The sequence below is a fragment of the Gymnoscopelus microlampas genome (genome assembly GCF_963454915.1).
Source record: "Gymnoscopelus microlampas genome assembly, chromosome: 10".
NCBI lineage: Eukaryota > Metazoa > Chordata > Actinopteri > Myctophiformes > Myctophidae > Gymnoscopelus > Gymnoscopelus microlampas.
In genome coordinates, this window is record NC_139947.1 from 13,328,378 (window position 1) to 13,472,556 (window position 144,179).

The 144,179-nt window shown below is 41.2% G+C and overlaps 7 protein-coding genes across 11 annotated transcripts in view; 3 read left to right on the forward strand and 4 right to left on the reverse strand.

The window, feature by feature from the left end:
- Window positions 1-52,005: 52,005 nt before the first annotated feature.
- On the reverse strand, window positions 52,006-69,427 carry LOC311054480 (transcription initiation factor TFIID subunit 4-like; the record flags this gene model as incomplete). The annotated part of the gene is made up of 16 exons (XM_084070485.1): window positions 52,006-54,324; window positions 55,011-55,130; window positions 55,241-55,297; window positions 55,419-55,544; window positions 55,660-55,790; window positions 56,680-56,849; window positions 57,667-57,781; window positions 58,859-59,003; window positions 60,813-61,034; window positions 62,516-62,605; window positions 63,757-63,879; window positions 64,253-64,384; window positions 65,362-65,475; window positions 66,016-66,170; window positions 67,610-68,512; window positions 69,172-69,427. 16 exons carry the CDS (start codon window positions 69,425-69,427, stop codon window positions 54,157-54,159), a joined length of 3,027 nt encoding a protein of 1,008 aa, XP_083926611.1. The 3' UTR covers window positions 52,006-54,156.
- Window positions 69,428-71,695: 2,268 nt separating this feature from the next.
- lsm14b (LSM family member 14B) lies at window positions 71,696-75,053 on the reverse strand (the record flags this gene model as incomplete). The annotated part of the gene is made up of 8 exons (XM_084069957.1): window positions 71,696-71,828; window positions 72,242-72,374; window positions 72,505-72,666; window positions 72,894-72,977; window positions 73,192-73,377; window positions 74,036-74,162; window positions 74,252-74,418; window positions 74,933-75,053. 8 exons carry the CDS (start codon window positions 75,051-75,053, stop codon window positions 71,696-71,698), a joined length of 1,113 nt encoding a protein of 370 aa, XP_083926083.1.
- Window positions 75,054-76,720: 1,667 nt separating this feature from the next.
- Window positions 76,721-85,779, forward strand: LOC311052992 (calcium-responsive transactivator-like; the record flags this gene model as incomplete). The annotated part of the gene is made up of 10 exons (XM_084068325.1): window positions 76,721-76,795; window positions 78,680-78,756; window positions 78,868-78,952; window positions 79,101-79,236; window positions 81,601-81,765; window positions 83,529-83,618; window positions 84,036-84,128; window positions 84,706-84,825; window positions 85,063-85,190; window positions 85,753-85,779. The coding sequence occupies 10 exons, from the start codon at window positions 76,721-76,723 to the stop codon at window positions 85,777-85,779; spliced, it is 996 nt and encodes a 331-aa protein (XP_083924451.1).
- Window positions 85,780-88,802: 3,023 nt separating this feature from the next.
- On the forward strand, window positions 88,803-95,278 carry mtg2 (mitochondrial ribosome-associated GTPase 2). Its single transcript, XM_084069444.1, has 6 exons — window positions 88,803-89,359; window positions 91,111-91,258; window positions 91,886-92,001; window positions 92,292-92,510; window positions 92,874-93,012; window positions 93,633-95,278. Exons 1-6 carry the CDS (start codon window positions 89,129-89,131, stop codon window positions 94,022-94,024), a joined length of 1,245 nt encoding a protein of 414 aa, XP_083925570.1. The 5' UTR covers window positions 88,803-89,128; the 3' UTR covers window positions 94,025-95,278.
- Window positions 95,279-97,622: 2,344 nt separating this feature from the next.
- Window positions 97,623-101,078, forward strand: LOC311053068 (uncharacterized protein SCO4629-like; the record flags this gene model as incomplete). The annotated part of the gene is made up of 5 exons (XM_084068447.1): window positions 97,623-97,694; window positions 98,451-98,574; window positions 99,229-99,381; window positions 100,228-100,410; window positions 100,960-101,078. The coding sequence occupies 5 exons, from the start codon at window positions 97,623-97,625 to the stop codon at window positions 101,076-101,078; spliced, it is 651 nt and encodes a 216-aa protein (XP_083924573.1).
- Window positions 101,079-106,347: 5,269 nt separating this feature from the next.
- On the reverse strand, window positions 106,348-115,880 carry cdh26.2 (cadherin 26, tandem duplicate 2). Of its 5 annotated transcripts, none has more exons than XM_084069919.1 (18): window positions 115,802-115,880; window positions 114,443-114,565; window positions 113,962-114,111; window positions 113,631-113,775; window positions 113,357-113,529; window positions 112,474-112,605; window positions 112,190-112,375; window positions 111,375-111,691; window positions 111,115-111,257; window positions 110,546-110,770; window positions 110,014-110,241; window positions 109,370-109,488; window positions 108,967-109,062; window positions 108,542-108,655; window positions 108,415-108,450; window positions 108,296-108,308; window positions 108,099-108,253; window positions 106,348-107,553 (listed from the first exon to the last, which is right to left on the reverse strand). In XM_084069919.1, exons 1-18 carry the CDS (start codon window positions 115,853-115,855, stop codon window positions 107,344-107,346), a joined length of 2,619 nt encoding a protein of 872 aa, XP_083926045.1. In that variant the 5' UTR covers window positions 115,856-115,880; the 3' UTR covers window positions 106,348-107,343. The 5 variants fall into 5 exon arrangements, with proteins under 5 accessions (XP_083926045.1, XP_083926047.1, XP_083926046.1 ...); XM_084069921.1 differs by having other exon boundaries at window positions 108,099-108,169; window positions 108,254-108,308; XM_084069920.1 differs by adding an exon at window positions 115,371-115,461 and having other exon boundaries at window positions 108,099-108,308; window positions 115,802-115,825.
- A 9,677-nt stretch (window positions 115,881-125,557) lies between these two features.
- cdh26.1 (cadherin 26, tandem duplicate 1) overlaps window positions 125,558-144,179 on the reverse strand; it is a 25,141-nt gene continuing 6,519 nt past the window's right edge. The window contains exons 3-20 of the mRNA XM_084068075.1: window positions 142,037-142,093; window positions 141,765-141,857; window positions 141,204-141,365; window positions 140,081-140,228; window positions 138,769-138,941; window positions 137,716-137,844; window positions 137,297-137,482; window positions 136,755-137,032; window positions 135,965-136,110; window positions 134,578-134,808; window positions 133,519-133,740; window positions 132,797-132,915; window positions 131,543-131,629; window positions 129,792-129,872; window positions 128,589-128,690; window positions 128,381-128,422; window positions 128,169-128,243; window positions 125,558-127,443 (exon numbers count right to left, since the gene is read on the reverse strand). Coding sequence (XP_083924201.1) covers window positions 127,219-127,443; window positions 128,169-128,243; window positions 128,381-128,422; window positions 128,589-128,690; window positions 129,792-129,872; window positions 131,543-131,629; window positions 132,797-132,915; window positions 133,519-133,740; window positions 134,578-134,808; window positions 135,965-136,110; window positions 136,755-137,032; window positions 137,297-137,482; window positions 137,716-137,844; window positions 138,769-138,941; window positions 140,081-140,228; window positions 141,204-141,365; window positions 141,765-141,857; window positions 142,037-142,093 — 2,556 coding nt within the window. The 3' untranslated portion in view covers window positions 125,558-127,218. The remainder of the gene's footprint in view (window positions 127,444-128,168; window positions 128,244-128,380; window positions 128,423-128,588; window positions 128,691-129,791; window positions 129,873-131,542; window positions 131,630-132,796; window positions 132,916-133,518; window positions 133,741-134,577; window positions 134,809-135,964; window positions 136,111-136,754; window positions 137,033-137,296; window positions 137,483-137,715; window positions 137,845-138,768; window positions 138,942-140,080; window positions 140,229-141,203; window positions 141,366-141,764; window positions 141,858-142,036; window positions 142,094-144,179) is intronic.

Below are 144,179 nucleotides of genomic sequence, written 5' to 3' on the forward strand. Positions count from 1 at the left end.
GTACGATTTCTCAATGTATGACATACTTCATTCTGAAAATAGCCGATCTACAATCTCAAAACTTTTCAGATAGCAACGTGTTTCTGAGCTTGTAGATCGGCTGCTTTCACTGTTTTCGGTAGCGAGGAGACATACAATTTCTCTATTGGTAAATGGTTTGTGAACGAGTGATCTTAGTGTTGGCTTGGTTCATGACAGAAGGCAAGAGTTTATGATCTTCAACAGACAACATCAGCCTGGACAAAGCTATAGCACTATAGGTAGTGTTGCAGCCTATTAGCCTATCATGGGGTGGCCATAGCTGGGTGGTTAGTGAGCACGCCTAGGGAACCAGAGGCCCTGGTTGCCCCAGGTTCGATTCCAGGCCATCCCAGCATATGCGTCGATGAAATGAAATTTGTCCCTGAGCAAGACTCTTAACCCCTGATTGCTCACAGGTTCTCATTGGAAACAAGACCACAAGGACTTTCATGAACGACCTGTTAAAAGGAATTATCCTTATCCTAGTCCGAAGGTTGAGAGTTCGATTCCTGTTAATGGCAATAGGTTGAGATGTCCAATCTATCCATTCCGTTTCCATGTCTCTCTTCAATCTATTCCGTTTCCATGGCGCGCTCTCTCTCTCTCTCTCTCTCTCTCTCTCTCTCTCTCTCTCTCTCTCTCTCTCTCTCTCTCTCTCTCTCTCTCTCTCTCTCTCTCTCTCTCTCTCTCTCTCTCTCTCTCTCTCTCTCTCTCTCTCTCTCTCTCTCTCTCTCTCTCTCTCTCTCTCTCTCTCTCTCTCTCTCTCTCTCTCTCTCTCTCTCTCTCTCTCTCTCTCTCCCGTATTATCGCTGCTTGCAGCTATATTTATTATTATTATTTGGTTTGGCTATATTAACTCTGAAAGGCAATTTTATGATTGACCGTAAATTCTACAGAAACAAGATGTCTGAAACTTGATTTTTAAGATTGTATTTTGGACATGATGTATTCTTTTTTTATATATATTCAAATGCATGGCAATGTTTAAGCCATTTATGCCATGACTCCTACTGGAACCCCTCAAGTTATTTTGTGGTAGAACAGTTATTCTCTACATTCTCCATGGCAATCGTTCATGTAGATTTGAGAGAACATATCAACAAAAAAATAAAATATCATCATCTTTGAAGATTCTGCTGCACTTGATCATGGGTCAATACAATACAAGCTGATACCAACTCCAACTCGGAATTACCCTTCATTATCATTCATCAGTTGCTATCAACGTACAAATACAATTTGCATAAATGTTTGTGTGTGTGCATAAACGCCCACGTGCACGTTCCAAGGGGAGAAAGGAAAAGTGAAGTATGGAGTTTGAAAGTGTTGAAAGTGAAGATATGACTTGAGTTGACACCTCCCTTTTCCCCACTTTTTTATATAGCTAACGGCTCAATATAATTCACTTTTGACAAACTTAAAGTCAATCCACTGTTTCGATTGAGAACAAAATTCACCTCTGATGTATTAATTTTATCAAAGCTTTCAAATAAATGATTTGCATTAGTGAAAAGCAGTAGGGACAGAAGGTTTGCAAACTGCTGGATGAAAAATTGTCCCTCTGACCCACAAAGGCCAGGACAGGTACGTAGAGTCTATAATGACCAATAATTGAAGGTTGTCTGTTTTCACATCTTACAGAAATGGACCACAATCATTATGAGTGAATAATGCTATTGAACTCTACCACTATTAAAATGGTCAAGTCAAAATGTAAAGTAATTGTAATTAAAAGGAGGTAAAAAAACAGTCAGCAGCAGTGCTAATATACGATACCAGAAGAAATGATTAGGAATGTTGCTGTCGATCAAGATGTAAAATATGTGGGCATGAGTTGAGTACACGTCTCTCAAAAAATGCTAATGTAGACAAAATGCCCTTCAGAGCAATGTTTTTCCATTTTTCATTTATTACTTATGAACAGACTCTACACTACGGAGGGATGGGAACAGAGTCGGTATTATTGATTGATTATGCCAATATGAGAACTTATATTTTTATCCAAAACTCAACCAGTGACTAGAAAAGTGTACAGAAGGTTTCTGACATTTGTGTCAAAAAGCAAAAAACCTTGGCTTTTTTATGGTCACCATTCAACAAAATGCTCAGTAAAACTCAAAGTGGAAAAAGCGTTATCCTCGCTAAACCACTTAAAACATTTTAAAGGCTGTAAAAGCAAAAAGTCAAATGAAGGTTGCATTGAGTTGTTGCCTTTGTCTGTTTTGTTTGCATATACTGTCTGACTTCTCAAGCTTTCTTAACAGTGGTGTCATTGTTAGGTTGTATCCTAATTTCAAAAGAACATTTTGTGTTTTATACTCTATTTATAGAGAGTAGAGATACAGGATGCAGAGGGCAAGGACATATGAGACATGATACATGTCGGATTCAAACTCAAGACTCCTGACTCATCAGATATGGTCAGTGCACTATACCAGACTAAACCAGCAACCTCCCACCACAGTTTAATTTATTTTTATATCCCAAAGTTGCCATTTGTAGCTTATCAAACATGTAGTGAAATGGTGCCAAGATGAGCAGGTAATTGATGTTTTAATGGCATTCAACACAGAGGACAGAACCATTGCTACTGCCAGAGGTCGATGCCAGAGGTAGTTGAAGACTTCAAATATCTTGATGCCTGGACTGCCTCAATAAAACAGGATCTGAAGATCCGGAGGGCACTATCTGGAATGCCTTGTATGGGATGAATGCTATGAATGGCACTTGATGTCACGAGGGGCGGACCACATAACAAATGTGGACCTCTACATTGGCCTCCCGCAGGTCACGGACAAGGTCAAGGAGAGAAGAATGCAAGGCTGGCTGGGCACTGTGTCTGGCACCCGGAACTGATGGCAAGCCCACCGACACTGTGGGAGCCAACCCAAGGCACAGCTAGGAAGGGAAAGAGGCTCACCACCTACATAGACAGGCGGTGACAGCGGAGCTAGCAACACGGCAGAGCTCCGGACACTTATGCTGGATGGGCGGGAGTGAGGGGTAGCAATCCAGGAATCCTGAGTTGGTGTCGGCTAGTCCGCACTCTCGCATCGCATCGTCGCATCACAGTTGATGTTGAACTGGTCTGCCGGTCATAATTAAACCAGCTCTAATACGTGTGCCACTGTATCCATGTGCTTCAAAGAGAACATAATGGCTGTCATCCTACTCACTGCAGTCATTTGGAAAACTAATTAAGTCCCCCCCCCCCACATACACACACACATACACCCACACCCCTGAAGCTTACAGTGCACTACATAGGAGGGGGAGGGTGGGGGGGTTCCAAGCTGCTCAGGGCTTGTTTGTTAAGAGAGCGGAAATTTGGTTAAACTCAAACAAATATCAGCCCTCTTATCCACAGCAGGTTGATGAAACAAAGGCAGCGGAAATGCGGTTGGTTTTTAATTTCTCACAGCGTTCCAATGCATCATCTCCTGCAACAATCTGGATGCATCCAAGGATGCGGGGAGGAGGGGGGGGGGGGGACAAGACAACAACTAAATGAGTCACAAGCATACTCCAGCTATGGTCCCTGAAGGCAAAGCATCCTGTGCTTGCAGCGTGTTTTATCTAAATTAATCTGTGCATGAGCCTGCAGATTGTGTGGATTTAAAAATAATCGTGCACACGGACAGGTGGCGGCTTAACTTTTCACTTTCTAACCGTTAATGCAGTTTTCTTCCAGTCTAATGAGCTAATTTATGGTTTATGCATAACAAATAGCTGCTCATAGATATTAATGAGATATGGTTGTTTGATTTTGTAATCCTCTTTCAGTGTCATGATATGATATCAATAAATGACAACTATTAGGCTTGCATTTTATATCATTGCTAGATGGAGCATAATGGACAGTTTTTCTAAAAGAAAGGATTTTTCATTAACACCACAATCTAAAATTTCACATTCAGCCTTGCAGCTGCTGAAGCAAGAGCGTCTCACCCCACTCCCCATTTTTGTATTTTATTTCAAGATTATGTTTGGGGTGCATAATTATGACACTCATTAAAAACCATCTATGCTGAAATGGCATCAACGGGGAGAAAATATCCTTGGCAGTAATCCAAGTCATTACAATCCCTGATGACGCTTTGTGGAATTGGCTTTTTTATTAGCAGCCTCTACTTACAATACAGCAGAGTGGAAATATTACTGTAATAACTTATAATTATGTGTGAGACTAACTATTAATTTGAGTCAGAGAAGGAAGCTGTGACCCAGAGAGGCAGCAGTCACCAATGGTAAACAGAACCTTCTCACCACTCTCATCTCTCAACATCATCACAGTACTGAATAGCGGTTGAACAGTGTAGTGAGCTCACAGGTTGGTTCAGTTCAATACAGGCTTCCTATTCTGATGCAGTCTATTAGGTCCAGTGGTACAGCGTTAGGCAGCAGCCACAAAAATCAACTTGAAAATGCATGTGGTCTGAATTTAATAATTGGACATTTTTATCCCTGAACGTCAGCAGAAAACTCACTGTCAAAAAAGCAAAACAAAACTAGATAAAGTGCTCCTCGGAGCACAGGTCTCCGCCAGGTCAGGTAGGCTATTGTGGCCTCCTGGTGACGCTATAATAGGCCAATGTGAAAAGGGTGCCATTTCTTCTTAGGCCTTGCACGGCATTCGGACAATGACTGCATTCATGATTTGAGGCATTTTGTTAAAAACCTTTGTTTTGCTAAATTAGACCTGCTGGTGGCGCTATAACAGGCCAATATTAAAAGGGTGGCATTTGTTCCTCAACATAGTGTGAATGTGCGTGTAAAGTTTGACCGCAATCGGACGGTGCGTTCATGATTTGCGGAATTGTGTTCAAACCAAGCCAATAATACAAACTTTTGATGTCAATCTTAGCCAATCAGGATGGAATATGAAAAATCAAACACATCCGTCTTGATCACATGACTATAGAGATCATGTGTACCGATTTGCGTGAAATTTGGATAAAATTGGAAGTAGTAGTATAAAATAATGTGCTTTACATAAGTCGGCCTCCTAGTGGCGCTATAAAAGGCAGATGTGAAAAATGCAGGGCAAAGGTTTTTCCTTGACCTCTAGGGATTGTGCATACAAAGTTTTACACAGATCGGTGCAGTTATAGGTAAAAACACGAATCGGCATGTTATAGCGCCACCATGAGGCTGATTTGAACATTTTCAAATGGCATTTCTTCCTCGGCCTAGTGGGAATGTGCGTGCAAAATTTCACGGAAATTGCATCCTGTGTTCATGATTTGAGGCATTTTGTTCAAAACGGAGCACTCCTGCAAACTTTGCAAGACATTTATAGCCAATCAGGATGGAATATGAAAAATCTGAAAGACTTGTTTCGTTTAATGACTATAGAGATATTGTGTACCAATTTGCGGAATTTTTGGACAAAATCTGTAGGAGTACTGTCAAAAAAAGTGTTTTGCACAATTCGGCCTCCTGGTGGCGCTATAAAAGGCCCATGAGAAAAATTTGGGGCAGAGGTTCTGAATTGGCATCCAGGGAGTGTGTGTGCACAGTTTTGCTGCGATCAAGCCAACGGTGCCGGAGATAAGCTGGTGACAGACAGACGGACGGACGGATGGACGGACGGACAGGGTGAAAAACATACTCTCTCGCCATGCCTTTCGGCCTGGCGGAGACAATGAAGGTATAATTAAGGTAACATAATAGTATTAAGTATAATAGTCCTAAACCAATGACAATTATATTGCCAATTTTGGTTTCACTTCAGGCTTCTATTGCAATGCTAATCATCCTGATTTGAAATTAAAATTGTTTACAGCTAAGGCATTTTTTTTACCAAATACCTCAGTGTCGATATTGTGGCTATATTGTGGTACTATTAAAAAAATATTTAGACAGTAAGATTATTGATAATCATCAGTAATGCCCATATAATAACTCAGTGGATAAAGGCAAATAATAGAAGAGCTAGAACTGTCTAATGCAGCTTTTAAAACTAGAATTCATGCCAAATATAATCCCAGGATCCCAATATCTCATATCACGATATTAATATAATATCAATATATTGCTTAGCCCTTATTCACTGCAGATTTACCAATACAGAATGAATAAGCCTATAGCTACAGGTATGTGTACTGTACTACAATCATGTAACATTTTGTTGCAGACTAATCCAAATGTTATACCTTAGAAAATAGTACTAAAAATGCTTAACTAATGAACCCAAAGATCCTTGAAAAAGTCCAGGTTGTTCCAATTCACAGTTCCTCATAAGACTGCAGAAAGCCCTCTCCACCAAAGAGATTAACAACCCCTCTGCTCCTGAGTGATGCATTACCAACTTTTAAAGTGTCTCTTTAAAACTGAGAGAAATTGAAGGTCGCCAGTATCCACATAAGTACCATTTAATCTTTAAAGACAAAGGCAGTGTCTTGGTTTTGGTGTATGAGAAGGTGGCTGCAGGCCTCAAGTACTTTAGCATCTTAAGTATCCATCCATGGCTGGATGTTCTCCCTTCTTCCACTGCTGAATTCAATCTACCGCATGTAAACTCCATCTCACTCCTAATTAACCCATTAAGACCGGGAACGCATCTCTGTAATTTTTTTAATTTCTTTGGGCTATCAAAAAATAGCAGATCTACAAGCTCATAGTGCAGCACTCGGTGCTGCGCTATGAGCTTGTAGATCTGCTATTTTTGAAAAATCGTGAAAATATTGTGCAAATCTTTGAATATATATTGTTAAAGCGAACATTTGTAACTAAAATCTATGCTTCTGGGGATTCTACAAGATGTCTTCTAAATCCTAACAGTTTTTTTGAAAATGTATCTGGAAGTGGACCCCCATCTCAAAATATTTTGTTCCAGGGACCCCCAGAAGTTGTAACAGAGTTAAAAAATGTTTGCTTTAAAAATACATATTCAAAGATTTTCACACATTTTCCACGATTTTTCAAAAAATAGCAGATCCACAAGCTCATAGCGTGGCCCGCTATGAGCTTGTATATCTGCTTTTTTTTTATAGCCAAAGAAATCTGAAAATGACACAGATGCGTTCCGGTCTTAATGGGTTAAGAGTGTCTGTCCATGTGTGATATTGTTTCACATTTCAGATACACAATTCGATTTCAACGGAAATGAACGGAGGGTGAACTTGTTTGCAGGAGGGAACAGCCGAACACACAAGACACGCAAGTGTCTGTGTGTGCACTCCTGCTTTTACTGTACGTGCACACATTATTGCAATTGGGTGTAGTATGTGTGCGCAATACACAGTTACACACACAGACACTGTCAGAAATGTGGGATTCTGGCTATTTAAAATATAACTAGTGTCTCCAATTTAGCGCACGCATGTAACTCACATCATTCAAAATTCATAATTTGCGGATGTCAATACATTTGGTTCTGTTTCTTGTGCATTTTACAATTCTATTGCATTAGTGTGAGAGTTGATGTTTTTGAGTTTTTTATTTCTCTATCATCTAGACATCAATTTGCATAATGTACAGGATGCAGCAGTATGGTTTAAAAATCAAAAAACAAAGCAAGGAACTAAAGTGAAGACAAAGAGAAAAAGAGTATTTGTTGACATCAGATTATGTGGGGAACCAAAACACACATGAGCTAATTAATTCAACATACTTGAGTTTGCTTTGGATAGACGACGATATTGGTTAATTAACATTTTCTAGTGGATCATGAACACAGACTCTGTTTTCATCATTTTCCCGGAAGTTTACGCAGGCAAACAAACACGCACACACACAAACACAAGCTATCGTCTTGTTGGCCATGTGTTTTTGAGTGTTGGGTGACAGATGGATTGGCAGAATCTCAAGATGGCTGTGTGAGGTGTCTAACTGCCAGGCTTTATGGTTAAGCAGCCAGAAAATTAATCTAATTAGAAAATACATTCCTTTAGTAAGCAGTCCCTCAGGCAGAAATCATCATCATTTAAGCGGCAGGCCTGGAGAGAAACGGATTGGACTATTCAGATACATATCTAATGCCATTGAAACCATGATGTGTGAGGTTGATAATTCTCATGGTACAGTTAGTGGATTTTTAAATCTCTTCCCCCTCTAAATACATTTCTCTCATTTGTGCATATCTGTGTAATTTAAATATATTGTGAAGCGTTTTAGCACATGGACGTTAGCACAAAAAAGTCATGGTTCTAGAAACTAAACTGCCGGGTCACAAACACAGATGGATGTGTAACGAGCAGCATAATGATACAGCTACAGTACACATAACAATTATTTCAGACGAAGCTTCAAAAAAGGTGTGTGTGTGTGTGTGTGTGTGTGTGTGTGTGTGTGTGTGTGTGTGTGTGTGTGTGTGTGTGTATGATGTGCATACAGTGTGCCCTCCACACACGTGTTGTGTGTGCATGATGTGCATACAGTACGCCCTCTGCATACAAGTGCCTGTGTACTGATACACAGGGAGCCCCCCTTTGAAGCGTTTGTTTGCACAGCGAACAGAACAGTCTCGCAGCATCTCAGGGTGCTGTGAGACTTCCCATCAGGCCAGTTAATGAGGCCTCTGGGAATGGACGCAGAGGTGTGTGTCCATACACACAAGGAATGGACACAGTGGCGTGTGTTGGTCCACACACACACACACACACACACACACACACACACACACACGATTTGAGAGAGAGAAACACTAAGTGTGTGTGCACGTGTGAGAGGGGTATGTTTGGGAGTACATTATTTTTCTATGTCATGGGAAAGGTTGTTAAACTTGCAAAAGTACGGTGTTCAACAGTGAGTTTGTTCATGTTGATGCTCTTTGTGATAAGTTTCAGGCACGGTAGAAGATTCTACCTTGCCTGTGTGTGTGTGTGTGTGTGTGTGTGTGTGTGTGTGTGTGTGTGTGTGTGTGTGTGTGTGTGTGTGTGTGTGTGTGTGTGTGTGTGTGTGTGTGTGTACGCATGCGTACCATTGTGTGTGTTTTAAGTGCCACGCGTTGCACTGTGTCTCCTGTTTGTGTTTAATTAGTGTAATTGGTTGCATTTTGTGTTGCAATCATCTGCAGCCGTGCTCATAGGGACGCAGCGTGCCAAACATGGCGAGGCGGACTTCGCCATGTTCAGCACGGCGACTCGCTCGCCTGAGCTCGCTTTACGATTCTGTCCATATTGGCAAGTAACTCGAACACCGCCTGAGCTCGCTTAACGGTGCCTCCCGTGGCTCAAGTCCTTGCTCAACTACTTCCTAACTTAATATTAGGGGCTGTAGGGGCGAGTGTTCCACTCCCGACGTGGCAAGTGGTCCGCCGCTGGGGGCGAGAGACTTCCGCTCAAGCGGGGAGAGTGGTCCACCCCTGGGGGCGTATGTTCCGCTCCAAGTGTGTTTTGGGGCGAGCGTTCCGGTTACCATTTATACTTGTCACACACCGAAAATAGCTGATCTACAAGCTCGCAAGGCGTTGCAGTGCGACATGTTGCCGGCTTGTTGGATCAGCTATTTTCAGCTTTTGGCTCAGGGTTACAAATGGTCAAAAATGGTTAATAACACCATTACTGCCGTCCTAAAATGTTGATGTCGTTACAAGTATAGTAATACAAACATAGGTGTGTGTGTGTGTGTGTGTGTGTGTGTGTGTGTGTGTGTGTGTGTGTGTGTGTGTGTGTGTGTGTGTGTGTGTGTGTTATTCACCAGCTCAATGGAGCAATTTACATCAACACCAGGGATCAACCTATGACAGAAATGAAGCCTAAAATCCATTAGGCTGTGGATCAGTGAATCACTCAGCTCTCTGGTGAATCTAATTGTTTTCACTCTTCCTTCATTGAGCCTAAGCGCCCCCCATTCTACTGTAAGCCTGGTTGCATAATTCATACAACAGAGTTTCTCAAAGTGGGGTCCGGGGACCCCAGCAAAACGAGGAACGGTTTAAGCACATGCGGTAAGCAATACTTCAAAAACAGCAAAAACAGTCAAAGTACAAGCTCACATCGCACCACAGCCGCGATGCAATGTGAGCTTGTAGTTCCGGATTTTTAGCTATTTAAAAAAAGAAAATAGCACAGAATAGGGACACCAGGTTGAAAGTGGTTAATTTCACTGTCAAAGTGGTTAATTTCACTGTAGTGTCACCAGCTAGAAGGTCTACTGTAAAAATGACTATTCATCAGATCATAGGTTTCTCTCTCCTCAGCTACAGTATAGACGCAGTTGTAGAATTATGTACTTAATCTAATCTAACAACCAAGCTCTTATGGGTGTCCCTGGCCCCACATGTTTTCATATGGGTGGTCTGCGTCTTAATACCTATCAATTTGGGGGACCATGACATTAAATCGTTTTCTCTGACCCTGAGAGAGCTGATCATCAGTCGTGGCTTATGAGATGAGAAAAAAGAAGAGTTGAACAATCTATCAACACGTAAAATTACATATTACTAATAATAGGTTAAATGGTGTAAACATTTCTGTATGTGTTATTTACTATTTCACCGAAATGTTGATGATGTTTGGCTTTGTGCCATTATAATAAAAGCTAAAAGTTATATCATGTATTTATTTGGTCAAGATACTGTATGTGCAGTGTATGTACAGAACAGTGCAAAAATAAAGGGCAATATTAATTTTAGTACTGCTCTGAGTAACATGCTGCGATATCATATTGACAAATTTAACATGAGAAAGCAGTTTAGGAAAACATGAAGAGAGTTGTTTTCCTGCAAACATACTCTTAAACGTTCCAAGGAGCGATGTACATGCTGGCATATGTGATATGATACTAAATATTGACAGCTTTAAAGACTTATATTAGAGATGTATGTACTGTAGGGTGAAATACCATTTCTGGCTTGAAAATGTGAAAAGGTTTTCACTTGCTATCCAGAGATGTTAATGATTTCCACAGCTGTAAATACTGGAGAAAGAAATGAAAAAAAAAAAAAAAACACGACAATGAAACTGAAACGCATGAAATTAATATTTATATTGAGATGGCAGAAGACAGGGATTTTCTGAGCATCACTGGGTGTTTATGACACAGACAAGATGGATAAAGTGAAGGAGTGTGATATGGGGTGACATGTTGCAAGAATAGGTGGTTGGTCCCATGATGAAGAGCAGATTACAGGGGAAGTTCACCCCAAATACAAAACAGTACCGAGATTTCTGACGTTGATCAACACAGCCCAAAACAAAGTGTCTGACAGTAAATTTGAATTCAATTGCAACATCTCTGCCAAAACTCACGACCCAGTTACTCATGATAGTCAATAGACCTCATTGTGAACAGTTTTCAATTAGAACTATTTTCTATTAAAGTGCCTACCATCTGTCTGCAGAAGGTGTTTTTTGTCACATCTTGTATACCGGTACATGGCAGTAAAAGAAGGTAGAGAACGTCAATGAAGGTAGAGTCCTGGCATGCTTCCTTCTGTGCGGAGAAGAGCTGCACAATTAATCCAAAATACATAGTATCGTTTTTACATTTTTATCTTGTATTGTGTTAGCACAGTCTATGCGGAACATGTCCCAACATAATTTCGCTGCTTGTACCTGTATGAGTGAGTGACAAATAAACCCCTCTTGATTTTTGTGATTCATTTGTAATTCTGCAGTATTTTGGGTCAGACAACGTGTTTAAGTTGGTTCTGAGCCAACATGCCTTCAAACAGAGCTACAACAATATGTATGAAGTTCTTTCAAATCATGTGTATAATAATGACCAGGCTTTAATGAGAACAAACTGACTTGAACTTTCCAGTGGCTGGAACAGTCTTTAAATAGTAGTTGAGATATTTATTCATTTCAGGGGGGAATTTATTATAACCTCTTCCTGTCTGCCGAATGCCGAATACTAGAGAAAATTAATTATGCACCACCTTGATTGAGTTTTTGCTTCTAATTGCTACAATTTCAGGCTTGACAAAGCGCCGATTGGCCAATTTAAGCAGAGGTTAATGGGTTCTTATTATGGTTAGATGTCTCATTGCACAGTGACTGTGGCTGAACAACAGGGGGGAGGTGACTGACCATGTCTCTGAAACAAAGACAAGTGATTCACTGATATTCACTGAGTGGACCATTCTATTATGTTGCTCTAAAGCCAAATTGGAAAACTTTTTCGGTGTTGAGCCTTTGGGTTCACTAGAAAACAGTTTAAAAAAAGAGTTGTGCTGCCTCTACAATCAGCAATAACTTGTTACTGTCTAATTCAACTAATGGCTTTTTATTGTTGATGCATACAACTTGCCTTCTGGCTTAGCTCTCTTTTCATTGTGACAAAAAGAGAGCTGAACCAGAAGGCAAAGCTCTTGATCTACCGGTCTATCTTCATTCCTGCTCTCCCCTATGGTGATGAAATGTGGATCATGACCGAAAGAACACGGTTGTCTCCACCCTCCTAAGAGATGAAGGCTTTTCTGATCTCCCTTAGGGATAGGGTAAGACGCTCAGTCATGCGTGATAGGAACGCTGCTCCTTTGCGTAGAAAGGAGCCAGTTCAGGTGGTTCAGGCATCTAATAGGGATGCCTCCTGGGTGTCTCCCTAGGGAGGTTTTCCAGGTACGGCCAGCAGGGAATAGACCATGGGGCAGACTAAGGACCGGATAGGGGGGATTATATCTCCACACTGGTCTGGGAACGCCTCGGGATCCCACAGTCAGAGCAGGCTGATCTGGTGAGGGAAAGGGAAGTCTGAGGTTCTCTGCTGGAACTGCTACCAATGTGACCAGACTCCAGATAAGCAGATAAAGATGGATGGATGAAATTTGGCACACTGTTACTGTACCGCACTGCAGCACACCTATCCATACCAAAAGTGCACATGTGGCCAATACAACGATGAATTGAATGATTTGTGATGAGTTGAATGATGTGTGCTCAAATTTTACATCGCCATCGGCACGTCAAAACATTGTGATGGACGATGCATCGTATCGTATCCTCCTATAATTTCACAAACCTCTGTGGCCATCGTGTCATCGTGTCAGCAAAACTGTGTGCCCGTTTCTCCTCACTGGCTGGAGCAATTGATCTGAATTTGCACACAGCCATCACCATTACTATCTGAACGCAACTGAGAAGCCTGTTTCTCAATTTCATCAAATCTCAGCTGTTTATTAGCGTTTAAAAAAACAACGGGAGATCAATTTGCGCATGCGTCGAATCCACACACCCACTCTGTTACAGTGTTGAGACCGCGTGCCTCGCCTGCCTCACGGGACGCGCAATAACCCCACGTTTGCAACTACTTTCGCCTGCACACTTCACCGGGTATGGTCTAGTAATTATAATTATATATTTTTGTCCTATATGTGGATTAATCAGGGATCAATTCGCTGAGTTTGCGTCTAGACTACAGCGGATACGGAAACGGCCTCTGTGCTTGTGTATTGTGTGTGTGCAAATTACCGTATATACTGCAGTAGGCGGGGTCTAGGCCAGATCTGAGCACAGAGCAGTAAATAGAAACCGGACTGCACAACATTACTGAAAGCCTGTTGACGCACGGTTAACTTAATTGTGGGTTATTTGAATGAATACATTATCAAATGCTGCTAGCATGGTAACGTGTGCTGACTGGAAACAATATCTGTGTGAGCTGTACAATCCAACAAAAACTGTTTCTGATTTGATGAACATGTCAAGCGACGAATAAGTCATAAAAGAAGCTCAACGTTGATTCATTTCAACTGTACAATAGGTAGTTTAAAACGGCTGTAACGCTCTCGTTTGAGAGCGCAATACAAACAAGATTGAGAACGGAATAAATGGAATAAATGTGTGATTTATTGTTACACATTTATAGATTTATAGTTGCAAAAGAATAGTGAAGCTGGCTGTCAACCATCGTCAATGGATGATGGTATCGTTTCAAGCCTATGAGCCTCTTCTTGCTGTTGTGATTCTCTACTGCTGTATAGGGCATAGCAGTGGCAGCCATTTTCTGGTTCCATCGTTCCAGACCCCCATTAATGTTTTCCCATTTATGAAAAATATTTATATCAATAATTTTAAGCCTAGAATCAAGCCATCCAGGATCCTGGTGATTCATGACCATAAAACGTGGTCTGTGATAAAAAAAAAAAAGGGAAAACCGCAAAACAAAGGGTATGTATTAAATATAGTATAATTAAATATTACATTTTTCTTTTTCACAGAATCAAATATTTTATGGTCATGATTCACCAGGATGGCTTGATTCTAGGCTTAAAATAATTGATATAAATATTTTTGGAAATCTCTAATTAAATGAATGGGGTCTGGAACGATGGAACCAGAAAATAGCCCTAGCATGCACCTGTAGGGTATATGCTCAATAATTATCATTGTTATTGTTGCTGTACAGCACATACCTGGAGGTGCAGACATGGGTCTAATTGGCAGTGGACGATTTCACAGTCACACCATTTAATCACATATGTATTTGCTGGCTTAGACGTTTGGGGTCAGTGGAGTGCAACATTGCAGTGCAAACATATCATTCAGTGCATTATAGTGTTGTCTCCATAGAAACTGGCAAGCATTTTATGCCATCAAGATCATTATTATAACTTATAGACCTTAGTGTATGGAAGGTCAAGAATAAATATAGAATGACTGTAAGAGTGTCTTGTTTAAATGCACACAGAGGATGTGAGAATGTAATAGAAAAGTAAAGTGAGAGATATGTGTTTCTTCAAGAAATACATCATAAAAACGCACCATGCACACTCATTATCCGCTCAAATTCTGCATTATAAAACCACAGACTCACCCCGAGTTTATTTAATCTCTGTGTTTTCAAAACAAAGTAATTTGTGAAGTAATCAAAGAGATAGGCCGATTCACACTGTGAACCGATCAAATTGACCATGGTGTTCTAGAGATGCAAATATTGTCTCACTAATGGCAGACAAACAATCGCAGCGGAGGCTAATGCAAGTTTTTCAACTAGAATAAATGTCAGGAATAGCTTCTGGGGTGTGCGGGGTTCAAGTAATACTTCAAGTTTACATTGTTTACTGGACATGACAGCCTGTGTGGGGAGGCAGGGCGGTCCAAATGTCAAAAGATTACCATTGTTAAAAGTTGGCAACTGGCAGTCTAATCATTATGGAGAAAGTGTTGTCAAAGTTTATTTGGAGAGAGGGAAGAAGGGGGAGAGAGAGAATGAGCGAGAGAAACATGGGATTATGATTAGCGATGAGGGGGATGTAATGTAAATGTGGCTAAATCATACACCCTGTTTGATGAATACACACATCTCCCCCTCTGCATTGTATTACTAGTTCACCCCTTTATTATTTTTATTCACATCTACAGTATATTTAAGGTTTGTGGCTGATTAAGTGAACAATTCTGCCTTCATACAAACTACAGAGATCTTGGCTAAAATGTTGGGTGGTGAAGAATGTTTCTCATCACAGATTAAAGGTAACCATCCTCACAATTGTCATTAGAGGCCTACAGAGATGTGTAACCCCCCCAGCCCCCCCCCCCCCCCCCACACACACACACACACACACACACACACACACACACACACACACACACACACACACACACACACACACACACACACACACACACACACACACACACACACACACACACACACACACACACACACACACACACACACACACACACACACACACACACACACACTCTACAGGCAAAATTTAGTGCCAAACTATGCCACCTACCCATCATTAAACTTGCCAATCACTATCTTGGCATTTTTGGAAAGCGTTTGATGAGCAGAAGGCTGCCCTTCCGTTGGACTGAGCACCTGTCCTTTTATCGCTCCATGTGCTTCCCTGGGCCAGCCTGCCTGCTGCAACCCCAGCCATTAAAACACACAGTTTGCTAAAAGTACCTCATCTCTACTTCATACTCTGTAAATCCTCCCTGACCACAACACTTTCATCTCATCATCATCTACTCATGTATCTATCTTCTATCATCCATCATTTTGTTTATGTGGATGAAAGTAGGAGAAGGATGGATGAACCTCAGTCAGTGAACAAGGGAAGACGACAGAGGCAGCTGAAGAGATAAAGAATGAAAGAAGAACCAGGAGGGGAGGCGAGGGGACAGCAATAAGACCTGCAAAATGTCTCTGCTCAGCCACCGTTCAGTTTTCAATCCCCCGCCCTTCGCATCCGCTCAATCTCTACCCATTATGGTCCATATGTCTCCTCCAGCCTGTGAAGCTGAAGGCATCACAGTCATTTCCATCTCTGCCTTTCTCTCGCCTCAAGTGAACAGCTTCACAGGTAAATGACAAAACTGGAAGCAGAGCAGAACTTTCTGTTCCACATTCAGGATGCTGAAAATTGCCCTTTTCTTCATTCTTCCGGATGTCTTTGGTTCAGGTATAGCTCCTCTGTAAGTGGATTCAAATGCAATCTTGACTACAACTTGTCCGCATTTTCTAGTGCATCCATTTGTGAAATGTACCGAGTTTACTGTGAACAATGAAAAGAAAAATGTCATACTGTCCTTGTTTGAATTATCATCCGACGCAAGATGCATTCATTAACAGCACAGCAGAAGTATTCTAAAGCTGAAAAGGATCGATATGCCCAGTACCGCACCCGAGATGTTCATTTGTACAGAGGCCAAGTTTAAAATAAGAATTGTACATATTAAATATCGATACGAGGCAACTGAAAAAACACATTTCTTTCTTCAATGGTAGTGGATGGAAATAGTTTTTTTGTTCAACCAAGCAAAAGCAGCCAATGGGCGTGAGGAGGGGCAGGACTTGACAAAGGGTCAATTGCATGGTTCCCCTGGGCAATGTTATCAATAGCAAGTTGCTACGTGTGCAGTTTGTGAATGAAGTCGCACAAATCACAATGTGGTGTTGAGTGGGGAAGCTGCACTGTACAGACTGGCTGCTTGTCATGTGTAACTAAAGAGTATCCATACATTTCCACTCAGACCCTGAGGGAAGGTGCATGAGACTGAAGAGTGGCCATATATGGAGATCTCTGTATCTGTCAGTCTTTGTCTCTTTCATGTTCATAAATGCAGATCCCTGATGTCATTAGCATGTGCCCATAAACAGGCATATAGGTTGGATCGGAGGTTCTGGACAACCGCATATCTAAACGACTCGACGACGGGCATCGCACTCCCTCGAGTCCTCGCGTGCTGAGTTTTAAAGATGCAGTGCAGTGACATTGTCGGTAATTTTATTTTGAAGGTTCAGTCTGAAACGTCGTCTCAAACGACTCTAAACCAATCAGAAGGTCCCATCCCTTCAGGGATGAGACGTTGGAATCTCAATCACTTCAGCCGTGCGCAACACGGCTAGTGTTTGTTTACAAGTGCGAGAGAGACGGCCAGTGAAGCACGTTTGCTACTACGTGGCTTATTTCTAACCTATTATGTTTTCAGATACATATTTTAGTGTGCAGATTAAGTTTAAAATGAGTAATACACCGTCTGGATGTCATCTTCAATGAGATTCAAAACGGAGTAGCTCTGTAATTAAAATCAGCTGTGTTTGAAGAACTTGCAGCTATGGGAATCAAACAGGTGCATGTAATCGAGATTCATTTATATTCATGAAAGCTGCGTTGTCATCACGCAGCACGTTTTTGTTTACAGGAAGTAATTAAGATTGGCTTTTAAGGGACTTTTGATATAAAAATACACAAAAATTGTTTTGTTTTTTATCATTTTGGTAATTGTTGTTAGGTATATGATGACCACGGTTATGCTCTAGAAGTGTGAAAAACATATTGTTCATTTCACTACACCTTTAAGTCGGCCGGGCCCATATATGCACATGATGACCATATATGGGAATAGCGGTCGGAAACAAACCCGATACAATTTTAATATACTGTTGGATGATAGGGTGGGGGTGTATCTTCGAAATGGTTTGGAAGTGTTCAACAGAGATGGGGTGGAAAAATGAAAAGACCCCATAAGCCCAGGTGTTGCACTCTTGGGATCCTGGAGGATTTGCAGAAAGTTAGCAAGGACAGTGGTGCTGGTAGTGGAGGTCATGTAGCCATGTGATCAAGATGTAGCTGACTAGTTGTCAGATTCTCCAGATTCCATTCAGATTGACTATGATTGGCTTTCAAAGTCTGCGGGCGTGGCCCGTTTTGCACCAAATGCCACAAGCACCACTGGACCGATTGGCGAGAAACTTTAAACGCACACTCCCAGTAGGCCAAATCTTCCTGTTATAGCACCACCAGGAGACAGATTTTTGAAACAAACAAAAAAAATCGATATTACTCCTACATATTTTGTCCAAACATCACGCAAATCGGTAGACATTATCTCTAAAGTCATGTGATCAAGATGGATCTGTCCGATTTTTCATATTCCATCCCGACTGGATTTCAAAGTTTGCAGGAGTGGCCCGTTTTGAATTAAATGCCTCAAATCATAAAGGCAGCGTCCGATTGCATGGACATTCCCACTAGGCCAAGGAAGAAATGCCACCCTACATTTTCCAAATCAGTGCCATGGTGGACCTTGGATTATTACGCAAATAAGCCACGCCTATTTCCACCTGTGATTGGAATCCAAATGTCGCTGACATGGCCCACAAATAGGCTCCCTGGCCTGGCGGAGACCTGTGCTCTGAGGAGAACATCTTTCTAGTCTCCCTCTGCACTGAGTTAAAAAAAAACATGAAAGATATAGAGTGCTTCTCAAGAGAGCCCCAGAAAAGTATTCCGTTCTGATGTAGCCTACATGCAGGTTGGGTACTTTGTGTAGGAAAAATGAACTTCTCTTTGGCAATGTCTTCGGCATTTCTAAAATATTTGAAAATTAAATTGTTCAAAAGCAAACATACAAAAGCAACTTGAATGGTCTATCGGGGTCTATCAAAACTCCTGACACGTAGTAATTAATCATCATGTCACATGCTTTGATTTACACCAAGCGTTCAGAGTCTGCCTCATCACAGACTGTCAATGCTGTGTAAAAGGATTTTTAGAAGAAAATCAGCTGCAGCCTCACCACATGTATCCTTCAGACATAAGCTGTTAGTCTAATCCGAACACTGTACAGAGAGTGTGCAAACCTTTCACATTGGTGTGGTGCTTCTCTTATTTTTGTACTCGATGATGAAAGATCAAACGTGTGTACATGGATGAAAGACAGAAAGAGAATGTCCATTACAAGTTTCCATGAAGGGCTGTGAATGTGCCATCCATTGTCAGGGTTTAACGACTTCATGGTCTGCAGGGTGTCACAGTGGTGTTTCAACGAGAAACTGCATTCAAAATGAGAAATAATCAGAGAGCTGCAGGAAGAGGACAATGTAGAGAGAAAGATCGGAAATGGCAGCCGCTTCTGTGATGATTTGGCTGTCATGTCGATAACAGGCCTGGCTTGTCTTATTCACATGTGTATACCGTCTTCCATTTTCTGATTTTCTTCTTCCATTCCTTACATACATTTACATAATACCCCATCATACACACACACACACAGTAAATAAAAATGTATACATGCAGAAAAAGGTTATTGATGTCAAAATTCTAATCACGTAGAACTCCATCCAACTACATGGCTTTCACACTCCATGCGCATTGAGTACAATGGAAACAACGCCTCCCACCCAGGCTTTTGGTGTTATCCTTTTAGCATTTTTTGTTTTTCACACTGCTAATGTAATAAAGTTTTCAATCAATCATGTCCAGTCTGTTACATCATGTTATATCTATGGCGTGAGTCGTCTGACATATCTGTGACGTACGGTATGACTCCAAATTTGACCAAGGTTTCAGCCTAAACAGAGCCCTATTACTTCCATTATAAAAGTTAAAGTTAAATAAAGTTTCAAAAAGTAGAAAACATAACGTGAACAGAGTTCACTAAGAGCTGGCCAGTGTCTAAATCTCTAAATAAAACAATATGACATTAATATATGAGTGGAGCAGAACTCACTGCACTGCATTGATCATGTCTCAGAAATTCAACTTCAGATATGTTTTATTTGTCAGTCCACAGTGACCTTGGCTTCATACGTACATGTTCAACACTCTTCATCTTCACCATGTAATAAATGTCAAAACAGGGAGAAATGATGGAATTAATAAATAAATAAAAATCATCCTGCGGTTCCATGTGAACGTGGGCAGAAATTGCTACAGTACATTGTGACAAAAATGACTGACATGGTGATTATGTTCCCAGCACACAGCAGGGTTTCGATACAGGAGTCATTCTTGTGATTAACTTGTCAGGAAATCAGCAATCAGGAGCGGCCTAACAAGCGTAAACTCTCTGGAATTGGCAGGTTAACCACATGAACCCTAGCATGACAGCGTCCCTGTTCTGGGTGGCGAACATTCAGTGAAAATAGCAGATCTACAAGCTCACAACGCAACGTGTTGGGAGCTTACTGATAATCTATTTTCGCAGAAGGTATTTAGTGCAGAGCGGAAACAGGAGGGGGGCCTCGTATAGGGAGTTAGGTCAACTACTGTGAGTACAGTATATTAGGGATTAAGTGGTTAATAAGTCAGTATGGGTTTGAGTGATGGGTTTGTTGATATCCCACCTGAAGGCTATGTGACCATGTTCGCGTCTCATTTTTATACAGTAACTCTAATGGCTGATCGGTTGCCCTGGTTAAGGTTTTGTAACTCGGGTCGATCTATACCCCAGCCTGGTTAGGGTATAGATATCAGATATCTCTTCCACAATGTTCTAATGCAACTCGCATAAATTGTGAGATTTATGCAAGGCAGCAAGCTAGATAGGATTTGACTCATTTGGTTTCCAGTTGGACGTATTTATGCGACTGCAAAAGGTGAAACAGAAGTGGGGAGGCAGGACGTCTGCTTTATTTTTCTACGAATTTTCAGCACTTCCGATGTACAGACGTTGATGAAAATGTATCAATATAGATGCCTAGATGTAATATAGATAGCGAAAGCTATGTTGGGTATGTTACTGTAGGTAACAAAGCTTTATCAATTTCAAATTGGAACATTGTAGTCTTCCTTTTACTTATAATCAACAATCATTTACACATAATATGCATATATTCCAAATGATATATTATATCACCCTGCAGCAACAAAGAATATGAAAAAGCAGCACATCCATTAAAGTATTTTTAGCTGTGTGATGACTGCCGGTAATTTTTTGCACCCAGCAGCGCTTTGAAGCACTCATTCTATGACCCATTAAATTACTGAAAGACCTTTTAAATGAAGCAGTACGAACAGAACGCTAACAATTAATATGGTTCTGAACATCATCAACACCATCAGCACTCATAAAACCAGCCAAAAAACGACCATAAAAATCGGATTCATAGACAGTAAGACTGATAGCCCTCCCTAAACAACGCGAACGGAACAAATTAAGCTTTGGGTTATAGAGAGGAAACAATTAAAGCTTCATACGCTCTAATGCAGTCTGTGTGGATATTATCTATGGTTCAATAGTACAGTGGGCCTATAATATCAATATTTTCAGAGGCCATTAAGCGGCAGGAGAGCCATTTTTATCCTCATTTGAAGCCTTTGGCAAATTCAAAAGCTTTTATTTCAGCTGTTGAAACCCCCACTTACTGTCAAAAAAGAAGTTTAATTATTGCACAAGCGTAGACAACAAAGTAACCACAGCCATCATACCTGCTCCAATCAGCTCCCTCATTATGATGAATTATCTATGCTAATAGACGGTAAGAGGAAGTTCTCTGGGGTCATCATTTCATTTTACATTTCCACATTTCCACCTTTATATTCTGTCCTATGTTCTTCCTCCCCTTTCTTCCTCTTTTTCCCCTTTAGCATAAAAGGACAATGAATGCACACATTATCCCTCAGTGAGTTTTAATAAGTTTTCTCTCCCCATTCTGGGTCTATCACTTTTATTCAAAACTCAACTACAACTGCACATTTTAAAATGGCATCCATTAATACGTGATAGTTTAAAAAAGATAAAAGTGTCCAACAAAAGCCTCTATTCTTCGTCTCTCTTTTCTCCAGGAGGAACGGCGTCCTGGGATTCGCTGCAGAAGACAAAGCATCCGTCCACAGAAAGGTCTGCTCAGCCCCAGACACACCGTGAATAGAATGGAAGAAGTCACTGCTCCTATTATTATTATATATTAAAGTGTGTGTGTGTGTGTGTGTGTGTGTGTGTGTGTGTGTGTGTGTGTGTGTGTGTGTGTGTGTGTGTGTGTGTGTGTGTGTGTGTGTGTGTGTGTGTGTGTGTGTGTGTGTAAATAGATAAGGTCTATTCTCTCAAGTACAGCACTGTCAGGAGCAGACTCAGGGCTCAGTCATTGGTAACAATAATGGTGCTCTGTGGATCTAAGGTTTAATCACAGTTGGAGAATAAAGTTTATGCATCAATGTGTTCAGGCTGTATGAAAATGTTATGTTACTGTACATGTACTTTATGCGTACTGCATGTGCAATAGATCATACATGACCAACCGGTCTCATCTCGTATAGATGTCCAATTCTGTCCATACTGCTTACACCTGGTCTGACTAAATGTCTTACCATATTGAAAAACATTTTAAAATAGTGAAAATAGCTGATCTACATCGACACGTGAGCTTATACATTGGCTATTTGAACTATTTTAAAATTGTTTTCAAAATAGTAAGAAATGCCACAAGTTTAGGCATAAGGGGTATGGCGGCGCTTATTTTTTCTATTAATGTTGGATTCATGTTAATGTGTAGTTAGTTAGTAAAGTTGACCTTGGGCTTTGTACTTGGTCTGTTATTTTTTTCCCTCTACACCAAACCTCTTTGACAAAAATAGCCGATCTACAAGCTCACAACACATCACAGCTCATAGATCGGCTATTTTATGTGAATGTTCCCCCCCGGGATTAAATATGCTAGGATTCAAGTGGTTAATGTATAAAATGGAATAAAAGGGTTTTTTATCACACAAAGATTTGGCCCCCCTGTGTTGTGTCTCTGATCTATGTAAAGTGTCCTGAGACATTTAGCTAAATGGTTAAATATTTGCAAAATGCAACAATTCAAGTGCATCATTAATAACAATGAATATTTAAATTCATAGCTGTTTATGGGTTTTTTTCTGTCTTTGACTCAACAAGCAGTGCTTCTTGAATTACTGCAGTGTACCTGTAATGATGACTCTACAGTAAATGCTCTGCATTTCTGTACCTTTTATCAAAAGCAGTTTGCAATGGGCAATTTACATTCACCCACACACACACACAGTGACGGCCGAGGAAACCCTACAACTTCAAAACTATGCCAGGAGCCAGGGATCGAAGCCGGGAACCTTTCGGCTCCCAGACACTACCTCCTGAGCCACTGCCATCCTCATACAAAAGGAAAAGACAGAATCACATTGCCTTAACTTAAAGGGATATTTCACTTTCAAAAAAGCTTTTGGTCATTTTATCGTCTACTCAGGCTTTTGTGAACCCCCCAGACAGTTTTTAAGTTGCTCGATTCAGTATTTAGATATTTGATATTCATTTTATCAGACACGCCCCCTTCCTATACAAACCCATTGTAACTTCAAACTCCATTTTTAACATGTTAGATTCATCAAAAACACCCGTCCTTGGTTCACCCGACTCATACCGCCCCCCTAATACGCGAGGGGGCCGTGTTTTTTCAATTACTTTTTCATTTATTTTTAATGTTTTTTTTTGAAAATGACAAAAATGTGATACAATGAAAAAATAAAATAAAATAAATGAAAACATTAATCGGAAAAACACGGCCCCCTCACGCATTAGGAGGGCAGGGTGAGTCACCAGAACCAAGGACGGGTGTTTTTGATGAATCTAACATGGTTAAAATGGAGTTTGAAGTTACAATGGGTTTGTATGGGAAGGGGGCGTGTCTGATAAAATGAAAATCAAATATCTAAATACTGAATCGAGCAACTTTGAAACTGTCTGGGGGGCTCACAAAGGCCTGAGTACACGATAAAATGTCCAAAAGTTTTTTTGAAAGTGAAATATCCCTTTAACACACGCTGTGCTGCACATCAAAACAATCACATATTGAGGTAGATTGTAACAGCTGATGCATGTATGAGAGAGGATACTGACTGACTGACAGCTCTTGTATGTTGTTGTTGAAAGCAAGTCCGTGGGTATAGCAAATTATGTATTACATTTATATTAACCCATTCAATCTGGGAACGCATCTCTGTCATTTTAGATTTCTTTGGGCTACTAAAAAATAGCAGATATAAAAGCTGTGCAGCTTGTAGATCTGCTATTTTTCTTAAATCGTGAACATCTGTGCAAATCTTTGGATATTCTTTTTATTATTTTGTTCCGGGGACCTCCAGAAGATTTGAGTTACAAATGTTTGCTTTAAATATATATATTTAAAGATTTTCACAAATGTTCAAGATTTAAAAAAAATAGCAGATCTACAAGCTCATAGCGCGGCACTCAGCTGCTATGTTTGAATAGCCAAAGTATGAAATAATGGTTTTATTTCAAATATTTCACTCGATGTCTCGCTATGGGAGAGCGCCCTCCGGCGTGATCACACAGAAGTACACCTTCATAAACTTCCAGACAATTCTATTGGCTGGACTGACCTTCCTCTGACTGGAGGTCCCGCCCTCATCCTATATCAGTCAGTGGAGGGTCATTTTCCCTAATTCAGTTTCTCTTCTCGTTCGCGATCGAGGAAGCACCTTCTCAGTCCACCTTATGAAGTCAGTACGGCGAAAGTCTCAACAGGACAGGATAATATCCCGGACCGCGAGACGCTACTGATGGTAGGTGTTGACTTTCTTTACAAAACCTGTGATAATATCGCAAGTTGCCCTGCTAGGAACTTAATACGTTCCATAGCCAAGCTTAATAAGCTAAAAAGAAAGCATAGTCTGCTTACATAGTAATCGTGATTCGAAGGACGAGTTTAATACACTCTCCCTAGTCTCACCCTGATTACTAGCCACAGCTAGCCCTGAGCTAGCTGTAAAGAACAACACGCCAGTATAATATACTCGGCCCCAGTGTTTGTTTCTTTCAAGCCTAGCAGCAGGTTGCCAGAGGGAGAGCCCTGAGCTCTCCTCAGCCCCACAGACTGCTAGCCACAGTTAGCCACGAGCTAGCTAGGGAAAAACAAACATGTGAGCATAGTCCGCTCAACCCCTGTGTTTTCGTTTTTTCCCTCCTCCCTGTTCTGTTCCCTAAAGCTTAAAACGCTTAACGTGAACGTGGCCTCCACAACTCTGAGGAGCAGGACCGGGTCCAAGAGCCCCGGTCCCGCAGAAAAGAGTGCGGGACGCCACCGGGTAGTATCATAATACTACCGGCTAGCGTAGCATGTCGTCACCGAGAGCTTAACAAGCTCCCACTAGTGACACTTCTTGCAGGCTACCATGCTAACACAGGGTAAACACGACATCTTAACATCGTGTTTTTCTCCAGGGTGACTTCTCACCCACAAGCTGACACCGAGTAAACACACCAGCGTCGTCCGCTCTTAGTGTGCTTTCTCCGGGTCAGCTCTGCACGCCACCAGCTAGTGCCATAAGATACCAGCTAGTTTTTAGCATGTTGTCACCAGTGAGCTTAATAAACTCCCACTAACAACACGTTTGGCAAGCTATAGCAAACACGACAGCGTCCCTGCTTTACATTGTGTTTTTTCTCCGAGGTGGTTCTTAGCCAAGAGCTAAAACACTGAACAAACACACCAGCGGTTACACTCTTAAATGTGTCTTTTCTCTGACCAGCTTAATACGCTACCAGCTAGCTTAGTGCGTTGCCATCGGTGAAGCTTAACAAGCTCCTACCAGCAACACGTTACACACTGCGTGCTGACACAGAGTAAACACGACAGCATAACCTGCTTCACATCGTGTTTTCTCCCAGAGGTGGTTTTAGCCACGAGCTAAACACCGGGCAAACACCAGCGTAGTACGCTCCTACTGTATTCCTTCAGAGACAGCCCTGTCCGCCGCCAGCTAACATAATATGCTACCGGCTTGCTTAGCACGTTGCCATCGGTAAGCTTAGAGCTCCCACTAGCAACACGCTTTGCACACGACGTGCTATCACTGATGAAACATGACAGCATCACTGCTCCACATCGTGTTTTCGTCTCTAAAGTGGCCTCGTAGCCACGAGCTAAAACCGAGCAAACACACTAGCGTTAAACGCTCCTAGTGTTTCTCTTTCAGCTCTGCAAGCCACCAGCTAGCATCATAAACTACCAGCTGGGCAGGCTACAGTTAGCTACACGCTAACACCGACATCGTGTTGTTTCTCTGGGACAATAAAAGCTTAGAAAGTTTTTTCTCCCATACACGACTCCCTTGTTTACAGACCTTGCCACAAACAGGCTCCACGCGTGTTGTGAACAATGACCGCTGCAGTCCAGCAACGAAGGGACCCCTGTCCCTCGAAAGAGTGCGGGGTCTGCGGGAATAGAATGTCGGGTCACGACGAACACAACTCATGTGTTATTTGCCTGGGACCAACCCACGCAGCCCGAGGGCCGTGTGAGGAAGGTCCGTTCCGCATAAGCATGCGGACTAACCGAACCTAGGTTCGTCAGAAAAGCGGGCCAAACATTTCCAGTCCCTTCTACACCAAGTTAGGAAGAGGACACGGACGAGGCCCAAAAGTTACTCCGGGGTACAGAATATGTCCCCTATAACCAGGTCATTGAGCAGGCGACTGGCCAGTAAAACGAGCCTCTCCCCACGACTCATACTCGACCTCGAGTTGCCAGCGGCGTAGCCTATAGCCACAAGCCGCAGCCAGTATGAGAGAAGAACGGTTTTAATGCCTACTCCTGTTGGCAACCAGCACTGGGGCAACAGTTGACGTGTCCTGGGCTGAGCCCTACTCTTCCGCTACCCGTGGAAGAAGGGGTTGCCACACACCTCACGTCAGAAGCCACGGCTCTGACACGAGAGCCCAAATCCATTGCGAAGCACGCGTCGCCTAAATGGCAGGCGTTCTTGCCTGCAGTTTACAGGCCAGGAGGAGCACCCTAGCCAGCCAGAGGCAGGCCTCGGGTAGCTACTCTACAAGGGTGAAATACAGAAAGGAGAGGGACATGGCTGGGACTATGTCAGGAGGAGACGGTGGACACCGCCTCCCCCTCTCTCTCTGGTGGTCCTGGAGTTCTGATGACCGGGCGGGCGAGGCGAACACGCTCCACCGCCCGATGGAAAGGAGAATGACTTTACACACTATACATTATGTGGATAATGTTGTGTGAATATAAACATGAGTTACGACTGTAACCCCGGTTCGCTGATACTATGACCACGATGTCTCCTTGACAAGACATCGGAGTGGTTATTGGAAATTGAACCCTCTCTACCTGTTTCTCCAATAAAATTCAAACCGTTACAGCCTGAATTTCAGGGGCACGGCAAAAAGAAATGAAACAGGACAAAACCAGAACATAAGGGACACACGCTCGCTACCACAGAGGTCTCACAGACACTTCAGGGTAGCGGGGCGAATACTCGCCATGAAGAGAGGACGATTACGCCCTGTCCCCAAGGGAACGGCTCACGGTCGACTCTGTTCAACCACTATATGGCGCCATGGCACCACAATCGAGCCTAACCAGTGTTGTAGGAACCCCACTGTATGATATCGGAATGGATAAGGTGCAACACACCACAGTAGGTGCTGCACTCTATATCCAGGGATGTATACTACAGTTCGCCTCGAGACCTCCCCAGGCTAGTGGAAGCGATCTTCTCTTAAGCAGGGGACAGGCGGGCGACTTTCTACAGGAAGATAATTCTCCCTGTTAGGAAAACGAACTGTACAGGAAATAACCAGAGACCAAGCTAACAGCGGGCTCTATTCGTGCTATTCCTGGTCAAAAAGAAGGGGGGGGGCTGCGTCCGATACTGGACCTAAGAGCCCTCAATCAGTATCTAAAGGTGTTCAAATTCAGGATGTTATCAAATCCGTCTCTCCGCATGGTGCGTCAGAGAGACTGGTTCACATCGATAGACCTAAAAGACGCCTACTTTTATGCTCCTTTTACCCACCACACAGAAATCTCTGTTGTTAGGGTTCTGAGGTTAAATTACGAATACACGGTGCTACCGTTTGTAAACGTCCTCAGCCCCAGAGTATTTGTCGAATTCACGCAGGTTGCGATTGGCCCTCTGAGGAGAGAAGGCACTCGCATAGCGTCTTACATAAGATGATGGGCTGCTACAAGCCGACTCAAGGATCAGCGGCAAGGCAGCATACTCAGAAAGTGGTGTCTCACCTACTGAAATCAAGTTTTCAGGGTCAACTGCGTGTTGGTGCCTGCACAAACAGCGAAATTCATAGGCAGGACTCTGAACTCACTATTGTTCAAAGCCAGCCTGCCACCGAAAAGGATCAGTCCTTTTTGTCCTGCCTGGCACAATTTTGCACGGGCCGGAGGGTCTCCTTCAAAATGTGCATGTGAATGTCAGGTATGATGGCCTCAGCCGCATCGCTAAGACGGCTGGGCAGTTGCGGTCGTGTGTTGGTCACAGAGGAATGTGTGACAGCGCTGTGTCGCTGGAGGAATCTGTGATTCCTCTCAGACGACTGGTCTCTGCACCCGGAGATACCAGGACGGATCTGGGATCGTTTGATCGCCCCCTGGTGGATCTTTTTGCCTCACTGGAAGACACGGGATGTCCGTTGTTTTACTCAGTGGAGGGTGCGGTGCCTCTGGGTCGAAATGCACTAGTGCACAAATGGCTCAGAACTCTTTTTACGTTTTCCTCCGCTGTCCCTGTTAGCTCCCACACTCGTGAGAGTGAGGGACCAGGGGCTGATGGTGATACTGGTGGCCCCAGAATGGGGTCACTGGGTGTCAGTCGAACCTGTCCTGTACGACCGCTCGTGGCTGCTTCCGTTACGCAGAAACATGCTAACGCTAGCAGGGGACGAGTTAATTTGTCCCTGACCAGGACATCTGACTCTCTGGGCTCAGCCCATGAGGGGATGAATTTGAGTACAGCACTGTGCCGTTCCAAACCCATGTCCATTAAGTTCTTCTGCAGGACTTAGTGGATAAGGGCAGAGCCTTTTCCACAATAAAAGTCTACTTGGCGGCTATCTCAGCCTGCCGTATTGCTTGAGGCCGAGACGGTGGGTCAGCACTGCCTGATTTGTCGGTTCATGAAGGGACCAAACGTCTCTTCCCGAGTCAAAGTCCCCGGTGTCACCCTGGGATTTGAGCCAGGTGTTGGACTCCTTGTCTCAGCCACCTTCGAGCCTCTGTGTCAGATTGACAGAACAACTGTCAATCACGACTGTGTTACTGATGGCTTCAGTGACTACTGTAGAGCTCAGTGATCTTCATGTACTGTCAGTACACGGGGAGTGTACACAGTTCAAGGAAGGGACCACAAGGGTGGTTGTCAGACCCAGACCTGGGTGTGGGCTAAAGAACCCCTTGGTACCAAGTGTCCTTGTGACCTTTTAATGCGTTTCATCCGCCTCCTTTCGCCTCATGAGAGGATGAAAGGTTACATTGCCTTTGTCCGGTTCGGGCTTTGGAAATGTGCATTGGCAGATCTAAGGCTTTGAGAAAGTCAGATCAGCTATTTGTGTCATGGGCTCCACGGATAGTGGGCTAGCCCATTGCATAACAGACACTTTCCCACTGGATTGTAGAGGCTATTCAGTAGCCAATTCCAGTGGTGGGATGCTGCCCCAGTAAAACTGAGGGCACATTCTACGAGGGAAATAGAGACATCATGGGCCCTCTTCGGGGGGGTCTCCATCTGAGATGTCTGCAGTGTGGCATGTTGGGTTTAGGCCTTGACATTTGCCAGGTTCTACAGTTCGGACGTAACTGCAGCCCCTGTGGCGCATACAGTACGGTCCTTAGTGTAGCCTCCAGACACGGGGATCAAGCCCCTAGGCTGGTTACTCTGGACTTCGAGATAACAATCAGGGAGTGTATTATATCTCCCATAGCGAGACATCGAGTGAAATATTTGAAATAAAACTATAGGTTACTGGACGTAACCCCGGTTTTATGATAATATAAGCGAGATGTCTCGAAAGACACCCTTCTTGTTTACGAACGAGAAGAGAAAGGTTATCTTGAATTAGGGAAAATGACCCTCCACTGACTGATATAGGATGAGGGCGGGACCTCCAGTCAGAGGAAGGTCAGTCCAGCCAATAGAATTGTCTGGAAGTTTATGAAGGTGTACTTCTGTGTGATCACGCCGGAGGGCGCTCTCCCATAGCGAGACATCTCGCTTATATTATCATAAAACCGGGGTTACGTCCAGTAACCTATAGTTATAGCTCAAATCTAAAATGACACAGTTGCGTTCCCGGATTGAATGGGTTAAAATGATAGTGGTTTGAGCAGTGAGATAAGAATGTTGTCAGACAAGGGAAGGGACCTCTTTTTGTCAAAAACTGGATACTCAAAGAGATGAGACACAAGCTCACTCAACAAACGTACTGTAATTATCACTTCATTACAGCTGTTATGGCACACCAGTTAACACAACTTACCACTTCAAGTACATTTCCAGTTGGCTCAGTCCCTCCTCACACAAGAGGGCTGAAGTGGAATCAGTCATCTGAACACAAAATCCATTCGCAGCTGATTCTTCTACGATTACTTTTCCAAGGTCAGCGATGCACACAGTTACTCAACCAAAGGAAGCTCCACTGACAGTGTACCTTGCCGATTCAAAAGCTGCCGGAAACCTTGTTTTTTGCGCTGTGTGTATGGGTCAGAACTTGTTTTATACTCAGCAGCAGTTATGTGGAATGGGCTATACCTGCAAGCCATAAGCTCCATTAGCTCAATGGTTCACTTTAAGCCCCCCCCCCCCCCCACACACACACACACACACACACACACACACACGATCTCTGTTGTTATCATGGCTCTGTCATGAAGTGTCAGAAATCTTGCATAAAATATTCCCAATCAGTGCAGATCTGACACTTCATTGTGTGACATTCAGGCATGCAAAGCATTTTAAAATGGAGATAAATTATACACAAATTGCAAAAATAAATTGAAGCGATGGCCAAGATAACATTATCTGAGGAGTGTGTCTGATTTAAAAACTCAACTCAACTTTGGGGTGGCATTGATTTACTCTCTGTAATTCTCAGACTTTCTCCAACCAGAGAGACTCTCTCCAACCAGAGAGAGGGGGGGGGGGGGGGGGGGGGGGGGCGTATTCTTCTTTTTTTTCAAAGTTGCTAGCTCTCAAAATGTCATTTGTTAAAACACAATTACAGATATTGATGCCTGGCAGTAGATGCTGCCTCTTACTGTAAGTCCAGTAGGCTGAAGAAGTCTAACGTTATGCATTGATAAAACTACTGATAAAACTATATGTCACACTCATGATGAAACCAGAGTCCTACAAATATGTTGTTTCAGCTGAGTGGACATATTTCATGTATAAGTGACAGGCTCTCAGAGTCACCGCTGTACTCATATATAGGCTACTGTGTACAAATATATGCAACCCTTGCTTAGCCTGGGACCAGACGAATCTGCCAGCGCGAAAAGATTTGGGTCTGGCACCGCTCCGTTGTGAATCCATTTCCTGCTCCCGAAGTCTGGGGTGACCAATCAGGGCCCAGTATTCAAATATGGGAGACTGTAATTAGTAGTTGGTTGTAGGTCTAACCAATTGCGTGCAGAGCCAGTCTTTTGATCCCGCCCCTTGGAAAAAAAACGTCCTCATAGAAGCACCAGACTCATATCCACACAGTGATATAGTCTGGCCACGCGAGGCTAACCCTTACTATCTCTTGGGAGTCATTGCTACCTCCCCTGGTCCTTACACTATATCTCTGTATGCCTCTCTATCTGCTGTGCGCCTACTTGTACTGTATACGGGGGGGGGGGGGGGGGGGTTCAGTGAAGATCACAGTCTGAAAGGGAAGCCACTGGTGCATATACTGTATGCCATCACACATCCATGCATGGGATATGTGGCATCTAAAAAAAAGAAAAAATAACTGTTAAAGAAAAGGGATTTTTTTTAAAGGGATGGGGGGAGGAGCAGAACTGTGCCAGCACACCGCACGCCAACAAAGCGGCTGCCTGCTTCTTCAAGGGAGCTGCTGTATGGTGCTAAGACAGAGTGGAGAGGTGGAGATGCGACCTGTCAGGGAGAGAGTGTGTGCGCGCGCGCGTGCGTGCGTGCGTGCGTGCGTGCGTGCGCGCACTGACGCCCACAACACACACACGCACGTGCATGTGTGTGTTGTGGGGGGGAATTAATTCCCATCACCCTTTCGGCTCCAGCAACTTCTCATTTATATTGTAATGCAAATCCAGAGCATGTCCCAGATGGTGCTTTTCCAGCATGGTGGGTGCATAGAAATATGATTATTTATCCCTGACGCTCCTCAAGTCTTTAACTTTCCATCCTCCTGTCTCCACTGGCACTAGTTTAAGTCTGTACACTGTCATGTGTCTCTCCCTAATGATACCGAAGGGGGGTGAAACACAGAGAAGGTGCCTCATAGATGACAAGAGAGTGAGAGAGAAAGACAAATTAATATGAAAGTTGAGATAAAAAAAGAGGCTCAAGGTACGCAGCGACCTTGCCTAAGCATCACACTGAGTAGGATGTTCTAATGTGTCTAATGACTCGCATGCTCTTTACGTCACCTCTGCTGAGCAAACTCAACTTACAAGACCACATCTTTGTTAAATGTCATCTATCACACACACACACACACGCGCGCGTCCTTTTGTCGGCTGCAATCAGCCAGGTTAGCATGTTAAGTACTGTTTGTCACATTTAAGCATCAACATCACACATCTTGCTGTAGAATCCCCAACCCACACAGCGTTGAAACCTTGAGACAAAAGACTCAGACAAAGCAGTAGAGACTGAAGAAAACATTTTGAATGCTATCAAGAGAGACCCAGAAAGGGAATTAAGAATATATGTATGAGCCAATAGCCATAGCAAGAAAGGTAATGCCTTGTTAATATCGTTCCGTTTCCCCTGCAGTCCATGCAAGTCCATTTACAGACTGTAAGTGAAAGCGGTTTGTAGTCTCTGCTGACGGGAGCAGCAGGGCGAGGTCATGCACAGCAGCATCGTATAGCTGGAAGCTTCATTTTTGTGTGAGAGATGGGAGTAATCCTGAGGGACTGCGTGCTCCTGTAATCAGCTGTGTATAGTAAGTAAGTATGTCTGATGTGTTGACAGCATACCTGCTCTTTCATCGTCTATACAATGGATCTGCTGTCTGCCGCAACACCATTTATATCACAGCTCCGCGCTGCCAACGCACAGTATTAGATCACAATCCAGTGTCAGACCAAATCATCCAACCTCTCTAGCTTCATATCATACACATTGAGACAAGCACAAGTCTCTCCACCTCTAATCCCTTTAACATACTGTAAAGTATTGAGCAAAGGGCCGTTCATATTGAGCACTACAACTATAAAAATATAGTTTTAGAAATCATTCTAAGTCAAGTGGATGGCAGAGTTCACACCAAATATTACAAAAATACAATGGTGAACGATATAGTTATAGTCATTGTTATAGTCTCATCTTCTCATCTTGATGTGACTTAAAAGCCTCTCTGGTATTGTTCCTACTCTAGAACCCTTATTAAATACCAACCTCCTTACAATTTAGGCATTTAGCAGACACCCTTATCCAGAGCGACTTACAAGTGCGAAATCGGAATAAGCTGAGTAAGCATGAACTCCTGTCAATAAACAATAAAGGTAAATAGTCACATGAATAGAGTGCAGAGTAAACAATGAACCTAGCATCTAACAACGTAACAATGTAAATCACATTCTTAACATTTGAGGTCGAGAAAAAAAAACAAAGACAAAGAAACAAAAACATGAGAACAAATTACCAAGACACCACGTCTGCACACAGTAAACTAACACCAAGAGGGGATACAAGGAGAGTCAAGTGCTATGGGTGAGGCAGAGTCTGAAGAGGTGAGTCTTCATACTACGGCAGAAAATTGAGAACAAATCTGCAGTTCTGACTGCAATGACGAGATTATTCCAAAGTTTGGGAGCCAGGAGGGACAAGAGTCTAGGAGTGTGTAGTGTTGAATCAATCATTATATCAGTTCTCCTAGCAGTCAACCTCATGATGTCACTCAGACTACACCCAACCTTCATCTGAAATGTCAGTTTTAATAACTTTGATGTAACATAGGCCCTTAATATAAATTTAGTTATGTGCAGATTAGCGCATGTCATTTTTCTCAAGCATCAAAAGTAGAACAAATTAAAAGCAATCTTACCCTAACCCTCTGACTGGTGTTACGTAGCTTTGCCCTGTTAATGCGCCTCCCCAGTCAAGCATTCACTAACTGCTAGATAGTTTGCTGCTCACTGTTTTTCTTGTATAACAAGACTGAAGTCTAAAAGCCCCGCTAGAGGCCCCAAGAGGCTGTGCTGCGCTTTAAACGCAACCAGACCAAATTGGTTTTGACCAACTGACACTGTTACATCTTTACAGCCCAATGGGCTCACCAGTGGGGATAAAAATAGAGTAAATGGAGGGCATAGTACATTCAGTAGCGTTCATCCTGCAATATGCCCATTATATTTTAAGACATCTTGTGTGCAAAACATTTAGCTTGAGCATGGTGCTGGAAGCAACATAATGTAACCGGTTCACACAAACGGTTCATCCTCCAGGGAGCATGAACGGGATGTTGTGCTCCTCACAGTCATCTACTGGGCTGTCATCATGCATCACGTTCACCTGCCCACGCACATAGCAGCGGTTGGCCACAGGCTTGGATGGTCTCCATAGCTTCACGTTGCTCACCATCTGTGCTCAAAGCAAAGCCTCACGGCCACTACAGTAAAGGGTCTGACTGAACCTGGGAGGAGAGATCAGTGAATGCCGGTGACCATGCACTCCTCACTGAGCATGAAGAGAGCCCATGAGAAGGAGAGAGAGAGTGAGTGAGTGAGTGAGTGAGTGAGTGAGTGAGTGTGTATGTGTGTGTGTTTTCTCTTTCCAAGTTTTCATATTTGAAATCTATGACTATAACTAACTAATCGAGTGGTCACTCGATTATCACCTGTGTTTAGAGACGCATCAACCTCTCAACTGATTTATTCAGCTAGTCTTAATTTAGTTATGACACTAATTGGAAAAACTGATATACAAGCTCACAATGCACCACACGACTGCGGCCCTAGTATAGCGCCCTGGGGGACTCCGGTCAAGTATACCGTTTAACACTGGCCTTAGAGTCCCCAGTCCCCACACAGTTAGGTCAAACTGAACTACTGCGACTAGCAGCTTTTGTCCGTCATCGAGTTTGTAGCACTTATTTTGATTTGACCGATTTAGCACAGGTCTCTGCATCTCACCATCGCCATCTGTAGGCCACAGTGGTAACGGCAGGCCTCGGAAGGATAACAGCTGCTCTCTCTTGCACGGTGTCTGCTCAACCAGTCAGCACACACATTGTGCCCGCAAACACTGCCTTCAGAATCAATTACTTACACACCACAGGTCACATAACAGTTCATTACTGTTCAATTACCACGGAATGTTCAATAGCAAGCCCAATGCAGGGGAAAAGTTTCAACCTCAATGTCAGGAACACATGGACAGAGTTCAAACAAATACACTGAAGCAGATTAAACTGAAGTGTCACAGGAAGTTCAGAGTACTGAGTACTGACACACTAGCATCTATAGCATCTCACTATGATGTCTGTTGGAGACAATAATATATTCAAGTTTTTCATTTTAATGAATAAAAGGTAGAGTATGTTAATACAATATAACTAGTACATCTGCAGTGGTTGGAGATGGTCACCCTACTATTCCATTGAGACATTTAGATCCTGGTGTCAGGTATGGGCACCTGCAGTACTGGTTGACAATGTCAATCAAGCTATTATTATTTCTTCATTAGCTTTAAGAGGCTTTACACCTAATTGGGCCAGTCCTGACCCCTCTTAATAAGTAAGTAAAACCATTTTTGTAATAAATATTTCAATATTTCAACGGAACGTGTCATTGTATTTCTCATATAAGAACTATGACCTATAAAAGGGTTATCCATTAACGCTGAAAGCAAATCTTGTTAATTGGTGGCATACAAAATTTGTAAGGGTCATGAACTCGACTCTGTTGTATGCCAATTTGACTGGGCCTGGCTTCCGGTCTATCTCCTCTGAGGCTGTCAAACAGGGAGCTATTTTAACACGCTGCCGGTAAACAGTGTGTTAAAATGTTGCTAGATTTGTGTTCAGTGTTTTTCTATCTTATTGTGGTAGCTTTGTTTCATCAGCTTCCCCATTTCCTGAGCACCCCCTGGTTCTCTGCCTCCCCATTAGCCAGCTGTAGCACTTGCTTGAAGTTTCATCAGATGATACTTGACTAGGTAGCCAGGAAATGAAAAGAGGCGGCTGAAATTGATAAATCACCAGCAAACACTGAAAATGCTTTTATGGCGGCACCATGCAGAGTGCACTGCAGACATCTTTCAAGTGTGCTCTTTGAAATACAGTTAGTAAAGTTAGCATGTTATCATGGAATAAAAATATATACTGTATACCTTTTCATCAGTAGCATAGCCAGAAAGAATACGGGCGAGGCTCTAGGGGTCCCTTAAGGTGACTGGTGACTGTTATTTTGTTCATTTTCCATCATTATATTTTTATTCAATGATGATTTACTGACCAGAGGAAAAAACATTATTTAACACTATAAAACATGGCAAAGTGGATCGATATTTTTTTCTATCTTTAAATCGATCTGAACTTGTTGCTTATTTTATCACGTTTAGACACACATAGTCTCTCTCTGACTACATTTCAGATATTGACGTGTGTGTCGCCAAGGTGTGTTGTGAGTGGGAATTCGATGGGACCAGCGGTTGTCCAGAGCTGAGAATCCACAAAACTGTCTATCTGTGTGCCAGAATGTCATGTGCCCATGCATATGGAGGTCCTTGGAGAACGCACAGAATCTGTGTGAGTGTGTACGTCCGTGTCCTCCGGAACTGCCAGACTGATCGACTAAATATGAAGATATGGGGATCCCTGACGTCATGTTGACGTCAGGAGCGCCGGGCATGCAACACTGCATGTATGACTCACATGAGGGCGGGGGAGACGCAAGTGATGTGAGCGAGGCAAGTCTGTCTATGTCCCCTTTGTACCCACATATGGAGATCCCAGATGTCATCAATATGACATGACAGTACTGACGTCATAGCCTCTAAGCACTATGGTAGTGGGTACCACACTGGGTCCTCTGACAACGGCTACAACTAGTACTCTGACAAGTACAATGGGTATTGCCTAGTCGCCTAGTTGTATTAATTACTACGTAAATAAATCCAGAACCTGGTCAACAGTGCTTCTACAATAACACTGAAGATTGCATATCCGGTATTTGAGTTTTCCATGATCCCAAAATACATTTTATATTAAAAAAAAAGTACAATTATTTCAGTCCTTACCTTATTCACTTTCTGCAGCCTGAGAGATGAGCGTCTCCAGCCAATCAGACGTCTCCAGAGTGTCCCAGCCAATCAGACGTCTCCAGGGTGTTCCGGCCAATCAGACAGCGTGTACCAGCCAATCAAGACGTCTCCAGTTTGTCCCAGCCAATAAGAAATCCCAGAGTGTTCCAGCTAATCAGATGTCTCCAGTGTGTCCCAAGTTAACCAATCAAAGAGGGACAACATCCCTGAAACACATACCGCATAATACTCATTGATTTTATGGTGGTAACAGTTATCATATAGAAAAACAAAACAAATTGACCTCCAGTTTGATGATGACGACAATAGTGTCACCCCACACAAAACTACAATCTCAAAATGTTAAGTCCTCAATCACTGGAACCAACAAATCACCTAGATGTTTCTGTTGTGTATTTTACCTCTGTTGTCACACAATGATCCGGTCACATTTCATTATCAGGGTTTGTTAGTGAAAGCGACAGAGGAGCTGAGTTCTGCATTATGTCAGGACATTGTATTCCTCTGAAGACTACCATTAGCTGCCATTGTGGGAGTGAAGAGAAGAGTGACGGATCAAGCTCACGATAAGGCTGTTATCCCATGCAGCCATTAATGTAGTACAGTTATGTAAAAAATTATAATGGCTTTCATATTTCATAGAAGACATATTTCTAAAGTGCCGTGCAGCGTTTGTGTAATTTACTGCGTACGGAAAAAGTTTTTAGTGCACTGAATAAAATGTACATGAATATATTAGCTTCAAAGCCATAAATCGAGCCAATAAACAACGATAGATTCAAAGTGTTGAATTATTTTGTAGAACACATGCATGTTTGATCGCTTCTTTGTATGATCCATGAAAGACTGTTTTCTCCCCTAAACACTCCCTGCAGAGAGTGGACTCGGAGACGAGAATAAAAGCAAATGGGTGACTAGAGAAAGTTGACTGGCAAGCATTCTTGTCTCCCCCTGTGTACTTTCCAATACACAGCCAAGATGGCCATATTGTGTCTGAACAAATCGAATGGTTGGCACTGTGACGAGGCAGTCTCTCTCTCTGTGTGGTGCAGAGACACGGAGTCAGCAGAAGCGTGCTCCTTCATTCCCAGGTCACCACATGATGCTGCAGGCTGCAGGGAGCCTCAGTCATGTTAACTCTACTGTTGGATGGATGAACTGTCATTAAGGCTTTTGGCTGGGAGGCAGGAATATAATACATTGTGACTACTATAATGTCCAAAACTGTTTAACCAGCAAAAGGTTAAAAAGAACCTGTGTTCCAAAGCAGTTTTTATCTAGTCGCAAGCTGTTGTTCATACTTTTCTTTCTAAAACCCACAGACACAATTGACCACTTTCAACCTGGCGTCACTATTTCAGGCATGTCATAAGAGAAATCTTTCAAAATGTAAAAAAAAAAAAAAAGCAGATCTACAAGCTCACAACGCGTCGCGTCGCAACTCTATTATTATTGTCCCCGCCAGGCCGAAAGGCATGGCGAGAGAGTATGTTTTGCCCCCTGTCCGTCCGTCCGTGTGTCCGTCCGTCCATGAGCAGCTAATCTCGGTCACCGTTGGCCCGGTCACTGTGAAACTGTACACACACACTCCCTGGATGCCACAGCAGAACCTCTGCCCCACATTTTTCAGATCAGCCTGTCATAGCGCCATCATGAGGCTGACTTTTGCAAAACACATTTTTGGATATTACTCCTACAGATTTTGTCCAAAAAACACGTGAATCGGTTTCCACGTAGATTCCCACTTGGCCCAGGAAGAAATGCCACTTGAAAACTCATATATGCCTTTTAGAGCACCACCAGGAGGCTGAGTTTTGTAAAACATTTTTTTTTCTCTTACTCCTTCAGATTCTGTCCAAAAAATCACGCAAATCGGTACACAGTATCTCTATAGTCATGTGATCAAGATGGATGTGTCCGATATTTCATATTCCAGCCTACTTGGCTAACATTGGCTTCCAAAGTTTGCAGGATAGGTCGGTTTTGAACAAAATTCCTCAAATCATGAACGCAGTGTGCGATTTCTGTGAAATCTTTCACACACATTCCCACTAGGCCGAGGAAGAAATGCCACCCTTTTCACATTGGCCTGTTATAGTGCCACCAGCAGGTCTAATTTAGCAAACCAAATGTTTGGAACAAAATGCCTCAAATCATGAATGCAGTGTCCAATTGCCGAAGAAATGGCACCCTTTTCACATTGGCCTATTATAGCGCCACCAGGTGGCCATAATAACCTACCTGACCTCGCGGAGACTTGTGCTCTTTCTAGTTATGAATATTATTATTGTGACAAAGTTCCGGCTACGTGGATACTGTGTCCTACTTGAATCATTTAAAGGGAGAACAAACAGTGGAAGTCATTCCACACACTGCAAGGTATTTATAGGCTAACTGCTATATACTACGTCCATAAGGGAGTCATATGTAGGTTATAGTCCTGGATCTCACAAAAGACACAGAGACCTTGTTGCATTACACTTACAAAGACAAATCACAGACATATACACTCATTCACCCACTTTCACTGTAACCACTGACTTTCCCTGGCCTTACAACAGACTTCATTCTGACCATTGTACAAGGAATAATCATTTCCCTAGAGACACATAATACAATGAATCCTCACTATACTCATAAGTGGCCATTCATGGCTAAATGTACCATACACATGTATATACTATAAATGGCCATTCAGGCCTAAATGTACCATAAACATGTACATTATCCCTCTCTTTTTGCATCTCAGAGACACAATCACACAAACAAGCCCTGCTCTCCGAGGCCGAGGCCGATTACAAACTGCCGTCATATCAGCAGAAGGGCCCAGAAACTCCTTTGCCATGGGAACAGAGATGGTTGCTCTCTCGTGGGTGATTAATGTCTGGTTTTTATGACCATGCAGTACAGAAAAGGTTTTCTTTCACACATGCGTGCGCACACACACAAACACTTCACCCATAGATACACAAATCCATTACCACAACAGACATTTACAAGCAAATAAAATGTATTAGTGTGTATGGCCTTTAAAACCTGTCACACCTCCTGTGTCAGAGCTCTGGGGGGAAAAACTGCCCAGAGTGAGCTAAAATAATCGATGAAGGAAAGAGTGGGAGTGAAAAAGGAGTGAGATTAGTGATGTCTTGCTGTGCGCTCACTGGAACGCTAGCAGGCTAATTGCTTGGAGACCAAAGCGAGGAGCTGGACAGAAGAGGGGAGCAGAAGGAATCAATGGTTAGAAGTTGTGGTGATGTATGTGGGTGGGAGCACGTGTAACAGAGTAGCCCTGCCTGGAGTCAAAGGGGGAGTGAATGGAACAGAGTAGCCCTGCCTAATATCAGCCCACTGGCCATGGGGGTGGGGGGATTCTCCTTTGGATGAGAGGTAGATGTTTGATTTCTCACGTGTGAAACCCAGGTTCAAATCCTGGGTGTTGCACATGCATGGCGAGTCCTCTCCTCCTCTCTCCAGGAGCCGATGTCACCTGTAAGGATGCTCTGCCCCTCTCCCCCGGACACTGTGTTGCCTAAGGATGCTCTACTCCTCTTTTCAGGAGCCTGTATCACCTGTAAAGCCTAATTATGCTTCACCGTACGACAGTGTCGCAGCAATGCCTAAAATAGCAGACCTACCATCTCACAATGCGTCATGGATGTGACGTGTTGTGAGCTTGTACAGTAGGTCGGCTATTTTTGGCACACAACATGCAGTGATGTATAAATCAGGCTTAAGAATGCTCTGCTTGATCAGTTGACCATCGGCACCAGCACATTTACTCTATCTATATCTATGATGATCCTTGCAGGCTATGCTTGCCAACTCCAACGAGTTGCGACCTGTTATAGCGTCACCATGAGGCCAATTTGAAACAATCGGAGTGGCAGATCTTCTTTGGCCTACTGGAAGTGTGCGTGCAAAGTTTCACGCCAATTGGACACTGTGTTCATGATTTGTGGAACATCGTTTAAAACGGGACCGTCCCGCAAACTCTGAAAGCCAGTCGTAGTCAATCGGAATCGGACAGATCTTGTTCTCATGACTGCAGAGATATGGGTGTGAGTTTTGGACAAATCTGTAGGAGTAGTAGCAAACCATTTGTTTTTCCGGCCTCATGATGGTGGCACTATAACCGATAGCCGGTCTGAAAGATTTCACGCCAATTGGTCCAGCGGTGATGAAGCCAGTTCCGGCCTGGCGGTGATAATAACATGCTCTGAATTTTTTTAAGCAAATGTGAGACATTAGTATGCAGTAGCCATTTGTATTTGGACCCGAGCAAGCAGTGTATTGCATTTGATCCATTATGTGTATAAACAAAATGTTACTTATATTCCCATGTACACGGGTAGGGTATTGGTTTAAATTAAGTGTTTTATTATTCTACAGTTTGTAATGTGCTACAACTTGCTTGGTTTACACAAGCCTCCTACTGAAATTAATTCGAAAACATTCCACATATTGTTGGACCAGTATCAGCTATTGTTTCTTAGCTGATACTGGGGGGAAACAGTCAGCTAGCTTCATATTGAAAATACCATAATCATCTACTCTTAGTAACATCCCATAACTCTCAGATATACAGATCAAAAAACCTCTCCCTCCTTCTGAGGGATCGATGAATAGAAGGATAAGAGGGGGGTCACTGTAGCAGAGGCATGAGGCCCTTGGGGCCCCTGAGATGTTACAGACAGGTAGGATTTGTCTTCAGCCATGAGGAAACAGCAAAGACCAAAGTCACAGCACCAACGCAACATTGTCACTGTCTCAGGGCTGACTGGACACACTCTGTATGAATCGTGTGGTACATTACTGCCTCCAAGTGGTGAAGAAGAATTTGGAAATGGTAGTGGATAATATTCAGCTAGCTTTGCATGTCATTTGTTTGGTTAGGGGCACTTTAGAGTTCCAACCAATCAGATGGCTTTACTGTAGCTTGCAGCTGGTTAAGTTTAGGCATGGATTTTGGTGTGGTAATTAACTTTTTGTAGTATAGTTAAGTTTAGACATGGGTTTGGTGGAGCACCTGGTCAAAGCATAATTATACCATATAAAGCTGGCCAGGTTCACTCAGGTTCACTCTTTGCTGAGTGTCATCCCCTCTTTCTCTCTCTACACCATGATCAAAATAAAGCGAAATGTGAAAGAGGGAGAAAAAAATGCAAAGAAAAAAAAAAACTACTAAACAAAACAAATGGGGGACAATTGAATGGTTGTTTTTACTTAGTTGGTGACTAGGGATAAATACTAGACCCACTGGTATTACCAAATCTCTCACGTCGCAGTATTGTGAGCTAGTAAATCTACCATTTTCTCAATTGTTTGCCCCAGAATAATATTTTATGAATTTAGAGATTATCAATTATTTATTATAATCGATTAACTGTTTTACCCCTAGCACGAGGTCTAAATGGTGCATTTATATAGCACCTTTATCCAAAGCACTTTACAATGTGCATTACATTCACCTATTCACACACCGATGGCAGAGGAAACCATGCAAGGCAGTTAGGGGGTCAGTGTCTTGCTCAAGGACACTTGACAGTAACACAGGGGGAGCACGGGATCGAACTGGGAACCTTCTGCCGCTCTTAACTCCTGAGCCACTGCCGCCCCAGTATAAGATGTAAAGCACAATGAAATAGTACCAGGTCTTATACAGTGTGCACAAGTTCTAACAAGAATCAATCTAACATCGCTTGCACCAACAGACGTTTAAACAGGGATGATTTTGCATAATGGAAAGGGGGATTAAAGGTTTCATGACGTTCAGTTTTACCACACATTAAACGTCTTTTTCATGGTCCTTCAAACGTGTATAAAAAGTTTTAACAAAAGGTTTCCACTCCATTGATCCATTGCAGGTGTTTTTCTCTCACATTTCTAAAGCCTTTTCAACTGCAATGAAAAAAAATCTTTGCCTGCGGGTGTCACTGTTGAGGGATTTTGCCTGTCAATCATCGCCTCTGCTCCGCCCCCCCCCCCCCCCCCCCCCCCGAAAGGAAAGGATAGGGGAAGGGAGGGGCGAGGAGGAGAGTGGGCGGGATTAATGATAATGATAATGAATTTATTTATATAGCGCTTTTCCAAACAAGGTTACAAAGTGCTTTACATATAAAAAGGGCAGCATAATAACCACACAGGTTAAAACAACATGCATAGAAGCAACACATATGATCAATAGGGCACATGATTACAACAATTAATAATGAAGAAAGAGCAATTAAAGGCTGATAATATGAAACCCAAAAGCACGAGACAAAACAGCTAAGAAAAGGCCTTAACGTAAAGGTAGGTTTTTAGAAGTGATTTAAAAGAAGACACGGATCTTGCTAGCCTCAGCTCTATGGGCAGGGCATTAATGGCCTGTGACTTCACTGCCCCAGGGCGAAGCTCAGATTACTTTTCAGCCTAATTATTCAGAAACCCCCAGACCACAGAAAATCCACTGAATGTTCAAAGTTCCATTTTTTTGGGTGTAATTGAGGTCATAAACCCCCCAAAAAAACATAAAAAATAAAAAAAAGTGAAAATGAATGTCATAGAACCTTTAAGCTTCAACTGTGCTGCTAGCATTTTGTTTCATGCATACTTTAGTCTCCTGTTCAAGTGCCACAAATTAAATGCTTCAAGTGTCGTCACATTCAAACTGAAGTCCACAGTATACTGTACATAGAGGGAAACACAGATTTCCTAGACTAATGAGTTACCTACTGCATGGCGAATGCCAACTTGCCATTGCTTAACTTCTAATGTAAAAGGACAATAAATATCAATAGGCATTTCTAAATGTTAAGTCTTCTATATATTTACATTTCAACTTGCAGCTACACCACTGCATAATTCCTTTGCCATAAGCAATTAAAAGCAAGTGCCATATGTCTTGTATTTGAACAACCCACAAAATAGGTAATAACAATAGGCCTATAGGTAATACTTCTGGTTATCACCGACACCGAGTATTTCCTTGAGATTCAGTCATTGGGGCACACAAATCAACACAAAGTGCAGATAAATAAATAACATTAAAACTCCAATAATGGCATCAATGGAAGTTGCTATACTGTATGCTACAGTATGCCTGGGAGGTCAAAACCATGCTCTGTGGTTCCTTATTTTGAAAGTACTTAAATCTTTTGATGCCCACAAACCACAGAGGAGATTATAGTTGTAATGTAGCCCTACACATTATATTAAAAAGGTAGGGTAAGTGATATTTTTTGGTTAAAACCCTTTTTTTGTTAACACATTGAGTGCCAGAATGTGCCAACCCGTGGAGTGCGAAAAATCCTAAAAAAAAAAAGTATATACGGTTTTCATACCTTTTTGTTTTTTTCGTTTTTAAGGGAGGGGGGCTAGCGCAGCCCTCTCGCTCCCATCCGCTTCCATTCTATCTCCTGCTAAAAACCTCTGTATCTCCTTAACTTTTTACAGTGGGCAAAACAAGTCCCGTTTGATCCGAGATTACTCCGCCATCGTGCAACCTACACACATGCTTTTTTTTCATGGATCGCTCACCGTGGAGTCTACAGATTTAAACAGCACAATGCAGCGCAACGGTGAGATTTCTGGCACCGAACGTAATCTGTTATTATAAAATTCGGGCACCCAATGTGTTAAAAGGTTAAAGCACTATATTCTGATAGTAATCATTGCTCTAGAGTGTTTGTTCAGTAACAGGAGTCTCCCTGTCTCTCCAGCTCTTTGATAAACAGAAAATAAATGTTCAGGTAGGTGACAAAATGTCAGCCAATCAGGAGAGAGTACCCATTTATCAGATTCATTTTGATAGTGTTCCAGTTCAAATTTTGTTTGCAAATGTATTTGTGTCATCACTTCCAAATTCAGTTGTTTAATCTGTATCCTGTCTAAGTTCTCTATCCTGATTGGATAGAATTGGTATCCTGACCTGAAAATGCATTTTCTTTTTAATAAAGAGCTGGAGAGACATGGAGACTCCTGTTACTGAACAAACACTCTATCACTCTAGCAATGAGTACAATCAAAATATAGAGCTATTTCACTCGCCCTACCTTTAATTTACAGATTTGTTTTGACGAAGTCAACACAGTCAAGTATGGAGGCTACCTACCATTACAGCCTGCTGCTGCTGCTGTTGTCTAATGATTGGACACTTGGGCATGCTGTGTGCTCCTGGCAATTTGTAGAATCCATAAAAAGAGATGTCGATGTAATTATGTTTGTCATGATATACCGAAAGCAGGAATGGGAAAGCTAATCAGAATTGCTGACAGCTGTAGCATGCAGATGCTATCAGACCTCTTGTCCATGGCGATATAATGAAAGCGGGTCATTTTCAACAGGTAACAGCTGGTCATGGTTAATTTGTTCAATTGTGCGGGGAGGATGCAGGCTGAGGTTGTTTCACAGCCCAAAGGGACCCCCACACCGTCTCCACCATTTCCCCCCTTTCTCGCTTCTGTGCAGAACCAAAACAACCCACAGGCTTTATAAAAAGGTATAATAAAATAAAGGACAAACTGATGGTCACTCTGTTATTGTGCATAATGCTTTCAAATGGCAAGGTTTTCATTGAAAAAGTCACCAGTAGCCTATTGAATTTCAATGATAATCAAATCTCCATCTTCGTGATGGCGGTGGGAAATGCCATCTCACAAGGCAAGTCGCTTACAGCCGATGGTCTACTGGGACCATATGTGGCAGTTGCGATGGTTTTGCCATATGGCCAACAACATAATTCGCAAAATACTTTTCAAACCAATAGGTAACCACTTCAGTCCTAAGTGTGTTGAAGAATACACACCAAAATATACTTTTTGTACAAGCATATACGTATATACAGTATATATACACAGTATAGGCAAGTAGTACTGGTCCCTTCATCAGCATTGAGTTCCACAAGAAATCATGAACACACAAACACACACATACACACGCGCACACACGCACACCATACCAGTAAAATGTGAAAGTGGCATGCTAAATAGAAAAAGAAAAATGCTATTATAAATCTAATTCAAAATGTCTCAGATGTCTGAAAGATAAGTAATGTCAAGTCAGATTTGTTTTTCTCAAACTGACATGCCTGATCCAATGAGATAATCTAAAGACGTCCTGTCCTCAGCTTGGCAAATCCTTAAAGTTTCACACATTTACAGATGTGTGAAACTTGGCATTTACAGAATTCTTATAATGCCTGATGTGATTTTACGATTAGTCAACAAGCAGGTGTAATAATTTAATGTATTTGTGATATGTGATATTGACTAAAAACAGGGTAGTGAAGTGAAAAGTCACTCTAAACGCGATGGAGTCAGATGGTGTCAATAAATTAATAACGGAGAATAATTTATTACAACACAGATAGCCATGGGACAGTCGGTCCAATTTGTTTTCCATGCTTGAACATTTTTTCTGCTCTGCTCTGAGGATCTCTATGAAGGGCAGGACCTCCCCCCCCCCCCTCCCCTCCCCCCAAACCCGCTTTCCTTCCACATCACTGAATCACCCACTACTGTCTACTGGTTCTCAAGGTGGAGTCCAGGGACCCTAGGGGTCCTTGAGCGGGCTCCAAGGGGTCCCCAGCAAAATGAGGAACCGTTTAAAGTAACACTTAAGCACTATTCAGTGTTTCGGCTGATGTGACGAGTTATGAGCTTGTAGATCTACTATTTTCAAAATATTTTACAGAATCATATCAATTTGGGGGTCCTTGACATGAAAATGTTTGAGAACCACTGCATTAGCTCGTCAAAATCTTGGTGTCTGACAAGATCTGACTCTATTGACATAAATGACAATGAGCTGAGACGTGTTTGGCACATGCTACTCATTTTTTATTCTGCATAAAAGGTTAAATGTCTGCTTACCCTGGCAGATTGTCACTAGCAAAGTTAGAAAGATCCAAAATGCCACAAAACATTTGGGAACGCAGACTGCAAATAAAGTGCCTGCCTCCAGGCAATTTATTTGCAATTGACAGTAGTTTAGTGGATATGCATGCAGCAGAGTGCATGCATTTACCTTTTCCACTATGACATCACTGTTTGTCACCTGACCTGACAGAACAGAACTCCGACTGGTCAAATCAAAGACAAATCAGTAGAAAGCAAGACTGCCAAACTTTACTTGACTTCCTGTATTTTTGCAAGGAAGCTTTTTAGTGCTGGACACCGGGGATGCGCCATGAGTCATGACACTCATAGGTGGCAAACCTCACACCGGAATTTCATGAAATACATCGCAGTGAATGGAGGCGGCTGGACCAGCTCATGAACAAACATTATTTCTGAGCGATTGCGACCTTTGTCATATAATGGATTCAGGAATATAAAAGAAGACATCACAGGTTGTTTTCTAATCACTTGCTTTTCGATTTGCACAGCACATAATTGTATTGAGGCATCTATTAGCGGCAGGTATCGTTTCTGTCTCAAGGCATCGCGAGATTTGGTTGCCAGACAGGAAATGGTGGACAGTCTTGCGATACTTTGGCCGTTCAGAAACATACTTTGTGCTCTTTAGATACCTCTATAAAATTATACAGTGTACACATCAAAAAGCAACATAGCAGAAATCAATGTGTGATATGTCTTCTTTTATTTTCCTGAGCCGAGTATTTTATAAAAAGGTCTCAATCGTTCAGAAATAGTGTTTGTCCATAAGCTGTCCAGCCGGCTCTCATAGACTCCAATGTTATTTCACCGACTTCCAGTGCCACCGATCTTGAGTGTATTAATTCAGACGTGAACATGAACATATTATGAACGATTATTTTGACCCATGGTCACTGAAGTAAATAATTCTTCACAGGCCACAAATGTTCAGAAGATTTTTTCACATTAAAATGTTGATTTCAGACGGACAAATCAGGAGGAAATTATCTTTGTTTGAGACAAGTCTGAGTCAGCAGCAACACAACTCTCACGAGATGTAACAAAAGTGATCATAGAATGTTCTGAGGTCAAAGCTCACCGCCCACTTATGAGACTGCAATTGTGTACCATTTCATACTTGTGGTGAGGCACGAGAGGGGCCATCGGTAATATATTAAAAGATCTTTGTTCAAATTCTTGTAATCATCCAAGCGATGTACAAGGCATACTACTAGGCTAGCTAATCAATGGCTACATAAATGGTTCTATTTGAACTCCTCCCTCTCCTCAGTCCTCAAGTGTCACATCTGGCTCTGAACTCTCATCTGCAAATGTTGTAGATTGCGCTTATGACCAAGAGACACTGATCACATTTCTGCTTTAGTCACCAAGAATACATGAAGAATGCATGGGTTGGGCACCAAAACATTGTGGGCACTAAAATCTGGCCGCCAAAACAGAGTGGGTACCGGAAATATTGGGCACCAACCAAAACAGAGTGTTTTACTTGGTACAGCTGGGTCCCAAAACAGAGTGGGCACGGCATATACTGGGTAGCCTACCAAAACAAAGTGGGCACTGGGCAGTTGGTAAATTTGGGAAGAGAAACAAATCCAATAGGACGATACACAATACATATAGCACCACAGGCTTCTACTAAAACAAAGCAAATATGCTGTCTATACGATATTAAATATAGGCCATGCATCACCAACCAAAAGGCACAACCAGCCAGTGCAAAAAAACTAAAACAAACACAACCCATTGTAGGCCAACAGTACACCATCAAATAGTATTAGGCCTACACAAACTTTTTCATGGCAGCCATTTAAGTAGTTAGGCATAAGCACAGGTGTGTGCTTAAGTGTGTGTGTGTGTGTGTGTGTGTGTGTGTGTGTGTGTGTGTGTGTGTGTGTGTGTGTGTGTGTGTGTGTGTGTGTGTGTGTGTGCGTGCGTGTGCGTGTGTGTGTGTTTGTGTTTGTGTGTTAGCCTACCAATTATAATGATTTGCTTTGCTTTCCACTCATGTCAAAACTGTCTGAGAGGACGGAGGTGGTGCTGCTGGTTTATAATCCAATAAGCAAAAACAGCATAGAAATGTATAATTTACCTTTCTCTTGTCTTCTTGACGTTGTCACTATCATCGACGTTCAGGCAGGTGTGAAGCCAAATTCAAATAGGCTAATAATAAATAGGCCTACGCCTATCAACGCTGTAGCCTACAACAGTGTTGCTCGCCAAAAATAACACCACAATGCCTCCCTTGCGCCATGTTGAGTTCAAACGTATTTGGTTTTGGCTATCTGGTTTTTTTTAAAGAAAATGTTTGAATGAAACATTTTTCATACAATTCGCACTCCTCTCCTTTGTTTTGGAACCACTGCTGGGTCAGCTGACGCATCTCTCAACGACCAACGTTACGTCATAACGTCTTGCTCCAAACTGATAACGTCACTGAAAACAACTGACAGCTCGAGCGTCGCATTGAAAATGGCGCCACACACAGCCAGCTGCAAGCTATAATAATCTGATTGGACAAACAGTAACCTCGCGTCACCAGTCTAGACAAACAGTGAGCTATATCAGTGTTTCTCAACCTGTGGGTCGGGACCTCCAGAGGGTCCCCATATGTTTTGTGGGGGGTCCCCATAAATTATGTTGAAATGAAAGTGACAATTTAAGGATTTTTAAGACCTTTCACCTAAAACATTAATAAAATGCATCAAACGTAAACAACAAAATATACTATAAAAACTGGTAAAACATTGGCCAAATTGTCAAATAATATGAGAAAGAGGCAACAATTGTGAAAATAGCTGATCTACAAACTCACAACGCCTCGTTGTGAGCTTGTAGATTGGCTATTTTCACAATGTTTTGCTGTGGAACCAAGTCAAACAAAATGTAATTCCTCAACTCCAACAATTCTAAGTGCTTGTCAGGGTGGGGGGTCCCCATTTCAAATATGATTATTTTGGGGGGGTCACGGCCTGAAAAGGTTGAGAACCACTGCACTATGTGACGCCCAATCAGATTATAGTGGAATGAAAATAATTATAAATATGAATTATTAAGTCGTTCAGGTATTCATTCTGTGCATCTTTGGCATTTTATACGAATATAATGTCTTATAGATTTATTACAGGTATTATTTACAACAAGGTTTTAGTGCAGCATAAGATTCAGTGCTAAGTATTTTCTGGTGTTAAGTAAATGAAAATTATCACCATGACCATAAACTGAGAAAGGGGGTGTCAAGCAGAGGGCTTGGGTTTGAGCTGGCAAAAAAGAAATGTTGGCAATGCACAGTAATAGGATATCATCACCACCACCACCACCACCTTCTTTATAACTTTCTTGGTTTGCGATTATTTCCCTTTAAAACCACTTCTCATCCCTATTCTGGGGCAAATACCCAGTGAAAATATTAGTGTGGAGTGAAAACAGGAGGGGGCCTAGTATAGAGCCTCTGCATGGGAATCTATACTACAGGGACTCTGGTTAACTAAGTATATTGGGTTTAAGTGGATGCATATGAGCACAAAGCTCATAGTTTGTCATGATTTATAACATTGTATATACTTCTTCATCTTTGCAGCATATCAAAATGTGAAGATTTTATTAACCCATCTTTATACAGTAGCTGTCACTCAGCATCATTATCCTGACTGAGGCAGCAAACCGTCATTATGCAAAATCAAACAAGAAAACGGAATCGAGTTCAGTGTCCCAGAGTAACATCAGCAAATATAGCCTGACAACTCATACAGGAGAGGACTTAGAAGTCTCTGCAGAGCATATCAACACGAAGACAAGGATCTATGTTACTACTGGCATGAGATACCTCGTCTGCAGGGGTAACAAAATAAACAACTTTGTAAGCCCCAAAGCCGCTGTCTCTGAAGTAATATAAAGCTGTGATTTATGGCGAGCTCTGACGGAGATGTCCATCTGTGAGTGTGTATGTGTCTGTGAGAGAGAGGAGTGTGTGTGTGTGTGTGTGTGTGTGTGTGTGTGTGTGTGTGTGTGTGTGTGTGTGTGTGTGCGTGCGTGCGTGCGTGCGTGCGTGCGTGCGTGCGTGCGTGCGTGCGTGCGTGCGTGCGTGCGTGCGTGCGTGCGTGCGTGCGTGCGTGCGTGTGTGTGTGTGTGTGTGTGCGCGTGCGTGTGTGTGGCGTGTGCTTGTGAGCATGCGTGCGTGTGTGTGGGGGGGGGGGGGGTTGCTTGCTGAGGTAAAGCTTTTTTGGGGTCATTGATGATACCCAGCATGTATCACAGTCATAAAACAGACAATCTGCCAATACCAGATTCCTGACTGTCAGATGTGAATTGATTTAAATAGAATGTCTTCAATTCTAAAGTGGTACAACAGTGCCCTCGCCTGGGAACAATCTGCACAGACAATGACGTCATAGAGGACTAGAGATCCATCTTTTAAGACAGTGCTTTCAGTTTGAAGAACTATTTGCAAAAACAAAGGACTAACATGATTGACCTGTAAGGTAGAGACTGTGTAGCTTTCAGTTTGGTATCATAGCACACAGCAGGACTACAAATACAAAACATTTGGATGTGATTTGTGCTGCTTTTGAATCACTGTCAGATGGTTGACAAAAAGCTGTGAAGCTCCGCAGTACTGAACAATACCAACACGGTTATTTCCTATTAATCACGGTTATTATAGTCAACATTTCTCAGTTTACAAATGAACAGGATTTGAAGAACAATTCACTGACTAGAAAAGAAAACATAGAATCCCCTTTTGTTTTGTTCTTTTAATGGAGATCAGTCTCTCAATCCTCTATAAAACAATAGCAATTAGAAACCTTTTTAATTAGAATATTTACATATCAACAAGTGGCTGTGCAAAATTTACAATACTTGGTACATATTTAGATCTCTCCACGTTGCACATTATCTAAAATAAAGATGAACGAATCCAGAGTCAATGTGGAACAGTGAACTGAGAAATTATACCAATACTGATTGATAAGCAGAGGGATATCAATACTGATTGATACGCAGGGGGAGATCAAGATCATTCTTGAAAAGACAAATTTGCTCGATGTGAAAATACCGTCAACTGACAAATCTACAAAAATTCAAACCAAAGTATATACAATCATAAAATTGCCAATAGACATTCTTTCATAAATCGCCAAAAATGTATAAAGAACAAAATGAGTAAGTGCTCTATGAAATATAAAGAGATATAAAGTGGGCGCGACCAGCTGGTCTATCAAGGGAGCAGTCCAGATTCCTCGCTACATTTCAATGGTTCACCATTATGGCCTCTCTCCATTCATAAATATCAAAATGTAGACAATCACCTGCAGATATAAAGAATCTCTTGATGAAAAAAAAAAAAACTGCCATCGTTGATGACTTATTGTGACTCTGATATCTTTTCATTTCTCCAAAAAATATGCTCCATCAACATGTTTAACCATTCCTTCATCCTGCTCTGCTCATGATTGACAGCTGTCTCAGAAACCATCACAGTAAAGCCCGATTATACTTTGTCGCACTGCTGTAAACAGAAGATTGACCAGCATCCGCAACACTCTGAGCTTGTAAATCTGCCGTTTTCGGCACGCAACTCAGTCATACGACGCCTGACACATTAGGCATAAGAGTGCTACAGTGGGCCGAGATGTGAAATAACCAATACAAAGCTGATTACATTTTACACAATTTTACCAACAAATATGTTGACATATATAAATAATTTGCTTCCAACCAAACAACGCCAAACGAAGAAAACGCACAACAAAACATTAAAAATATACATTTTAAAACACAGAAGAGGACTGACAGGAGTGTTAAAGCAAGTTATTTTTAACAAAATCATCAAGTTAGACAGTTATGATTTATATGGCTTTACTTTGGCAAGAAGGCAACTCAGCAGATGTCCGAACTCGTAATCTCTCTAGTTAAAACAATCCACAGGCATTTAAAAAAGCGCTAAAATATACTATGATGTGAATGGAAAATTGAAATAGCATCCAGAACAAATATTCTGCATTAGTGTGTTTCACCCAGAAATGTCTGATATCAAACACACCTAGCGTTATTGTGGAAGTGTAAAAATCAGCCACGTATACCTGAACATTGCACAGTCATCAGAAATGTCATTAAAACGTTTGCGTTGCACATTATTGAGTTGCTGCCCGAAGGACGACGCCCCGCTGCAGCGACCGTGTGTCGATGTTTCCAGACATTTTATGCGTCAACTCAGCTAAAAACCTTTTGCCTCCAGGGCAGCAGGGGGCAGTGTATGAGGGTGAGGTGCAGCAATACGCTCGCCCAGCCACCTGTAGCGGGAAACGGGGCCGGAAAGCGTGCTGGAAGCAGGGTGACAAGTTCATGTGACATGCCAAGTCCTACCACCATTTGACATGCTACGTCACACCATCATACGCCGTTGTGTGACATGCTGTGCCACACCGCCTCTATCCATTGCAGCTGCCAGAGGCCTGTGCTTTAGGACAGCTATTCTCAAACATTTTCGTGTCAAGCCACCCTAAATTGATATGTACTGTATTTGGCCACAGACACCATTTGAAAACATTTTGTGCCAGGGACCCCCACAAGAGACGATTTGTCAACAATTTTCGAAAGATAGACCTAGCCGAAAAATGTAATAAGGCATAAGTGTTAAAACTGTTTCTCAAGGACCCCTGGGGGTCCCCTAACCTCACTTTGAGAACCACTGCTTTAGGAGGCTGTTTAAAGTGGAAATCCACTTGTTCCAGATGGCGCCCTTTTCCTCAAGTCTCTGCTTGTAGTCACTCAGCGTTGAGTAATCAGAGTAAGAAAGAGGCTTTGTGAGTTTGGCTCGCTCCTTCGTCGATGGTGTCCAGTTTGGGCTGGTCACGGTAGTCTGTGTTTGCACCACGTGTGCTATTTGAGGAAGCCTCTATAGAGCAAGTGTGAGTGACTGGTCCCTCTCTCGTTCTCCAAGCAGAACAACAGGTCTCTGAGGTTGACTCTGGTGATGCGCTGGCGGGTGAACTGTCTGGAACCCCCGACGCTGCTGCCTCCTGACTGGGAAGAGCTGGACCCTGAGCCCTGGGTGGTGTGGGAGGCAAGAAGCATGAGAAGTTAAGGGGAAGTAATGTTGTTAAATCAGCCCCATCCCCTGTTAACAGAGTTTAAAGACCCTGCTCACGTGTCCCCTGGTGTGATTTAAAACATTAATTTTAGTAGTCTTTTTGGCAACACTTCTGGTACGTCTATGGTCTGTTAGCACTGGGATTCCCACAATTATGAATATATAATCCGTCTTCACTGGACTAGCAGAAAACGGCACAGACTACAGTCGGCTCAGTGTGCCATTGATAACGACATGGTCTCCCTACCCAATCGTTAGCTAACGTTGTGAACTAAATTGCACAGATCACGATACGGTAAAGCTCCGCTATACATGGGAAATCGGGATGGCATCGTTCCCATATTGACATGTGGTGATGGTCTACATATCATTTGGCCAAATGGAAATAGCGATCTATACTTCACCTATTATAGTACAAAACATGTTGATTCAACTAAGAGATGCTGAGAAAGGTACGTGTTTACAGCAGATGATAAACAATAATTCAAACATAGCAAGTTTCACTTCCTAACCGATTTCCTGGTTTTGTGACATCATGCATATAGCGGCGTGAGCTGTGATTTGACCCGTCTATTTTTGAGGGGACAAGCATACAGACATTCATACAGACTTCGTTCATGCTGTAAACAAAAAAGTAAGGCACCTCTGCGCTGGCACTGCTACCGGGAGAGTCCGCTTTGCGTTTCTTCCTTGGGCCGATGGCTGCCAGTGCAGTAAGGTTGGCTTCTCTCTGCCTGATCTGGGCCAGCTCTTGTTGCTGCATCTGAAATAAACGCAGTCAAGGATCACATTTCGCTCATTGACACACATACAGTACATGCATAAAGACGCCTCGCATATACAGCCATCATGCAATAAGGGATTCAGACTTACCTCTTTGGCTTTCTGTTTGAGTCTGAGCTGCTCTGGGTCCTCTTGCCGTGACCGAGACTGCAATTAACACAGGCACAGGAATGTTTTAATTAGTTCAGACTTGTAACTAGATGGTGCTGGTAACAGCAATTACATTGGTGGTGATGGATTTTTCTGTGAACTGCTGTGTGTTTCTTGCCTTTGCTGCCTTCATGAGGATCTCTCGTTCCTGCTCTTCCTTCCGTTGCTTTTCCATCTGGTCCAACTGTTCAAAGAACTTGAGCTGGACGCGCACGTCGCTGACCTGTTCGTGCCGCTCATCTTCCTGAAGGGTGGATAGATTTAAAAAGGTGGGAACGAGGTTAACAACATTGTCAAACTGTGACTCAAGAGGTCCAAGATTTTTCCATCACTTTCACGTGAAAAAATGTTTTTTTCACCTTGAAGGTTATGTTTTTCTGCTGTGCCACTTGGGATACTTTTTCCAGAACGTTTTGCAGCCGTTGCTGGGTAGCGTGGGAAATTAAGTTGATCACTTCTGGGCCCAGCTCACTGACACCAAACTTCTTGCCTGTCACAACACATGCAGAGCAGATACATGGAGTGTGACATTTAACTAAGTTACTCTGTGTGTGTGTGTGTGTGTGTGTGTGTGTGTGTGTGTGTGTGTGTGTGTGTGTGTGTGTGTGTGTGTGTGTGTGTGTGTGTGTGTGTGTGTGTGTGTGTGTGTATTTTACCATACCTGTGTGGGCCAAATGTCCCCACAAGTATAGTATTACTTCTCGGAGAGTGCACATTAATGAACATTTCAATCAATAAATATGAGATCCTGTAAATATGCCGGATTTGGCTATAAGCCCATTTCCATCCGCAGTCCCACATACAAATACACCACAGCTACAACATGTACCGTACCATACCTAGTTTAAACCCAATTAAAACACAACATACCTACCAAAGTCTAATACCTAAACAATAAAATATCTAAGGCCTAATTTGAAATATCTAAGATGTTAAAAGTATCAATGGAGACATTTTTAACCATTGTTTTAGTTGTGTTTTAAAAGTACACAAGGTGGAGCTTTCCCTTTGAGTGACTGGGAGGCTATTCCATCGTAATTTGAGAAATAGCCATTGTGAGGACCACTTTCCTGGTCCTCACAAGAGAAATGGTTGTTTTGTAGTTAAAAAAGATTTTGGGAAAAGCTTCATGTTGGGGTTAGGGTTAGAATTAAACATTTAGAAGTTAAGTTTAAGGGATGGGATTAGTTTTCCCTATTTTATGCTTTGTTGTGCAGCAATGTCAAACAGCGAAAAATAGCATTTCTATAAGCTCACAAAGTGCCGCACTACGATGCATAGTGAGCTTGTAGATCTGCTATTTTACGGCCATTTTCAAATTTGCCGTCCAAATGTTTTGTAGTACAAACGTGTGTATGCGTGTTTGTGTGCACGCTCACCAATCTCAATAACTCTCCGGGTGAGTAAAGAGGTGGACAGGAAGGCCTCATCCTTGCAGGATCGGGTCACCGTGCCAACAAGCTCAGAGTTGGTTGCTAAGATACGGGCGCTCTCCTCCGACAAGTTGACTCCTGCCATGGAGGCCACGTCGTTGATGTCATCGTCATCCCTGGATGGACGGAGAGTTAATGAATCTGTAATACAATCTGTCATGCGTCATCGTCACTGAAAACACTGCTGTGTGTATCAGATGTTCAGAGACGTTTAGTTTCAAATAGGGATGCACGATTAATCGTTCATCAAGTCGTATCGGACAATATTTACGAAAACTCTGTATCTGCAAATAGATAAAATAATCGGATGGCAAAATTGTATTTTGTAATATGTGTTAACTCTGCCAGGAATTAATTATTTAATTAATCCGTCTCGGGTCCCCTTGCCAGCGAAAACGGCAATTTTACTGTACCTTTGAAAAATCATGGAATATTCTCTGTGACCGCCGTCCTCACGGAGATCGGCTCATTACAGGCACGGGGGTCCGGTACAATTGGAAAAAAAAATCTGGCCGCGATCCATTTCAGAGCTATGGCAGTTTGAATGTGGCTTGTTTTTTGAATTTAGGTATTGACCAATTTGACTATGCAATTAAATCAGTAATCGTATATAGGCCAACATTTCTATATTGTGCATCCCTAGTAAGTAGTTTCAAATCATATCCATGCTTTGATATCGACCAGAGACTCATGCCACCTCTGAATGTCATTAGAAAGCAGAGTGGGACATGTGCATGAGATGGGTGAACATTAGGGGTACCACTCTAGTTAAAACTGCAGCAGTGGTCCAGGAGGTAGTAGCTGCCATCATTTAGTACTTCATTACCTTACTTTACAATCATTTTACAGTCTTAAATAAACTGCATACTTATCAAATAATTCAAAATATATATTCGACGGTTGAATCCATTCAGGAAATATTTGGAGTCATACCTGTAGGCTCCTCCCCCTCCCTCCTTCAGTTTGTTCTTCTGTGCAGCGTTGAGAGATGACTGGACCCCCGTTAACACTTTGACCCCTGGAGCCAAAGACGGCTTCACCCCTGGAACTAATACACACAAAGTTGTTCCGTAAATGAATGCCCTACGATCATACTACAGCGTCACACAAAAGCTTAAAAAAAAGCTATGCTACTTTTGTCATTTTTCTATTTGAAACCTGAAAAGTACCAATTTTGGACATGCAACCCAACAGAGATGACATAGAACAGGAACAACTTTGTCATTATTCAACTACCTGTAATGACCAAAATTTGGAGCAGATACCAATCCCCAATAATGTTTTCCTCATCAGCCAATACAACACCAATTTAAAAAAAAGAAATAGGGAAATATATAAAATATAGTATACGTCTGTTTTTGTTTCTTTTAACCACATGAATGAAAGGAGATTTGGTGTGAATGGAAAAAAGGAGGGGACCAAGTATAGACCCCTGACGGACCCCAGTCAACAAAGTATTTAGGGTTTAAGTGTTTGAAACAGATTACATGCTTTATTTTGTAAGAGACATTTTTAGTTAACAACCACAAGGTGGTGCCGTTTCCTCATTGTGCAGAGTGAACCCAGTGCCAGACCAGAGTGTGGCTGGATGGAGATCCAGGCCAGTGCACAAAGAAGTGTAGCACAGTGGTGGAAAGTAACTACATTTACTCAAGTACTGCACTTACTGTAAGCACAATTTTGAGGCACATTTACAGTACTTGAATATTTCCATTTTTTGAAAAGAAAGTATTGGCATCAAAATATAGTTATCGTTCTCATTAGGTGATTTCGCAACGCTCGGCACGGCGACTCTCTCGCCTAAGCTTGCTCGGTGGTGCCTCTCGTGGCTCAAGTCACCTTGAAAAAAAAGTGCATGTACTTCTGAGGTTTACTGGCAGTGTGCATACAGCGTTAATAGGTCATCGGTCCAGCGGTTGCGAGATTACACACACACACACACACACACACACACACACACACGGCTAGCCTCTTGCAGAGCCATTCCAACCCGTAAAAACACTAAGAAAAAAGCTAAGAGAGAGGATGTTCTCAATGAGGACTTTAGGAACTTGCATAAACACACATGGATAATATATTTTTTAAAAGCTTCGTGTTTACACACGCAACGTCCATCCAAACGTACCTGTTTGTTGCTGGTACTGTTTGACCACCTGAGGCTGACTCATGATGATGCGACTGTGGCTCTGTCCTCTGAGCGTAACCATGGGCGACTGGGCCAGGGTCACCTGGGGCCTCACCATTGTCCCTGGCAGCTGGGATGCTGGGACCTACAAAGAGACATGGTGAGACACACACAGACAAACAGGACAGAGAGCCACGCAGGACAAAGGAGAGTCGTGACAAGTGGAAAATGTGGCTGCGCTCGAGGAAGGGCTGGGTGATGGGGACCAAATCAAATATCACAATATGTTTGACCAAATACGATATAGATATTGTGATGATACAATAATGTGGCAATAATATAAATGTTCCGTTTAAAAGTTTTCACAAATGTTCAAAAATAGCAAATCTGCATCTCATGGCACACAAGGCGACACAATCCCTATTCATTATTCATTATGTGCAAAGGGTTTATAATGCTCCACTTCCAATGTTGTCTGCTCATTTCTTTGTTTCACCCAACCTTAAAATGTATTTTCCAATTATTTTCTGTTTACTAAAGAGACGCAAGCCCCCTGTTACTAAACACACACTGTATAGTAAAGATTACTCTAAGAATAAAAACACTTATTTTACCACAACAATACCACTTACAATTAAAGCTACAATCTGTAACTTGTATGTCCATTGTCACTTTCTCCCGAAGGAGCAAGGCAATTCCAGTAACTTTATTGACATTGTCAACCAGTCTGTGTCCTAAACGACAATAGAGAAGGAAGACCACCTCCAACCACTGCAGATATGCTAGTTATATTTATTAACATAGTCTACCATGCAGATTGCTTAAAATAATGTTTTATGAATTAAAATAGCCTGAATTTCTATGCCCAAAAGAAACGACTTTTCTCAGAGGAGCCGCTGAAAACGGATGAAATTTAAGCGAACTTCACACAACACCACAAAAATTCTGCAGCCACGGCAGTCAACTAGACAAGGCTATTTTCATATATTTGGTTTAATTAATAATACAGCTTTAGTCGGATTTCCATTACTCTTCCAAATCCTTAACAAAATGATAATTTTCCATTACTTTCCCAGGGCCTGGATATTGCACTTTCAAATTAACTGACGTTTCCAGGAACCGTGAAATGTGCTTTATATGCCATGTCCAACACGATGATGATGATGTTAGTCACACGATTAATGCCAGAATTAAACTGAACGCCACACAGCCCTGCCTTGGCAGCGTGGTCATTGAAGTATGAAGAATTTGACATGTCAATTAAAGTATCAAAAGGAAACAGTGGCTCCAAGCTAAAGGCAAGCAGTTCTTACCAGTAAGATCCACACACCAGAATGCTGCCCCCATTAGGCCTTTCACAATTATTACATAATCGTCTAATCGCAATTATTTGAGATAATCGTAATTATTTTTTCATAATCGTATCCATGTTGAAAAAGGTTCATACATTTTCAAAAAAATAGTTGATCTACAAGGTTACATTGCATCACTTCATGACACGTAAGCTTGTAGATCAACTATTTCTACTGTTTTGAAAATGATTAAATGTCAGTAATTCATTTCTTTGTATATTTAAGTTATTTGTCATTTCTGCCCTGTACAATTATTGATTACGAAGCCTAAAAGGCAAACAGAAATTAAGTTTGTATTCATATGTTCAAAGCCAAAAACACAAGTAAATCGTTAATCGCAATTATTTGAGTGACAATTAATCGTCAACTTAAATTTGTAATTGTGAAAGCCCTAGCCCCCCATCTTACTTACCTTGGTAAGGTCTGAGGAAGAGCCTCCTGGCTCGAAAATAATAAAAAAAACACGATGGGAACAGTATTCTGGTGGGCAAATGTTGTTGTTTTTTCATGTTGATTTTTTTAATCCAGCACCTAGCCCGGCAGGACAGGGTGTGCGTGCCACGTGTCACTTTGTGCGACACCTTTTTCATAGCAGTTCTTACCAGGCCAGCTTTGCTGTGAGGCGTCTGGGTGAGGCCGATGACAGGAGCCTTGGTTCCGGCAGCAGCGCTGGCTGTGGCGGTGTTGGTGGCGAGGGGAGGACGCAGCACCACGGCGGTCAGGGCTGTGGACGCGGCAGGCTGAGGGGTGGCCGTGGGAAGCTGGCTCTGGTGGATGAAGGCTGTCGAGTCTGGAGTCAATTGACGAAGCGCAGGGAGACTTCTCTGGAGAAACGGGAAAGAGAGAGGAGAGAAACAGGTGAGAAGAGGGAAAGAGGGAGGAAATGGAGAGAGAGCAAGAGCAAAATGCTTATCCCATTTAGATCTGAGGCCAGTTTTTGTATTAATAATTATTATTTTTTGTATATATATATATATATATATATATATATATATTTTTTTTTTTTTTTTTTTTTTTTCAAAGATTTGCTAAAATATTCAAGATTTTTTTTAAAAATAGCAGATATACAAGCTCATAGCGCGGCACAGAGTGCCGCGCTATGAGCTTGTATATCTGATATTTTTGAATAGCCAAAGAAATCTAAAATGATACAGATGCGTTCAGGTCTAAATGGGTTAACTCATTCAGTGCCAATGCCATTTTTTCCAAAGTCCAGAGTGCCAAAGACGTGTAACATGTCCAAACCGTGTTTTCAGTGTTTACGCTAGATGGCGCTCTTGGCTAACATATGAGAGATCACTAGGAGATCACGTGATCGCAAGATCTCCTCCACCATTCACTTCCTAGTTAACGTATTTGGGAAAATGACTATCTCGCCCCCTGTGTTTTCCTCTGCATTTTTGGCGAGACATGCCATGTTCACCTAGCCTGGTAAACCCTCCCTCCGGATATCTCATTTCCATTTGATTCCAGGAGTGAGTCTGGCATGAAGGCTTGTATGGGCGTTTCTAGCGCATTACCAAAAAAACGAGCCTATCAGCGCCGTCGCTCATCGTTCTGCGATTGACAGCGACAGTTGGCCAATCAGGTGGCGAATTCGAGTGAGCCCGAATGAAGCCGACAAAAGACGAACGGCAGCCATTGTTGTTTGTGCGAGTGCCTTCACTTCTTACTTTCGGTTTTAAAACGCTCTCAAACTTCTTTTTTGAGACTTCTTTTAAGATATCTTCCCTCCGCTCCAATGATAGGATCTTGAGAAAAAGGTCCATATCTCCATATCTTTTTACCGTGGTGAAAACAAGCCATTTTCAACGCGCGATCACTCTGCAAAGGCGGATCACGTTAGAAACATAATTTTTCCAGTGGTTAGACGGGACCCTTGACCATCGTGCACGCACCCTTTGTTTACATCCGGGTCCTTGTGGAGGCTTCTACAGCTCTAAACAGATCAGCGTAAACGGTAAGAACGCTGACACTGGATGTGTTAAAGAGCTGAGACCTCGCAACAAACTCTCTATAGCAATGATAACCATCATAATATAGAGTATTAACATTTTCACTAAAACCTTTTATATTACCAAAAAATATCACTTTAAGTCTAGTTTTATACTTTAATTTATTTAAAAAAAAATGAAAAAAAAAAAATAGCTAAAATAGCCAATCTTCAAGCTCACAGTGCGCCGCAATATTCTTTCCCACCGTCATATTTGATTTAATGTCCATATCACCCAGTACTACACACAAGGTACATGTCTGACAGCATTCAGGTGGTCCGTCAGGTCAGCTAATAGCCATTTGGTCTCACCTTGAGGAAAGGCACAAGATATGGCTGTGGTGATGAGTTGAGCTCTCGATACAACCTGCTGGTGAAGTCCTCGGCCTCAATCTTCGCCTCCTGTTGCACAGTAAATTGAGGAGAGAATTAGAGATAGGCTCGAATGCAGCCTGACAGCGAGTTGCAGGTTCGGTTCACGAGCTCAACAGCCTTTGTGCCACTCCCAGTCTCTCTCTCCCCGTTTCCTGTCACTCTCCACTGTGCTATCCAAATACCATAAGGTAGAAAAGCCCAAAACATAGCTTTTAAAAAAAAGATGTAGTCAGCACAACAGACAAACAACTCTCAAATCAGGTACTTGGCTAGAACAAACAAAGACACTTATATTTGTCTTAGATATAGTGTCTAGCGTCATTATGACTATAACTGTTCCTCTTTGTATATCAAAGCTTTGAAGAAAAAGAGAGATAAGCTTCAAATGTCCCAAGATAGAATAATGAGACAACTGTTTAATCTTCATCCTGGAAAACACCTTGCCCACTGCACTTCCTCAAGTCCTCAGCAGCACACCCACCAAGTGTGAAGTGGATCGGATGAACGGTTCACAAGATACTGTACAAGTGGCCGTACCGAGCAGGCCATTTATGGAGAACCACTTATCCGATCTATTTCACACTGGACACTGCCTGTCCTGTGTCTTCAAAAATTCACACACCACCCTTAAGTGTGAAGTGAATCGGACGAACGGTTCTCCAAATGGGCAAAGGACAGACCGACAGACAGGGTGTAAAAATGCATTTGCTCAGTTAGGGTGATGTTTTTCTTTTTTATCGTATTTGACCCATAGCTGTTTTTCATTATATACTATTTTTGTTAGGGATGTACATAGCCATAACTCTCTAACAGCACCACGATATACCAGTGTTTGGAAATTGATGTCTGTTCAAACTTCCAGTTTGAATCAAAAGCATTACCATGTTGTCTTGTTTAGTTAGAAAATATTAAATGGGTAAGAACTACCGAACAGAATGTCGGAGAGGCACTGCCCAAGTTCTTATGACGTAGTTTCGTTTATATTGGCCTGCCGAAACAGAAAGACGTTTGTGTTCTGCATGAATGAATGAGGCATATGAAGAGTTTGTTGCAAAATATTCACCAACGCATTTTCGGATTGTTTATTCATCATGCTCCTGGTGTGTAACAACCTCAAAAAGGTGACAGACAAAGTGTGCGAGAGAGAGAGGGGGGGGGGGTCACATGAAGACGCGTACCAGCAGGTTCTTAACCAGCTCTTTGACGTTGGCAGTGGTCTCAGACGACTGTTTCCCACTCGACGCCAGCTTGATCAGGGTGGACAGGAAGTTCTTACACTTCTTCACATTCTCCAGAGTCTCCTGCTTGCAGAAAAAAGAAAAAAATCAAATCAAGTGCATATACTACGCTTGACAAATGTAGCTACACAAAACGAAAACTCATGACAACTCACACGACACTGCGGTTGAAGTGGCCATTTAAACAGTCTATAAATTGATATGGTATGGTTGTGGTTTGTTGGGTCATTCATATACCGTTATCAAGCATGCCACTATTTGCAGTAACACAGGTATATTACTCACAAACCCATCTGACCTGCCTTACCCACCTAATTCAGTTTTTCACCTCTCTATGTGTAACTGTTTTAATCTTTTCTAGGATGGCACCCATTTTGTTTTTGGGTACACAAGGACACACATGGACAACGAGCCAAAGCTAGAAACATTTACTCACAGCACTGATTTGAGTAGGGGGCAGAGGGACCCTATGCGTTACCGCTGTGGCTGCGACTCCAGGCTGCATGGCAGTAGGAGTCCCCAGTGGCTGTCCGGGAGTCGAGGCCGTCCCTCCCAGCATGATGGTGTTCTGTGGGAGTTAGTGGACACATAAACAAATGGACAATATAAAGACAATGGATGAACCTCCAGGTTCATCCATTGAACCTGGAGGTTCAATGGAGTATGTCCTTGAGGTGGAAACAGAAGGTTCCCGGTTTGCGTGCCGGTCTACGTGTCCCTGAGCAAGACTCTTAACCCCTAACTGCTCCACAAGGAGGGTGCAGAGACAGGAGACCCAGGGCAGAAAGAGGGGAGACATGTGAGACATGACGGGAGTTGGATTCTAACTCAGGTCCCTGTGACTCACAAAGAGCATAATATAGTCACAAACAGTTACATAGTGAGCTGAGCATATAGAAAGTCACTAACACACAACATAGAGCACCAACTAGCTGAGCCACTTGGCCCGCCTTAAATGCCTTGCATTTAAGGGCATCTTCAATTATTAAAAAGGATGTATATTACAGCCAACCTTTCCATGTTCTTTTTCTCAAACCCTTTGCGCAACTCCCACCCTAATCAACGTCTATATTATCACATCACAGGTTTACTGGTGTAATGAGATGGGTGAAATTATTTTTTCATACAAGCTCCCATCATTTTTTGTTTTCAGGAAAGGGAAGAATACACATAGAATGAAAGAACAAGGAAAACAGGGCAGATATTCAAATATTCCTGAAGTAAGTATTGTGAAAGACATACAAGCAGGTCAGGTGTATTATGCATATATGGTTAGAAGAAATGGTAATGGTATTTGTGGTTAGACAAAAGCAGCATGGTTGACCATCATGGTTAACCACCCTAGCATCCAAATAGAACATCTAGAAAATAGATCTACAAGGCCACAACGTGTCGCAATGCGACACCTTGTGAACTTGTAGATCGGCTATTTTTTGGTGTAGACGGGAAAAAAGCGGCCCAAGTACAGAGCCAACTCAGGTCCAGTTTACTAAGTCTAGAGGGATTAAGTGGTTAATAATAAGCATGCATCAAGTGGCAGGGTACCTGCAGGACAGGGGGCCTCTGCAGCGTGGTGGTGGCTTGCACAGTGGTCTGGACTGTGGAGCCCTGTTTGATGATGCAGTTGGGGCTCATCTGACGAGCAATCAAGCCTGGAGCCTGGTGAACAGAGAGGGCTTCAATGTGTTGGAGAGGTTAGGCAGAGTACAGGCAGATTTACACCCACTGGGGGTTGGAGTAATGGTGAGAGACCGTGAGACCATAGTCATTTGTTTCAGTGGAGGCTTGAGGAGCAATTCAAGTCCTCAGCTGTTGAATTTCTCTAAAGCGTTAGGCCCTAAAGCATTGTCCCAAACCGTTAGGGGATGGGATGCGCACAAGTTAAAATTGTCCAATTCATGCAGTGGGACACTAATGCATGCTCAATACGACCAGGTATTTAACAGGTTTTGCAACAACATACTATAACAAAAAGAATGAACTAATATGTTCGTCAGTAGGCTTAATAAACCAGGTAATAAGAATGCACAGTTTTTTGTTTGTTTTTTAAGTCTGCATCTGCACCCAGAATCAAAGTAACTTGTGTAGTAACAGGTGTAATTTATAGTAACCATACCGGAAACTTGAATTGGAATATTGGTATCGTTATCAATTGATTTCCGTCTCTGTTTAGGTGGGCAGCTGCATGTCCAGTAGTACCTGTACAGAGGTGATCTGGACAGGTGGAGTGCTGGTAGGTGTTGCAGGTCGTGGGGTCATGGCACTTTGGGACTGTGACTGGGCTAAGGTCTGGGCTAAGGCCTGCTGGTGGATCATCAACAGCTGTCCACTCTCGCTGCGAACCAGGACCATCCCTGCAAGGGGGGAAAAGGCCAGACGCATGCATGGAGGGGTGAAGGGTCATGGCCATTGTGCAATGATCATCCTTTTGACTGTATGGAAAGGCATCTTGTAACCCAAGCTGCAAATATTAAAAGCTCAAAATCGCACCTGAAAGCACTCCAAACCCTTACACACTACTTAAAAATAAATGTTGCCCATTCCAGTGTATATAATATTTTAAACAACACTGATGGGAAAAGCAGATAATAAAAACACTGTCAGATTAACACTAAATACCCTGATAGGCAATGCAGAGCAGATAATAAAAGCTGTCAGATTAACACTAAATACCTGTTGACATAATAAAAGAGGCAGATTTCTGTTATCTGTGACAGGATAATAAGACAATCAATAGATTGCAACAGCACTGAAATGGTTTAAGAGTGTCTCGGATCTCTTGATCTGAGTGTGATGCAATTAAAACCTCGTCTGTGCATATCCCTTCTGGTCAAATAAAGACAATCAGCCTGCTGACAAAATGTGAGCTAGTACACAGAGTTAGTCGAATTGTCCTTGGGCAGGACACTGAACCCTACATTGCCTCCAATGAGTCCGTCGGCGCTAGCTTGCCACCATTGGTGTGTGAATGTGGGAAAAGTGAGGACGCTGGCGTCGACTGTTCGCCGCTTCACCTCCCAATGTCCCCCCCTCTGTATGAATGAATGAATGAACCATTGTACAGCGCTTTGAGCACTTGGAAAAGCACTGTAAAAATGCAATTCATTATTATTAATACACAGTACACACCTCTCCAATCGACAAATTCACAGAAGAGTTTCTCAGATAAACACAATGTGTTGCTTTTCTGTCTGGTAGCAACATAATGTGGTCACTGCTAAAAGTTAGTGCTGCTTGGTTGCAGTTTTATTTCACACTAAATGATTCTCTAAAAATCCAGACCCACTTTGTTTCTCAAAGTGGGTCTGGAGACTGGAGGTCTGGTGGTCCGCCTATTTATACATTTGAATTTGGGGGTCTTTAACATGAAAAGGTTTGGGAAACACTGCTCTAAAACATGTGCCCCCCGAACATCTGTCAAAATGTAAGATACCAGGAGCAGTGGGGTCGGAGGTCCAGAGATCCTCAGCTAAATGAGGAACAGTATAACCACTTTGTTTTACCTCATACATGCACAAAAAGAATAGGGACGTAAACTTGAGCGTGGTTAATTCCTCTATAATTTCACCAGCTAGAAGGTAATCCAATGAGAGAATGTACTGTGTAAGAATGCCTATTCAGATCATTGGTTTCTCTCTCCCCACCTACAGTATAGACAGATGTAGAATGCTGTTCTTAATCTAAACTTTAAAACTCTTCTTTTAGAGGAAATATTTTCAAATGGGTGGTCCACGGCTTAAAACGTATCAATTTGGGGGTCCTTGACATGAAATGTTTATGGAGAGGCACTGACCTGGAGGGAGCTGAAAGTTGTGGATGTTGGGAGCGCTCTGCTGTGGCTGTGTGAGTCGAGGGGCCAACACTTGAGGAGCGATCGCTCTTATTCCAGCAGCACCAGTGGCCGCGACAGTCGACGGCACTGAAGTCCTCACGTTTTGCAAGACAGTTGCGTTTTTAACAGCACCCGTCGATGCAATGGGAGCTGCGACTTGCCCCGCAGTCTGAATGATCGTTTTCGGAGACTCAAATCTGTTGACCAGCGTGGTGGTGCCTGCCAGACCACTGACAGCCGGCGCTGTGAGGAGCACCGTGGCAGGGTTGTTGCTGTTGCACCCACTTGGCGAGGTAATCATGGGAGTTTGCATAGGCGGCCGGACGAGCGTGACTGTGGGCACACTGGTGGGCACACTGGGCACCACGGTGGGGACACTGGGCACCACAGCGGGCTGAGACGACATCATGGTCGAAGAAGCGATGACATTGTGCATCGAAGAGGGCTGAATAATAGTGTTCGACGTTGTGGCTAGAACCACGTTTCCTTTGGCCACAGAGCCGGTGGTGGCGGGTCCGTTGTTGACAACCATGACAGCAGGCAGTGAGTTGCTGACACCGCCTCTGTCCCCTCCTCCGGGAATAATATGAGACTTTAGAAGCACGTTACTCCCATTCAAAGTTTGAACGGCAGGCGTCCCAGGTTTAGCCCCCACCATGGAGACAACGACACCGCCGGCTGTCACTGCTGTCACCGTCTTGGCGTGACTCTGGGAGCCGGCTGTCATGATCATGGATCGCGGCAGCGGCGGGATCGATGCTGCGGTGCCGGCGACTGCAGCTCCATCCACGGCTGAACCACCACCGCGTGACCTCGCGGTGTTGTTGTTGATGACACCTCCTTGTATCCCTCCTCCTCCTGTCCCTACGAAGACATCGGAGGAAAAACACGGGAAGAAGCAGCGGGATAATAATCCAAACCTCAGTCAACATCATCATCATAATAATAATAATAAAGTAGGGTTTTTTATCAGCAGCAACAACGTGTAGGTAGGCCTGTCACAATTATTACATAATAATAGATTAGCTAATCACAATTATTTGAGATAATCGCAATTATTGTCATAATCGTTTCAATGTTAAAGATACATTCATACATTTTTAAAAAAATATAAAAAAAATATTTCAGTAATTTCCTAACATGTATTTCAGTTATTTGCATATCTGCCCTGTGCAATTTTTTTGATTACGAGGCAAACATTTTTTTCCCCCAATGTTCAATGCCAAAAAACATTAAATCGTTAATCGCAATTATTAATGTGACAATTAATCGTCAATTTAAATGTGTAATCGTGACAGTAGACAGCTTTAACAACGTGACAAACAGGAGCTAACGTTCAGCTAACTGGGGGGAATCTTAAAAGATGAGTACTTGGTTGCGTGCCGGGTGTCACACACACACACACACACACACACACACACACACACACACACACAGAAAATAAGCAGATCTACAAGCTCACAGCGCGTTGTTAGTGCGCAGTGCATGGCACGCAAACAAGTATATAAATCAGGCATTATTACCTGCTTTAGCGAGCCCTTGTGAAAGAAGTCCCATCTTGGTGCCCTGGACATCGGGATTATTATGACTCCCACCGCCTCGTCCAGCCGGGCTGCCGATGTGACTGACCGCAGACTGGACCCCCCTGACCACGGACCCCTGACCCGCGGCTCCTCCAGTCAGCTCGGACTCCAGGGATCCGACTAGGTCGCTGACTACTTTTTCGTCCACCTCCGTGTTGAAGAAAACATCGTCCAGCAAATCGGAGCCCGCCGCCATCTTTGACCCTCTGTTTACGCTACGTCAGTGTTGCCAGGTTGTTGTGCGAGAGAAATGAGCAACCAGGCCTACGAAAACAAGCCCAAAAGAAGTGACTAGGCTCGCGACGCGTTGTGAGCTTGTATATCTGCTATTTAAAATACAGGTAATTCGGATCATTTTTTAAACATTTTAAAAACACAAAAACTTGTATGGGGGGTATCCCTGGCACAAAATATTTGCAGTTGGGGGGGTCTGCGGACAAATACATAACAAAATGTTTAAGAAGAACCACTGGTTTAAATAACATTACACAACAAGCCCAAAAAACCGCAACCACCAATATTTACAAGCAACTTTACAGAAAAACAAGCCCAAAGTCGCTTACAATAAGCGGACATGGCAACCCTGTTTACGCTACGTCCGCGGGACGCATGCGCCGATTCGATGGACCCCGCGCGCCCGGCGCTCTGATTGGTCGCTTTCGAGAAGTAAAAACCCTAGAATAAAAAACGGTTGCGAGGCTGCGTCTAGCGTATATGGGCAGTGTTGCCATGTTGGCTTATTATAAGTGACTTTGGGCTTACTTCTCTGTAAAATTGCTAAAATTGCTTGTAATCTTTTTTTTTTGGGGGGGGCTTGTTTCTAACTTGTACTTGCTTATTTAGGCTCGCTTCCAATTATTATTATTTAAACCAGTGGTTTCCCAGTGGTTCTGTGGGTATTTTCAAGATGCCATATGTTTCTGCATTCATGAGTTAATAAATGCTAGTATGAAAATAACACCTAAGTAAAAAATAAAATAATAGAGGAAGAATACTTTAGTATCATTTTATTTATAGCCTACAATCCACTCCACTGTTTCCTGTTGGGGAAGTAATTTTATTATTTATATAGCTACATGGTATAGGCCTACATTGTGCACTTACTGTAATCATGCATACATTCAGTTTTAATATTGGGTGTAAAAATTATATTATATTAGAAATAAATACACACACACACCTTCAAGCCATGGGCCTCTCACTCCACAGGTCCCTCACGTTGTGGGCTCGGTGCTGGTCGGAGCTACGTTGTGTGCTCCATGGAACCCTCCCCACATGCCATGGCGATGCACTTCTCTCCATCTGCAGTCCTGGTGGAGAGCTGGATGGTCTCTGTGCTGTTAGATTAGACAACTTGGGATGCGTTTGTGTGTATTTTACAGTGTTTTGTAGACGACTCCATTTCTTTTTTTTTTCTTCCAGAAGGCCCAGAGAGAGTAGCCACCCCCCCCCCATTTTGTTTGACTCTATTCCAGATAGTGAAAAATACAGATTGTCCATTTCCAAAATGTTTGCCTCTTTCTTACATTATTTGACAATTTGGCCAATGTTTTATAGTAGTTGTTAGTTTTGATGCAGTAATTGTCTTTTTTTTTTAATTAAAAAGGTCTTAAAAGTCAGACCGTGCAAGCTGAGGCGCTCAACAGCGCGCACAATGTTCTGTTACTTGACGAGACTGACATTGAAATGAGGCAGCAAGAGTTTCGTCTTATCGTATTAGTTCTGTATATCCAGCCCGTTCCGTTTAATAGAAGTACTATTTTCAGCGTTTCAAAACAGACATGAAATAATAACTAAAGATTTAATATTAGTTACAATTTTATTTATTCAGATATATCCAATAACAAGTATCGAAGCAAAGAAATTCAATCAAAAATCAATATAAACAAACTTATTTAACGTTTTGGGAAAAAATAAATAAAACTCAGCTGAACAAAAGTAAATATTCATGTCCTTTCAAATAGTTGGTAGGAAAAAAAAGGGAAAAAAAGAGTGCTCCCCATGAGCCAAAATTTGGTAGGGTAAATGAAACAAATGATTCTGATGAAAATATACAATCAACACAAAGTATATACACGGAGCCATTCTGCAGCCTGTACAACATCCTACAAAGTGAACTGTCAATACATTTCCAACAGTATGCAAGTCAAAAAGGCTGAATACATGCATTCACCAGGTTTTACAACTGTGGATTGGTTGACTTGTCAAGTCATACTATTAGGATGAAGCCCATGTCCTGGTCGATTAACCACTGGCATCCCTATTTTGGATACAAAATCAAAATTAAATCAAAATTGTTAACAAAAATGTTCCCTTGTTATATTATTTTAAATAGCACATCTACAAGCTCACAAGTATATAGGGCTTAAGTGGATAATTCAAATAACAATATCCAAGCAGCTTATAACTGCCTTCTGTACAGCCTTTGTGTCAAGCTCTGACCTGCACTGTTCACATCTGGCTCTCAGGCAGAGTAAATGCTGCGCGGGGCCCCGTAGCCCCGTCCACGGTATCCTCGGTAGCCACGGCCCCTCAGGAACCTACCAGGAACACCGAAAGTCTCAACATTGCGCTTCCGCTCTTCTGCCCAAGTTGTTCTGGAATAGATGTGACACAGAGGATAGGGAAGGCACTTACTCATAAGAATCAGAGTTTTAGATAAGACATATTTGACATAATATATAATATAATATCAAATTGAACATGCATATAGTAAGGATTTAAGTAAGGACAATATATTGATATTATCATGGACCCCCTTAACTCTGAGAGTGAAATGGAACCAAATGGGCCCTAATGGGTCCATTTGTACACTCAAGAGTTACAGACCTGTAAGGACCCATTTGGAATGGACTCATGGACCTTGTATTGTGAATTTGTACTTCCATGTACTGTTATGTACTGTTCTCATGTCTTACTAAATAAAGTACATCAATCAATCAATCATGGAAAGCTGAGGGTTCCCGGAACACTCTTTGAGAACCACAGCAATAGGCTTAAATGGATTTACCTGGATTTTATATCAAAGGAGAGGTTGTCAAAAAAGCACTTTGCTTTGTCATAGAAGCACTTCGGCCCAAAAACATGATCCTCAGACGGTGGATCTCCTGGTTCTTCCTTTTCCTCCCCTTCATTATTACCATCTGAAAAGAGATTAAAACATATCATATTTCTATACATGCAGGATGAACAATAAGGCACCTGCAAGTGACAGCTTCATCATTCGACTCAAAATAGCTTGGTCTTTCTTGTACATTTGTGCACGCAACCAACCTTTGATGGTCAACCTGTCATGCATCTCCCTCTCCATCATCTCCTTGATGAACTGTGCATTAGCTGAATCGAAGTCAAAGTCTGTATCAAACTTTAGGGGGCTACGCGTAGGATCCTCCACCATGGGCTGGCCTCTTCTGTAGTTCCTGCGTCTACGAGGTCCTAAGGTATACAGAAGATTTTTTTTTACTATTGTCATTTTGTACAGGGCTTTTTGAGTCAGCCAGTTTAATAGACATTACTTTATTTTCCTTGTAAACTCAGGTTTACACCAGGTATAAATGAGTGGTTGAAATTATTTTGTGCAGACTTCCCATAAATTGCAGTTAAATTCAATAAAAAAGAAATGAGTGAAACAATGTTGACAATGTTACTGAATGAACATTTACCTTGCCTTCTTCTTGGTGGCAGTCTGTTGTCTTCATTCCTGTCCCTCTCCTCTTGACGTGTCCTCCGCTGGGTGTAAGACACATCTGGGGTTGACACGATTTCTTTAAGATGCAAGAAGATTACACTAGATTTTCTTTTGAGTGTGACATAGTTTCACAAATTGATGGAATAAAAAAAAACCTACACAATGCTCCTATACTCAAAGAAAGAAGCACAAGTGTATATATACACACAAGTGCTGCATTTGAGTGATTAGGCAAATGCAACACAATACGATAATACAGACAGCCTCCTTACTGGTGCCTCTAGTACTCCTGGGCTGGGGGGTCCCCTGTCTTGTCCTCTGGGGTCTTCCACTGTCACACCAGTGGTCCTGGGGTGCATTCAAACCTCGCTGCTGTGTATATGTCTCTACAGGTAACGTCTGGATAGCTTTCTCCACAGAAGGACCCCTTCTAATCGGTGGTCCATGAAGAAGAGGCCCTGCATGAAGAAGACCAAAGCCATTTAGTTCATGTTGTCATTTCAAAGCATCTGCTGAAAGATATGACACTACTCAAAGAGTGTCGGCTGATTTTAGTGTCATTTTAATTAAAGGGATATTTCACTTTCAAACATGTTTGTTGTCATTTTAACATCTAGCCTAGTCAAGCTTTTGTGAGCCCCCCAGATAATTTTGTTGCCATACTTAGATATTTGATATTCATGTAATTAGACACTTCCTATACAAACCCATTGTAACTTCAAACTCCATTTTAACCATGATGTCCTTGGATCTGGTGACTCATACTGCCCTCCTAATACGTGAGGGGGACATATTTTTGTTTTGTTTTTTAATTGCATTTTATTTTTCTAATTTCCACAAAATAACATTTTTTTTAATGAAAAAAAAAACACGGCCCCCTCACGCAGTAGAAGGACAAGATCAGTAACCAGAACCAAGGACGGGTGTTGTTAATGAATCTATCATGATTAAAATACAGTTTGAAGTTACAATGGGTGGGTTTGTACAGGAAGGAGGCATGTCTGATAGATACTGAATCAAGCAACTTAACACTGATGGGGTGCTCACAAAAGCATGAGTAGACGTTAAAAAGCGAAATATCCCTTTAAGTGGACACTTTTGCTCACATGCACTTACCAAGGCCTGCAGCATACGGTTGATTAAGGACAGAGCTGACAGCCAGGTGGTTATAGGAGGGAATTCTTAAGGAACCGAATGGTCCTCCTTGGGCTGGGAATATGCATGGGGAGCCCCCGCAGGAAGACTGGAGCAAATAGATATTAAACGTATAATCATCAATTGTGAAGCATACTGCCCATTTTTGGTTATTAATGGTGGAATGTGATTCTATACCTGCACTATGGCTGGATCCTGGGGTAGGCCATGGTAATGAGATTTTGGATGTTCACATAATGCAATGTCTTTTATGTCACTTCCTCTGAAAGTGATGTACTCATACAAATCATTTTTGGGTGGTGTTGGCCTGTCTGTGGGGCGGCCCTCTGTTCCAAAACACTGAACTGAAGAAAAGACCAATTTTACAATCCCAGACTGAGGAACCTTAACATTTTTGTAAACTTTACCTTTACACCTTTAACCTTGAAATAGCACAATGATCTTAGACCACCGTTTCCCAAACAATGGGTCGGGACCCATCTGTGGGTTGCGGACAACATTTTATGGGTAGCTAAATGTCAAAACATTAAAAAAAAATGTAATGCTTTTTCTAAAGAATTTCTTGAATAATTAAAAAAAAAATCATAAATTAGATAACAAATATTTAATAAGTAGTGAAAATAGCCAATCTACAAGCTCACAACGCATGCAAAGCATCACATTGTGAGCTTGTAGATCTGCTATTTTCACTAGTTTAAGTACCAGGCAAAGTTTAATGTCTCTTTTGGGTCTTGAGCTAAAAAGTTTGGGAACCACGTCTTAGACTTAGGCCTAGCTCAATGCAAACAAAAATAGAAAAACAAACAAACATAAAACAACAAGATGGACGACAGACTAGCATAGGCATGAACAACTCACCTTTTGCCAGTACTACTGTGGAGTCCACAGTGTCAATTGTATATAAAATGCCCTCATAGCGATTGTGAGCTTTTGAAATGAGGCTTATTTTACAGCCAATGTAGGGCTTTGCGGCGCTCATGGCTTATTTGTGACAAATGACAGTTGTAAACTCTTCGGATGTTATTATGAAAGACAGAAGACGCGCCAAATAGCGACGGAAGTAATTTATAGAATGACGTCAACGCTAATTATTAGATAGATAGATGCACCTGAGTGAGTTTGATATCCCCAGCAGTGGAAGAAGTACTTGCTTTTTACTTAAGTAAAAGTATCAATACCCTATTGTAGAAATAGTCTGTTACAAGCACAAGTTTGGTATTAAAAATGTACTTACTAAAATTACAAAAGTATTGGCATTAAAATATATTTAAAGTACCAAAAGTAAAAACTTTATGCAGAAGGTCCCATTTCACAAGTTTTCAAATGTATAACATTTATAAAAGTCCTTTAATGAGAGCAGATCTACAAGCTCACAACACGTACTTGTAGATAGGCTATCATATTATATTATATTATATTATATTATATTATATTATATTACTATATAGAGTGAGATATTTCAATATATTTTACCTGCTGTTTAATCCAGCGATCAAGAGAGGGAGACATTTTCTATTGACGCCATGTATAAATGACGGCCACAATCTGATCTGATGTGAGATACATAATATTATGCCAAATGGAACATAAATTAGATCTTGAAGCTAATTCAGTTCATTCTTTATTCGTTTATATTTCAAATATAAAGTGCTTACTACATGGCCACGGATGTTAGAATTACGTACGGTCTCTCAAAAGTACCCTTATGTTTCGTATTGTTCAATAAAAAGCATTTTAATCAGATTGGTGGCCATTTTCTCATTGAGTTATATTGTATTAGAGTGCAATGCACCTCCCAACCGATAGGGTCACTTAGTTGAAAGCGTGGAAGAAATGCAAAGAAAATGGCCACAAATCGGATTAAAATGCTTTTTATTGAACAATACGGTAGATACGGGTATTTTAGAAGGCCCGTACATAGTTGTAACATCCGTGGCCATGGGGTAAGCACTTATTATTTGAAATTTGAACGTTTATGTAGATGTACTGGCTAAAAAGGAAGAAAGTGCAAATACTATGTTGAAGTTCATCCATGACTGTCATATAATATATATGACAGTCAATGTATGTTTTGTAATAATAATCAAAATCTACAAAGTAACTAGTGACTAAAGTTTTCAAATAATTCGAGTGGAGTAAAAGTATAATATTTGCCTCTGAGATGTAATGGAGTAGAAGTAAAACTATTGAAATTGGAAATACTCCATTAAAGTAAAAATACCTCAACATTGTACTTAAGTACAGTACTTGAGTACATGTACTTAGTTACTTTACATTCACTGATCAAAAGATACAACGCACTTCAGTGAGAAAAGTGGTAGCGGCTACTCAATCTGTGGACTATACCAAAAACAGAGCAAGCTGGGGGGTTCGTCTATCCCTGAAAAAACGTTGTATTCTTTATGGAGTTGTTTGCATGGAGGAGAAATGATATGTTCCTAAAACATTGTAATCTATTCAACTTAATTGAGGGAAAAAAATAAGTGCTTTCATGACCGAGCAATGTATAACAGAACGGAATCCCTGAATACCCCTATTTCAGAGTAATGGTGAAACTGTGTAGCCTAATAGAGGGGGCTGTGCTCCAGATAATAAATATTAGAATAAAGAAGCGTATTATAGGCTATTTATTTCCCATATGACAACATGTCGGTGGCATTTTCCTCGGCGCGCCCCAGGGGGGGTAATAAAGGGGAGGTGACGCAACAAACGATCCAAAAGGTAAAAAGCCGTTCAGGGCGTTAATTTATGTTTAAAAAATATATATAATATTGTATTATTTCATGGGCGCGAGCGTGCGATCTACCTAGGCCTGTCACAATTAGGCTATTACATAATCATCTTATCGCAATTATTTTGTCATAATCGTCATAATCGTTTCCATGTTCAAGAAATATTCATACATTCATACAAGCAGAAATAGCAGACCTACAAGCTTACAACGCTGCTAAGTATAAGTATAAAATTAATAAATATGTCAACAATTTATTTGTATATTTAAGTTATTTGTCATATCTGCCCTGTGCAATTTTTGATTAGGAACAGAAATTAAATTTGTATTCATATGTTCCAATGTTCAATTCCAAAAACACAATTAATAGCAATTATTTGAGTGACAATTCCGTCAACTTCAATTTTGTAATCGTGACAGCAAACCGTCAGTCAGGGGAAAGTAGCTGGTGGTAAATATCAGAAGCAATGGCAACTGTTGTACTGATCTGAAGGATGCCAAACAAAGCGCAATATGATGGACGCTAATAATAGGCTACCGTTAATATCTTTCTTGTCAAGGGATCAATTGTGTTGCGTTTGCATTTAGGTTAATATTTTTCGTAGGCTATGTGAAACAGATAGGCGATATGTTTGGTATCAATTGATGTTTTGAATCTTATATGGTTGCCCTTTAGAGCCTATAGTATATATTAAACAAATAGCCTATGGTAATTTTTCAGACATCTTTTTAAATATGAATACACATTGTGACTCCTCAAAATAGAGGCACCCCAATGACAATTCTGTAGCGCATGGTGGAAAGAAAGTGAGAAACGTGGGACTATCCGAACCAGACAGTTTTAATTTGTATCCTTGACCGAGCCATGTGTTTAAAGGGATGGGTGCTGTTGTCTGTCTGCCTATCGGTGAAATAGACCAGTGATTCTCAACCTGTGGGGCGGGTCCCCGCATGATTTTGTGGGGGTCCCCAGATGACAGTGAAGTGACAATTTAAGGGCTTTTAAGAACATTTTAATACCTTAAAACAAAAAATAAGAAGAAAGAAAAAGACCATTACTGTGGCTACTGCATCAAAAGTAATAAACAAACTATCCTACTGGTCAAACATTGGCCAAATTGTCAAATAATATAAGAAAGAGGAAATAATTGTGAAAATAGACGATCTACAAGCTCACAACACCTGGAGGCGTTGTAGATCTGCTATTTTCACAATATTTATCTGTGGAGTCAAACAAAATGTAATGCCTCAACTCCTACATTCCAAGTGCTTGTCAGGGTGGGGGTCCCCTCCCCAGGGCGACCCCCCAAATATTGTTTTGGGGGGTCACGGCCTGAAAAGGTTGAGAACCACTGGACTAGCCCACTGACGCCTATTACAAAGCAAAGCTGACTTTGATGTAAGAAATGACGGTGAGATGCCAAGGATAAAGCAAGCCTGCAGGAGGAGAAACTGTCTCCGTCCTAGTTCAGTGTCTCTCCAAGGTTCTATGGTAAAATTAAACATGAAGGGAAAAAAAACACCTGACCCAGATTGTTCTGAGAATAGACAGGCGTGTGTGTGTGTGTGTGTGTGTGTGTGTGTGTGTGTGTGTGTGTGTGTGTGTGTGTGTGTGTGTGTGTGTGTGTGTGTGTGTGTGTGTGTGTGTGTGTGTGTGTGTGTGTGTGTGTGTGTGTGTGTGCGTGCGAGCATGCGTGCGTGCGTGCGTGCGTGCGTGTGCCCGTGCGTGCACGTGTGTGCGTTCGTGCACGCATGTGTGTGCAGGTGTCTGATCTTAAAGTTCGGAGTCCAGACCCCCTTTTTTTGTTTCTGAATTATAGCATGTTCCCATGTAATTTAACATACTCTGTATTGTAATATTTTCTCCCCCAAAGATGCTGGATGAGAATCATCATTTAATACAATGCATAATGGATTACCAAAGCAAAGGCAAGACAGCAGAATGCACACAGTAGGTGTCATGTCTTTCCACATTGAGGCTTCATATGTCAGTGTGCAGACATCGGCCTATACAAAAGCAATCATAGCGGTGACATTTTCACGGCTCTGTGCTTTTTGACAGGTATCAGCAGGTCCTGCACAGAAATCTTGTTTATCTGGCCACAATAGCAGACTCCAATCAAAATATGCAGTCACTTTTACCTGCGGTAAGTCTGCCTCATCAGGTTTCAGGGATAGGTATTCAAGTAATAATAAGTATCAGGCTATACTGTTCTTATCCACACACGGCACCTATCTATCTCTTTACTTTGACACCTATAAATTGTGACATCCATCAATGTCTTCCCTCCGCAGCCTCCCACTCCCAACATGTCGATGGGACCTGGAGGCGTGGGCCAGAGCGGGGGTCACTCCCAGAGCAACCTCAATGACAGTATGGCTCCGGCGGGACCCCCAACCACATCCATGATGCAGGGTCAAATGTCCAATGGTGAGAGATCGTTCCACACAGGAGTTCCACACGTACAGACTTGTCACGTGTGCTTTCTTTCACACAAAATCAAATGTGCACACATAGAAGCACACAAACGCTTGTCGGTCCTTGGTCTCGAGTGCATGTCTTTCTCTGACTCTGCCGCATGTCTGCTGCGTCCACTTTGACTTCTTGCAATTAATTAACTTACTGCTTGCAAGCGTCTGTGCTCTTAGCTTTTAGTCCAGCTAATGCTCTATATAGCCATACAATTCTGTGTTCCATTACAGCTAACTTGTGCCTTCCGATCTATCCCTAATCCTTTAATTTATTTACTTTTGCACCCATGACTAACATAGCCCATCACTCAAGCCCTATACCACCCGCAGAAGCTTCCGGTAAAGATGAACTGAATGTGTTCCCATGATGCCTATATGAATATGATGATGGTGATGATGATGGTACCACTGCATTGGGACTGTGCGTGTTGTGTCGTCAGGCCCCAGCCACATCCCCACACAGTCTGGTCCCTCCTCTACCCTCAGCCTGATGGCCTCAGCCTCCGGCTGCGGCCCCCCCGCTCCCTCCTCGCAGGGCAGCATGATCCATATGACTCTTCCTCTTCCTCGTCCTCCGCCTGTTCCCGCAGCAACCTCAACATGCAGTCTAACCCAGGTGAGCCGGGTTTAGAGGGATCCGGTCCAGGTGTGGAGGAATCCGGTCCGGGTGTAGAAGGATCTGGTCCGAGTATAGAGGGATGATCCGGTACAGGTGTAGAGGGATCCGGTCCAGCTCTACATATGCTGAGCTGTTGAATAGGCTATGTTGGGGCTTAGAAGACGCAGGCAGAGAGGCCGACAATCATTTCTCAGTTCTCAACTCAACTCGTCTTGCCCTAAATCACAACATATCTTAGCCACTCAAGCTCTAGTTGACCGGAGTCCTCCCAGGGCTCTATACTAGGCCCTCTTCTGTTTTCACTCGACACTAAGTTCGGAAATGCGCACCAGAGCGTACTCACATATTAGTTTGTATTGGCCAGTGTGCTCAGTGCTATATTTCTGAACGCACCCTAAATATCTTCGCAGAAAATAGCCGATCTATACATGTCTATTACGGCAAGATATGAAACGTGATTTCTGCCCTTGTTTTACATTTACATGGGGACAAAGAATAACAACGATCAACACATTGCTCTTAAAACCAATACATTTTTCAGATGCAGAATTTGACATTCCATAATTTCTGAATCCCTCCTGTTGCCCAGACAACCGACAAACTAAAACAACCAAACACATTCAGTTCATCAGAGAGGTCCTGCTTTTTTTGTTCCTCACCTCCCCGCTCCAGGCTTAACCACTTTTACCCTATGTATGTCACACTCTGACCCTGTCCTCAGCCCCGCCCCCTGTCTTTCCATGCGGGCAGCTGAGCGCACAGGTGTCACCAGTCTTGGGACAGGGTCAGAGTGTGACAATGTACTTCAATGTATGAGAAAATAGCTCACAACATGTGCCATCATGGCGAGTTGTGAGCTTGTAGATCTGATATTTCCACTGTTTTTGAAACATTTTTCTGAAAGAAATGTAAAAAAAGAAAAGAAAAAAAGCCCAGAATAAGGGCCCCAGGGTTAATGTGGTTAATTCTCTTATTCTCTGACCTTTGAGATGCAGCCCTTCTTTCTCTGGTTGTCTGTGTGTATTTATTGTTGTTTATGCACTCATATCACTGGCATTCCCTTGCATTTGTACTTAAAGAGCATCTTAAAAGTCTTTTAGAGAACTATGTTTTTTAGTTTGTTTCTTGATTTTTAATTTTGTCGACACTTTTTACTCACTCTTCCTCGGTTGTGAAAACAACATGTACTGTATGTCGGTAAGTGCTGTTGCTGATGTTGGCGATCAGTGCATCTGTGTAGATCAAAGTGTTGTCCGGGGACCCCCAGGCATCCTTGAGGGGGTTCCAGGGGGTCCCCAGCAAAATAAGGAACAGTACAACTTAAGCAATTAAAAAAAAAATAGTCGAGCCATGATGTGACGTGCTGTGATCTTGTACATCGGCTATTTTTGAAGTTTTTGCCAAAGACATTAACAGAATAGGGACGCCAGGTGGAAAGTGGTCTAGAATGTAATCCAATCATTTAGAGAATGTACCGTATAAGAAGGCTTATTCAGATCATAGTACGGTAGTTGCAGAATTCTGTACTTAATCTAATCCAATCTAAACAAGATCTTCTTTTATGGGTGTCGCCCTGGCACCACATCTTCTCAAATGTCGGGGCCTGCAGCTTAATGCGTATCAATTTGGGGGTCCTTGATGTGAAAATCACTGGTGAATAACGCATGAGATCATCTCTCTCCCATAATCCCACCTACCTCCCAGTGTCCATGATGCAACAACAGTCAGCCACCTCACACTACTCCCCGGCCCCCGGGGGCCAACAGCACTATCAGGGACAACAACAAGCCATGGGCATGATGGGCCAGGGTGGCCAGGGAAACAGTATGATGTCTCAGAGGCCAATGGCTTACCGCTCTTCACAGCAAGGTAAGTGGTGACCACTTCTCTCTTCACGCTACTGTGGGTTGGCAGTGGGAAAATGATTGATTATGCAAATCATTCTGATTGATCAGCTTCGGCTTAGCGTGTGTGTGTGTGTGTGTGTGTGTGTGTGTGTGTGTGTGTGTGTGTGTGTGTGTGTGTGTGTGTGTGTGTGTGTGCGTTCGCGTGCGTGCGTGTGTGTGTGTGTGTGGGAAGAAAGGGTAAATGTTTTTTTTGTGTCAATATACAGTAGCTTGAATTAGAAAGTGCTTCATATTTGAATTAGCAAGCTGGTGGCTTGATATTTTGCAGTGAAATTAATACGTAGTGGTTGTTGGAACGGTTAAAAGGTGTTCAATAAGTGTGTGTATAATGTCAAATGTTTATAACGGCTGTAAGCTTGAAAACGACAGTGGATGTGATATTTGTATGATGAGTGTCTTCATCATTGGTTTCTCTGTGACTATCTGAAAAGTCAGAGCAGATGTTGAAGCTCTTTGGTTTGGTAGTCTGTCCTGGGTGCTTGTGACTTTAAGAGCCAGATGGAAATATATCACTCTTGTCACATCAGATCTCGATCTCTAAATCATTTTACCCATGATGCTATGTCAGCATGAACCTAATAATAGCTCCTAACGTCTCGTCTTTTGAAAGATGTGGACTGGACACGTGCCTCATTGCTTGAACAGGATGGGAGACGGTTTCCAGGGTAACAGATGAAAGGCACCATTCACTCTACTGTACCACACTATGATCCTAACTTGACTAGATTAAATATTTCCACATAGGGGGGTGTTATTATTATTATTATTGTTGGTAACATTATATCCAAAGTTTGTCTGGGTGCCTCGCTCACCAGCCAGCCTCTGATTGGTTGTAAGGCTGTTGCTAAGGCTCTTCTGTGGTTCCTGGGTGATAATAGGAGGTGATATCAGAGGAGGTTTTGCTACTGATGTAGAAATTAACAGGTTCCGTTGAACACCTTATTCCTTCAATTTTCCTTCACTTTTGATTAGATTTAAAACTGGTCTGCAGATGGTTTTCGCAGCTTTTTTGTTGAGTTTGTCTGGTTTCTTTTCATCTCTTGCTGCGGATGTTTTTTGTATTATTAAGTTCAACTAATAGGATGTGAAGACAAGGAGTGGAATCTGGAGTTTCTGCACACTGACACCAAGCAGAGATCAGATTCTCCCTGATAACTGGCTTTTTCTTCTCATAATCACCCTGGGATATAATCACTTCCATGGCATTATTCATTAGTAGTTTATTCGGTTATCCATGACCGGTTCCAAATTGGGCTTGAATATTTTTTTCATGAACATATATATTTTTGTAAAAAAACAAATTCATGGTCAGTGAGTGAAATTAGACATCATAAGCTCTCAGCAGAATCAAGACACATAAAATTGGACAGTCTTCACTTGCTCATTGAATAAGGGATCCTAGCAAAAGTCAAAAGTATCCATGATATCATCTATCAGTATTCAATCTCTCCCCTGTCCTTCATTTTCAATGACACACGCGTGCATGTGCGCACAAACTAACACACGAACACACGAACACACGCACGCACGCACGCACGCACGCACGCACGCACACACACACACACACACACACACACACACACACACACACACACACACACACACACACACACACAGCTCCAGAGCCCAGTGTCTAGCAGGCCCAGTTCCTCTAACCACCACCAACACATTGGCCAGTTGGTCCGACCGCCTCATTAATCCATCGTGGTGTCGCCTGTCTTGCAGGACCTGCACAGCAGTACATGGGCCAAGACGAGTTCTACGGAGAGCAGTCTGGGCACAATCAGAGCTCCAGCGAGCAGTATTACCCTGATGGTAATCATGCACAGCCTTAAACCTTATGAAATTCGTACCCTCTCGGTCATGGCCTTTCTTTTCCTCACTGTGAGAGTTGATAATGCACCGAAAGAAGTTGGGAACGGGGCTGATGTTGATCTGAATTATGTTTCTTCCCAGTGTGTCTTGTGTCCATACTGTCCCCTTTTGGTGTGCAGAAATTTCAGATTTCATAAATTGTTTGAGCAGTTTGTCGCGGACAGAGCGCAATGCAATTCCCGGGGTGTTTGTGCCTTGTGTGTCACAGAGTTCATACTGAAGTTGAAGGCCCAGCAAATGTTTTTTGTGTGCTTGTCTTTCTGCCACTGTACATGTATTGTGAATGTTTACGCTTCCAACTATGAGAGGGATGAGTCGTTGTGGCATTTGTTATGTGTTGAATGCCGCTTTCTGCAGGTCATGGGGAGTACTCATATCAACAGTCGTCGTATGGTGAACAAGGCTATGAGAGGTCCTTTGATGAATCTTCACAACACTACTATGAAGGAGGTAGGGATACAACTATTCATTATTTTCTTACTGATTATTCTAGCTATGACTTACATATGAAGCACGTTTTTATATGGGGCTATATATTTAATATCAACAAATTGACACAAAAGCAATTCTAAGTGATTTCTTATAATTGGCTAAATCGATTAGCATGATTAATCACCTAAGCCCTATTCTATACTTTGTCAAAAACGATGTCATGCAAAAATGATGCCACCTGTTGTGAGTTTGCCTTGGAGATCTGTTATTTTTGCTATTCTTTCAAATAGATTATTTTCTTAAAATATATTATGTTTTAATATAATCGATTAAATTGATTAGTTTGATTAACTGTTGCTCCTCTAGAATGAGGTACCATGTAGCCTTAAAATAATTCACTGAATTATTGCAAAGAACTATTGCAGAATTCTGTCTCTGACTCTGTACAGTAGGGGTTGCTGTTTTCCAGTGTCACGCCATTAATATTCCAAGCCCTACTGATTATTTGTTGTCTATAGGTAGTACTGTCAAAGCACTAGAACATATGATAAATGTCAGTAAAGATGAATGTGTGTGTACTTGTGTGTGCCTCCAGGTAACTCTCAGTACAGTCAGCAGGGGGCGCAGTACCAGCAGAGCTCTGGCCAGCAACAGCCGTTCAGCCAGCAGCAGTACTCCTCACAACAGGGCTACGCTGGACAGCCACAGGGATATGGTAAATATGCATTTAATATAGACTGTTATGTTAAGATACTGAAGATAAGCTACAAACTCACAAAGCATAGCGATGTGACATATTGTGAGCATGTAAATCTTATTATATTTGTCATACAAAGAAGTATGTTTAAGTGGTTAAGAAAATGCCCAACCTCTTTTTTTTTGTACAAATGGAACACTGCATACACACACAAACTGGTCATAGAATGTTCATGTATGAACGACTCGCCTGCAGGTGCTGGGCAGAGTGCCTCCTCCCAGTACTCCCAGTATCAACAGGTTCAAGGACAACAGTATGGATCCTACCGCTCCTCCCAGGGTGCACCTGGAGCACAGGCACAGAGACCGTACACCTTTGAACAGGTATGTTACATACGAGGTGTCACATGCCGAAAATAGGCGATCTACAAACTCACAATTTATATACCGTACTATGAAAGTATCTCACTCTCTCTTAATATGTGCAACATATTAAACTACTGTATGTTCAGCCACACTCAAATTAGTACATCATAGAATACTTTTCGATTTAACGATAAAACACTTGAGCACTTCGCCCGTTTTCAACCTTATCTTCATATAATTGGTCCTCACTAATGCTCATTATAAGGGCACAATTTCCATCTATTCGCTCACATGTCTCATTTGTGGGCTGTGGACAGTTCAGAAACAAATGACATCATCGATGGGAATTCCAAGCTAATAGAAACTACAGCCTTTCTCTTCCTGGAAAGTTGGCATGCTGAAATAGAAGCCATTGTTCTTGCATTAATAACATCATCTTATAGCATCTTATAAATGAGCATTAGTGAGGACCAATTATATGAGGATAGGTCAAAAATCTATGAAGTGGGCTTTAAGGAATGCATTAAACTTTGTGTACTACACTTATCGTGTAAATAATCTGTCATCTTTTATCTCATAGGGTCAGTATGGAAACTATCAGCAATAAAGTATCACTTATTTTCCTTGTTTGATGAAAATCACACGGGGAAGGATCTGGAAAGTGAAAGACTCAACTGTGATACTATGTATTGTATCCTCTTGTCTTATTCATCGTCCCTTTAGCTGAGAAAATAGCCGGAACAAACATGACCCTCTCCTCACCTACTTCGCTCTCTCTTCAGGATCAAAGCTGAACGAAGTTCTGTAACCCATTAACCACTCAACCCCAGTTCTTTGACGATATTTTATACCTCGTCACACAGCGGTGTTGCACCGCGAAAATATAAAGCCGATCTATAAGCTCACAATGTGTCGCAATGCGACGGGTTGTGAGTTTGTAGCTATTTTTTTTAATGTTAGCCTATTATTGACATGCCCAAAATTGGGACGCCAGGGTTAAAGTGGTTAAAAGCCAGGGTAGGTCCAGGATGAAGTCAGTTAATGCCGAAACTACCTGAGAGATCTGTAGAGATGTGTCATGTTGAAGCCTCAGGACCCTGCCTCTATATACCTCCCTGTTTCTATTATAACTCACCTTTTTATGCTGTGTCGTTTTCATTTATTTTACTTTCACCAGCTCATCTGTTTTATAGATTGTAGCTACAATTACGCAAGTTAGGCTGAAGACACAAGGAGACATTCGCTAATATTTATTCAACAGACTAGATCGTTGCTTTAGTCCCTAGTAGATACAGTGTTATCTCATGATAAAGGATTGAGAAGGTGGAAATGTTGATCCTTATGCCTGGCTTGTTCAGGGAAGTTTGTCTGTGTTAGTCAAACTGTGATGTGTAGGTGTGTGTTTTCACTGTCTTAGTGTCTGCATATGTCTTATTTAGCTCATAGACACAATAGATAGAGGGCTGGCCTGGTTCAGTCTTAGGAGTGTGTATTTTGACCATGATAATCATATCTAATGTTACAGTAGTTGTTATGACGCTGAACTTTTTTTTGTGGTAATTATTCTGCACGCACAGATATCTTAGAGTTGCAGAAATAAAAAGTGACACTATATTGATCAGATCGTTATTTTATATGATTATGCTTTGCCACTTTGTCTGCACTTTAAGTAAGTTTTACTGGTAACTGTGTACTTTTTTATTGCAGTGTGATTACTAACTGTTTATTAAGAAATAATCCTCAAAAAGCCAAAGTAACATGGATAGAATGGTAGAATGTCCCCAGCACCTCTAATTGCGAAGTGCAATACACTCAGTCATATTGGGTTGCTTTTCATTGTGGCTTCTTGTGTAACGTTAATACAATGTACGTGTACTTTTATGTTATAGCAAAAGTTTATAGGTGCTATTATTTCATTTTGTTTTTTAAATAACAATTTATTTACTCTATTTTCTATGTGATATATTTACATATCACTTAAGGGTTATATGTAGATGTAAAATGGCATACTTTAGTGTTATTTTCAGTGAAAGTTTAACATTTATTAAACTGCTGTAGGACGGTGCAGATAGTAAGACAACAGTAACTCCTACAGTACATGCACGCTTGCCTTATCTTTTTTGTTTATTTGCTGTACTGTACGTTTTCATCACGTTCAGAATGGGCAAGTGTTTTTGTCATTTCAAATGTTACACAAAGAAAACCTCTGGTTATTATGCCAATAATCACAGACAGTTTATTACACAGAAATGTGATTCGTAAAGATGCTATGATTGTGAGAATTCAACTCTGGGGTATGCTATAGTATTCATCTCATCTTGGCTGTGAACAGCTAACACTGTATTTGCCATATTTTTGCAGGGTTATGCTTAGTTTATGTTCCATCATACAACAGTGTCGCAATTTCGTGCAGCTTTGTGAGCTTGTAAATCACGATTTTCAGTGCATGACACCGTTGTACGATGAATTATAAATTGGGCTGAAATGGAGATGAGAAGATACGTGTAGTTAGTATGTCAATCAACTAAATAACTTTATTATCCACTGAACAGTGACAATCATAGGCTACAACATCTGTATCATTGTTTTCCTGAGTGTTTTGAATATGTAATACATGTCATGTCTTAATACTGTGTGTGTGTGTGTGTGTGTGTGTGTGTGTGTGTGTGTGTGTGTGTGTGTGTGTGTGTGTGTGTGTGTGTGTGTGTGTGTGTGTGTGTGTGTGTGTGTGTGTGTGTGTGTGTGTGTGTGTGTGTGTGTGTGTGTTTGAGATACAGAGAGGGGGAGGGTGGTATGAATACACAAGATATGAATGTTGATTTACTATATACTGTAGACTGCATTGCCTATTCTTTTCAGCTGTCTTTTGTTACTGTTTAATAAATAACACAAATTGACCTTCCTTTTTGGTAAACATCTTGTTTATTTTATTGAGGACATTCTACCATTAGGTAGAATCAAAGTGCTGCATTTATTTTTAAATGTTAGACACGAGTTTGCAGAAATATGACTAGTAGTGAAAATGATTATTAGTATTATCTAGAAGTATCATTAAGCATTATTTATTTATTTGCTTTATGTGAAGTAATCCAGTGGTGGAAAAAGTACTCAAATATTCCACTTAAGTAAAAGTATATCAATACTGCAAATAGTAAAAGTAAAGGTCCCATATTCAAAATGCACTTGAGTAAAAGTGCAAGTATTAGCATCAATACAAAAGTAAAAGTACTCATTATGGAGAGAATGCCCCCTTTTCACAAGTTATCATATATAATATAATAATATTATAATATAAAATATATTTTTTGAAAATGGCAGATCTACAAGCTCACAACGTGTCGCGATGTGATGCTTTGTGAGCTTGTAGAAGTTTAAATAGGGCTGAAGTGGTTGATATGTTATGGTATGTTTTGTAATAATCAAAATCTACAAAGTAACTAGTAACATATGTTTTCTAATAATTGTTGTGAAGTTAAAGTAGCCTAGTAAAGCCTACAATTGTTAGCAGATCTACTTCTTTTGGGCTTTTGTTTTCATAGACATGGTTGCTTGTTTCTCTCGCGAAACATGGCAACACTGCTCAAATTAAGACCGTTCTCTAGGCTTCCGTAGTCATGTGTAATCCGTGTTGCTGTTTGCTTTAGTAGTAAGGCAGCAGGTCAGGAGTTCATATTAAACAAACTTACATTTCTAGTTGTCAATATATGAGCAAACTTTGGACAACGTCTTGGACTCGGACATTTGGACACAGTTCTTCACGTATAGCTTGACTCTCTAGTTTTATGCGGTTAAATGGCATGACTTTTCTGGCTAGCATGAGTTGCTACTAGCATTGGTGAAGGCATTGAGGTGACATAGTGACATAAAGTCAACGTTAGCTAGTATTATTGTTATTAACGTACTGCTTTTATAGATCATGCCATTAGAATAGAAGCACCTCTCTGCCGAACGTCACCATGTTGGTGACAATGTCGAGGGTTCACATGTGGATTAACAGCCACCACAAAACACTAGGACACATAGTTGGACTGAATAGATTGGTCTTGTTGACGTCCAGATGTTGTGCAGCTGTGAGATGGCCATCAGCTGCTCCTGCTGGTGACATCAGACATGTCACCACTACCTGTGCACAGTGGGCCAAAGCCAGAGCAACCCCCAAAAAGAGAGACCTCTCTGAAAAGAAACTGGTAAGCTTTGTGCATTTATTACACAATGAATTATACAGTCTGAGAAAATTAAACATCTGATCTATCTTTATGCCTGTGTTATTATAACCCAAAGTTGGAGTTAGTGGATGAGGGGTCAGGGGTGTACTGTAACACATGTATAAAAAATAAAAGGATATCAAAACCACATTTAGAATTAACCACTAAATAAATAAATACACAATCAAGCAAACAAAAGGATTAACTAAATTCAATAAAGATCACCGACAATGTATGCAAGTGGAAGCATACTCCTGAAGAGAATCACAATCACTGGTGTGTCACTACAGGTAACCAACAACTTAGATGAAGTGAAACAAACACACTTAACTAAACTTAACTAATACTAAAGAGAGACACAGTTACTATACCTAACTATACCTCACACACGCTCTTACAGAGAGAGACAGTCACCCATCACTACAGTAACTCACTACCTCATGGTAAGGATAAGGTAAGCTTAGAGAACACACACACAGAGCCACTGCTCTGCTTGGCAGCCAGGTGTTGAATCGAAGTGCAGTATGTTTCACAGGCCTTTTTATAATCAGGTAGTGAGTGAGTGGCTGATCAGTTGCACCAGTCTTTAATCAGTCAGTCTGTCACTTTACTGGTGTAAGGCAGTGGTTCCCAAACTGGGAGCCGGCTTCCCCAGATGCAACATTGTTTTCTCACTCAGTAAACAAACTAACATACAGTGTAGTGTATACAGGGTATCAGCACATTTCTAAAGTTACAATTTAATGACTTTAAGACCTTTTTAATGCCAAATTGTAACATTTTGCTTAAGAAAGAGTCAAACATTGTGTAAATAGCCGATCTACAAGCTCACATGTGAGCTTGTAGTTAGTCTATTTTAACAATATTTATCTGTGGAACGGAGTCAAGCTAAATGTAGCCTTGGAAACCCATGCCTTTAATGTAATGACTACAATTCCAAGCGCTTGTCAGGGTGGGGGGTCCCCAGTTCAAATATGATTCTTTTGGGGGGTCGTGGCCTCCCTGAAAAGTTTGGGAACCCTAGTAAGAAGGGGGGTAAAGGAGCAGGATCAGAAAGGAGACACAAGAAACATGAAGCACAGCCACTAAACCCACTTGACTAAACCCAACCTGTAACAGGCTGCAACTATCATATATCCTTGGTGCTGTTCTTACTTTTTCGAATAATCGAGAAGTACTCTCGTAGCTTATAGATTATTATAGATTCTTTTTCGTAAATCGATTATTTCATTCAAATCGATTATTTTTTTAATAATCGATTAAATCAATTAGCTCGATTAACTGTTGCACCAGTAATTTATTCTACTGGGAAAATTAAACATTGGCACTCAACAGCATGGCACTCCAAGACATGTGTTGTGTTGTGCAAACAGTATAACAGTATTGTACATAATCATTCATCCGTGAACCCAGACTGTTCATTACTTCATTGTAAGTGTGTTTGTATAGCACATTTCAAGACCAAGACAATTCAAAGTGCTTTACACAAAACAATAACATCATTAAGACAAAGCGCAAAAGAAAGACATTACAAAAGGACATTTTAATATAATTGAAATTAGTTATTAAAGAGTAAAAACAATAGAAAATAAAGCTAACAAGAAATCTATCAAAAGCGTAATTAAAAGAAAAAGAAACTTAGTTCTCAGCAAGTTGGTTCCAAATTATGTGGTGCATAAAAACAGAACGCTGCTATCAATTCAATTCTGATTATTGTTTGTTGTGTTCCATAGAGCCGTTACTTTGTTGACTACCGCAATGTGAAGCTGTCTGCGGGGTCCGGTGGGAAGGGGGCCTGCTGCTTCCACAGCGAGCCTCGTAAAGAGTGGGGGGGTCCCGACGGCGGGAACGGCGGCGATGGAGGAAACATCATCATCAAAGGTACAACCTGCCTTAAACCTTTCTGTCAGTGTGACACAAGTCCTCTGTTTTTCAGTTCACTTTGCAGCATTCTAATTCAGTTTGTTTATGCTTCATCCACACAATTATAGATGTATTAAGCCAAGTGGCTCTGTTTTAATGTGGGCTTGTCCAACCCACATGCTGTTAAATAGTTGGGATTTTGAGACTAAATCACAAGCACTTTTGAGTTTGTGTTTTCGTTAGTATTTGCTGGGTAACATTATCCACATTCACATGGGCTCATGTGGAACCTCAGTGACACTTTCTCAAGGTATAACTTTGTGAGGTGAGGTGGCACACCTTGCCAACTAGGATGGCGCACTTGTCGACGCACATGGCCTTCGTCTGCTCGCCGTGGTCACTCGCTCGCCTCATGGAGTGCCTGCCTTGTTGTCAAATGATTTAAGGATGTTCAAGTAACAAAAATAAGCGCTCCTCTTCCCCTCACGGAGAAAACAATATAGTGTACAGATGGGTTCAGTCCATTGTTAAAAGGTTTCATATAGACATACTGTAGTCACTGTCCGTCTGTTTCTCACAGTTTATTCTCCACTGTGTGTTATCATGATGTGACCATAAATGTCTATGTTATTGCCGTGCTTCCAGTTGACCGGATGGTCAAATCCCTGGCACAGGTTACTCCACTGTACAGAGGAGAAAATGGCCACGCAGGAGGCAGCAAGAACTGTTACGGTCGCAACGGCCAGCCCACCTTCCTTTATGTGAGTTCATTTCACACATGTTCACTTCTTAAACACTTGCTGTTGTATGCAGGGTTCCATTTGTAAAAAAAGACGAATAGTATTAGCAACAATAGCCGATGTAAAAGCTCCGCCTTGTGAGCTTGTATATATTTTCACTTTTAGTTTTACAATTGTTAAAAAACGTTGGCACACATAGATAAAAAGTCTTTAGCAGGTGGGAAAATATACAGTGAACATCTACAATAAAAAAATATTGTTAATAATTGAAATGATTGTGGTGTTGTTTTGACGTGTTTGCTCTCTGGTAGGTGCCAGTTGGCACGGTGGTGAAGGAACAGGGGAACATCGTAGCAGACCTCTCTGATCACGGCCAGGAGTTCGTGGCTGTGTTTGGAGGGGCTGGAGGGAAGGGGAACCGCTTCTTTCTGTCCAACGAAAACCGCGCTCCGATGACGGCCACTCCGGGAACGCCGGGCCAGGAGAGAGCCCTCCAGCTGGAACTACGCACCATGGCCCATGCTGGTCTGGTGAGTTTACATGCTACGCTAGGCCAGAACGGTCCGCAGGGGTCCTTGAGGGGTTTCCAGGGGGTCCCCAGCTAAATGATTGATAGTTAAAAATTAAATGGATAGGTGTAATGTATAGGTGTGGATAAATAATTCTACAAAACGGCAACAAAATAAATGTTTACTTGAAACGTGAAAACTACAGGCTATTTTTGGTGGGAGGATTTGGTGTGAGGGAAAAAGGAGGGGGCCAACTACAGACTTCTGGGGGAGCCAGGTCAATGATGTATATAGGGTTTAAGTGGTTAATAATGTTTCCGGCTTGATGCTACTGTACAAGGTATATTTTAAAAGCTTTTCTTTTTTTTTTTTTACGACTTTTAGGTTGGGTTTCCAAATGCGGGGAAATCATCACTTCTAAGGGCCATCTCCAACGCCAGACCTGCAGTAGCTGCGTACCCCTTCACTACCCTGAATCCCCATGTGGGGATCGTCGAGTACAGGGATCATGAACAAGTGGCAGGTAACACCTAACCCTCATAAACCCTAACCCCACCCCTTCACTACCCTCAACCCCCATGTGGGCATCATTAAGTACAGGGATCATGAACAACTCACGGGTCATTCATTTATTCTGCACAATAATGTTCTCAAATGGTTTGTCATCAGACAAGTCCAGGTGTGCCTTGGTGTTTTGTGACAACAACAGATTATTCTTACTGTATATACAACAAAGTTATGAATTATGGTAAATGTACTATTGTATATCAGTACTTTGTGCAAACTAATTTAAAAATGAAGCAAATTCTTATATATTTTAACCACTTTCAATCTGGCGACTTTATTTTGGGAATGTCATTATAGGGTGCGTTCGGAAATTGCGCACCGGAGCGCACTCGCCTATTAGTTTGTATTGTCCAGTGCGCTCAGTGCTGTATTTCCGAACGCACCCAAGGTTGAAAACTTTACATTGTAGGAAAAAGATAAAGAAAAGTAAATAACCCTTGGGCACAAAATGTTTGAATTCCACTGCTATAGAGAATAAGTGCAAGCCATGCATTGCATAAGTTATATTTCTGCATATTATGTTGCTATTCACTTCTCAAATGGAAGAGAATGAAAATAATACGACTCTTTTTCCAGTGGCGGACATCCCAGGGATAATCCGTGGGGCTCATCTGAACCGTGGCCTGGGCATCTCCTTCCTGAAGCACATCGAGCGCTGTCGTTTCCTGCTCTTCGTTCTGGACATGTCCACTCCCGAACCCTGGACTCAGCTGCAGCACCTGCGCTATGAACTGGAGCAGTACGAGCCCGGTCTGTCTGACCGGCCTCATGCCATCGTGGCCAACAAAATGGACCTTCCCGAGGCCAAGGATCAACTGGAGATGCTCAGGAGTCACGTCACCCAGAGGATTATTCCTGTATCGGCGCTTACAGGACAGAACACAGAGGATTTGATCCTCCACCTTAGAGAGTTGTATGATGGCAACCTCCAGGGTGTGAAGCAGGACAAGTCCACCAGGTGGCAGTAAACTTGTGTAAGAAACAGGGGGTGTTTGTGCTTCAGGTGAGGAGGAAATATGCTGTCTCTCACAGATAGGCTGTGTTGGACAAGTTACTCAGGGAGTGTAATAAGTTATTCTTTACTTATTACTTCTTAAGTAGTAATAATATTACTTAACATATTACTTGGTATGAAAAGTAACCATCCACACACACACACACACACACACACACACACACACACACACACACACACACACACACACACACACACAAAAGTAATGCAGCATTACTTGAATCAGTAGATGTAATACAAGTATGTTTTGGCAATTGTATTCTCTTACTTCTTGTTACTGGTGTAATATTACTTTAATATGTTACTTTTCTGCTCAACACTGGAAATAGAACTGAGCAATGTCTGATAGAGAGGAATTATGCTTCAGAACTCACCTCTGTATCCTAATAGTAAAAACATTTCTGTGAGATTTCACATGTGACGACTAGAATTTGTTGCGTGTTTGTTTATGACTGAAATTTAAAACGTATTTTGGTTAATACAGTTTATTTGAAAACAACGGTCAGGTCTTATATTTTATATTTTAGTTTTGCATGCTTTATTCATATTGCACAAATATGTTTTATATTAGACACATTAGCATCCACATGGTGACATAATATGAACATCAGTTATTTATTCCTTCACAGCTACTAAGTCATCTCTCATTTTGTGCTGAAGTAAACATCACATTAATTGAAAAGGTTATCAGCCCACATTTAAAAGAATCGAACAAACGAGTGGATTTCCAACGCAGGAGCTGATTAATCCCGTTCTGCTTGTGTGGAGCAGCGGTGAGGGACATTTCTTTTTGTTTTGGAAGGCTGATAAACAAACCCACACTAGCAGAGTGTGACACCGAGCTGACCTCTGCCCTCTGCCTGGCCTGTTGTGTGCACTGGGTTAAGCCGTATTTATGCTTAGTTGCATGCTGGTGTCGCGCACCGAGAAATAGCAGATCTACAAGCTCACAATGTGCTGCAGCGTGACGAGTTGTGAGCTTGCAAATCGGCTATTTCTCTGTGTGTGACACCACACACAACGAAGTATATCATCAAGCCCTTTAGGGCTGTTTACTGGCTGCTGATGCTGCTGCTGTTGCTGTTGCTAACAGGATTTCTAGAGGTAAGCGTTCGCAGGGTCAGGCAGTCATGTACTGTATGTTTTTGCCAACAACATTTTGATCATTTACAAATAGTTGTGAATGTAGGTTGTTGTAAAATGTGATGTTTTAAAAAGATAGTTTGTCCTTTTCTATGAATCTAGGCTACGTCCTATCATAAATGGCTCACCAGAGCTCCCATTTCATTCTGATTGAGAGTGAGACATGACCTTTGGTCATTCATCAAACATTGATTTTTATATTTTAAATTCATATTTAATCAAAAAGGCCTTGAAAGGTATTAAACTGTATACATACATTTGTAAAATATTTTTTGAGGCAATGTTTGAGTCACGATGTTTGAGTCACTATCTACGGTGTGAGTTTTTCTAAATAATAAACGGAAAGAAATCCAAAATACAACACAAACAGATTTGTTTTTATTGTGCAAGGATAGTTTTTTAGAGTTAGGGTCACATGACAAACAGAGTGTAACGAATGCTACGTTACCAGCCAATGTTGATGACAACCTAAACCACACATCGGCAACATACGGCCCGGGGGCCAGACCCGGCCCTTTGACCATCTCAATCCGACCGGCCAAGTCATATGCCATATGTTAATGGTTTTGAGACAAATTAATTGAACTCCAATTCATAGTAATTTATTGCCATTTGAGTACATACCTGCATTCCTCCATCGGTATGTACTCAAATGTTTTATGTTTATAATGTAACAGTGAAACAGTCTGCCGTGAGTCCATATATAATGAATGCAATGCGAGTGCAATGTGTTTTATCAGTGACCTATGGAGTGGTGCATATCAGACAAGATGCGATACGGCATTGATTGTTTTATGTAATCTTTTCATTGTAACCTCGTGCAGAGTACACCAGAGTGATACAAAAAGAAAAAGAAAGATCAACATTTTGTAACTGAAAATACTTGTTGTGAAAGCAAGGACCTTATTCTAAAGTAGTCTGGCATGTCTACCAAATTCATGCAGTTTTAACATCATTCAGCGCTATGTGTTTCAAGTTTCAATTCAATTGTACAATGTGTGGCCCTTCACTCATTTTATCGAAGTCAGTATGGCCCTCTGGAAATAAATGCTGCCCACCCCTAACAGTTCTACAGTAGTAACATGACTTTTTCCCTTTCTGCTTCAGTGGGATTCAGTCAATCTGTATCCTCTAAGACTAACAATGAATGGCTTGAGAAAAGGAATAGCCAAATCAGTGTGGTTAAAACCTATAGGCTGAAGCCTGATTAAGTATAGTATAATGCTTATTTCTGTTTTAAAATTTAAATTGTTTAAATTCTTAAATTTCATTCTAGGAGAAGTAAATAGGCCTAATGTGTTAGCATCTGCAGACAGTATGGCAACGTACAAGCAATACTAGCTCTGCAATAGAATAATAAACGTCAGTGTCAGGATTAAACTAAATGGCATTAATTCAGTCGGGTTCTGTTGAATTAGCTATTATGTAAAATACTAATATCCAGTCAGGGTGAAGTATTGACAATTTAGTAGGAAGATTCAGGCAGAGAAACAGCATTTACAGCATCAGAGCTCTGGCCTTCAGACATGAGGTGTCACATTGGACACCTGTTATACCCAGAGTAGATAGTAGTAGTGCTCTCCCTAAATGGAGATAAATATAAACAGGCTATACTAAGTGACAGGATAATAGTAATGCTGACTAGTTAAGCTAAGAATGTCCATGTACGTCCATACTAAAACAGATTCTGCTGACAGAGTGTAGGAGTTCAGTGCATGGGGGAAGTGTTCTTCAGCTGTTGGATTTGACAGCTGCAGCCAAGGAACTATGGTTTGAATACAATTAAATAAACAGAAATGATGTTGAACAGATTGCCATTCTATTCAATTTCTGTGAAATTGCTATTACATAGCCATAAAAAGAAATCCCCATCCCACGGGGACCCCCTGGTGGTTAAGGGGCCCACTGCAGTCACTTATAATGCAAACACTAAAAAACAACACTGCCTGGGAGAAAGGAAGCTGTCAACCTCGGGGAGGGAGATGGACCCAGGATGTTTATGGGTGGTGATGATGCTGGAGAGTGAATGACCTGAATGGCGCTACAGATTTAGAGCCACGGTCTCTCCTCCTGTGCTTTTAAAAGACGGCCTGCGGTACGTCAAACAGCCGGCCTGAAAGCACTGTTGTCCTGGAGGCTTGCTGTGTCATGTTTTCAGTTCTGTGTGAGTGGACCCTCATACGACCGCTCTGTGCCAGTTCTATTGAGGTCAGAAATGCTCAGTGTCTCTTTTCTCTCAATGATCATGACAGAGAGAGGAGTTGTTGCTTTATTTTTTAGAACATTATCTTAATGTTTTGTCTTTTGTGTTGAAGTCTGCTTGCTTTCTCTCTCTCTCTCTCTCTCTCTCTCTCTCTCTCTCTCTCTCTCTGTCTCTTGTTCTCCCCACAGGCCAGCATGTGAGAGGAATGGACAGTGAGAGTGAGAAATCGGCCAGAATTCTATGGGACTACCTCTGTCTGCATCAGCCTCTGGAAAAGGCAAGGATTGTTTGATCACATGAAATCACAATCAAACTTGCTTTTATGTGCCAAATCAATCTAAACTCTAACCTGAAATGCCATAATTCAGCGGTTTCCAACCTTTTCTAGATGTTGAAAATCTCAAAAGATTTCGCGGCCCACCCATTCTGACCACTTAACACGGCAGTGTTAAGTAGTTTGACAAATTCTGAGCAATTTGAGTACTGTACTTTTACTTTAAGTATATTTTGATGCCAGTAACTCAAGTAAATCTTTTGAACTTAGGCTTAGTATTTTTATATTGTTATATTGCTACTTTTGCTTAAGTAAAAAAAATCTGAGTATTTCTTCCACCGCTGCCATTATTGGTGTCATTGTTCCCTCAGAGCAGTGGTGGAAAGTAACTAAGTACATTTACTCAAGTACTGTACTTAAGTACAATTTTGAGGTACTTTTACTTTACTGGAGAATTTTCAGTACTTTTACTTCTACTCCACTACATCTCAGAGACAAATTACTTTTTTATTAAACTTTTGTTACTACTTTGTAGATTATTTGATTTTTTGAAAACTTGTGAAATGGGACATATTCTGCATAATGACTACTTTCTACTTTTGGTACTTTAAGTACATTTTGATGCCAATATTTTTGTACTTTAACCCAACAAAATGTTGAATTCCGTACTTTTGCTTGTGACAGTGTATTACTACAATGCAGTATTGAAACATTTACTCAAGTAGTGACATGTGAGTACTTTTTCCACCGCTGCCTCAGAGTGACGTCATCATTGGTCTGGGTTGTCATGACCTGCGTGTGGCTGAGAGGTCCGCTGATCTCTTCCTGGAGGGATGGGCTCCCTGGCTGCTCTTCACTGGTTACCAGGGCAACCAGACTGCAGGTCAGTTAAGGGCGTGCCCATCCTGTCTCTCTAAATGTACTAGTAAATGCACTTTTTGTAGCGCCTTAGGCAGTATTTAACTGGGAACCTTCCGATTCCAAGACGGCTGCTCTACCTCCTGAGCTACTGCTATACTTTATGTCTGTCTGTCTGTCTGTCTGTCTGTCCCTCTGTCCGTCTGTCCGTCTGTCTGTCTGTCTGTCTCTGTCTCTCTCTCTCTCTCTCTCTCTCTCTCTCTCTCTCTCTCTCTCTCTCTCACACGGTTCTCACATGAGAGACATGTCTGTGAGTGTACCAAGCCCCTAAGACCCCCACACTGTGCCTGTGATAGTGACACCCTTAAAACACAAACACCTCATTGATTTCTGTCATTGTGGTATTTTACATCAGCAGTGATCTGTGCATGTTTTAATGATTAAAACATGCATTAAAATGTAATCAGGTGTATGGATGAAACAAGAGGCTGATGTTTTAACCAGGTGTGTGGATGAGATGAGAGGCTGATGTTTTCATGTTTTAATCAGGTGTGTGGATGAGATGAGAGGCTGATGTTTTCATGTTTTATCAGGCGTGTGGACCAGGCGAGAGGCTGATGTTTTCATGTTTTAATCAGGTGTGTGGATGAGACAAGAGGCTGATGTTTCTATGTTTCAGGCGTGTGGACCAGGCGAGAGGCTGATGTTTTTATGGAGGTGGCGCTCAGAATGGGGGTTCCCAGACACAGCATCCTACTGGAGACTGAGGCCACAAACACTGGAGAGAACATACGCTTCTCCCATAGGGTTCTCAAAGAGACCAACACCCCAGGTAAAGGATATGTTGTTCTAGTATTACCCACAAACAAGTTGTGCCTTCTCCTTCGATATTATATCGTGATATGAGCGTAGATTTCTTCTGGGATTTGGGATATCGTAATATAGTGATAAGGCATTAGAGTTGTGTTGTCCTGGTTTTAATCACTTAAGTCCTATTTTATACGTTGAAAAATGTTTTTAGATCAGCTGTTTTGAAAAAGTCACAATATCGATATCAAGGTATTTGGTCAAAGATATTGTGATATTTGATTTTGTCCATATCTCCCACACCCAGTAAACAAAACAACCTCTTTACTTGGAATAATAGACTGTACCACTCTCATCCACACATTCTCACTGCTCATTTATCTTAACTCTTTGACTGCCAGAAATAAAACATTGTTTACTAAGCCGCTGCCAGCGAGTGTTTTCACTAACCTTTGAAAAATCATAGAATATTATTATTCACAACGATCCACCCGCGATCACTTTAAAAGACGTAAAGGGTCTCGTAGAATCTGAGAAAACACGATAATCCATTCCATAGTTGTGGGCAGTTGAATGTGGGTTGTTTTCGCCAAAAAGCAACAGAAAGCAAAGAAAAGGCAATCACATGATTTGCTGCTTTATTGGTTCACTGGGAGTCAAATGGTGATTCATGTGTTAGCGAAGAGCACCATCTAGCGTAAAACCACTGAACATCTCGTCATTGGCAGTCTGCACCTTAGCAAATATGACGAGAAATCTCGTCATTGGCTGTCAAAGAGTTAAAAGGATAGTGCAATGATTCTGTATTTGAGATATTATTCTCCCTTTTGGCTTAATGGTGATGCTTGTGTTCTTCCGGACCATGGTTCAGCCTCCAGGCTGATCCTGGTGCAGCAGCCGTTCATGGAGCGGCGGGTTTGTGCCACCTTCCTGCGCCAGTGGCCTGACGGGGTGGAACACACCCGTGCCATCATCACTTCTCCACAGATGGACATCTCCGCATACCCCCACCCCTCTGTTGGCACCGCCTCGGACCTGATCACTTACATGCTGGGTAAGAAAGACTGTTATTACAACTGAAATATACATCATGGGTGCAACAGTTAGTTGAACAAATCGATTCAATCGATTATAAAAACGAATCGATAATCGATTTTGGTGGAAAGTCTGTCTATTTTTAAATAAATAGAAAAAAATTGAAAATCTACAAAATCTATAAACTAACGACGTGTCGCGATGCGACATGTTGTTAGCTTGTAGATCTGTTATTTTTGTACAACACTGTTTTACAACAAAGATCAAAATAGGGCTGAGGGTTAATCAGACTAATCAATTTAGTTATATAAAAAAATCAATTAAAAGTTTTTTGCGTAGATTCTTCAAGTGTGTTTTTTTTTTAACACACTTTATGATTATTCGATTAATCAAACAGTCATCTTTATAATAATCGCGGAGAAGATAATCGACAGTTGCAGCCCTAATATACAGTACATTTATTCATATACAACACCACATTTTGTTGCTTATTGTCTCTCGACATACACAGTATGGATATTGACTATGGTTTGGTTGTTCTTGTGGTCTTTGGTCCTCTGTTGTTCAGCTGTACTGGAAAGAATCCGTGATTATCCTCAGAAAGGCTTCCAGGTGGAACAGGAAGTGACCCCGAGTGTTTTATCCGCCTACCATTGGTTCCTACAGGCAGGATACTGCCCCAAGTGACATACTGTGTATCGCTGCTAATGGTTTTTAGGGCCAGCAGTGGCTCAGGAGGTAAGAGCGGCCACTTGGGAATCCGAAGGTTCCCCGGGTTCGATCCCCGGCTCCCCCCTGCGGGTTAGTGTCGACATGTCCTTGATGAAGACACCGAACCCCTGACTGCTCCTGCTGAGCAGGGTGGTGCCTTGCATGGTTTCCTCTGCTGTCAGCGTGTGAATGTGTGTGTGAGTGGGTGAATTTAACCCATGCAATTCGGGAACGCATCTGTGTCATTTTTCGATTTCTTTGGCTATTCAAAAATAGCAGATATACAAGCTGAGTGCACGGCACTGAGTGCCGTGCTATGAGCTTGTGGATCTGCTATTTATTATTTTTCAACCGTGAAAGCGAACATTTGTAACTCAAATCTTTGCTTCTGTGGTGTCCCCTGGAACAAAATATTGTACAAATGTTCGCTTTAAAAAATATACATTCAAATTTGCACAACATTTTCACGATTTAAAAAAAATAGCAGATCTACAAGCTCATAGCGCGGCACTCTGTGCCACGCTATGATAATGGGCTAATGCACATTGTAAAGCGCTGAAGGATATAAATGCACCATTTACCTTTTAAATGCACCGTTTAACTCTGAGTGTACAATCGGAACCAAATGGACCCGTGACAGTCCATTTGGTTCCATTTGTACACTCTCAGAGTTACATAATAAATTATGGATAAATTAATTCTGTATAGGTTTCAGAGAGTAACATTTTTTGGGGATTGACCTATTTAGATTGAGAAGTTATTTGCTGAGATGATAAAATGTAATTAAAACAGTGGTGGACTTGTGATAAGCACTGCAGTGAATAGAATGTATACAAAAGTATAAACCCTACAGAATATTTTTTCACCGCGATGATATTAATAAAAGTTGACTCCAGGTACAGAACTTATGCTCTGATTATTGATTACATGCATGCAAAATACTATTGTGATATTGAGGACCATCCCAAGGTGTTTATTATCAGACATATATTTTGGGAACATCACTAGTATTTGAGTCACTTGTTAGAATATGTGTGCCCCTTTTGTGGGACACTGTTGTATGATGAAAAGGGGGCATTCATTTACGGTGATCTTTTTTTAAAGTTAAAATTATGCATACAAGGTTTCTGCCCGACAGCAGTATATAAAAACTGTCTCAATAAGGTGTTCTACATGTGCCTTGGCATAGATTGTACAAGTCTCTGGAACTCTACTGCTCTACTCTATTCCCTCATTTGGTGTTTTAATAATGGTCGAAGAGAGTGCTGTCTAGCATGTCGGTCCAGATCTCCCATAGGTGTTTAATTGGGTTGAGATCTGGTGACCGGAGGCCATACTGTGGCATTATGATTCATTAGCATTGTGTGCACAAATCATTGTCATACTCATTAAACCATTCAGTGACCCCTTGTTCCCTGTGGATAATCCTGAAAGAGACCATTCACATCAGAATAAAAGTGTTTCATCATAGGACAAAGATGATCACTCAGAATAACCTTGTGTTGATTTGCAGTAACCTGTCCCTCTGAGGGGACAAGTGGCCCAAACCATGCTAGGAAATTGTCCCCCCCCCCCAGCATAGCAGAGCCCGCAGACCCCCTCACTGCAGGGGTCAAGCATTCAGGACTGTTCTCTTGGTGTACGACACACATGCACTCGCCCACTTGTGGAGAATATAATGAAGGATGGCTCATCTGACCATTATCACAGTCTTTCCGCCCACATCTCCATAGACCAGTGTCTATAGTTTTTGCACCCCTGAACTCTCCGATGTGCCTTTGTCTTTGTGATGAGGAGTTTATGCACTACAACCCTACTACAACATTCCTCTATGTAGTTGTTGACAGACAGTTCTGTTTTTCCTTACATATCACACTAACGCACGAGCATTACGGTAATCGAATGTGATCGAGCTTTTGACCGCAATTTCTATTTACTGGTGTCTTTCCCATTTTAAAATTCAGATGTCACTTTAGTCGGGCGACCCGATAGCCAAGTGGTTAGGTGGCGTACCACATGGGCTCAAATGCCTGACAGTGACTGTCAGGCATTTGGTTTGATTACCAGACATGCAGACAGACAGACCATTTTCTGCATGTCATTCCCCTACTCTCTGAGTTTCCCGTCTCCTTTATACCTATCACTAGCTAAAAGGCTCAGAAACGCAATAAAATGAAGGAATGGTAGCGATAAAAACGAAGGATTCAGCGCATGGTGGTAAAGGATGGCAAAATGACTCCAATGGAGCTTCTCGCAGGCTTTTATGCTGGCTGCTGGCTGATTGGCAATGACGACCAGGTGCTGTCACACTGCCTCCAATCATTGGCACAGCAAGGGAAAAAACACAAGACACGCACGCACGCACGCACGCACGCACACACACACACACACACTATAGGCTCCCATGGACAAACACAAAGTAGGGGTCTTTGACATGAAAACGTTTGTTAACTGCTGGTTCAGAGGTCCTGCATGGCTGGCAGCTACGACTGATGTCCTGTGCTGTTCCAGGGAGCGATTCTACCATAATGATAATGATCAGACCTTTAGAAGGGCTCAGCCCTATAGCCACTGGATAACACTACATTCATGTTTTTCGATATTTGAATTTACAATAATAATACTTTCAATAAATAACTAGTAAATAACATAAGTTTACACCATTAGGTATTCAAGCGCTTTCACTTCTGCAAACCTCAATTTGATTAGGTACTGTAGACAATGTTATTTTCAGAAGCAACCTTAGATGGGCAGTCTATTGTAATGTATACTGTAATTATGAAATGACCACAAAACAGGGACGCTAGGTTTCATGTGATTAATAGATCAGTCATTCTAGGGGTGTGGAATACTGACATTAATAGATCCTGGAATACTACCTGGCATCGTGTTGGTAAGTAAATGACTCTTAAATGAACCCTTCAGAGCTTTTGCAATGGATGACCTTTTATGATAAATATCAGTAGCAAAGGGACGCACAATGAAAGAGGTTGCAACCCAACAGGTGGCAGTTGGTACTTAGTGGCAGAGGGTGTGTCCAGTCATGTCGTTGTAGTCAGTCATGCATGTGAGGCCACGTGAACTGAAAATAAATACGTAAATGAATAAATAAATAACATCTTTAGGACAAAACATCTTAAAAAAACTGTAAAAAGTTATAATTATGGAGATAAGGTTTCTGCCCGACAGCAACGATATAAAAATTGTCTGAGTAAGGTGTTCTACATACATGCGCCTTGGCATAGATTGTACAAGTCTCTGCTGGGCTGGAACACCGTTATAACAAAAGATATTCCTTCATATATAAAAAATAAATACATAAATAAATATATATATTTTTTTATGACAAAACATCTTATGATGAGCTTGACATCCTGAATTTCCCTCTGGGATCAATAAGGTAAATCTTTTGTAACTTCCTGTTCTGTTGACTGCTTTTTATTATACAGACTAATGTCTCTCGGTTCAAAGTTTAGCTTTGTCACATCACAAGTTTAGACGGTAAACACTATAAAGGAGTGGGTGTATTTATTTTCTGTGAGCTTCCTTTAACTACTGTAGATTGTGAAACTAGAAAGGTGTGCTCAGTAGAGTAATGCAGCCAGTAAGGATACTGCTCTATGCTCGCAAATTTGTGATCTGAACAGGGATGTTTTAAAATGTTTACAGTCATATGAATTATCAAACTTTGCAAGGAGTTGCCAGTTTCATCCTGTTCACACGCACACGGGCGCGCACGCACACACACACACACACACACACACACACACACACACACACACACACACACACACACACACACACACACACACACACACACACACACACACACACACACACACACACACACACACACACACACAAACCTGATAGTCAAGAAGTGTATCGTCATTTCCTTGTCGTATCGGATGTCAGAGGAATTTGAGTCAGACTTCCATAGAACTGCCCACACATGGGTACAGTCCCAGACAAACAGGCTCCCTGAGTTTATTTTTCAAATCTCACATAACCACTGACTGATTGATTGATAGATATGTTTTATTATGAACACAAGAATAAAAACTATCAAATTAAATGATCAAGAAACCAATAAACAAAATTCTCATAACTCATAACATATTAGATATCACTCATAAAACCACTGTACAAGTAATACATGTTAACCACTAACTGTACAAGTATTACATTTTAACAGGTGCCACTGAGATTTTTTTTTTAAAGTTTCAAAAGACAGTCACAAAACCATATTCCTATCCTATAAAACATGAAATCACATTCATTCAAACTCAATATTCCCATGTTAACCTTCAAGGAGCTAAGGAGGAGAGTGACAAAGACTTAAAGAGAAAAGAGACAAACTAGGGGTAAGAGACAGAGAAAAGTAAGTAGTAGGTAAACTTTATACAGCGCCTTTCAAAACACAGTTTCAAGGTTCTGCACAATAATGAAATTTAAATTAAAACCAGACAACAAAAGAGCAATAGAGCAAGAAAACATGTAAGACCATATAGAAACTTTATTTATCTGATATATAAATATATATATACATACATATGAAAATATTTTTTATGAATATATTTTTTATATACTCTTTCTGAAGTCTTTAAGTAAATGTTTTTGCTAGTGCAGATACCTGTCTCTTGCATACCTGTCTGTCAACAGTATGTTGGAGAATAAAGACAAGAAAAAAAGAATGCTGGGCAGCGCCCTTCCAAACATTTGCCCTGCATGATGAGTATGAACAAGAAAAATTATGGATGCTTAAGCCATGATTACGTTTGTTCTTCAATAAAGGTAATTGAGTGTCAACTGAAAGTATGCTTGTCACAGTGATGCTTACCGCCACACACGTACATATGCTCACACACACACACACACAAACCCGATACCTGGCAGGGCTGATTACAACAGTCTACCACATATGGCTGCGGGCAGCATAACAAACTGATGGGACAGCTGGTGGCTTAATTCTATTGTTGAAATGAAAGATAATGATTCAATATGATTACCAACACTTTAACAGCGCAAGGGACAGAACCTGTGTTTGGGATGGGAGGCAGGCCAGCCTGTTGACTGAAAATAACAAACGTGTTTTTTCGAAGAATTAATCACACATTCATTAGCTGTGATTCATATTTCCTTTGGGGCTCACAGAATCACAGTTAATATGCAAATTATTTGAGAACAACAGTATGCGAATGCGACTGTTGTTGCTAAGAGGATGAAGAGGCCTGACCACAAAGCCTTCATTGTGATGATAGTTTATTATTAGACTGGTCTGAAATTGTTCTTGCATCACAGTAGCACCATTTGCAACAGCACATAAAAAAAGAATAAAAGACACACACATTTAACATTACAGTCATTTTAGCAGACGCTTTTATCCAAAGCGACTTACAATATCTGCATTCAACATAGGTAGGGAACAAAACTACAAATCACCAGAAGTCTTAAGTGCCTTTTCTGCTAAAACAAGCAACCAAGAGTATACCTAGCGCTAAGGTAAAAGTGCAATATATCAGCTACCTACTTTCTTAAACAGATGAGACAAATAGCAAAATCAAATGAGCAAGCGCTAAAACAAATACGTGTATCGACTAAACAAGATCCAATAAAACAATACAACAATAAAACAAGAGTTCGTACAACTAGTTAACAAGTAGGCAAGGCGAAGAGGATTACAAGAGCACATGAGACTAAGGCCCTCCAGGCTCCTTTGATCCGGTACATTAAGCTCCATATTTAATTTTAGGATCAACTTGTGCACAAAAGAGTGTCGAGTCTGATCTTATTAAATCATGGAATTAATACTGATGATGAATACTCCACTCTGCCTTTGCTAGCTTAATGCATAAACATTGCTACGGTTTTCATGGATGTAATAGTAAAACCTGAATACATAGCAAGCATAGCCTATAACCATTATCACCCAGTCCAATACTGTGTTTAAATCAAACAGCTTGTTTGGCCCTCCACCATAATCACATTTGAACTGGGGACCCCCCAAAATAATCATATTTGAACAAGCACTTGGCATTGTAGGAATTGAGGCATTACATTTAGTTTGACTCTGTTACACAGAGAAAATAGCCTATTTACAAGCTCGCAGTGACTTCAAAGTCCCTAATTTGTCACTTCACTGTCATCTGGGGACCCCCCCCCAACATGATGTGGGGTCCCGACCCACAGGTTGAGAACCACTGTTCTATAGGGCCACACTTCCATGGCACATGGGTTCCACTCAGGAGATTGTGGCCTCAGGTAAGCAGATTGAAGCCACTGTGTTGAACCTGGGACCCAGGTACAGCAGCATGTCAGGGTCAAAGGGCGTCTCTGGGATGGAGATGGCGTCTAGCTGGGAGCCAGTCTCTTCTTCTTCTCCCTCCTCTGCATATGGGTACGGGGCATAATCACCCAGCTCTTCCCTTGGAGCCTGGAGAGCGATCATCCTCTGGAAAGGAAAGGGTTCAAGGGAAAATGTACACCTGTGAACAGTGAACTTAAAGGACAATGACACTTTGGTATAGAGGTTGTGACTGCAAACATTAGCGAGCTATCTTCAATAGTTGCTCCATTGATTAGACATTGAAATTCCAAAATAGTCTCCCCATTGACTTACATTGCAAAGTGAAACAGGTTTCAAAGTCACTCTTTTCGCACATAAATGACTGCAAAAAAGCAGATTCTTCCAATATATATTTCTGTTTTTTTGTAGTGACATGAAATGACAAATTTCTGATGATTGTACTCTTTGAATTAGGAAGAAGTTCAAATAATAAAATCAACAAGAAGTTGACAAAAAAAGACAGTCTAGAACTAGATTTCACTGTGCAGTGTAAGTCAGTACAGAGGAGTTATATTATGTATAGCAAGATAATGATAATGAATTTATTTGTATAGCGCTTTTCAAAACAGCGTTACAAAGTGCTTTACAGATATGTATGTACTACACAACCCAAACCTTGCTTTAAGAACTGAAATCCATATAGTACCTACCTGGTTTAATGTGCTGAAAATGTGGTCATATCTGATCAAAGATGTATTCCCCGATTGAGAATATTTGTTGCCTGTCGTTGGACTCTCATTCCCCCATTGAGAATATTTGTTGCCTGTCGTCGAAATCTGGTTCCCCCATTGAGAATATTTGTTGCCTGTCGTTGAACTCTGGCTTTCCCATTGAGAATATTTGTTGCTTATCGTTGAACTCTGTCAGAAACAAATTTCAATCAGGTTATATTGAAATCAGAAACGAAGAAATTCAAAAAATGCCCCCCCCCCCCCCCATTTGTTTTTAATAAAAATAAATAAATACCTTGGTAAAGTCGTAGTCTGATTTCCTAGTTGCACTCTAAAAACAAACAAAGGGTCACAATTCAAGTTATTTGACCGGAAATGTAGAATAGTTTTCTTTCTTTCTTTGAATTCCACTTTTGCATTACCATGCGCACGGAGTTCCCTCGATGAAACTGTCCTGCTCCGAGGGTCTGCTGTTGATGAATGGAGAACTCAGGCTTGTCTCGCACTATTCTCATACTCGCTGATCTATTTAGAGACTGCGGGCAAACAGGAACATTTGAATACATGGTCACCAGGCCTGGAATTTCATAATTTTATGGGCAAGGCCACATATGTGTGGTGTTTGGCCAAATGCCAGAGCAGGAAGGCCATCAAATAAATTCCACGTAAATTATGAATTCAGTGAAATAAATAAATAAAAAGCTGTTTTTTAAAAAACTGTTAAATAATGTATTGGTATTTACAAATTACCAGTATCTTTATACTCCCGAGTAAATAATTAATTCAATTTGAGTTTTCTCTTTTGAACATTGGATAATGTTTATGTGGTGAAAATGACATCACTTACTGTAACTTGCTTGATCTTGACTGCTGACATGTTACCAGTCGCTTGTGTATTTTGCACTACTTTTGCGTCTACTTCGTTTACGGGCGATAATGGCAGCTGTTATAAAAAAAGATAAAGCCTGAATTATAGTTAGTTTGTGAAAACAGCTGATCTACAAGCTCGCATCACGTTGCACTGTGACGCATTATGAACTTGTAGATCTTCTACTTTCATAGAACCAAGCCATGTCATCACATTTTAAAGCGATAACCCACAGCCTGTGTAACAACATGATACTGTTTTTGAAAATGAAGAACAATTGCCTTAATTACCATCATTAAATTACAGTTTACTTGAAAAACATGTTGATGTTTTAATATGACTGCGGCAATACAAGAAAGGAAATGTTTGAATGCATATTAACCTTGCAGTCACTTCCTGGGAGCTCAGTGTTAAACTTGATCAGATGTTCTCCTGAACCCTCATCTGGTATGAAATTGAACTCCTTTTTACACGTCAGCAGAAAGACCAGCAATAGGACACCTGATATGTAGAACATCACCACATAATAAACATCACTATCATCTTTTTTAAAAGTCCCATATATATGGGCCCTATCTTGCCATACCCCTTAACTTTATAGTAATTTTTTACTATTTTGAAAAACATTTTTAAAATAGTTCAAATAGCCGATCTACAAGCTCACAATGTGTCGAATGGCTATTTTCACTATTGTAAAATGTTTTCCAAAATAGTAAAAAATTGCTATAAAGTTTAGGCATAAGGGGTAAGGCGGCGGGCAAGATAGGGCTATGTCCATGAATCCTTTAATATTTTAAAGCACAGTTCATCAAGAATATACAGGAACATTTTGCATATCTATGATCCTTCTCCTTGTATGTGCACAGTTTATTCTTATCATCATCTAGATTCTAGAACACAATCTGAAACCTCTGTGGCTTCCTAGCACTTGTAAGTCTGTCTAGTATTTGAGTAAGTAAATGACTTCATGTCTTCATCCCTTCTGGCTAATTGTAGTGATGAATGTATTACGGAAGTGCGTTTTACCTAATAGAAGCAACATGGCGGCCAAAAGCATTCCAATGGCCGATGGCCCCATTCTGGAGCTCTTGGCTTGGCGGAGGCGGCAGTTGGGCATCCTCGGCTCTACACAGTTACACACTGTGATCGACAGGTTGTGGAGCGCAGAGTGACCCTGCAGGTCAAACACTTCCAGCAGAAGCTCATGGTGTCCGGCGTAAACGTTGTCGCCCTTGACCAGATTCACAGAGTAGCCTGAACCGGGAGACGGAAACATATGTGTACTGTAACACAGCTAAATCCTCAATGTTGGCATTTTCTTGCTTTCAAATGCAATCAGTCTCATACTTCCAGCAAGAAGTTACAGTATGTATGAAAATGTGTTAATTAATAATTGACCTTATCTAACCTTGACCTTTGACCATGTCAGTTTGAAATCTAATGATGATGATACAGTATCATTGCAGACACAGTGACATATAGAGTAAGTGACACAGACAGCCTCAATACAATAATTTGGCGATCGCTTTCCAGCTCAACAAAAACAATCAACCCATACCGTGATCAGGATCCAAACGCCACCGTCCCTTCACTTCACCTTGAAGCTCGAAACGGAAGGGCCCGCCGTAGGGCTCTCCATCCAGGTCAAAGGCGGTGATGTTGGCCACAGAGGGGCTGTCGGAGAGGCACATGTCCATGTTGTTTTCAACCAGGCTTGGTACATTGTCATTCTGGTCTTGCAGATGAATGTTGAGGGTTCCAGTTCCCGTCATTGGAGGCACACCTGGTAATCATAAACAGTACCTGGTACAAATTGGTGCCACAGTATACTATTCAAGTGTGTATAGTGTCCTTAAAAAAATATATTATTAATTTCTAATAAACAGAGCAACTATTGAAGATATCTCACCAATATTTGGAGTCACATAACAAGGTAAGTACACAACCCCAACCTCCACCAAAGTGTCTGAGCTTTAAGCCCGATTTATGCTTTGTTGTGCGGCGGTGTAGCGTACTGAAAATAGATGATCTACGGATTGCATTGAGCTTGTAGATCGGCTATTTTGGGCGCACGACAACGGCACACAGCAATGTATTAAATGAAGTATTATTACTGTAGGTTCCTACCATTGTCTACAGCAAGTACTGTTACTTTATAGACATCGTGCTTAACAAATGGTGACTCTCGGTCTAATGTCCTATTTGTGGTTATTTTGCCGGTCTTGGAGTCCACTTTGACCCAGTCACCTGGATCATCACCTTTCTTGTATCTGTAACACATTTATGATAGACGTTTCAACGTTTAGACCAGATTTGTTTTGCTTGACTGCTGCATATATATAAAAAAAGATATCCAATACTGTGTGCCAGATGTAGTGCTGACTTACACAAATGTATTGCCTTGTGTGTCTGGGTCTGTGGCAGTAAGTGTCTCCAGATAATATCCCACAGCGACGTTCTCCTCCACCACCACGTCTTTGACAGGGGAGGTGAAGACGGGAGGGTCGTTGACGTCCTCCACGTCCACTGTCACCTGGCGGGTGGCGAGAGGGGGCACCGAACGTGTGCCAGGCTCACCGGTGACGGTGAGCACATTCCAGACACCTGTACTGGGACGACTCTGGACTTTGCATGAGTAGTAAGGGACCTCGTTCTCCACGCTGATGGTCAGGTTTCTCTGAGATCCCTCCTCGAAGTCCAGATGCTGTCAATGTCAAATAATTGTACATGAATAGCTTGTTAAGAAGTCATACTAATTATAGCCTTGATACCAGAACCCCACAATAAACAAATAAATACATATTTTTGTCAACCTATGCACCGCAGATAAAAATAAATAAAAAAGCATTGGTGCAGCTTTTAACAAGCTTATGATTCATTGTGCAATAGGAATGCTTTCAGTCCACACTTTACCCAGTGTTTGTTTTTGAACCAGTCGTCCTTAGCATTTGTTAGTTATCTTTGCTAGTGCAGGTCAGCAAGTCAGTGCAAGTCAAGCCAGGAAGGTGAATGCTCAGCTATGTACGCCAATGCACATCAATTATTTCTACAGACAAAGCAGCGATTGTTTCGGATAAAAGGAAATCACTTTCCCCATTCATAAGAAATCAGACAGGCATGACAGACAGGCAATCCTGCAATTACTTAAGTTTACACGTGAACTAAAACAATAACTTGCTTAACTGCTTCACAGACAAAATACCTTTTCCACATACAGCACTCCGTCATTCGTATCAGGGTCAGTGTCAATTCTGAAGTTTTGCTTTGCGTTTCCATGGATGATGTTATATTTTGCCTTCCAGGCTGCAGTGCCTTTTGCGTCCTTGTCTGAAACATGCAGTCGTAAAATAGATACGTTGTTCTCTCCCTCCTTTATGCTTCTTAGAACCTGAAAAACATCATTGGAGGCTGTAAGAATGATGCTTCTACTCTCAATGTATATATTCTAATGTTTATTCTGTCACATAAAGAACAAACTGTGCTCACAGTTTGTCCAGTGAAAACAGGATGGTGGTTATTTCCATCTTCTATGTGGACGATGACAGTGCAGGTGCTGGACAGCTGGAGTTGGTCTCCGCGGTCCTTGGCCTCTACAAGGATTGTGTACTTCTCTGCTTTCTGTGTGTGTTTGTGTGTGTGAGGGGGCAAGTACACAACTTTTTAAAACAAAATCTAAAATATGTATTTTCTATGCATCACATTCACCAGTACATTTCACAGAACATACTTTTAGATTTAAAGTCATATTAAACTTTGTTTTGGGCATCTTTTCCCCCCCGATGAAGACACAAGTCAAAACATTGTTAGTAAAGCCTAATTACAAGTTTTTGCATTGAAGTTGGAGTGTGAGAATACTTTTTCCTTATGTATACTGGCCATGATACAAGTTCAAACACTGTCAAACATCTTTATTGTGATCACAACATGTTATTGTATTGCAAGACAGGCCTCAAAATCAAATGTAAACAAAGTGTTTTTTGCCAATTATACAGTACAAAGAAAACAGGTTCTGGTAGTTTTGGGAAAGTGAAATTTCTGCATTCATGACAGAAGTTCTGCAGTGCAAGAAACCTCAATGAGTCAATAATATTGGTGTAATGTGAGCGCTACAGTGGACAGTAGGTATAACAGGTGAAACAAAAGAATATACAAGGACATGTTTCATTAGATATTGGGAGTTTTGATGTTTGATGTTGATCTGTTTCTCTATATACAATGAGAATGTGAATGGTATCAATTATGTTCCTCACTCACAGAGCGCAGAAGCAACAGATAAAGATGATTGATAATATTTACACATGATGGCCAGAATTAGAACCAATCCAAGGTTGTTCCAAAGCTTAAGTAATTTAAAAAAGACTCCTCTCACCTCATAGTCCAGGCACCCTTTAAATGCAATGGTTCCAATTCCACCTTTCTGGGTAATGAAGAACTCGAAGTCACTTGGTTTAGGAGTGACAGAGACTATTCTTAAATCAAATGTTCCATTATCGGTCTTTGGGTTGTCTTTATCTTTTGCCGCAACGGAGAGCAGGAAAGTGCCTGGAATAATACACAGTCAAAAAGAATAACACTTAACTCAGTGAATGATCGCAATATTAGCAATAGTTGTGTGGTTCAATTAAAAAAAAAGAAGCAATTACCTTGTGAGGCAAACTCTTTGATGCTGACCTCATACAGTTCCTTGATGAAAATGGGAGTGTTGTCATTGATGTCCGAAATCTGGACTTCAATCCCCAGTCTTGTGTCTAAAGCATTTTTGTCCAGGTCATACAACTCCAACGTCAGCTGCAATTAAACACAAACAATTTATATAGAGTAACTTAAAAATAAAAGATAGAATGATCATTATGAATAGAGCAGAACATAAATTGAATCAGGCAAATAGTTATCAATATGAAAAATGTCTACCATGATAATAATTTATTAATTACACAATAACAATATACAATGTCTCAATAAATTGTATCTAACCTTAAGCACTTGGTACTGTTCGTAGTCTATTTTTCTATTGACGAAGATTTGTCCTGTCTCGGTATTGATCTTCAATAGTCCAATTGGATCTTGATCAACACCATGCCCATGCAGCTTGAAATCTTTCCTGAACTTTTTCTCAATTGGTAACTGAGAAGAAGAACAACAACAACAAAAATAGATGATTTTTATTTTGTCTGCACATAATCTCCTGTGTACTGTAATAGTTCCTATAATGTACATCAGTGGGTCTCAAAGAGGGGCCCGGAGACCCCGGGAGTCCTTGAGGGGGTCCCTAGCAAAATTAACAACAGTTTAAACATTTTAACACTATTTTGTACTTTGAAAAATGTAGAATAATTTTGAAAATATTTAACAACACAAATCTCTGTGGTCCGTGGTCAAAGGAGAATCCGTTTGGAGGTCCTGAAAATGTTCGAGAACTGCTGTACATGTACACTCAGGCTCTATGTATACTCACTTTCTCAAGTGCATATGGGAAAGGTCCTTTACTTTCTTCCTCAATGGTGAAAGAATCTATGATCCAGTCTCTCTTCTGTCGCTGCAGAATATCCATGGAAGCCCCCCTGTGGACCCCAATACACTGTAGAGGCATAACAAAATCGCAGTTCAACAATTATGTCTGCTTGTCAGGTTTCAAAAAATAATAATTTAAAAATTATATAAATATAATGATTATATCAAATATATTAAAGCTACTGAGCTAGGGTTATTACTTCACGATTAATAGGAAAATCATATTTACTGTCCGTTTTAATTTGTGTATGGAAAATGAATGGACAATTGGAAAATTGTATGGAAAATCATAAATGTATGGAAATAGTATGGAAAATCATATTTTCTGTCCGTATTATTAGTCTTACCCAGCAGACAGCAGACCCAGATACAGAAAACACTTAAAGCATGAGTGACATGTGGGAGGGGTTGCAAGATAAATAGGAGAAAAACAAATACATTCTCTCACACTCTCCAACATGGAGTGGCATTTTGTTTGGTCAATGAATTAGAGTAAATAATTACTGGTACTGATGCACCTTCGTTGATGAAGGTTGTGGAGAAAAAAATAAGCAATTCAGATCCTTTTGTCTAAATCAACCTCAAACCCAGTTCAATGTTAAGCCTCAAACCCTAAAAACGTTTTGTTGATACAGTACTTAAAGGTAGGTGATATGTTTTGGTTAAAACAAAACGTTTTTTGTTAAAAGTAGTAGTGGTGTTTTTTGGTTAAAGTACTATAGTCTGATAGTAATCATTGCTATAGTGTGTTTGTACAGTAACAGTAGTCTCTCTGTCCATCCAGCTCTTTGATAAACAGCAATTACATTTTCAGCTACAGTAGGTGACACAATTTCAGCCAGTCAGGAGAGAGTATCCATTTATCAGCTTACTTTTTATAGTGTTGCAGTTCCTAGTTTCACTTGTTCAATCTGTATTCTGTCTGAGTTCTCTATCCTGATTGGGTAAAATTGGTATCCTGATCTGAAAATGCATTTTCTGTTTAATAAAGAGCTGGAGAGACATGGAGACTCATGTTACTGAACAAACACTCAATGAGTACTATCAGAATATAGAGCTATTAAACACTTATTTTAACCAAAGAAAATCACTTACCCTACCTTTAAGAAAATTGTTAGAGTCCTACACTCACCATACACATTATTCACATGAAAAAAAAAAATCAGCATTATGTCATTTAGCATGAATTAAGGCCAAAGTGTTGCTGAAATGAAAAGATACATAGCTATTGTTGATAGCGTTAGTTTCTGAATTCATATCTGATTCCAATATAAACTGATTATCTTAAACCTATAGTCCTTACCAGAATTATGAGACAACTGATAGTGATTCTCCCCATATTGTAACCAGTTTCCATCAGTAAGTTAGTCCAGTGCCTCAGAGCAAACGTAACTGAATGGAAAACAAACACAACTTGAAACACTATATATGTGGGAGGGCAAATAGAGGATGTCATGTGACATCATACACACCTGACAGTGGATGGGTGTGTACTGTATGTAGTAATTGTGTTCATCTTGCCATCATTTCTCAGGAATGTTTCACTCACTCCAAGTCCAACAATGCAGCCAAAATGGTATTAATGATTTTATTATTATTATTATTATTATTACCCTTATTATTATTATTATTATTACACTTATTAATAATAATAATAATAATAATAATAATAATAATAATAATAATAATAATAAAGCAACTGGCTGTGATCTGTCTTTATAATTTGGAATTGTATGAGCCGTTGTTCATGTCCAGAATGTTGTGTATAGCTTTTGCTTTCCCTTGTACTTATTTTTAAATTTTTTTACTCATTTAAACCGTGTACTTAATCGACCGAAGTCCCATAAGGCTCTATGCTAGTCCCCCTCCTGTTTTCACTCTACACCACATAGTTTCGCCAAAAATAGCCAATCAAGCGGACAGCGCATTGTGAGCTTGTAGATCGGCTATTTTCTCCTAAAGTTTTTGGCATTTCTATGCTTTATTTCAGATAATTCAATATAGAGACGTCAGAACGAGACATGCCAGACAAGACGGGGGTCGGATTCAAACCCGGGTCCTAGGTTGCTCTAGATATATTCCTAACTTGGCAGATTACAGTAATGGGCAGCTGTTAACTGCTGTTAAGCTGTGGTCCCTGCATGGTTCAAAATGTCAACCATTGTGCCCATTCCCAAAAAGGCCAAAGTGACCTGAATGAGTAGGAGACCTGTCGCTCTCACCCCGATTGTCAGCAAGTGCTTTGAGAAGCTGGTAAGGGAATACATCATCTCCACGCTACCTGCCTTGCTGGACCCGTGGCAGTTTGCATACCGCAAAAACAGATCCACCGATGATGCTATTGTCATGATTCTCCACACTGTCCTCTCGCACATGGACAACAAGCTGCTGAAGGAAAAATATATACTGTACGTATGCTGTTCGTGGACTTCAGCTGAGCATTCAACACCATTGTCCCAGCAAAACTCGACACAAAGCTCCGAGACCTAGGGCTACACCAAAGCATGTGCGACTGGATAGAAGACTTCTTGTCCAACCGACATCAGGTGGTGAGAATGGGCAGCATCACATCTGACCCCCTGACCCTCAACAATGGAGCACCCCAGGGATGCGTGCTGAGCCCTCTCCTCTACTACCTGTACACGTATGACTGCACAGCCACACATGACTCTAACGCCATCATAAAGTCATGATAAGTCATGATAAAGTCATGATAAAATCATCAACAATGACGAGTCTGACTATAGAGAGGAGATCAACTCACTGGCACTCTGGTGCCGGGAGAACAATCTCACCCTTAACGTCGACAAGACCAAGGAACTGATCTTGGACTTCAGGAGGCCGGGGGCGTGGTGTGGGAGAAAAAGCTTGAAATTAAATAATGACTGTTAAGGGCTTAATTCAATGTGTTAGTAAATAATAATAGCAATAGGAATAATTCAACTCAAATTGAGATATGCTAGTGGTTCAGAGCTAAAAAAAAAAGATTGAGAACCACTGATCTATTCCTTTCCCATGGTTGCCCTTATTCTGTTCTCTTAACCTTCCTTATTACACTCATGTTAACTGATTCATTGCAACTGTATGAGCAAGCAGAGACTGGGCACATTTTCTCAATAATGGTGACTCAACCAGACAATCAGGTACAGTTTCCCTTGAGGTTCTAGCTCCCATTTCTGTGGAAGTTATTGATCCGACTTCCCAGTAACTGACAACATTGACGCGTACATCACACGTCACCAGGTAATTTACTGCACTGTTTCTCAACTAGTGGATGATAAAATGAAATAAAATACAAATCTTCACTTTCCTACATTACTAAATGCATGGTCAAGGACCATATGCAATACCTTCATGGGCCACCAGTGGTCCACGGACCACCATTTGAAAACCCATGACTTTAGATATATGGTATGTATGTGTACAGACATAATATCTCTGCTGTCCGGCAGAAACCAGCTAACTCCAAAATTATCATTTTTCAAATGACCAAAAAAAATAAATAATGGAGTTAGGAGGTTTTGTTCATTATTGATAAGAACAGCTAAATGGAAGTTGGAGGTCAAAAGGGGGTGGAGCCTGGAGTCAGCAAAACCAGCTAACTCCACCCCCTTTGGTGGACTTAGCTGGTTTAGCAGAAAGTTTGAGGATCCAATGGGTGTTAGCTGGTTTTGTCAGAAGCACTGTTTAATAGGTTCAGTCTGTTTTTAATCAACACACAGACGTAAAGGGTGTTCAATAGCACTGATTTATGGAAAAAAATGCAAAAGTGGAAAAATGGAGTTAGCTGGTTCCTGCCGGACAGCAACGAAAGCGACAGTAAAAGTGTAAAACATTCCCACTCTCTCAATAATGAGAGAGCGAGACAGAGTGTTAGAGAGAGAGAGAGAGACCATTCTCACCTTCCAACAAAAAACTATCAAACACCCTAACCCTACTGCCATGGTGATTTGCATGTCAAAAACCCAAGGAACTACGCAAATTTACATAAAATGATGACTAAACCCATTTTCAACCTCATATAATCGGTCCTCAATAATGCTGATGATAATATGGTACAATTTTTGTCTATCGGTCTGTCTCTCAGAGGAGGGCTGTGGACAGTTCAGAAACCTGCCTACCAGTGACATCATCAATGGGGAATCCAAGCTAAACAAACGGCAGGCTTTCTATTCCTGGAAAGTTAGCATGCTAATAGAAGTCATTGTTCTTGTGTAAAACTACAAATAAAAATTGAAATCTTGTTTGGAAAAAAAAAAACCTGCCTAACGATGATGTCACTGGTAGGCGGGTTTCTGAAGTGTCCACAGCCCTCCTATGAGACACAGACCGAGTAGAATATCTTTTAACCATTTTATCATGATTATTAGTGAGGACCAATTATATGAAGATTGGTTGAAAATGGGTCCAGTAAATATCTCTATCTCTCACTTTCTCTGTGTCTTTCTCTCTCCGTGACTTTATCTCTCATCTCCAAGCTCTAACTATGCACACCCACCAGCAGTTCACTTATTTCCTAGAATGTGCCGTGACGTTCTGGGCAGCTCGGCTTGCAATTGGCTATAGAATAGACCACTGCAGTCTGAACTGAGGGGGGCCACAAGTTAAGCTTATAAAATAAGTGGTCTTGTTATTAAAAAATAAAAATTTGGGTAAATCTCATGAGGCCCCCTGACTGTTTAGGCCCCAGGCGGACCCCTAATCTTGCCTAGTGCAAAGACCGCCCCTGCACACATGGACGTGAGGAAAAAGGCTCAGCATCGACTGTACTGGCCCCGCCGCCTGAAGAAATCCGGAGTAGGACACTGCATCCTCAGGTTGTATGTGTTACGGCCTGGTATGGGAATTGTACTGCCCGAGAAAAGATCAGCCTACAGTGAGTAGTATGAGTATCAGCAGAGCGCATAATGGGAGGAGAGCTCCCAGCGCTCCAGGAACTGTACAAAAAGCGGTGTGTAGTCAAAGCCAAGCGCATCATAAAGGACAAGCACCACCCAAGTCACAAACTGTTCAAACCCCTACAACGGCCGCGACCGGGCAAGGGGGCATACCGCGGCATCAAGAGCAGCACCACCAGGTTCTGGAGCAGATTTAATCTGGGTGTTGTCAGACTACTGAATGAGGCATGAGCCTTGTTCAGCAGCCTGATAATAGGCGGTACTGTCTGGTCTCTGACCTTTGCTCTTCCTTGAACACACCCGTGGATTATACCAGGGACAAAATAACTTGGATTTAGCTCTTCCTTGGACCCACCTGTGGATTACACCAGGTACAAGTGACTTTTCTTCCCCCTCTTTTTCTTTGCTCTTCCTCATGGATCTACTTGCGGATTATACAAGGGTCAGTCTACTTTATGTGGATTATGCGGTCGACACGCACTGACATTTCACACTTTTCTCTTTTATTTCGCTTTTTTTTCCTAAGCACCTTAACTAACGTCCATAAGTATATCATGCACAGTACAGTATACTATGCTCATGCACCTTTTTCATATCTTATCTCAGGTACTAGTGTAAATGTGTAGATAACTTCTTTTTTTTTCTCTCTTGTTTGATCTCGCTTCCCACTTGCCCCCCCCCTTCTTCCTATGGAAATAAAGTTACGATGGGAACGATGTACGAAAACAAATTTCAACCACATGCACTTTTGAATACGTTATTCAAGTACACATTTGACAGAGCAGCTTTCACTTGTAGTTGAGTAATAATTGACCAAAGTGTGACTCAAGTACGGGGGTTGCACTGGTAAGATGTTGCGTCTTAGACATTAGGAAACTGCATGATTCAGCATACAGTACACAACACAGGGCAAGGTCCATGCCAATTCGCCTCCTGTTTTGATTTGTTGCGTCTCTCAACCAGTTCCCACAAGTTGAAATGCCTGATCTAATATTTCACAATAACAATCTAGGGAGATTCAAAACTGTATCTTATCTCAAACCAGAGAGAGACTTTCTCATTAAATGTTCAGGCATCCAGACAGGCCTACAGACTAGATTTACTGTAATATACAACTCCAGCCTAGGCAGTTTAACTTTTCCTTTTGAACCTGCTGTTGGAAATCTGAGATCAATGTAAGACACCCAAACATCTACAGGGAAATCGCTTACTAATTGTACACAGCACTGCAACTGTTCATTTCACTTCTGTTAATTCAAAATAACACTGTTGATTTTTACTATAATTTTCCAAAATATTCCCCCCCCCCCACTTTAGCCCTGGTGTCCCTATAGTATATATAAAAATCACACCCAGTGTGAAGTGGGCGGTGTGTGGTCATCACAACATGACTCACTTTTAAAAAAGCATAAATGGCTTTTTTTAAAGTCCATACTGCTATTCATAGGGCTGCACATGTGTCATGTGTTTCGCTAGCCAATCACAGTCCTGAATTTGCAAAGTCAGCCAATCACATTACAGTTAGTGGTGATGACACTATAGCTGTAATGTGATTGGCTGATATGAAAAAAGTATCGATTTGCATTAACAATGGAAGGGTTAGGGGGTACACAAATTTTTTGGTCGGTGTCCAAAACTCACTTATAGGGGGCGGCTACACCGCCCCAAAAATCACAATCAGTGTGAAGTGGGCGGTGTGGTCATCACAGTGGTCATTACTTTTTGTTTGAAGCAAAGTGTTTTTTTTAAGTGCATAGTCCTATTTATAGGTTGTTAATTTCATCATGTGTCTCGCTAGCCAATCACAGTGCTGGATAGAGTCAGCCAATAGAGTCAGCCAATCACAGTGCAGCTAGTGGTCATCACAGTGATGGAAGCTCACTTAAAGAAAAGTATAGATTTGCATTGAATGTGTAGGGGTTAGGGGTGTACAATGGGTGGCCAATCCCAGTGCAGGGTTAGGGGGGTACAATGGGTGGCCAATCACAGTGCAGCAAATGTCAATGTCCCAACCTCACATACAGATGTGCCACTTCAAAACTTCACACGTTACTGTTCTTTCCCTGAAAGTCCCCTGAAAATGCATTTTTTTCCTCCCTTTTCTGCCCTTAAAATGCACTGTTTTGCCCCTGAAAAGAAGTTGTCACTACACCCCCCCGTTTTTCCCTTCAACAGACATCCATATACATGAGAACAAAAGAATGTGTTTAAGAAGGTGTCAGACTCATTATGAGGCGAAAGGTGATTTGACCAGTTGCTCAAATTAATTAGCATCATAAAAGCAGTGATCATCAAAATAATTCAGCATTTTAAATGCCCTTCTTTGTCCCTCTTATTGCCCTGGGAATCCCCTGAAAATGTACTGTCTTGGCGATGGCAGGACATGTGAAGTTTTGAAGTGGCACATCTGTATAGGGGCGTCTACACCGCCCAAAAATACCAAAAATAGCAGATCTATAAGCTCATAACGTGACACGACACGTTGTGAGCTTGTAGAGTGGTTATTTTCGGTATATAGGGCTTAAGTGGTTCATTTACTCGGGTGAGCATGACCACACCTCCACTACATGTTGCTGCTGCTAGCAAGTTCTACCACTTCAACTATGAGATAAAATAAAGCAAACAACGTACTGTGTATACCATTCAGCAACAGTATATACAGAGGGATTAGTGGAAAATAAAAATAAACTAGAATCATTCAAGGTAAAGATTGTTTGTTCAGCAGGGTTACATGAGGTAGAGCAATGTATAGAAGGTGGAGTAGAAAGAATCATGCCTTAGTGTTGTGTTGATTTAGATGGATTAGGTGAATTAAGGCAAATGGGACATGAGGTCAAATGGGACATGATTTTTTTTCACACATGAGTAGAAATATTGCTGAGCCATACAGTAGCTCCTAACCACATAATCAATCAAAGTCTCCATTGTTGTGACAACACATGTGGGGCAAGTTTCAATAGGAACTCGACTGAGCAACATGAAGGGAGTAAAATGACAAACTTCAGCTGTAGTTATCATAATGTAGCTAATGGTGCATAAACCAGGGGTTTACAACTGATTGTGAGCCAGGGACCACCAGCACAAGAGTCCTGAGGACCACTATTGTGCCAGGTGCGGACATGGCTTGAGATGAGTTGCACAGAGTCCATTTATTCTTGGCTGTAGTGGTTGTTTACGACCCGGCCTAGGGGGTCATCACCAGATGCAACATAGAAGAATGGACTCCCTCCTTTCCAGTCCCCAATCACAGCCAGTCAACACCAGTTTAAAATCCAAAAGAGTGATTTTATAGTAAGTTAATTACCTCAGAGTGGGTCCCTGGCTATTAAATCCTTATCAAAAAATAAAATCCTATGCTTAACTTTAAAAAAAATAAAAGTACATGGATCTTAACTAGTCTAACTAACAAAATACATGAACAAACAAGTAACAAAGAAAGAAAGGCCACCCACCCCAACACTACCAAGGCTGTACACTGAATCACATTAACACTGGCCAATCTACAAGCTTTATAGTGGAGTACACCAACACAGGAGCCAATAACTAGCCTAGTTACCAGTCACACTTCAGACACCACCCAATCACCATTCACACCAGCTGGTAACCAATCACTCATTCACTCACCCATACAAATAGGGGTGCTGACAGATTCTGCTGTTTCAGTCTTGAGAGATTACTCGTGAAATAAAGCAAATGCCTCCTCAAATGACCACTATGATAATGCTGATAGTCTTTTATTTCACTGTCCTCATATCACACGAAACAGTAGGTCTAAGTTTCTCATAAATCTTCTTCTTTCGGCTAGGCTCTATGCACAGCAGCCATATTGGAAAGAAATTGGGCCTCTTCCTACTTCCTTCGCAGGTTTTACCAATGATACTAGTGAATGCTTTGTGCCATTTCATGTAGCACAGTGGTTCTCAAACCTTTTAATTTCAAGGACCCCCATAACTCTGAGAGTGCACTAATGGAACCAAATGGTCCAGTTGGTTCCATTTGTACTCTCTCTGAGTTACACACATTTTAAGGTGCCATTTGGAACCCCCTCAAGGAACCATGAGGGTCCCTGGACAGTGGACACACTTTGAAACCCACTGCTGGTGAGCCAAAATGCACAATATCAGCACCCTGACTCTGTTTGACCAGAATGGAACAGAGCCTTCATTAGTATCATTGGTTACACCTGTGAAGGAAGTAAGAAGAGGCCCATTTCTCTCCAAAATGGCTGCTGTGCATAGAGCCTATTCCCATCAGGGATCGCCACAGCGGATCATCATTCATGTGTCCATCTGTTTCTGTTCTCTGCGTCTTCCTCGGTCACTCCAGCCACATGCATGTCCTCTCTCACCGCATCCATGAACCTCCTCTTTGGCCTTCCTTCCTCTTCTCCTCTTACCTGGCAACTCCATCTTCAGCATCCTTCTCTGTGCCCCTCATCCCTCCTCTGCACATGTCCAAACCATCTCAACCTCGTCGGTTTAGATGAAGTGCTAAAAGGCTTTGCTAATAAAGAAAATAATCAACCTTGCAATAGAGAACAAATGTGTAAATTCTTCTGTTCTGTATTTTACTGTTTTTTGGTTTAAGGATGGGGGTCATTTTTATATGAATCAAACCATGTGTTCATCAAACATTGAAGGGTGGGCAACAGTACGTAATGAACTTTTAGAACTGAAGCATTTTTTATTACCTTGATTAAATGTATTCAATGAAATTTGTGGGTAGAGAATCAAGGGAAGGAGCGGGAGGGAGGAGGTTGCTGCCTGTGGCACTGAAGAAAGGCAGCTTGTATGAACCTGTGCTTTTAAAACATCAGTAATAGAGTTGAACAGAAATGAACATGAAGTCTTAATTCATAACATTAGACAGGAAAAGGAAAATGTGCATGTGAATATAAATAAATTAAACTGTGCAATTAAACTGTAATAATAATCAATGATATGTATGATGTGCTCAAAAAGGAAAAAGAAAAAAGGACTTGGATCACTTCACATCTATATAAAAGTGTATGCCACGCTTCCTGATCATGATACGCAAGAAAGCTTACACAATGCGAAAATTCTAAAACTCTGCTAGCATAATGCTAAAGACAAGTTATACTACTTCAACTGTGCGATAATAAAAGACGAACAATGGTATGATTGGTATCTATATCATTCCATCAAGAGAAAATACCTCTAAAATAGAACTATTCAAGGTAAAGACTATTTGTTTTGCAGGGTTATGTTAGGTAAGCCTGGCTGATGTATAGAATGTGGGGTAGAATGACACCTTCATACTATGATGCTGATTTAGTTAACTCCTATTAGCACTGTTAAACAAAAACAAAAACCAATAACAAATATGTTACAACCACAAAAATGGAGGGAGCTACTTCATATCTACTTTGAATCGACTTTCACAATGATCACACACAGTCTTCTAAAATCTCTGCCACTCCCTCAGACACAACTTCTTATGCAATGTGCTACATGTCCTAGTTTGTTAGGCTGCATTGCAACAGCTTCACTGGAAACTGTGCAGGTGTAAGTTCCCACAATGTCTAGTATACCGTTTCTCAACCATAGGTCCACGGACCACTAGTGTGCATGATATAATTTCAGGTGATCCATTGGAAAAGGATATTTTTTAACTGCTGAAAAAAAATGTGTAGCCTACATAATATTATAAGTATATCAGATTTAAAGAATTTGAACCATTAGGCATTGTGTGTGTGTGTGTGTGTGTGTGTGTGTGTGTGTGTGTGTGTGTGTGTGTGTGTGTGTGTGTGTGTGTGTGTGTGTGTGTGTGTGTGTGTGTGTGTGTGTGTGTGTGTGTGTGTGTGTGTGTGTGTGTCTGTGTATGTGTGTGTGTGTGTGTGTGTGTGTGAGAGAGAGCGTGTGCGTGTATGTGTGTATGGGGCTTGACATACTTCGTAACACTGAAAAAAGCAGATCTACAAGCTCACAACGCAGCAGCGGCATATTGTGAGCTTGTAAGAGGGGTGGGGTGGTCCTCAAGGATTATTATAATTATGCTTGTGGTCCAGAGCTCAAAAAAGGTCGAGAACCACTGGTCTAGTAACAAGAGACCAAACACAATTTGGTCTTTTATCTTTTTTCAATTGCATTTCTTTCATGATACTGTAGCTTAGCATTAGATTTATTTGGCCAACACAAAGCTTACTGAAGTATTTTATTAATTGTAAAAAGAAAAAACCCATGTTGGAAAAAAACAACAATGAAATTAACCAGTAAAAAAAAAAAGCATCTTGAGTAGTTGGCCTTAACACTTTAACACTGGAGTTTAATATCTGTATTCAGTTCAACTACACTTTAATCATTATCAGATAGTCTTCATTTATGCATTCATTCTTTGATTCAAAGTATTCATTTCTAAATATGCTTGCTTGATGTTTAAACTATTTAAAGTTATGTGTAGTTAACTGGATCAAATCCCCTTTCATGCCAGATTCTCACATTAGAGTTTATGTATGTGAGATATCATATCAGCCTCCAGATAGAATATTTACATAATATAAGAATATACAGGCAATCACACTCCTGCCATTTTGAATGAAAACCTTTTGATTATCCAAAATGGGAGCTTGGCAAGTGAACAGTACAATAGCCTTCTGAAAATGCTTAATTCTATCTTTGAGTAGTGTAAATCATATATGTTTTCAAAATGTATTTCCAAAGGAACAATTGTTTTACATTAGTTAATAAAGAAACTTGAGACTCAGTGCTTCATTTTACAAATCGCTTTCTGAGATATCTACTGCATGTAATTATTATGTAACAAGATATCCATACATTATATCCAAAACAGCATCAGATATTGTACATATTAATAGTCCAGACAAGTTTATAGAGGTTTAGCACATGCAACAGGACTGTTGTTCCATTAGCAGTGGGGGAAAACAATTATGTAAATCAGTCCGATTTCCACTGTTACTCTAGATGACAATAATTAAAGACTGTTGGAATACATTTGTACTATATTTAGTATGGAGCAGAGTGCCTCTACCTGAAGACCAAAAACCTCATACTGTATCTCCCTCAAGCCAAGGGGGGAATCCCGCCTCTTAGGCTAGTGGTTAAAATGTTTGGCTTTATTGTCCCTTCTCACACGGGAGACCCAGGTTTGAATCTCTCGGGTGTTACATATGCAATGTTGTTGTTTTAAGAATAAACAGTGCATCCATCAGGTTCCCATCCTGATAATAATCTGTTCAGTTAGTGACGTTGTGCTGTTGAAATCCCAGAGAGGCGGCGGTGATGAATATAAAGTATGAACTTAAAAGTAGTGACATCAAAACCCTGCAAACACGCCCTGTACACCTATGAAAACACACTCCATGAAACCGCCAGAGCATGATGTTTGTTCAGCGCACCAGTTTTACAACTCGTGTGTTTCCAAGCCACAAAGAAACAAAGGAACAAAGAAAAGTGTCTCGTTTCGTGGATTAAAGCCCATAAACACGGTTCTGCAGGAGAAACCAGAGCCGATCAGCAGAAATCCACGTTATAAAATCCAAGCAGTGCTGTGTGATATCCTCCTCCAAAAAAAAGATTAGTCCGTAGCCCTTCAAATGTGGGACGATGATGGTATTGTCCAATCAAAAGTCCAGATCCAGCAAGGTATTTAACCACTTTCAACCTGGCGTCCCTATTTTGGGCACAGAATTATAGGCAGAGATGTTCCAAAATTTCCCCAAACCTTGAAAATAGCGAAAATATCAGATCTACATGCTCTCAATGCGACACGTTGTGTAGATCTGCTATTTTTGCCGCACGACACGTCGGTGCGACAAAGTATAAAATGTGGACGGCTTAAGTGGTTAAAGTTGTGTGCTCTTCTTCTGCATGTCCTGCTGACAGATGCCTCCCAAAGTCTTGAACTTGGACCCCAGGTCCTTTAGAAAGTCCAGGTCATCCAGGTTGGTGAGAGACAGCTCGTCTAGGGACTGACACCTGCTGCCTTCTCCCTCATACGCGTACTCCTTGAGCTGGTACACTGGGTAGGTGGTCTGGGCAGGATGGTCTCCTTCGATCATGTACAGCCTCTGTGGAAGAGACGTATAAAAAAAAGGGATAATTTTAAGGCTCACTGATTCAAAGACAGATCACTCAATAACAACATCAATGTCTTTGTTTCAAATGGCACATGAATCCCTATTCTGGCGCCGAACATTTGCCGAAAATAGCGTTCCACAAGCTGAAAATAGCATTCTACAAGAAGAAATTTGGTGTGGAGGTAAAAAAGGAGGGGGCCTATTAAAGACCCCTGGGGGATTCCAGTCATTGAAGTATATAGGGTTTAAGTGGTGAACTGTTGAATATACTGTATAAACATCTTCAATATAGATGCAGATAATATCTTCAATATAACTGGACAATACTGGTAACCGACAAACATTAGCCAATACCATGTCAATAGTTAGTAAATGAAAATTTCAAACCTTAATTTGAATGTTTGATAGTAGCTACTACATGTAGCTAGTAAATCTACTGTATAGCCATGAACTGGTGATTCTTATAATATAAAAAAACAGAAGTGTCCTTGCTTGTTTGTTCACATGCATGACCTTCATTGGGGCTTATGTGTTATTTAGCCATTGTCTGGTAAATCTATTCTTGAATGATGTCCCAACCTGTCTGTACAGAGGTATAATCGATACCCCTGCGGGGACCCACAGGGCTTACAATTCATGCCTGTGCCTGTTTCCTCATCCCTAGAGGCCTGCAGGCTTTCTGCAGCATGTGGTCGGACCTGTCCTGTGAGTCTTACCCTCTCTATGTGATCTGTGATGTGTTGATCCGACAGCATGGAAAACGACCGGGAATACCTTGCAGAATTATGCTGCTGTTAAGACAAAAAAAAAGCAGATACATTAATATAGCGCTGTACAGTAAATAAATATCATTGCATTTGCATGAAGAACTACCGATCAGTGAAGTTTACATTTTCTGTGCACACTAAATGAAAACCACATCACTCACCCTATTAGCAGTGGTCATCCTGCTTGTATTCCACGTGGAGTACTGAAAGAATGGAAGAGAACTTGATTATAGCCTTTACACATAAGTGGTCCATCCTCCACCTGTGCAAGTATCCTAGTAATGTAGCACTTGTGCCAGAATTGTACCTGTATTAAGAGTTGGCTTATGAGGCCCTCTTGTGGACAAACGTGAAACAGCCATAACTCACCCTGTTCTGCTGTCTCCCACCCAGGCTTTTCATTGTGTCGTTGGCCTGATGCTGCAGCTGCCCGCCCCCCATTGCCCCCATGGAAGTCATCTCGGAGCTCATCTGTGGAGGCGGGAGAACATAAACCGTGCACTTTGTCAGAAGTGTTCGTATGTTCACCTGATACAGTAGAGATAGGCTCTACGCACAACAGCCATATTGTGAAGACATTCACAGGTGTTGCCAATGATACTAATGAAGGCTCTGTTCCACTCTTGGTCAAACAGAGTCAGGGTGCTGATATTGTGCATGTTAGCACACTGGAAACACTCTGCTACACCAGTGGGTCTAAAGTTGGTGTCCAGGAGGCAGGGACCCTCATGGGCTTCCAAATGGCCCCTTACGGGTGTGTAACTCTGAGAGTGTATAACTCTGAGAGTGTGTGTAACTCTGAGAGTGTATAACTCTGAGAGTGTACAAATGGAACCAAATGGGTTCCATTTGTACACTCTCAGAGTTATGGGGGTCCTGGAAACCACTGTGCTACCCTAAATGGAACAGAGCCTTCATTAGTATCATTGGTAACACCTGTGAAGGAAGTTATAATATGGCTGCTGTGCATAGAGCCTATTCCCAGCAGTTTCAGCAAAGTAAATATGAAATATATGAAATATAAACTAATTTATAACGGCTTTGTGAAATTAGGTTTCCATATGATATCATTCCAAAGGGGTGTAAACGTGCAGACACAAAGAAGACAACAAACCTACAGCACAGCACGTGCAAGGAGATGGTGACTCACCAGTGATGGAAGAAATACTCATTTTTTTTAAACTTAAGTAAAGGTATGTAATGTACTTGAGTAAAAGTACAAAAGTATTGGCATCAAAAATATATAGTATATACCGTACTTAAACTAAAATCCAAAAAGCAAACCAAAAGTAAAATAAAAATGTATAAAAAATCTTTTGAAAATAAGAGATCTATAAGCTCACAATGTGATGCAATGGGACGCGTTGTGAGCTTATAGATCTGTTATTTTCAAATAGGCTAAATCTAACAAAGTAACCAGTAACTAAAGTTTCAAATAACTGTAGCAGTGTAAAAGTACAATATTTCCGAGATGTAGTAAGTAAAAGTATAAAAAATTGGAAATACTAAAGTAAAGTAAAAGTACAGTACTTGAGTACATGTACTTGGTTACTTTCCACCACTGTGGCTCACCATATTCTGCTGTGTCTGCTGTGCACTCTGGTACATGGATGAGTTCTGCGCCGTTACCTGCTCCATCGTCTGTCGGAAGGACTAGAGATTTAAAGACAATTGTTAAGTATTTTCAGTCTGTCGAATGTAACCAGTGCTTCTCAATACTTAACAAGAACAAATAGAATGGTCAATGGGAAGTCTCGAACAAACTGGTACAGCTTTGGCCATAAGTCAGGATCCCAAATTGGTAAAATCTGTGTAACAAATTCAAAATTGATACGATTTATTTGTAAATTAAATGGCTTTACAGTTTACAGTATAGTGACACTGCATAATCACTATAGATACTATACATAATCGATCAACTCCATAATTCTTTATATCCATCTACCGCATACCACAAACAATAATCTATGGCAGTGGTTCTCAACCAGTGGTCCGGGGACCACCATTGGTCCTTGGGAGGTACCAGGTGGTCCCCAGCTAAATTAGTTAACATACCACTTAGCTTTGGCTATTCAAAAATAGCAGATATACAAGCTCATAGCGGGGCACTGAGTGCCGTGCTATGAGCTTGTAGATCTGCAAAAAAAAAATATCGTGAAAATGTGTGCAAATCCTTGAATATGTAAACTTTTTAAAGCGAACATTTCAAATCTTTGCTTCTGGGGGTCCCTGGCACAAAACATTTTCAGATGGGGGTCCACGGCCAAATTGATATCAATTTAGGGGTCATTGGCATGGAAAAGGTTGAAAACCACTGATCTATGGCATCTTGGAAGGTATACATTACAGACTATGTCTTGTGATCAGTACTTCTGTAACAAGGCCGGTCTGTTTTGTCCTAAAGCCTGAAGTTATACAACCGCATGTTGCAACATGGACTACCTGTTTTCATGCTGTAGGTATGTCACTACACTAACTGTTAAAGGTTAACCCTGCTAAGCCTAGTACAAATACATTGCTGTGGTTCAGTCTAATAGCATGCATTATAAAGTATTGTACATTACTGAAAAACACCACAGTCCATTGGTCACCAAACCCAATCGTTTGGTAAAGGACAACATCATCTACCACAGGCTTTCATCGTACTACATGTTTCTGTAGTACGACAGACAAAGAGATAAACGATGGCATGTATTATATTTGTCAGTCGTTTACATACAGGGCATTGCTGCACTCCTTTTTGGAGGCTGCTAATTGGCCTCCTCCTCCTCCTCCTGTGGTTTCTATGGGGACGGTTGCTCATTTTCAGCATGATGACATGTTCACAATTTGTGGAACACACACCCTGATACGTAACCCTTGACCCCATGAACCCTAGCGTCCCCATGCTGGGGGCGAACAGTCTGCAAAAATAGCCAATCTAAAATCTCAGAACGCGCTGCAATGCGACGCGATGTGAACTTGCAGATTAGACATTTGTAGAGGATAAAAGGGAGGGGACAAATATAGATCCTGGGGGACCATAAATAATAATTTATACTGTGGGGTTTCATTGTTTAATCAAATGAGAAATGAAAACCTCAGCATCAGTATTGTGGGGAAAGCTTTTTACAGTTAAAGCTTTCCCTTTTAAAGCGAAAGCTTTCCCCACAATAACAGAAAATAGAAAAGACACTAGTATTGAACCCTGATGGGCTCCAGTTACCCACATGGGGTTTAAGTGGTTAACTCCCACAGACACACCGGAGGCCCAACCATGAAACAAAAAGGGGAGAATGATAATGTACTGTAATAACATAATGACCAGTTTTTATTCCATTTACCTGCAAGGGGGCAGACTGCTTCAGGCCGGCGTCTACCACATCCACCACATCCACACTGACTGGAGGCAAGAACAGGGTGGGCTCAGCCTGCAGGGGAGAGGAGAGGAGAGGAGAGGAGAGGAGAGGAGAGGAGAGGAGAGGAGAGGAGAGGAGAGGAGAGGAGAGGAGAGGAGGGGAGGGGAGGGGAGGGGAGATGGACAGTCCATGGACAGTTAGGACAAGCAGATGGTGGAACAGCACAGGATAGTGTGTAAAGAAATACCGTTCAACCTGCAAACCAGGATGACAGCAGGAGAGCAAGACATGACGTTAAAGACATGTAGAACTTTGGAAGAACTTCGGGTTGAGGAGTTACCTGGTCATGCGTGCGCACACGCGCACACACACACACACACACACACACACACACACACACACACACACACACACACACACACACACACACACACACACACACACACACACAGTACAGGTTGTCATAATCTGCTATTTTAATTGCCTCATTTTATTGATTTTCCCTAAACCACACACCTTATGTATCTGTCATTACATCTGCTGCTATTTTTACTGCCTGATCCCACTGCTATTTTAACCACGCACTTTATGCATATATCATATGTATATATTTCACACTGCCATGTTGATATCTGATCTGTTGTTCAGTCTCTGTCTATCCCTTCCCACCTTTCTTGAAACTGCAATGATGGAACTTGAACGAAACAGTGTTACTTTATAATGAGAGTGGAGGATGGAATCACTACTTCTGGTTCCTCGATCGCTGACAGAAGCAACAAATACAAATGATCAACAATAGTTGGACTTGCAGCGCATCAAGCCCAGCTAGATTCAACCAAATTTCAACATTGTTTGGACCATATGACCATATGAAATGTTTAGCACAATGACTATAATTCAAAGCATGCCATAGTTTATTTTGTATGAAATGAAACATACTACACACATATGTAAAAATGGTCTTATGCGCTATCTATGTCCTGTGAATAGACATGGCATGCATTATGATGCATATTTATCATGCATATTTATATCAAAACAATAGAAATAACAATACACAGAGACAGAGGCATACAGTATAAACTCCACGCACGCACGCACACGCGCACACACACACACACACACACACACACACACACACACACACACACACACACACACACACACACACACACACACACACACACACACACACACACACACACACACACACACACACACACACACACATACACACACCTCTAATGCAGCACCGCCCCCCTCATCATTGTACTTGATGAGGGTCTGGTTGCCCTCGTCTTGGATTGGAATGTTTGTGAACTTCCTCCCACACTCACACATGAAGGCCAGCAGCAATACTGAAAATGAGATGAAACAAACACATGAAGACCAACAGCAACACTGTACTGTAGATCAGCGCTTTACAACCAGTGGGCTGGTGGCCTTTGCAGATACTGCATGCGGGCCCCCAAATAAATGGCAACTTAGAAGTATACTATGTTAGTAGTTCCATTGATCCAAGCCAGAACCCAAACATTTTAGTCTTGGTTTCTCCCACCATCTTACGCAGTGTGGCTGTGTACGTACAGTGTATATAGGCAAGTAGTGAAGGCGTGTACATAGGTTCTGATGCCTGACAGCGAGTCCCATGTTCAATTCCCGATTCCGAACCATTGCTGCATGTCACTCCCCGACTCTCTCTCCCTGTGTCCTGTCTCTATACACTGTGTGTGGACTAATAAAGGCAAGAAAAGCCTGAAATAATAACTCTTACGAATGGATAAATTAACACTGGATATTTGAGTATGTATGGCTTGAAGGTAGAAGAAATGGAAGATCAGGGAGACCATGACCAAAAACTTAATAAAGTACATTTTAGTATTATTAACATACTCTACCATGGTTATGATAATGTTTTATTCACTGAACAAAGCATGTAAAATGGTCATCGGTTGACTCACTCAGAAAGAGGAGAAGTCCTGTGAACAGCAGTCCTATCCCAGCTGGTCCAAATTGGGTTGTTAGAGGCAGGTCGTCGCGGCACTCAGTACCTTCTCCACAGTCACATATGACCACCTCTAGAGTCTCTGCTGTCAGCATGCCCTGCTGCTCCTGCATGATCAGGGGCACAGAGTAGTTCCCATAGAGGAGGCTCCTCAGGAGGATGAGGCCAGCTGCGTCACCTATAGGATGAGAGATATGTGGTGGACTCATTTATCACTTTCAACCCGGCGTCCCTATTTTGGGCATGTCATAGGTGAAATGAAAAATGGTTTGATTTGTTCACCCTCAATTTCCTTTTATACCAGATCTACAAGCTCAGAATGCATCGACGATGTGACTCATGAGTTTGTCGATTAACTTTTTTATATATTTATTTTATTTACATTACATTTAACATTTTTGAAAGTATAAAATAGGGCTAATGTAACCTCTGATTCAACAAGAGTCTACCAGAATGCACTGCAGTGGTATTGTATGGTGCCATCATGTTGCTCTTTGCAGTGTGCTCGTGTTTGTCTTGTCCCTCTGTGTTTTGCTCATGTGTATTGTACTGTTTATACACCAAGCACACGCCAAAATAAGTGTAATTGAAATAGCAATAATGGATTGAATCTGAATCTTGAGTCTAGAAGCCCCAGTAGTATGACCTATAAACATATAGGAGCCAAGGGAGAAAGACTTAACTTGGCTCCCTGTCTTTGAAGGATAGAAACCAAATCTAACATCTAAATGTTGCATTAAATTGTTAACAATGTCAAATATCAAATTAGCAAGAATAGGAGAATTTATGTCCAAAGAAGACACATCCATGCATTTATCTCCAACAGATTGGACTATTGTAATGGCAATTCAGTATGCAGCTGCTAGAGTTCTAACTAGAACTAAGAGCGTAGAATTTACTTCAATTCTCAGATATCTGCACTGGCTTCCAGAGAGTCTGACTTTAAAATATCGCTGCCATAGGACGATAAGGACAAAAAGTTATGGGTGAAGAACAAGACTGAAGCTCTGCTTACCAGTGGAAGGGTCTAGTTTCCAAGTCTTGCTGAGTGTTTCGTCGTCACCCCCCAGGGTAAAGGTGAATGGCCCAGCGTAGGGTTCCATATCTAAGTCCTTGGCTGGCACCATGATCTTGCTCTCCTTGTTAACACACATGATCTTTCTGTTTTCCTCCAGAATGGGGAAGTTGTCATTGATGTCCCCCAGGTGGATGAGGACGGTGCCTGTGGCTGTGGCTGGAGGCTCTCCTGGGAAACACAGGGGACAATTTTCAGCATTACGCTCACTCTCCACTCTATTTTGTACTTAAGTAAAAGATGTAGAAATACAAGTAGAGTTACAAGTAAAAGTCCAGGATTCAAAATTTGCTTGAGTAAAAGTACAAAAGTTTTGGCATTAAAATATAAGTACTGAAAGTGAAGGTACTCATATAGCAGAATGTCCCATTTCACAAGTTTCCAAATGTATAAAAATGCTTTGAAAATAGCAGATCTACAAGCTCACAACGTGCCGCTTTGCAACGCGTTGTGAGCTTGTAGATCGGCAAATTGCCAAAGTCTGAAGTTGTTTTGTAATAATAATCAAAATCTACAAAGTAACTAGTAACTAAAGTTTTCAGATAATTGTACAATATTTGCCTTTGAGATGTACAGTAGTGGGGTAGAATACAATTATTGAAAATTGGAAACACTCCATAAGTAAAAAATACCTCAAAATTGTACCTCAAAAAAGTACAGTACTTGAGTAAATGTACTTTCCACCACTGGATTAGTTGCAGCATTATGCTCACTCTTCACTCTTTTCATTGACTGATTTAGCTTTATTTGTGTGCAATTCACACGAATGTCGCTGTCTGACTGCCATCTCATTCAGTCAGTCACTTTTGAAACAAAAAAAAAGGCTGGGATTCCGAGGCTAGTCAGTCACTGAGTGATGAAGTTATAGCATTGGTCAGCCAGTTGGACTGACAATGAACTAGATGTGGCAACACACACCAGATTGTAGATCAATCGTCTCTTTTTTTTCATGGGATAGAAAGAAAAATTTAGTGCTGAACGAACAATGGTGTCTTGTCTGGAAATGATCACTTTTATATTTCAATTGTGGTCCAGAAATATATATATATTTTTGACCCAGTTGATTACATGTAATGCCAGCATTCTGTCATGCTCTGACCATATGGTGCTTTGCTGTCTTAGCTCAGCTGCAGTACCAAGAATGAACTGGGACATATCTGTATCTTTTGATGTACTACTACATTCCCAATCTGTGGTGCTATGGATTGGTTGCTTCGGTGATACAGAGCGTTGACGGACTTATAGCACTAGTAATCATCATTGCATAAAGACATGGAGATTAGGTTGAAAAACTGGAGTACATTTGAGGTAATATCATATTTCATACCATTGTCTATGGCAGTGACTAGGACTTTGTAAGAATTCTTGCCACCAAGAAGGGGTGATTCCCGATCCATCTTCTTAGATGCTTTGATCTCCCCTGTCTTCTCATCAATAGTGACCCACCCTGCTGGGTCGGATAGCAGCTTAAACCTGAACAGGGACAATCAGAGAAAGGAGTGTTATCTTTTGTTTTTTTTATGTATTTATCTACTAGTGATGGAAAAACTACTCACATTTTTTACTTCAGTAAAAGTATCAATACCGCAATGTAAAAATACTCTGTTACAATTAAAATAAGGTATTCAAAATGTACTTAGTAAAAGTTCAAAAGTATTAAATGTACTTAAAGTACCAAAAGTAAAAGTACTCATTATGCAGAATGTCCCATTTCACAAGTTTAATTTCATGTGTAAAATGTATAAAAATCCATTGAAAATAGCAGATCTACAAGTTCACAACGCGTCGCAAAGCGATGCGTTGTGAGCTTGTAGATTTTCAAATTGCCAAAGTATATATAAGTGGTTTTGTAATGATAATCAAAATCTACAAAGTAACAAGTAACTTAAGTTCTCCAATATTTGTAGTGGAGCAAAAGTACAATATTTGCCTCTGAGATATAACGTAGTAGAAGCAAAAGTATTAGTAATTAGAAATACTCCAGTAAAGTAAGAATACCTCAAATTGGACTTAAGTAAATGTACATACTGTAGTTGCTTTCCACCACTGTTTTCTACTGCCACACTTTTTTTTAACTGTACATGTTGCAGGAAACAGACACACATTTAGTCTCCAACCTGATTTCGTCGACGTCAGAGTCCTCATCGGTGACCTGGGGTTTGAACAGCACTTTCCCTGGTTCCTCCTCCTCCTTCAGGTAAATGTTCGCTTGGTTGTTCACAAACACCGGCGGATCGTTGACATCGATGACTTTTATTGTGATGTCCACTGTACTGGGAGGTGGTTCTTTAGCTGTTCCAGCTGGTTTCTTATCAGCATCGCACACAAACATTTTCTCCGGATTCTTCACTCCAATCTGCAACTTGGTGAAGGTGGTCCTCTCAAAATCCTTCCCCTGGAAAGCAGTGACAACATGAGGTTTACAGCCACATAGCTACTGGTCACTGGAAATGTGACTGACAAGCAACAGTTAAGTTCTCACATTGATACAAAATAAAATGAAGTGGTCCTTTAACTGTTCTTGACTTTCTTGCCTCTCCTGTATTTCAACCTTGTTGCTATTGTTTCTATAACACCTTATCTTATCTAATCTTATCTTCTCTTATCTTATCTTATCTTATCTCATGCAGTCTGCGGGAATCAAGAGAAATGCATTTACCTTGATGACAGTCAGGATTCCCTCGTTGGTTTTGGGGTCAGTCTCTATCTTATAGTTGTTATCCTCATTTCCCTTTATGAAATAATACTCTGCATTCCAGCCAGGCGTGTTGGGTTTGTCTTTGTCCTCCACCTGGATCCTCAATACCTCTTTATTGACCTCCATCTCCATCACCTGACCTTGGTACTAAAATGAACAGAAATTGATTTCTGGTTTCCTTTATCATAATGGACATGATGATAATATATCATAATAATATTATAAATATCATTATTATTATTATCATTATTATTAAAACAATAATTAAAATTATAATTAAAATTATAATTATAATAATGTTGCTGGTCAAGGCTTTGTTCTCAAGCTGTGATGAAAAAAAATGAAAAAAGAATCAGTTATGCATGTAATATAAACCTTACCTCCTTCATCTTGAAGGTGGGTGCATGAGTGTTGGTGTCGGTGATGAACAAATTGACGACAGAAGTGGAGGACAGAGCTGGTTTTCCATGATCTTTTGCTTCAATGATGATTTTGTACTGGCTGTGTTTCTGAAATACCCCCAAAAAATAAACATTTACTAGCAAACATAGCCACGTAATTAGCATCCATGAAAACAACCTTTATGTGATTGTTTTGGCAAACCAGGGGGAGTCAAACCATGGAGCACAGGTTAACGATATACTTATTTGACCAGAGTCAAACTGGGGTTCATGTGGAAGGTGAGTAGTTTCTCGAGCCAGACTTTTTACTTTTTAAAAGAAAATACTTTTAAGAAATGTTCGAATTGTTTTTAATTGATGAAAAAGTTGACTTTATTTGTTTAAACTTTTTAATGTTTTGAAATAATAATGGAAAATAATTAAATGTAGGAACCAAAACAATGGGATATTTAGCCTACCTGCAACCCACAAAACATGTTTGTATGTTTCCCAAACAGCACTGTTTGGGAAACTGGATTTACAATGGCAAACAGACAGTTCTGTCTGCTCTGTTCCACAGGACAGTGGAACAGTCCTTTTAGATAAGTCCATAGAACACAGATTAGAGGAAGCTTAAAGGGATAGTTCACCCCAAAAAATATTTAGTTTCTATTGATTAGTCACCCCATTGAGACTTGAATTTATGGATATTTTACTGAGTATAAGTATTGTTTTTGTCACATTCCTAAGCCAATAATTATCAAATGGTCATCAAATTATTGGCTTAGGAATGCAACAAAAACAAAAAATCCATGAATTCAAGTCTCCATGGGGTGACTAATCGACAGGAAAAAATCATTTTGGGGGTGATCTATCCCTTTAACACTCTACCCTTCCCATGAACCCTTTATTAAAGACATTTTATGTTTCGTGTCATTTGTCTCCGTAGGAATCATGCTCACGTCCCCTGGGTTGCCACAGTATGTATGTATGTATGTATGTATGTATGTATGTATGTATGTGTTTACATGAGTATATTCAATAGAGCCTCACATCATAGTCAAAACAGCCGGCAAAGCGGAGTTGTGCCGTTCTGCTGCCATTATGCTGAAACACGTCCAGTTTAGGTGTTTTGGGTTCCTGGGAAAGAACACTAATGGTGACGGTGGAATTCTCTGTCTTCTCCTGGTCCAAGTCGTATACTTGTAGCTGCACAGGCAAGAGCCCTGAGTGACCACATAGCATAGGAAGCAAAAACAAAAAACAGGGGAGAAAAATAAGAAAAGGTTTAATAATAATATGGTACCAATTCCTTTGGGGTGTTTTCTTTTTCTCACAGTACATTTGCACATAAAAATTTGTCCTCTGCATTTAACCCATCCTAACTATTAGGAGCAGTGGGTGCTATAAATACAGCTTTCAGAGAGTTACAGTGGTGTAAAGTAACTAAGTACATATACTCAAGTACTGTACTTAAGTACAATTTTGAGGTATTTTTTACTTTCTTCAGTATTTACAGTTTTTTATACTTTTACTTCTACCCCACTACTCTTTTTACACTACAATTATTTGAAAACTTTAGTTCCTAGTTACTTTGTAGATTTTTATTATTATTAGAAAACATTCATCAACCACTTCAGCCCTATATACATTTCGGCCATTTGAAAATAGCCGATCTACAAGCTCACAAGATCTTTCATACATATGAAAACTTGAAATAGGACATGAGTACTTTCTACTTTTGCTACATTTTGATACCAATACTTTTGTACTTTTACTCAAGTAAATGTTGAATTCCGGACCTTTCCCTGTAACAAAGTATTTCTATATATTTCTATATACTTTACTTAAGTAAAGAGTGTGAGTACTTTTTCCACCACTAGGGAGCAGTTAGCCTAGGGGTGCGTTTTGCTCAGGGACACATACTGTAGACCGGGGTCCGTGGGGTGGGCAGGGGACCTTCTGGTTCCCAGGCGGCCTCTCTACCCATTCAGTTATGGCTACCCCTATGGCCGTTTGGTTGGTGTGATCGATTATTATAATTCCTTGGAGTTCATTTGTATTACTTGCCTTGGAAGGCCATGTGTTGTACAGCATTTTCACTTTATTCTGATAATAAGATCAAATCAGTGTTTCAAGAAAACTGCACAACTATGGCTGTAGAATCTGAATATAACTTGTAAATTGTATGGCTTGAATTATCTCTTGATTGGTTATCTATTGCAAAGAAACTTGAGTAGGCTGCCAAGCAATTTACTGCAAGTGAAACTGTACGATTGCAGTGGTATAACTGTATGAGGACAAATACGAATTTTACGTGACGTGGAAAACCGGATGTCAGCTGTTGATGTTTTCATGTAATCACCTGCAGCCACGTTCTCCTTGACGGTGGCTTTCATGACAGGGTATTGAAAGTAAGGTGCGTTGTCATTGATGTCATGCACCTCCACATCAAATGACAATGTCCTGTCCAGTAGCTCGTCTGTATAAAAGTCCAAGATATCAAATGAGATCTGTGGGAAAAGAAAAATATTTTATCAATGTAGCAGGCTCAATTGTACGCACAGCCAAGGTTTTGGGTCCTCCAAAGTTCTTTATTTCCTGGAAACTATGCAGAAGTAGCAGAATTAGCTTACCATGCTGTGGTAATACATGGAAAATAAATTGTATAGCTACAGGGGAGAGCAGATATAATGTTTTGTCCAGACCAGTGGTGGACAAGTAGCAATAGCCTACTACAATATAATACTCTACATACTCTATCACGTAGAATATAGCAGAAGTTTGGAATTAAAAATTTACTTGAGTAAATGTACAAAAGTATTGGCATCAAAATATACTTAGTACCAAAGAATCAATAGTAAAAGTACTCATTATTCAAAATGTTCCATTTCAAGTTCTCAAAATAAGTGAAAATCTTTTGAAAATAGCAGATCTACAAACTCACAACACGTCACAACTTTGCGGCGCGTTGTGAGCTTGTAGATCGGCTATTTTCAAATAGCCGAAATATATAGGGCATGAAGTGGTTAATGCATGTTTTGTAATAATAATCAAAATCTACAAAGTATGAGATGTATTGGAGTAGAAGTAAAGGTATTGCATTTTGGGAATACTCTAGTAAAGTAAAAAATACCTCAAAATTGTACTTAAGTACAGTACTTGAGTAAATATAGTTAGTTAATCTCCACCACTGGTCCACACAGTGGTTCTCCCTGAGTGTGGGAATAACTGATTTATTCTGTGTGCATTGATTATCCCGATGTACAACAGGTGCGTAGTCACACCTATCTCTGAGTCCAATTACAGAAGTTTGACTCCCAAAGGTGTGGTCAGGTGTGAGTCAGCCATCACACAGACTACAATAAAACCATTTTGAAATGGAAGATTAAGTGGTGAACGATATATTGCGAGCTCTAATGCCATACAATAAACCTTCAAAACAGTTCTAAAATACTTTAGTTCGTTGCGTGACATTGTTGTCTTACATGGAACATCTCATGTTCCTCCCTGTTGATTGGCTCGTGGACGAAGACCATGCCAGTGGTTTCCTCTATGGAGAACACTCCTCGTGGTTCCGTATCCACACCCATCCCCGAGATGCGGAACTTGTGTTTACTGCTGTGATCACCTATTTTGTCGTTAAACATCTGGTGAGAAGGAACGGCAAGTTTAATTGCACGGCATATTTCAAAAGTGAGTTACACAAAACATTTAGCATTGAGATATTAAGACACAGCATAATGAAACTATATTTGAATGCAATGAATAAAAATCCCACACAGACACATCTACACGTGCACACGCATGCGCGCGCACACACACACACACACACACACACACACACACACACACACACACACACACACACACACACACACACACACACACACACACACACACACACACACACACACACACACACACACACACACACCATGTGCTTTAATTTGTTGATTGTGCTGTTCCTGGCCACCATCTAATGAAGGCCGGTATATCATTATACAGTATGTTTTTACCATGTGAAATGTGGGTTGTATCTACTGTACCTGAGCGGCCTCTTTGGGGTACGGTCCTGGATCTTCTTCTACTATTTCAATGGTGGACAGAACCCACCGTCGTTTGGAACGTCTCAATAGTTCCTGTTGGACAGAGAGGGCGGCAGAGACAGCAAATGATGGTCCGTATTTAAAGTCCACGCGCTTTTTATGTTAAAAAATACTTACACTACTATGTATGAATTAAGCCTGGGATTTATTTCATAATGCAGTACAATACAATCTGTATGGAATGGTTTTGAATGATCAAAGACTTAACACACCCTCTTTGGCCGCCTCTTCATTGTGTGGTTTTGTGCCAGGACCATCGCCAAGGCAACCTAATGATAGCATGGGAACATGGCGTTCATATTAATTGACAATTACACCAAGCTCATAAAACCAGGGCTCCATTTGTAAAAAAAACAGGTGTCATGCACTCAGCGCCATGCCCTGCAGGGCAGCCTATAATGACAGTTGAAGTAAACTCAACAGATACAATGGGAATATTGAGCAACAGCTGTGTAGAAAGCAAGCCATACATTTTTGTTTTTATCTATTCTTTTGTCCACCAATTTGTAGGTTGATTAAAAAAAGCAAACCTGAAATTATATCTGTCAGTCTGCTTCCACTCATCATTCATCCATCTTTCCATGGTATACATTTCACATGCATTCTTCTAATCTAAAACAAAGACATGTCACCCGTTTTAGTAAAGGCTATTTCTATGTTTTAAAGGTAGGGTAAGTGATTTACTTTGGTTAAAATAAGTGTTAAATAGCTCTATATTCTGATAGCACTCATTGCTAGAGTGTTTGTTCAGTAAAATTAGTCTCCCATGTCTCTCCAGCTCTTCATAGAAAATGCTTTTTCAGTGCTCTCACCTGATTGGCTTAAAATGTACTATATTCTGTTTACTAAAGAGCTGGAGAGACCCCTGTGACCGAACAAACGCTCTGTAGCGATGATTACTATCAGAATATAGTACTTTAACCTTTTTAACAACAACAACAAAAAATACCAAAAAATAACGGTATAATAAAACCAATATGTGAAACCACATGCCGTAGCAATTCATCTCATCTAGAACATATTTCACAGATCATTGAACGATGCAACATGCAAGACTGAGTATAAATAAAGATATGTGTTACTTTTGTTTGGCTGGCTGGCGGCAGACCTTGCAAACGGTGACGCTTGGAATACAAGCAATCTATAATCAGATGTTGGCATTAACTGTAAACTAAGACCCCATGCAATTTTTAAACAAGCTGAAAAAGAGCGCCTATATCACTCTCACATATTGAGCCGTTGCTTTAAAATGGATCATTTTGGCAAATTACATGGTGGGTTCGTGTGACCCAGTTACAGCAGTAATTTGACCTCTGCATGTCAGTTGACTATGTTATTGTGTGTGCACTATCTGTTATGTATATTCACCCACTGTGCACAGGTAAAGCATTAACATGCAAACTAAACATGAAACTAAATTAACATGCAATATTCAAAGCAGGTGATATTATCACATGCAAAAAAGCATGGAAAATGAATTCTCATTTCCTCACTTTTCATTTCCCAGCTACAGTATGTTCTCAGGATAGCAAGTGATAAATGGCTTGTTTACTTTAACACTTTCAGTGTTACATTAACACTTAACAGTGCATGGCTAGGCATTCAAAATGCTTTACTAACTCTGTTATTTTCTTGTTCTGTTCTAGTGTTGCTTGATCTCTACACCCAAGCAAAGAGCAACAAGGGCTGCCGTGCCCTTATTGGGGCCCTAAGTGCAATTTATTAACAGGGACCCTCAACACACATATCCTTTATTATTTCAACAACATCCACCCTTCAAATAAAGATACCGCTGTCAAACTGTGTACTGTACACTGAAGGGAACGCAAAGAAAATGTTAACGTCAACACAAATTTATCTGAAGTGAATGGCAGCTTAGAGGTAAATAATTACATTTACGCATGAAGCACGCTCCTGTTATTCTGCACGTGACTCATATTTTGATAGTTTTAAACATTTTGCAGATGCTCGTCTCATTTTGAAGGTTTTAAATGGACTTGCACCTCCTCTACCGAGTCATTTTATAGGAAGGAAGGACAGTAGTGGCAGGATATAGCGGCAGAGGGGACTGTTGTACAACACAGACGCATGTTTGGGCAAACTGTCTTCTCTGTTAGAGCCTCCCAGTCTTCCTACTGAATTAAGAGAGCACCAATTACATAACTTTTACATTCAAACTTGAAGATGGCTTAAAGCAAACCAAACTTGCAATCATAGGTAATTATTATTACACCACTTCAATTCTGACACTGCTCTTACATACCCTCACTGCTTTTACACAACAGTTTTTATGTGGAAACTGACATATTTGTGCATTATCCCTGGTAAACCAATCAATCAATCAATCAATCTATC

Bases quoted from the DNA above. Each gene is read 5' to 3' on its own strand.
- mtg2 (XM_084069444.1), top strand. From the start codon at position 89,129: ATGTTGGTGACAATGTCGAGGGTTCACATGTGGATTAACAGCCACCAC. The intron at 91,259-91,885 runs GTACAACCTGCC...CCGTGCTTCCAG, and splicing joins AGGAAACATCATCATCAAAG to TTGACCGGATGGTCAAATCC. The intron at 92,002-92,291 runs GTGAGTTCATTT...GCTCTCTGGTAG, and splicing joins GCCAGCCCACCTTCCTTTAT to GTGCCAGTTGGCACGGTGGT.
- cdh26.2 (XM_084069917.1), bottom strand. From the start codon at position 115,855: ATGGAAACTGGTTACAATATGGGGAGAATCACTATCAGTTGTCTCATA. The intron at 113,776-113,961 runs GTTAGATACAAT...GTTTAATTGCAG, and splicing joins AACAGTACCAAGTGCTTAAG to CTGACGTTGGAGTTGTATGA. The intron at 108,451-108,541 runs GTAATGCAAAAG...GTTTGTTTTTAG, and splicing joins GAGGGAACTCCGTGCGCATG to AGTGCAACTAGGAAATCAGA.